Raw genomic sequence first — 144179 nt, 5'->3', positions numbered from 1 at the left:
CATATTAGAATTGAGTACATTGGATTCTTGCTTCTCCATTCTTATGATGCTTTACTAAGAATGTGTTACAACTCCATCCAGGTTAATACAAAAAATGTAGTCTCAATCTCTTTTAGTGGCTGAATAGTATTCTGTGGTATACATATACCACAGCTTGTCAATATTTTTCTGGATTGGTAGACATTTAGTGTATTTTCACATTTTAGCGATTGTAAATTGAGCTGTGATAAACAGTCTAGGGCAAATGTCCTTATGATAGAAGGATTTCTTTTGTTCTCAGTAGATGGACTAGTAATGGGATTACAGGATCAAATGGGAGGCCTAGTTTGAGTTCTCTGAGGATTCTCCATACTTGGTTCCAAAAAGATTGTATTAGTTTGCAGTCCCACTAGCCGTGTAAAAGTATTTCCTTCTCTCCACATCTGCACCAGCATCTGAAGCTTTGAAACTGTGATGTGAGACATTCTCACTGGGGTTAGGTGATATATCAGAGTAGGTTTGATTTGTATTTCTCTGATCATTAGGAATGAAGAGCATTTTTCATGTGTTTATTAGCCATTCATCTGCCTTCTTTTGAAAAGGTTCTATTGACCTCTCTTGCCCAGTGATATATGAGATTACTGGGTCTTTTTTTGTTAATTAACTAGAGTTCTCTATAGATCCTAGTTATCAAGCTTTTGTTCAACACATAATATGCAAATATCTTTTCCCCTTATGAAGGAAGGTTATCAGTTTGCTTCGGTTGTAGTCTCCCTAGCTGTACAGAAGCTTTTCAGTATACTTAAATCCTTTTTATTATTATTATTATTTTTGTTGTTGCAGTTGCAATGGAAGTCTTCATAAAATCTTTTCCCAGGCTGATATCTCCAAGTGTGCTCACCACACTTTTTCCAAAGATTTTTATTGTTTCATGCCTTAGATTTAAATCTTTTATGCATCTTGAATCAATTTTTGTAAGTGGTGAGAAGTGCAGGTCCAGTTTCAGTCTTTTACATGTGGTTATCCAGTTCTCCCAACACCATTTATTGAATAGGGATTCTTTCCCCCAGAGTATGTTCTTGCTTGGTTTACCAAAAACCTGGTGGCTGTAAAATTTTAGTTTCATCTCATGGCTTTCTATTGGGTTTCAAATGTCAATATCTCTATTTTTGTGCCAATACCATGCTACTTTGATCACTATGGACTTGTAATATAGCGAAAAATCTGATAGTGTGATACTCCCAGCTTTGTTTTTATTATTAAGAGTTCCTTGGCTATATGAGGGTCCTTTTGGTTCCATACAAAACAAAGAATTGTTTTTCCAAATCTTGAAAACATGATGATGGAATTTTAGGGGATTGCATTGACTTGGTAGATTGTTTTTGGAAGTATAGACATTTTTTTTTTTAGTAGAGACAGAGTCTCACTTTATGGCCCTCAATAGAGTGCTGTGGCCTCACACAGCTCACAGCAACCTCCAACTCCTGGGCTCAAGCGATTCTCCTGCCTCAGCCTCCCAAGTATCTGGGGCTACAGGCGCCTGCCACAACACCCGGCTGTTTTTGGTTGCAGTTTGGCTGGGGCTGGGTTTGAACCCGCCACCCTCGGTATATGCCGGTGCCTTACCAACTGAGCCACGGGCGCTGCCCTGGAAGTATAGACATTGTAAATATGTTGACTCTTCCCAGCCATGACCATGGTATGGTCTTCCATTTGTTATTATTTTCTGCCATTTATTTTCTTAAGATTTTGTAATTTTCTTTGTAGAGGTCTTTCACCTCTTTTTTTAGGTATATTCCTAGGTATTTCATTTTCTTTGTAGCTACTGTGAATGGAATTGTGCCCTTAATTAGCTTCTCATCTTGGCTGCTATTGGCATATACAAATGCTACTGATTTGCGAACATTGATTTTATATCCTGTGACATTGCTGTATTTTTTTCTCACTTGCAGAAGTCTTGTGTTTGAGTCTTTGGAGGTCTCTAAGTATAAGATCATCTCAGCAAACAGTGAGAATCTGATCCTCTGTACCATTTGGACACCCTTTATTTCTTCTCTTGCCTGATTGTATTGGCTAGAACTTCCTACACTATATTGAACAGTAGTTGCGATAGAGGACAACCTTGTCTGCTTCCAGTTCTAAGTGGAAAAGCTTTCAGTTTTACTCCATTCAGTAAAATTTTAGCTGTAGGAGTGTCATAGATAACCTTAATTAGTTTAAGAAATGTGCCACCTGTGCCTATACTCTTCAGTGTTCTGATTAGAAAAGGTTGCTAGATTTCATTGAATGCTTTTTCTGCATCTATTGAGAAGATCATATCATCTTTGTTTTTGCTTCTGTTGATATGGTGAATTACGTTTATGGACTTGCTTATGTTAAACCAGCCTTGCATCCCTGGGATGAAACCTACTTGACTGTGATGAATGATTTTTTTTTAATGGGTAGCTTAATATGTTAGTTAGGATTTTATTGAGAATTTTTACATCTTTATTCATTAGTAAAATTGGTCTGAAATTCTCCTTTTTAGTTGGGTCTTTTCCTGGTTTTGGCATCAGGATGTTCATTTCACAGAACATGTTGAGGACGATTCTTTTCTTTTCAATTTTTTGGAATAATTTTTGCAGTATGGGTATGAACTCTTCCTTGAAGGTTTGATAGAATTCTGATGTGAAGCCATCTGGACCAGGGAATTTATTTGTTGGGAGCTTTTTCTTGTTTCTTTGATCTCAGTTCTTGAAATTGATTTGTTCAAGAATGCTATTTCTTCTTGGTTATGTCTAGGAAGAGGGTGTGATTCTAGGTATTAATTCATTTCCTCCAGATTGTCAAATTTCTGGGCATAGAGGTTTTTGTACTACTCAGAGATGATCTCTTGTATCTCTGTGGCATTGGCTGTTATTTCCCCTTTATCGTTTCTGATTGAGGTTATTTGAGATTTTACTTTTCTGTTTCTAGCTAATTTGGCCAGAGGTTTATCAATTTTATTTATTTTTTTCAAAAAACAACTATTTTTTTATTAAATCATAGCTGTGTACAATAATGCAATCATGAGGTACAATGTGCTGGTTCCATATACAGTCTGAAATATTTTCACAGAACTGGTTAACATAGCCTTCATGGCATTTTATTAATTATTGTGTTCAAACCCTTATACTCTATACTTAGTAAACTTCACTTGCACCCTTCCAAGATGCAACTTTTTGTTTCATTAATTTTCTGAGTGATACTTTTGTTTTCAATTTCATGAATCTGATTTAATTTTGGCTATTTCTTGCTTCTGCTGGGTCTGTAATTAGATTGCTCTTCTTTTTCCAATTCCATTAGAAGGTCCATGAGTTTGTTGATGCACTCTCTTTTTGCTTTTCCAGTATAGGTATCTAATGCAATACATTTCCTCTTCTTTCTGTGGGGATAAACATTTTTGTTGGAGTTGAGTACCACCTTTATTGCCTTGTGTTCTGAGAAGATACATGGTATTATTTATATTCCTTTAATTTTGCTGAGATTTGATTTGTATCCTAGGATGTTGTTGATTTTGGAGGATGTACCATGGGCTGATGAGAAAAATGCATATTTTTTATCTTTGGGATGGTGTGTTCTGTATATGTCTATTAATCACTTTTGTTCTAGGATCACATTTAAGTCCTTTGTTTCCTTGTTTAGTTCCTGTTTAGAATGTCTGTCCAGATCTGTGAGAGGGGTGTTAAAGTCCCCAGCTATTATGGTATTGTGGGATGTCATATTGCTCAGACTCTTCAAGATGTTTCATAAATGTGATAGCATTTAAGTTGGGTGCCTAAATATCTAAAATTGAAATGTCTTCTTGTCTCCTTTTACCACTATAAAGTGTCCAATTTTATCTTTCTTTAGTTGCTTTCATCCACTTGTATCTGAAAAGAAGATTACAGCCCCTCCTTTCTTCTGATTTCCATTTACTTGAAACACTGTTTTCCATTTCTTAACCCTGAGCCTTGATTTGTCCTTCAGGGAAAAGTGTGTCTCCTGCAGGCATATAGATTTTTTTTTTTTTAATCCAATCAGCCAGCCTGTGTCTCTTCAGTGGTGAATTCAGTCCACTGACATTTATGGAGAGAATTGATAAGTGTGATGGAATTTTATTCATCTTGTTATGAGAAAGTGTGTTGTGTATTTTATCTTTGTGTCACTGTGAAAAATATGTTTTCCCCTTTAGCTTCTGGGTGTTTACTTTGTTGGTGGTCCATTGTGATTGTCAGTGTTGAGAATAGGTCTAAGTATTTCCTGTAGAGCTGGTCTTGTTGTGGCAAATTTCCTCAGAGCTTGTACATCATCAAAAGATTTGATTTCTCTATCAATTTTGCAGCTTAGTTTAGCAAGGTACAGAATTCTGGGCTGAAAAAAAATGTTTTAAGAATGGTAAAAGTGGATGACCATGCTCTTCTGGCTTGGAAGTTTTCCATTGAAAAGTCTTTTGTCATCCTATTGGCTCTGCCTCTGTAGGTCAGTTGACACTTACTGTTGGATGCTTGCAGATTTTTTTCTTTCATCTTGACTTTGGATAGGTTGACTACAATGTGTTTTGGAGAGGGTCTGTTTAAGCTGAGACAAACTGGGGTTCGATATCCATTTGAAAGGAGTGTGTCAGTGTCTTTAGTAAAACTTGGTAAGTTTTCATTTTGATAGTCTCCAGTAGGGATTCCATTCCTTTGGGACAATCTTCTGCCCCTTCAGGAATCACTATTATTCATATGTTTGAGTGCTTCCTGGAGTCTTGTAGTTCTCCAAGTGACTGTTCTGCTTTATCACTCTTCTTTTCTGCCTCTATAACTAATAGATTAACTCAAAAACTTTGTCCTCTAGCTCTGAGGTTCTTTCTTCTCCATGGTCTAACCTGTTTTTGATACTTTCTACCGCATCTTTACATTCCCTGATTGTCTCCTTCCTTAAACTCTGCCATATCCTTTCTGTATTGTACATATCTCTCATTCAACTTTTGGTTCTTTCTATTTTCTCATCCATTCCTTTTATTGTCTATATTTTAAATTCCCTTTCTGTAAAGTCCATTAATTATTAATAGGTGGAGTCTTCTGCAGTAGATACCTCTCCAAGAACTCCCATTAGGGAGTTCCTCTGTTTTGCATTTTTATGTTGCACCAATTGTTCTGTTGGTTCCTCCTCATGTGTTCTTTCTTCTTGTTCACTTTCTTGTCCTCCTTTTCCCTTCTCACTGCCTCCCTTCTTTCAAATCCCCTTGTCTCAGAGCTTTGGTCTTGAAATGGCCTCAGCCTGACAAAACCCAAATTTTTCTCATGGCCAAATAAACAGAAATCCTTGTTCTTGATGACGATATTTTGCAATATGTCACCAGGAAACCAGGTGATGCTATGGTTTTCTTAGGAGACAGAGAGCACCACCAGCAACCCCTATGTTCTTTATTCCAAACTTAGTTGCCTTCATTGATCGCCTGATTGTTTCTTCAGCATTCTCATCCTGCAAGGCTGGGATTTTAAAGCTCACAAGAACCTTTCAGGGGAGGTCTCACTGTGCCCCCTGACTTCAGTTCCTAAGGGGTACAGAGAGTCCCTTAGCCTGTCCCAGGAGTGGATTTATAATCCTTCCAGGTGGAATTAAGATGGCTGTACTTTAGGCACTTTCTAAGACCTTCTCATGACCTTCCCACAATGGGAGACCACTGGCCACTGAGACCTTCTCATTATGGCTGCCTCACCAGCCATCAAACCTATGGCAAATCCACTCCAATCAGTGTTCAAATGTAGTTACTATATGTTCAAGTCCCCCACCCTTCCAAGATTTCCATTCAATGCATAGTTCCCCCAACAATTGAAAAACCCTGAAAGTCTTCCTCCCTTCCACACCTTTGTGGGAGTCCAGCCGATCCAAGCTGATAGAAATCACCTGCCAAATTTATAACATTTCCACCACTTGGGATCATATGCTGTATCCAGCTCACCCCCTCCTGGCTGTGTTCCCTGAGCTATGACTCTGGATAATTTCCCCCACGCCAAGTATGGTTGGGTTTTCTCTTTTTCCCCAGTCATTTTTGTACAGCTCAGTTGAACAATTCTTTGGGTTCACTGTCTTGCTCCACACCCATCATCACTGTTTTTATGAAAAGCAGTGCAGCAAACAAGAGTGTGGACTCAGTGCAGGGTCATAGTCCATCTTAACTCAGGCTCTTCCTTGGAGAAATTGAAGAATGTGTGAAAACTCTCAAAGGCATGTATTTTTTTTTGTCTGTTTCTTTGTTTTTTGTTATTTTTTAAGGGAGAATATTTCTATTAGATGCAATAGAAATTGCATACTCAGCATACTTATTGATGGCTCTCATATTTATTATTTTTCTTATTTTTTTTTCCCCAGTGATGGAGGCCAGCAACATCTACCAAAAATGTTTATTAGGAATTGAAGGGGAAAGGTGATTAGAATAGAAATGATTGCCAGTTATACAGTTGGCTATGCCACTGACCATTTTTTCTTTTTTCTTTTATTATTTATTAAGTCATATACACATAGATCATTTACACATTAATCCATTTATGGAGTACAGTGTTCTGCTTTTATATACAATTTGGAATGCTTAGATCAAATTTGTTAATATAGGGATTCACTTCATTTACTTAATTATTATGTTAAGACATCTATATTCTATACTTAGATATGACATACCCTTGAAATATGCTCCATAGGTGTGGCCCCACCATTTACCCTTCCTCCATCAACCCTCCTCACTCCCCTCCCATCCCCCTCATCTTCCCTTCTACATCCTGGTCTGTAGTTGTGATTTATCTTTCATACGAAAGTGTGAATGATTATAAATTGGTTTCATAAAAGTACTGAGAACATTGGATACTTTTTCTTCCATTCTTGAGATGCTTTACTAGGAACAATATGTTACAGCTCCATCCATGTAAACAAAAAGGAGGTAAAGTCTCCATCTTTTTTAAGGCTACGTAGTATTCCATGGTATACATATACCACAGTTTATTAATCAATTCATGGGTGGATTGACACTTGGTCTTCTTCCATGACTTGGCAATTATTAATTGAACTGCAGTGAACAATCTGGTGCAAATATCTTTGTTACATAGTGATTTTTTGTCTTTTGGATATACACCTAGTATAGGAATTGCAGGGTCAAATGGCAGGTCTACTTTTAGATCCCTAAGTGTTCTCCAATCTTCTTTCCAAAAGGAATGTATTAGCTTGCATTTCCCCCCAAAGTGCAGAAGTGTTCCCTTTTATCTAAATCCATATGTTTCTGACAAAGGTTTGATAACCAGAATCGATGGAGAAATCAAACTTATTAATAAGAAAAGAACAAATGATCCCATTTCATTGTGGGCAAGAGACTTGAACAGAATCTTCACTGAAGAAGAAAAGTGCATGGCCTACAGACATATAAAAACTGCTCATCATCTTTAATCATCAGTGAAATGCAAATCAAAACCACTTTGAGATATCATCTAATTCCAGTAAGAGCAGCCCACATAACAAAATCTCAAAGGCATGCTTTTAGAATTATTTTCATACATGTAAAGCAACAAGCAGAATTCTAGTAGAGGAAGACTACAGCTTTCAGTATTGTCATTTTTATTACATTTATTTCATAAATAGCAAGAGCACATATAAATTAGAGAAGAATAGTAACAGGAAAGAGGATAATTTTTCAGAAAACTGCACCAGTATCCAATATGAAATCCTTTTGTCAAGTTATAAATCTCAGGAATGGCTCTATGAAAACTTAATAAAATTAGCACTTTAAGGCCCAGTTATAGACGAGAGATATTAAATTACTGAGTCATTTGTTTAACAAAAACAAAAATGTAAAAAAGCAGAGAACTGGTTGCTTTGGCAAAAAAACAAAAGAACCATATCATGAAAAGGAGAAACACAACAAGGATATGGAAATTCACATTTGCTTTTGAGGACCACAATGTCCACTGAGTTCTGAACCAGCGATCTGTGTGTCACAGGCAAGAGGCTGTTCTGATGAGAAGTCTTCCCAGGGCCCCCTTCACATGCTTATTACTCAGGCTGTAGATGAAGGGATTCAGCATGGGGGTGACCACTGTGTACATCACTGAGGCAATAGAAGTTCTCTGGGAAGAATTTGTCCCAGGAGAACTCAGGTAGACCCCAAGTCCTGTTCCATAGAGCAAGCAGACCACACAGAGGTGAGACCCACAGGTGGAAAATGCTTTATACTTGCCTGCCATGGATGACAACCTCATTAAGGAGGAGAATATCTGAGAATAAGAGAATAGGATCCTCATGACAGGAAACACCCCCAGAAACACATTTGACACATACAATATGATGGTATCAACGAGGGGATCAGAGCAGGTCATCTTGAGAAGATGAGCCATTTCACAGAAGAAATGTGGAATTTCAGTGCCTACAGAGGTCAGTCTTGTGATCAGTAGAACATGAACCGTGGCAACCAGAGACATGATGAATAAAGGCATCAGAACCAGGAGGCCACAGAGGTAGGGGTTCATGATGACCATATAGTGAAGAGGGTGGCAGATGGCTACAAACCAGTCACAGACCATCACAGTCAGCAGGAGATTATCCAGTCCACCAAACATCATTACAAAATACATCTGAGTGAGGCATCCTATGTAGTAGATGTCTTTGCTTTGCGTTTGGATGTTCACTAACATCTTTGGAATCGTGGTGGAGGTAAAACAGATGTCAGCCAAGGAAAGGATGGAAAGGAAGAAGTACATGGGGGTGTGCAGGTGAGAGTCAGAGCATATGGGCAGGATTACAAGCAGATTCCTGAGCATTGTGACCAGGTACATGGATTGGAACAGCCCAGAGGGAAGGGGCTGCAGTTCAGGATCTTCTGAGAGGCCCATGAGGAGGAATTGTGATACTTCTGTGTGTTTTTCTGCTTCCATGTAGCTAGTAGTGTGTCTGTCAGGGAGGAAGATAAATGGAACATTTTATAAAATGCCAGGTTGCACCTTGGCTAGTTATCACAATATAATGATTCTTCACAGTCAGTAGAGTCTTTTCAAAGACTGTATTTACTTTGTTGAGCAGGCGGCCACTTGTATTTGAAATGTGAAGAATTGCTCAGACTTCCTTCCAATTAGCAGCAATCCCTCTATTTTCTCATCTATTCACTAGATTTGATTCTCATATTAAACCTCTTGTCATTAACCGATTTCTTCCTTGATAGAATCTTTCAAGTTATTGCAGACATAGCCCATCTTTTTTTTTTTCATAATCCATTTTTTCAGAATCCTTTTATTCTACTGGGTCTCCAGTGGTGATTATCACATGGATTTTCAACTCACTCCTTTTTCTGTGATGTGACATTTCCTATTGATATGAAAGTAACCTCTTAGGATCTTGTTATTTTTCTAAATATATGATCATTAGTATACCTCATGTGTGAGGTTTAAGAGTAGTTTTTTGTACAAATAATCTCAATAAATAATACTTGTCATTGTTATTATTAAAGTTTTCTTTTTAGTAAAATTATTTTAGATATGTTAAGTTTTCCATCATACAGGATAATAATAATGAACAAAAAGTTTTAATTAGTCAGTCTTTCTAGAGATAAATATTTATAGAACAGCTTACTAAGGAGTGACCTGAGAAAGTTATTTAAACTATTATCTGCAGGTACCTCACCTCTATAGTAGGAGCAGTAAATATATCCAATATCTATCAAAGAATGAAATTAAATATGGTGGGATAGTTATCATTTTTCTATTCTGGTTACTGAATCTTACATTTTTAACATAACAATAAATCTGCCGTTCATGCCTATGTTTTATATCAAGACCCCATATACAAGAATCAACCATCAGGATGTATTTCCTCACTGTTCCAATGCCTTAAGGATGTAATTCTGATCATTCTGAAAATATCAGGTCAGGTCTCTTACTTGTTTTGATTGCCATATAGTACTTGTAACTAGTGAAGATCCTTATATCTCCTTCTTTCAGAATATGCACACCAAGTGAATTCTCCAAAGAAGAAAAAATGAGTAGACCATATACATAAAAGGAGGGAATTAAAGCACACAAACAAATTGAAATAAAATACAAGGTATATGTCAGAAGTTTTCCTCATGTGGATATTCTCTCAGTAGGAGATGTATTAGAATCAGCAAAGTTAGTCACCAACATATATAACTGATAGATTCAATTGAAGGTTTCCAAAATGTGTACAAATTTAATCATCTAGAAAAACCAAAAGCCAAATTTGATATTTTAAAGTAATTTTTACATCTTGATGATAGAACAATATTCTGTGTTACATGTTATGACTCATAGAGTGGGTCACTAAATTAAAAGCAGAAAAAAAATCATGAAGAAAAATTTAGATGGGAATGTTGTGAAGGCAGGAATTCTCTGATATATGTATATATGATCTGAAAGAGGAAGTGTGGGTCAGAGTTAATCAAGGGAGTAAGGACAGAATAAACTTTCTAGGCAAGAGAACAGGATGCTACACACATATGGTTCAGTGAGTATTGTAGTGGGAATTTGAGGGTGAGTGAAATGGAGAGCAAAGGATGAGTGTCATGAGGGCAGAGGTGTGAGGCCCACAGCAGAGTATCCTGTGATATCTCTTAAAGTTCATTTCATGTTGATAATTTTATGTTTGTTTGAAGTCTGAGGCTGTGACAGTTTTTTCTCATTATTTTTCTTTCCAGGCATGTTGATACACTTTGTGCCTGTCATGTTGTCAGGGCCCAACAAATACAAATCTTGCATGTGTAATAATGAGTGAGACCAAATGTGTAAAAGCAACATGAACAGAAATCTTGAACCTCATTACATGCCTGAATATAGATTCAAAGTGGAGTGGTAAGGTTAAATAAAATACATTCATTTCCATTTTATAGGACTAATAAATAATGAGCAGGTAACACTTTAGTAAGGGGAACGAAGTTTGTCTTATAATGTTTGTTAACATAGAATAGCACACATTTTCATCACAATGGTTAACATAGCCTTCTCAAATGGTCTATGAAGTGAGTGTATGATGCCCCATGATCATATCAATGTATACAGTTATGATTTAATAAAAAAATAAAATAAAAAAAAGAATAGCACACATACAGGTTCATAAGTAGATTCACAATCACAAGGAAAAAAATGTGTTTGAGAATATGGAATAACCATTTCTGCAGTTAGCAGGCAGGGCAGAGAATCTTCAGACATACACAAAAGTACACAGGCAACTTCTGAACCAAGTAAAGAATGGTGATTTAAAACCCACAGGTAACATTATATCCTACATTAACATATTAGAACAATTGTGCAACATTTATGATTAGGGAAACGCGGACTACTTTAAATTATATTACTCAGTATTCTCCCAAACATTTAAAGAGATTGGTGAATGGTGAATGGAAAGTGGCCTGAGTGCCAAGTGTCAAAAATAAGTATATTATTTCCATCATATTTTGCACACTTTAATAAAAACTGATGATGACAACATATAGGAACTATTCAGTGATTTTAGTAATAGGGAAGTAAATTTAAAAATGTGATCAAATTGAAAACAGCACATACAATACCTGGTGAATAAGAGGTCCTTAAACAGTAGTTAATGAATGAATGTTTGGATCAAGGAAATCTAGCAGGAACCTACAATGTTTAGGAGACAGGAAAAGCTCTAAAGACTGTCCAGGAAAAGATACATTCTAGAATTGGCCATTTCTAGCTCTTACTAGAAAGAGATTCTATTATCAATTCCATAAAGAAAGAACAGGAAACTGAAGGAGAGTGGGAAAAGACCAGTCTCAAAGTATCTTATCTTCTAAGGATAGAGATTGTACCCTCATAGATTAAATACCTGCAGAACTGTCCCCATCTCATTGCTGTAAAGGCAAAGCCTGTGCCCACTTTTCTTTCTTTTTTCTCCACCAGCCCCCCTGCTCACACTGACTCTCTCTGCTGGTGTCACTGAAGATTTATTTTTCTCCAGAGTCTTTCCCTGGGAAGCCCTCCTGGGTTTTCACAAAATCAGAAATCAAAGAATTACAGGTGGGGGCCAGCAGGGGCATGTTTAACATTTCTTGTGTCTCAAGAGTTGCATTCCCAGAGTGACTCATTAAATGAATTGTTCTATTGTCTCTGCACTCTGCAAACCGTTTGGCTCCCTTAGGATACAAAGGTGACAGCAGAATTCAAACTTTCCAGTCAATTTTGTGTCTACAAAGACCGTGATAGAGAAAGCTGGATGTATTTCCCCTAAGGAGTAACTCTTCTTCCTTTGGTTTTATTTAAAAGTCACAAGGTTTCCCCTAAGGAAAGTTTAAATTCTATAAGCAACAAAACTCAGGAATCATCTCTCTGTTATGCTATGCTTTGGAAAAGGTTATGTAATATAGGTACTGGTTCCTCTTTGAAGGTTTGGTAGAATTGTGATCTGAAATCATCTGGTCCCGGACTTTTATTTTTTGAGAGATTTTGTATTCTTGATGTTATTTCAGCACTGGATATAGGTCTATTCCAAATTTGTAATTTTTTCTACTTGAGTCTAGGAAGGTGGCAGATTTCCTTCAGATTTTCATATTTCTGAGAATAGAGTTTTTTGTCATGAACATTGAGGATTTTTTTAATTTCTGTGGTATCTATTCTTATGTCCCATTTATCATTTCTGATTGACATTATTAGAGACTTTACTTTTCTATTTCTGGTCAGGCTAGCCAAGGATTTATGAATTTAATTAATCATTCCTAAAAGCAGCTTTCCGTTTCATTGATCTTCTGAATGATTCTTTTGTTTTCAATTTCATTTAACACAGCTCTAATTTTCATTATTTCTTTTCTTCTGCTGGGTTTTGGCTTGGATTTTTCTTCCTTTTCCTGTTGCTTGAAATGACCCTTTATGTTGTTGAATTTCTCACTTTCTGTTTTCTTGATGAAGGCTTCTAAGTTATAAATTACTCCTCTAAGACCTGTCTTTGCAGTATCTCACAGGTTTTGATAATTTGTGTCTCCATTATTATTTTGTTTCAAAACTCTGATGATTTCCTTCTTTGTCTCATGTTTGACTCACCTATCATTCATCCTAAATTATTTATTTTCTATTTTCTTTGAGTATAAAAACTTCTGCTGTTGAGTTCAATTTTTATTCTGCAGTGGTCTGAGAAGACACAAGGAATAATTTCTATTCTTTCAAATACGTTGAAGTTAGATTATTGTCCTAAAATATGATCAGTTTTGGAGGATGATCTGTGGGCTGAGGAGAAGAATGTATATTCAGTTTTATTAGAATGAAACGTTCTCTAAATGTCTGTTAAGTCCATTGTTCTAATGTCAAGTTTAAGTCCATTATTTCTTTGATAAATTTCTTCTTGGAGGATTTATCCAGAACTGCCAAACGAGTGTTAAAATCTCCAACTATTATAATGCAGGAAAATATCAAAATTTTCATAATCTGTTTTATAAATTGAAGAGCATTTAGGTAGAACACACAAATGTTAATTATTCAAATCGCTTCATGTTGCTTGTTTCCCTTGAGAAATACATAGTGACAAATACATAGTGCTTGTCTTTCCTTATCTTTGTTTGTTTAAATCCTATTATATCTGCAAATAAAATTTCTATCCCTGTTTCATTCTGATTTCCATTTACTTGTATTAGAGATGCTTATCCCTTCACCCTGGATCTTGTTTTATACTGTAAGGTAAGATGAGTCTCTTGTAGGAAACAGATACCTGGCTTGAGTTTTTTTATCCTTTAGACAACCTGTGTCTCTCAGAGGAGAATATAAGCCATTCACATTAATTGACAGAATTTATAAGTGTTGTAGTGTTCTGGCTGTCCTGTTTTTCAAAGGTCCACTGCATATTTTTTAACACTTTCACCAATGTAGAATTAAGGTTTTTTGTTTAAATTCTCGGTGACTTTACTTTGCTGGTAAACCTTTGTGCCTGTAATTATGGGAAATAGGTCTGAGTATTTCCTGGGGAGTTGGTTTAGTTTTGGCAAATTTCTCAAAATGTTGATGTGTCAGATATTTGATTTCTCCATCACAAATAAATCTCAGTTTAGCTAGATACGGGATCCTAGGCTGAAAGTTGTTTTGTTTTAGAAGGTTGAAGAAGATGACCATCCTCTTCTAGCCCGAGATATTTCAGCTAAAATATATGTGGACATCCTAATATTTCTCCCTTTGTAGGTAATGTTTTTCTTATGTCTGGCTGCTTGCAGGATTTTCTCCTTCATATTAACTCTGGCAACCTTAATTACAATGTGTCTATGAGATATTTTGTTTGAATTGAGTTGTGCTGGTGGTTGTGAAACTATCTACTATCTGATTTTCTGTAGGTCTTATAATGCTTCAGAAATTCTCCTCCATAATATCTTGGAGTAGAACATCTGTGCCTTTAGAACATCCTCTTCTCTTTCAGGAATCCCTACAATTCAGATGTTTGAACTTTTGGAATGATCCTACAACTCTCACAGTTAATGTTCTGCTCTTATTTTCCTTTTTTCTGCCTCTTTTAATGCTTGGTATTATTTAAAACCCTTGTATTCAATTTCAGAAATTCTTTCTTCTGCTTGCTCAACTCTACTGTATTTTGAAGCTCCTTGAATAACTTTTTCACTTCCTTGAGCTCTGCTATCTCTTTCACCACAGCCACACGGTTAAGGTTAATTGTCCATCCTTCCATCAGGTGGCTGATGCAACCTTACATGGCTCAAGAAGTGCTTACCTGTTTTTCCAATCATCTTCTATGACTTAGGAAACCAAAAAAAAATTCATGTTTCTTGTTTTTTTCCTCCATGTCCTCCCATGCCTGTCTCCACTCTTCTATTCATTTATGTTCAAAGCCCTTGACCAGATGGCCTTGCCACCTTAATCCACTTTTTCTTGTACACAAATTGGATGACCAGATCTCCTGCTTGCAATTCCAGTCATATTAGATACAGTTCATGTGTCTTTCATTCCAAGGATACCAAGGATGTTTATAATGAATATGTGGTCCAATTTTGGCTTTATCAACACTCCATGCCAATCTATCTATGAGTCAAAGCCAAAAATTTTTATCCTCTGTATTACTGGTACAGGATACCTCTTGACCCCAACAGAAAATAGGTTCAGACTAAAATAGTAATGTTGATTTAGTAATAGGGGATGATTCTAACATCTGCACTATCTGGTCATGTGGCTCACACACACCTCAGTTTGATATCTAATGGACCATTAACTCCATATAACAGTACTATATCTATCTGAATTTATGACTTAGTAAAATCAGTCATTAGTGCATAAGTGCACTAATTAGTGCATAGTCCACTAATTCATCTCAGAATTAGAATGGGCAGTATGGCCATGAAACCAGTCTTGTAATGGTATGTTTTGGAAATGAGGTTACTGGGTACCCTGTGGTTAAACACCTCACATCTATATGACTCAGTAACAAACCAGGAACTAGTTCTCCATGACATATGAGCATTCTTTTTTTTTTTTCATTATTATTATTTTTTTATTGTTGGGGATTCATTGAGGGTACAATAAGCCAGGTTACACTGATTGCAATTGTTAGGTAAAGTCCCTCTTGCAATCATGTCTTGCCCCCATAAAGTGTGACACACACTAAGGCCCCACCCCCCATTCTTTATGGAGAGAATAGCCTTATTATAGAATCCCTGGGGTCTGTATTGTGATTCTTCTCCTAAGACATTCCATAGATCCACATTGAAGGTGTTTTCTCCCATGTCATTTAATATCATAGATCTGGAATTTAATATGACCCATGCAATAGGGGTGTATCACAGCAGAAGTGGAGACAGTTCTGGCATGCAGTTGATTCATCTAGGCACTGATGATAGTCTGTTTCTCAATTTTGACAATAAATGGTGAAATGTAGCAGCCATAATATGAAAAGAAAATGATGTGTTGACCAGGATCAGAACACTGAGAACAAGAACAAGCTCCACCTACTGTGTCAATCATACCCACTAGCAGAGGTTATGCAGGGCTGAGTGGCATTGAGAGCAGGCAGTGGAGGATGAAGACCATATTTCAGTGTGATCTTGAGATGATCTTCAGGAGAAGAGGCTAAATTCTGACCTATTGTCAGTGCTCTAAGAAGTATTTCATCCTATTGACCTTTCTTCCCTAAATAATGACCATGAAGTTGCCACTCCCTGAACTTACATGAAGAAGTACATCCAAATGGCCAAAGGGGTGGAGTGTAATGAATGCTGTGCTGCATAGTCCACTAATCCATCTCAGAATTAGAATGGGTGGTATGGTCATCTGACAGCCTTCAGCCTTTGCCTTCTTAGAGAATATACTTCAGCTAAAGGAGACTGCTTCACCCAGGGTCACAACACTCAGAGGTCTGTGGGAACTGTTACACCCCACACTGTATTGGCACTTCTGCAAACACCAGGCTAGCAGAGACCCGAAGCACTAAGTTCCCATGTGGCTTTCTGGAACTAACATTATGCAAGGACCCTTCTACTTCCAACCTTTTTTTGTGTGTGTGTGGAACTATGTATTCTGTATAACCAATTTGCACTATATTATGATATTTCTTTGATTCACAGTATATATAATTTTTTGAAAAACGTGGGACTGGTATTTCCTCACTGTTCCAGTGCCTTCATTTATTATACACATTCTCTTTGAAATTAATCAGGTCTCCATATATTCAATTTAAACACTTTCTGTAAAGCCATTCAATGTATTTCATAATGTGTGTACAGTATGCTTTATCTTTCCTCTTTCCATCTCTGAAAAACTATATAGTTTGTTTATATTTCTATTCTATATTTCATTAGTATTCACTATTCAACTCACTCTAGCTAAATTATTATTTCCCATCTTTCTCATTAGAGGTGATAAATGAAGCCCTAATATCAACAAATGTTCCTCTGTCTCCAGAAAATGTCAAAGATTTTCCTGTGCACCTTTTGTTAGTCATTTCAAAGGAAGAAAAAGCTATCCAATTTGCTTCCCTCAAGAAGAACTTCTTTAAAAAATTTATTTCAGATTATTATGAGGGTATGAATGATTATGTTATATTTTTTAGATGTTATGTAAAGTTCAAGTTATAGTTGAGACTTTCACCCAGGCTACAGTATATCCTTCAATTATCTCTCAACACATCAGTCCTCCTCCCTCCTCTCTCCCCCGACCCTTCTCTCCCTTATCCCTCCATTTGAGTTTAATTGTGTTTTTCTCTCCTATAGGTATGCAGTTGTTTATGTATTGATTTCATATTAGTATTGAATACAATAGAAATAGATGCTCTAGTCCAGAGTCTATTGGGCAAGAGACCAGAAACTCCATTTTTTGTAGTTGTTCTTACTCCTCAGCAAGCATTAGAACCTGCAGGACTTGTTAAAGACCAATGCATGGATGCCCATCCAATGCAGTTTCTGATGCAGTAGATCTGGGTCAGGGCCAAGGCTTGCTTTCCTAACAAGTTCCTGCTGCTGCTCAGGCAGAGACCATATTTAGAGAATCATATTTGTAGAATTCATGTGTATTTCAGGGCTTGTACTCTTTTTTTATTGTTAAATCATAGCTGTGTACATTAGTGTAATCAAGGGGTAAAATGTGCTGGTTTCATATACAATCTGAAATATTCTCATCAAACTGTTCAACGTACCCTTCGTGGCATTTTATTAGTTATTGTATGCAGACATTTGTATTCTGCATTTAGTAAGTTTCACCTGTACCCATTCTAAGATGCACGGTAGGTGTAGCCCCACCCATTACCCTCCCTCCACCCTAACCTCCCCCCTCCCTTCCCCTCCCTTAGCCCTTCCCCATATTCTTGTGCTATAGTTGGGTTATAGCCTTCATGTAAAAGCTATACATTAGCTTCATAGTAAGGCTGAGTACATTGGATACTTTTTCTTCCATTCCTGAGATACTTTGCTAAGAAGAATAAGTTCCATCTCCATCCAGGTAAACATGAAAGAGGTAAAGTCTCCATCTTTCTTTAAGGCTACATAATATTCCATGGTATACGTGTACCACAATTTGCTAGTCCATTCATGGATTGTTGGGCTCTTGGGCTTCTTCCATGACTTAGCAATTATGAATTGGGCTACAATAAACATTCTGGTACAGATGTCTCTGTTATATTGTGATTTTTGGTCTTCTGGGTATAAACCTAGTAAAGGAATTATAGGATCAAATTTCAGGTCTATTTTTAGGTCTCTAAGTATTCTCCAAACATCCTTCCAGAAGGAACGTATTAGTGTGCATTCCCACCAGCATGTAGAAGTGTGCCCTTTTCTCCACATCCACGCCGTACACACCCTGCCTGTCTGGTGTCCTGTGGCCTGGTCAGTCTCTCTGTACACACCCTGCCTGTCTGGTGTCCTGTGGCTTGGTCAGTCCCTCTGTACACAACCTGCCTGTCCGGCTTCCTGTGGCCTGGTCAGTCCCTCTGTATACACCCTGCCTGTCTGGTGTCCTGTGGCCTGGTCAGTCCCTCTGTACACACACTGCCTGTCTGGTGTTTCATGGCCTGGTCAGTCCCTCTGTAGACACCCTGCCTGTCTGGAATCTTGTGGCCTGGTCAGTCCCTCTGTAGACACTCCACCTGTCTGGTGTCCTGTGGCCTGATTAGTCCCTCTGTACACACTCTGCCTGTCTGGCATCTTGTGGCCTGGTCAGTCCCTCTGTAGACACTCCACCTGTCTGGTGTCCTGTGGCCTGATTAGTCCCTCTGTACACACTCTGCCTGTCTGGCATCTTGTGGCCTGGTCAGTCCCTCTGTAGACACTCCACCTGTCTGGTGTCCTGTGGCCTGATCAGTCCCTCTGTACACATCCTGCCTGTCTGGCATCTTGTGGCCTGGTCAGTCTCTCTGTAGACACCTCATCTGTTTGCTGTCATGTGGCACTGCTACTTTTTGTTGCTGTCGCTGTTCTTGGTTTTTAGCTTGCATTTACCTGATACCTTTCTTGCCTTTTCATTTTAAGTGTTCTTGTAAATCATATTTTTGAGTTTTGCTTTTTTTAACCCTGTTGTCTGGTCTGTTTCTAATGTGAGCATTCAGCCTGTCTTGATTCAGTGACATGTGAAGCGCTTGATCTGCTCCTGTGCTTGTTGCTTCCTGGTTGCTGTGTGTCACTTGTGCTGCCGTCCATGCTGTCTCTGCTGCGTGTCCTGGTGCTGCCGTCCCTGCTGTTGTCCCTGCTGCATGTGACTTGTGCTGCTGTCCTGCCGTCCCTGCTGAGTGTCCCTGTGCTGCTGTCCCTGATGTGTGAAGCGCTTGATCTGCTCCTGTGCTTGTTGCTTCCTGGTTGCTGCGTGTCACTTGTGCTGCCATCCATGCCGTCCCTGCAGCTGTCCCTGCTGCGTGTCCTGGTGCTGCCGTCCCTGCTGCTGTCCCTTCTGCATGTGACTTGTGCTGCTGTCCTGCCGTCCCTGCTGAGTGCCCCTGTGCTGCTGTCCCTGACGTGTGAAGCGCTTGATCTGCTCCTGTGTTTGTTGCTTCCTGGTTGCTGCATGCCATCCCTGATCCCGTCCCTGTTGAGTGTCCCGGTGCTGCTGTTCCTGCCTTTCAGCTTCACTTGTTCTGCTCTGATCAGCCTATTACTCATCATTTCTCTCTCACTCTCCTGTTCCACAAAGGGTTATCTTCCCTTCCCCATTCTCATAATTAGGAACATTTTCCTTCAGTATTTATTTGTTTCTTTACCATCTTTATCACCAAGATGCATTATTTCCATCACTAATTTGCTCTATTTCCCCTTCTTCTGCCCCTACCCCCAATCCAGTAAGATATGATCTTTGTAATACTCTATCCCCTCTCTTGGTTTGGGCCAGTTTAGTGTTTTTAGTTCTAGACTCTTATTAGTACCTTAGAGTGGCCACACCCTCCCCCCAAGTGCAAGAGCCCTTAACAGCCATCAGGGTGCAATTTGCCTTCACGTTTTCTCTCCACTCCAACCATGCTCAGTGGGAGTCAGTTCCTCTGTAGACTGGCATCCTGTGGCCTGGTCAGTCCCTTCCTCACATCTGTCACTGGATGGACTACACCGGTGGTGGACTTTTAGCTTCTGGCTTATGCTCAAGCATCCCTCCTCGGTCCTTACTGTGGAGCGAGATCCTGGCACATCTCAGTGCCGTAAACATTACCCTGTCTCTGTTCCCTGTTGCGGACAAGGTGCTAGGGGCTGCCGGACTCTTCTCCCTCCTGGGGAGGTTGTTCTGTGCCTGCTGCAGAGCCCAGGGCCTCATCTGTGGGTACAGCCCCTCCTCAGAGCCCCCTTCTTCCATCTGTCCATTGCTTTCATCTCCTCTCCTTGGTCTTCTGCTCATCTGCTTGGTCTGGCCTTGTCCTTGTGAGTTCTCCCTCATGGTCTCCTATAGACTTGAGATGTTCTTGTGCTTCATCTTCCAGGCTTCTAGCTTGGGTTTTAAGAGTGACCTTCCTATTCTTTTATCTGCTGAATGGTTTTAGAAGGGAATTTATTTTTTTTCTCAAAAGCACCTTTCTCATTCTCTCTTTTAGTTAGTTTCACTTTGATCTGTTTGGTGCTATACCTAAATTCCTGGGTCCTTGTCAACTTTCCCTCCTGGATTTCCAGTAGAGCTCCAGCCTTCACCTCTGGCTGGACTCAGAAGTTGTCAGATCAAGATGGGCTTGGGACTCAGAGGGAGGAAAGGAAGCCATACTTGGATTTTCAGGTGCTCAGAGCTGCATGGTGACTTTGGCTGCTCTCCCTTGGTGCCAAGGACTGCTATGTCCCAGGCGCAGGCCACATGTCAAGTGGGTTGAGCCCCAATGAACTAGGCCCTTTGTTGTTTCACTCAATCTTCATAGTCCTGTGAGGTTAGGGTTTTCTGCGTGAAATCTCCAGGCTGTGTGCTGTGTGCAGGGTCACATACCCAGGTGAGGGGTTCCTTGGTGTCCTCTGCTGGTGAGTCAAAGCTGGGCTTGAAGGAAAGCACATTTTTCTGGTCTGTCGTCTCACTGGCCTCTGGAAGGGCTGCTGAGGGCCGGAATGGTCTTGGCCACTCTGTTTCTGTTCCCTGTCCAGGCCTGGCATGGAATGCCTATGTAGGGGGCAGAATAGAAAGAACTCAAATGTTTGCATGCAGTCATGCCTTGTTCTCATGAAAGCTCAATTCATTGTCATTCATAGGTTAGTTTCAGTCTTGATTTTCCCCTACCTTGAAAATATTTTTTTCTTGAAATAATGTTTTTTTTTTCATTAAAAAATATGTGCTGATTAAACTAAACTTGGAAAATGCAAAAGACTGAAAAGCAGAAGTGCGGTCCCTTTGTGATTTCCCCACCTGAACATGGCTCTGAACATAGACGTCTCCCCACTTGCTACAGAGGGTAATAGCAAAGAGCTGAGCCGGGGCCGCTGTCCATGGCAGACTCAGCTGCACAGGGGCTGCCTACTGGGAAATGCTGTCCTGGGTACCTGCACCCAGCCCAGAATGCACTGGTGGCCCAGGATATACTGGCAGGATGCTGGCCTGACTTTCCCCATTTCCTCAACAAATGGCCCACGCCACATGGCTCTGTGGCTCTGAGGATACTGGCTGGTCTGCCTGTGAGTTTGTTGGGTCTGTCCCAGAGTGTGAGTGTGAGTTGAGTGGTTATGCTGGCTCCCTGCAGGCAGGACAGAATAGTCCTGCTATCTGGTGCCCCTGCCCTGGCGCTCCATCGCACATGGTCACACCAAGGAACTTCTGTGGCTCAGGGACCCCATGGAAGGTGTGGTTTTGTGCAAATATGGTGACAAGGGAGGGTGTGTGCTATATGGGTGCAGGCAGATGAGTGCGTGGGACATGGCTGGCCAGACACAGAAGGCAGCATTCTCACTAGGCCTTTGTTGTGGCAGGCACCAACTAGCTCTTACTGTACGGCTGGGGACTCCTTTGGAGGACTTGCTGCCCCCTCACTGCCAGGTGCAGTGGCCATGGGGGTCTGCATGCTCCTTTCCCCCCTTCCATGGGTGGCTATGCATGTGCTGAGGACATGTCATGTGGCTTCTGGCTGGCCTTCAGAGTGAGCTGAGTCAGGGCTGAGCGTGAGTGTAACTCTGATGTTCCAAGTGACTGCAAGTGTCAGGGGCTATGAGTGCATGGCTCAGTCTGTGGCCCTGTGTGGCTTTGTCCCACATGGCCTGCTCTGTGCGTCTGCCCCCTCTGCACCCTGCTCTGCTCCTCTGAGGATGAGTGCGTATGCATGGGCATGGTGGGTCAGCTCTGACTAAGTGACTACTTCCAGTGAGGTCTGGATGTGGATGGTGTGAGGCTCTGTCTTGGCTTTACAGAAAGAGGGCTGTGGGGATGGTGTTCTGTGCATTTGCATCCCAAGCACTAAGAATCCACCCTTAGGGCCCTGCAAGGACACCCACAACTGGCTTGTGGTCTCCTTTGGACCCTCTTGCTGGGCCCGAGGCCACCTATGACAGTGTCTCCCTGTGTGTCTGACACAGCTGCTCAGCTTGTGGACGTGTCCCCCTGAAGGCCTCAGAGTCTGTCTTCTCCAGCCCGCTGATTCTCCATTGTGCTGAGCGCCTGGGTGTGCACATGCACACATGACATGCGCAGAGTGCTCACAGCGATACACTCACACACCCTGTGTCTTCACACAGGGTTTGCACCCCGAGAGGCCCTTGGCTGGGCACAGCTGTCTGTGTCACGGACACAGTGGCCAGCCCATGCTGCACACGTCGGGCAGTTCCTGCACAGGCTGCTGCAGGGACATGGCCAGCCCTAGAGGCACACACAGCATCCCAGGCACGATGGAGGCCCTGCCCCACTCACCATGCTTTGCCAGAAGCCTTGCCATCACATGGTAACAGAGGCATGTGGCCCCTGTCCTCTCAGAGCTCAGGGGCTTTTGCGGGAGCTGGGCACAGAGTGGGTCAGTAAGCAGACACAGTGACAGGGGCAGTTTAGTGAAGACCACTGCGAGTGGAGCCAAGGACCCACTTTTGAATGAAGCTCCTGGAGCAGGAGTTCAGTGAGGATGCTGGACCAGCTGTGACAAGAGGGAGCTAAGGGAGACATCCCTCTCCCAGGCAGCCATGAGGGGTTGGGCAGAGCAGAAGGGAGAGTGTGTGGAAATGCAAGGAGGCCACATGGTTGGATGTGAGGAGGGGAGAGCTGCAGGCATTGGATCAGAGTAGGGCTTGAGGCTTGGTGGGCAGGAGGCATGGGCCACATATGCACAGTGAACTTGGCTGTGCCCTAGGAAATTGGGTAAGAACAGGTGGCCCCTAGCTGTGAACCCTGAGCCACTGGGAGAGAGGGAGGGCCAGGTGCTGCAGAATTCCTCAGCCAAACTGATGAGGTGGGATTTGGGGAGATTTATGTCTTGGAGGTGCAGAAAGCTCGGGATACCTGCAGACAGTGTCAGGGTGCTGGGACCAGAGACAGTGGCAGTGGATCATCTAGGCCCAGTCCAACACTCCCATCTGGCACCCAGTAACTGTGGAGATCACTGAGGCCTTCAGCTCCCTCACTAGCAAGATGGGGGCCACAGAGATAATCAGCATAAGTATCTGTGACTGGCTGGGCTAGGGGCCAGTGTCCTCAAGGGTGTGTCTGTGAGAGTGTGCCATGGGAGTGTCAGGTGTGTGTCCTGAGGCCTGCTGGTCCCCCACACCCTCAGCAAGTCCCCTGTCCCCCAGGATCTCCCTTCGCCCGTGCCAGCCTCAAGTGCGGGAAGACAGAGAGCTCATCATAATTCCGGAGGAAGGAGAAGCTGTTCCAGTTCTTCATCCAGCGTGTGGTGAAGGCTCAGAGCTTCTACTGGGCGGTGCTGTGTGTGGTGGCCCTGAACACGCTGCGTGTGGCCATGGTGCACTACAACCAGCCACAGCGTCTCACCACGGCGCTGTGTATGTATGTGGCTGGGCCCCTTCTGCTCATGGGCAACTTGGACGTCTCCTGTCCCTTTCTACCTGGGATCCCTCACAGGATCCCTGTGTTGCCCAGACTGTCCCACAGACATGGGCAGCCCCCAGGGGCTCTGCTGGAGGCTGGACTGTGTCTGGGACCTGAGGTGGCCTCCCCATCCCTGGGCTGCCAAGGTCCTGTGAACCTCTATTCCTCAGCATACTGTGAAATGGGACAAGAGGCCTGGGCCGCCAGGGGAGAAGGTATGTGGGGTGGCCAGGGCCAGGCTAGGCCAGAGAGACCTTTATCCTCCTTTGGAGGGCTTAGACCTACAGACTAGGGCCTCACTGCCATGGTCCTTCCTGCCACAAGGCTGTTGCCCCTGCCCTGGGCAGCTGTTCTGGTTGCTACCTTTGGGGTTATTTCCATTTTCCTATGTGATTGGTTGGCCCTGGATGCATCCCTGCCCCCTGTGACTGGAGCCTTGCAATGGGTAACAGGGATTGAAGTCATGACCTGTCTTGGCCCTGGCCATAGCCCCAGGGATGAGAGAGGAAGATGACTGGGGGTGGGGACCTTGGTCCCAGTGCCAGCCCTCCACACGTGGGACTCTGTGGCCTGTGGAGTCGTCCAGCTCCGTTGTCTTCCTCACAATGAGGATTAAAGACAAAAAACTCACCTGAGGCCGTGGCTCACACCTGTAATCCTAGTGCTCTGGGAGGCTAAGGTGGGAGGATCATCTGAGCTCAAGGATTCGAGATCAGCCTGAGCAAAAGCGAGACCCCATCTCTACTAAAAAGAGAAAAACTAGCTGGTTGTTATGTCAGGCACCTGTAATCTCATCTACTGAGGAGGCTGAGGCTGTAGAATCACTTGGGCCCCAGAGTTTGAGGTTGCTGTGAGCTGTGATGATGCCATGGCACTCTACCCAGGGCGACAGAGTGAGACCACAAAACACAAAGAACCCACTGATGTCTTCTGTCCTGTGGTTAGTGCTTCAGTCTCTCCATTCTCCAGGGGTCAGTTGTGCTCACCCTGCTTGGCGTCTGCAGCTGAGCTGGGGATGGGGCACTACTGGGACTCCCACATGGGCCTTGCTCTCTCTTGAGGGCCCTGTGTGCCTGAAGCCACTTAGGCTGCCCCAGGAGAGCCTCTTCTGACTTCAGAGAAGAATGGTCCTGGCCCCCAGCCCTGTCTGAGTGTTCTGCTGTGTTGATGGGCTGGCCCAGACTCTCTCCAGGGGCCACTGACCCAGCCTCCACCTGCAGGGTTTTCACAAACTGGAGAGACAAGGCTTATAGGCCTAGGAAGACATGGGTAGGATCCTAGGCCACAGTTCCCCAGACTTCATACTGAAATCTCTTCCTGCTCTAATAGGAAAAGGGGGCAGAAGGATCCAGGGAGCTTCTGGAAGGCACCCCGGCTCCCATTCCCAGGAGGGTGATGTCCAGGGAGGGATGTATGCTGAATACCTTCTCTGGTTCCTAATTCAGGAGTCCTGGGGCCCATAGTTTGCTATCTTGGAACTTTGCTTAGCACTGGGTTCAGGGTTTTGCTTGAGTTCTCAGCTCAAGCAAAGGTGAATGTGGTGGGGCTTCCTCCCAACCCAGCTAGCCAGGCCCATCCTTCTGTGAGAGGACCCCAGCAGTGCCCAGGCTTGGGAGCAGGTGGCTGCACAGTCTGGCCACACATCCCACATGCACAGAACAGGCTGGAAGTGCCCAGTGCTGGAACCTGCACTTACTGCTCGGTCATCTCCATGGTTTCCAGCTTCACTTGTATTACAGGGGGACAGTGGCTGGAGGTGGGTGGGCATTTGCTGTGACTGAGTGTCTCTGTCCTTCACCACACATGAGACTAAAGGAGGCTGACTCAAAGGGCAGGGTGTATTGGCCTGAGGTGGGTTTCCTGCGGTTACTGTGCCTAATTTATAAGTTAAACTTTATCATATGTATGTATAAATAGGAAAAAACAGTATTTTGAGGGTTCAGTACTATCTAAGATTTTGGTCATGCCCTGGGGGTCTTGGAATGTAGTCCCCAAGGGTAAATGGGGATGACTGTATTTGCTGTGCTTAGCAGAGTGGATGAGGCAGTACTGTTGTCTTCAGAAGCTGAAGTCTTGAGTTAATTTTTATATGTAATGTGAGATAAGGATTGAAAGGGTTTTCCCCCCCCCCTCTAATGGATGTCCAATCATTCCATTACCATTTTTTTAAAGGATTATCATTTTCCCATTTTATTATTTTTGGCACTTTGGTCAAAAATCAATTGATAAGTATTATTTTATTTCAGGAAAAAATTCTGAGATTATTGTTACAATTGTTAGTTCCATTATGCTGTATTATTTTTGTATTTCAGACATTCCAGTTGTGCAAACTCTGGCTCTCTGTTGTCTGTCTTGTCTATAACTTTATTTCTGATCCTTTGGATAGCTCATTTCATAGTATCCTCTTGGCTCATCTCACACCTATCTTCCTTTTCTGTTGATAAACTTTCAGTCCTATCTGTTCTCCCTTGGACTCCTTGTTCTTTCTGAGATAATTTTGTCTTTCTCTTTAATTTTCTTTCTGAGATGATTTCGTCTTCTTTAATTTCTCTTTAGTGCTCATCCCACATCTTCTAGTTGTCCTTCCATTTTATTTTGAGCTTTTGAATCTGATTTGTAGTAATCTTTCCTATTAGCACTGTTTGTTCAATTATATTTGATTCATATTGAAAAGTTATATTAGTTTTCCTCTACTTTACAGGGGGGTGTTTTGTAAAATTTTGTTAGCTGAAAAGTTTTTATCCTTCCTTTCTACTTTCTTCTTATAGAAGCTTTTTCACATAATGATAAACTGTGTAAATTTTCCTGGACCAGCAATTACATGTGACTTTGTGGAGGGTAGGGTAGAGGTCTGGGTCACTTACTTGCTTTCTAGTTCAAGAATATCCTCCTTTGGGGAAGGGAGTAGAGTCTTACTCTGTTGTTGTTATTTCCACACTTACATGCAGGCTAAAGCTTATGGTTTCTTGTTTCTCATATACTACAGGGATAGACTGTGGATAATTTTGTTCTTTCTCTATATTGAGAAATAGAGGGTATGGGGAGAAATTTGAGTGTAGGTAACTGCCATTATCTACAGGCACTAGTTTCTTACTATCTTTTTATTTTCTGCCGGATTTGTAGTATGGCCGCTTATAATTGCCTTCTTACCTTTTCCCCCTCCCTCCTTCACTTGAAAAACTCTTTTCCCCTAATGATTTGTCAATTTAAACGGTTTACCAGCATCTCAATCTTTGTCTTTCTTGATCTTTTCTGTTGCATCTTTGTTTTCTGTTTCATTAATTCTTGTTCTAATTTATTATTTCCTTTATTCTACTTACTTTATCCATACTGTAATATTCTTTCTCCAGTTCTTTATTTGAATATTTAGCTCATGGAATTTGAGGTGTGTTTAAAGCTTTAATTTTCACTTTGAGAATTATTTTAATTGCATATTATAAACTTTGAAATATTGGTTTCTTGTTTTAAGTCTTTTTTCCAAGTGTAATTATGATTTCTTAATTGATTTATGTGTTATTTATAAGTATGGTTTTGAATTTCCAGTTGACAGGTTTTTCTATGTTGATTTTTTCTCCCTTATTTTTGCTGTTGATTTCATTATTCCCTCTCATCTTTCATCACTTCTATTTCAGATCATCCCGTTTTTTTTTTTTTTTCTTTCTTTCTTTTTCCCTTTTGCTTGAAGAACATCTTTCCTAACTTTGTTTAGATTGAGTGGTGGTAAGTTCTCTCATTTTGCCTGAGTGGTCTTTGCCACTGTTATTAATTCTACTTCACATGGAATTCTAGTTTGCTATTTTCTCTCAGGATATTGAGACCGTTCCACTGTCTTCTGCCTCTGTTGATTCCTTTGAGAAGCCAGTTGTCAGTCTGAATTGTTTCTCCTTTTTATGGCTGTGTCTTCTCTCTGTAGCTGCTTCAATAAACCATATTTATTGTGGAAGTTGAAATACATGGGGAGGCAGAGACAAGGGCAAGTGGCTTCTGCCTTCAGCAGCTGCCCACGCTTTGCCAATCTTGTTCACTTACACTTTCTCTTGCTTTCTTGTGTATCATTTTTAGGTATAAATATGCCAGTAAGCATCTTTAATAATTAATAGCCACAGTAGCTCTTTCTTTTTTTTTTTTTTCTGAGACAAGGTCTCTCTCTGTTGCTCAGGCTGGAGTGCAATGCTGCAGCCTCCAAATCCTGAGCTCAAGGGGTCCTTCTGCCTTGGCCTCCCAAAGTATGGGGATTTCAGCCCTGAGCCACTGCACCCGGCCATTTTGTTATTATACTTTACAATATTGGTAATGGTTCCTTGCTAACAACCAATCTATTCTAGGTTCAAACTTTACTGGCTATCTCAAAAATAACATTTTACAGATGGTTTGTTTGAATAAGAGTCCAAACAAGGTTTACTCCTTTGACTTGCTTCATTTTGAAAATGTCTCTTTTATGTTATGATGATTTTCTCTTTTCTTTATGCCATTTGTTTGTTGAAAAAACATACCATTTGTCCTGTATAATTTCTCACATTGTTCATTTGGTTGACTGCATCGTGCTGTCATTTAGTAAATTCCTCTGTCCTCACTATATTCTGCTACTGGTAATTAGACCCTAGGACAGAGCTGCTGAGCTGTGGCACCACTGAAATTCTGTTGTTGGCAGCTGTCCTGAGCGTCTCAGGGTGTGTAACAGCAGCCTGGTCTGCACTCACCAGATGCCCCAGATGGTACCAAAGTCATCCATTTGTGAAGCGCAGATCTAGAGACTTGGTTAGAAAGAATTGAGGCCATTTATTTTGTAAGCATCATAGGTGGTATTGTGCACTTGCTGTTGTGTTTGAAATGTGCAGCATAGTATAAAAACAACCTAGAATATTACTAACCATCTATTATGTAGTATGTACATTTCAAAAATAGTGACTATGTGCTTCTCAATTTCTTTTGTAAGAGCTTATTTCTTGCTTTCTTTAAAAAACTTCCTACTGGGGCAACACCTGTGGCTCAAAGGAGTAGGGTGCCAGCCCATATGCCAGAGGTGGCAGGTTCAAACCCAGCCCCGGCCAAAAACTGCAAAAAAAAAAAAAAATAGGGCAGTGCCTGTGGCTCAAAGGAGTAGGGCATCGGCCCCATATGCTGGAGGTGGCAGGTTCAAACCCAGCCCTGGCCAAAAACTGCAAAAAAAAAAAAAAAAAATAATAATAATAGTAATAATAATAAATAAAAATAAAAAACTTTCTACTGAAATATATATAAGCAGTTATCTTCTTTTTCTTTTTTTTTTTTTTTTGTGACAGAGTTTCACTATGTCGCCTTTGGTAGAGTGCTATGGAGTCACAGATCACAGCAACCTCAATTCCTGAGCTCAAGCAATCCTGCTCCTTCAGCTTCCCAAGTAGCTGGAACTACAGAGGAACTACACCACAACATCTGCCTAGTTTTTCCATTTTTAGTAGAGATGGGGTCTCACTCTTGCTCAGACTTGTCTCCAACTCCCGAGCTCAAGGAATCCTCCTGCCTCGGCCTCCCAGAGTGCTGGGGTTACAGGTGTGAGCCACCGTGCCTGGCCAGTCCCCTTTAATTCTAGTGATTTTTGTCTCAATGTGAATATGGCTCCCTGAGCTTTTTTATTTTAGGTAAGCATTTGCCAAGTATATATTTTTCCATCTTTTGACTTTCAGACTTTATGTGGCCTTCTATTTTGGGCTTATTGTTTGGAAACTACATATTTTATAACTGTTATTTTATAAAATCTTGCTGAATCTTTGTCATTTAATTGCCCAATTTAGTCTGCTCATAATTATTATGACTAGTAATTTACTTGGACTTTCTTCATCCATCTTAGATTATGACATTTATTCCATTTTTCATATGCTTTTTCCTTCCTTTTTAATACTAACTGATTTTGATTGTTTATTTGCTTACATGTCCCACTTTGCCTTCTCCTGGTTTAAAAACTATAGATAAAATTTCTGTTCTTTTAGTGATTAAATTTGTAATTTTACCTGTATTCACAGTAAAAATCTATAATCGTTAACTTCCCTTTTAATAATACTAAGACCTTAGAATAGTAACTTAGTCCCATTTTTCCCAACTTCTTTGTTACTGTTGTATAGCACTCCAGCTGTTTTTTAAAAATTCTGCACAGTAGAGGGCAGCGCCTGTGGCTCAGTGAGTGGGGCGCCGGCCCCATATGCCCAGGATGGCGTGTTCAAACCCAGCCCCGGCCAAACTGCAACAACAAAAAAAATAGCCGGCGTTGTGGCGGGCGCCTGTAGTCCCAGCTGCTCGGAAGGCTGAGGCAAGAGAATCGCTTACGCCCAAGAGTTAGAGGTTGCTGTGAGCCGTGTGACGCCACGGCATTCTACCCAAGGGCGGTACAGTGAGACTCTGTCTCTACAAAAAAAAAAAAAATTCTGCACAGTAGATATTATTATTGCTTTGTACATGATAGAGACCATGTTTATTTAGATTTGCCAGTTTTAGATTTCTCACTGCTCTTTGGCTTACCTTTTAGTCTTACAGCTCAAACCTCCATTTGCTATGATTCTCTTTCTTCCTAAAGTTCAGACAGTCCTGTGTGACCTGACACGTGCACTCCCGAAAATGCCTTGCACTAGAAATCGCAGAGGTGTAGGAAGAGTAGAGTTGGGCCCAATGACTCAAGAGTTGTTTAACTCTTTAACCAGAAACTAAAAAACTGGAATGGTCCTGATAAAAAATAATAGCAAAGTTTAATTTCTTGTGTGTGTGTGTAGAGACAGAGTCTCACTGTACCGCCCTCGGGTAGAGTGCCGTGGCGTCACACGGCTCACAGCAACCTCTTAACTCTTGGGCTTACGCGATTCTCTTGCCTCAGCCTCCCGAGCAGCTGGGACTACAGGCGCCCGCCACAACGCCCGGCTATTTTTTGGTTGCAATTTGGCCGGGGCTGGGTTTGAACCCGCCACCCTCGGCATATGGGGCTGGCGCCCTACTCATTGAGCCAGAGGCGCCGCCCGCAAAGTTTAATTTCTATTAGCATTTATGGTCAGTGTCAAAATTTCTGCAGCCTTAAACGCTGAGACTCAACCCTGTTTTCCTGTGAGATGAGGATCCTGGTGGGCATTTGCTTTCAAGGAACAGCCTGGCTCAGTGCCATAGCTCAGTGGTTAGGGTGCCAGCCACATACACCAAGGCTGTTGGGTTCCAGCCTGGCCCAGGGTCTGCTAAACAATGACAACTGCAACCAAAAAGTAGCCAGGTGTTGTAGTGGGTGCCTGTAGTCCCAGCTACTTGGGAGGCTGAGGCAAGAGAGTCACTTGGGCCCAAGAGTTTGAGGTTGCTGTGAGCTGTGACATCACAGTACTCTACAGAGAGTGACAAAATAAGACTCTGTCAATAAAAAAAAACAAAGTTCAGCCTTGGCCTGAACTCACATAGCTGTGATGTGAAGGGAATTCTTGAGTCCCAATTGGGTCTTTTCTCCTGTTGTGCGTTGCTGTTACTGTGAAAGAAGTGTGGCTTTAAATAATAAGTATTCCTTACTTTAAAGGTGATATGTAGATATCCAAGCCCTTTGCACTGCTTCTAGAACTCATGATGGTAATGCTGAATGTTTGCTGTCTAGTCTTCCATTGCCATGTGTCTGGGTACCCAGTGCCCATCTGCAGCTGTCTCTGTCTTACTGGTGCAGGAGCTGGGTCCACCATCATCCTCCCAGAGCCTCCCCTTATAAGCATAAATAATATAAATGGGTACAGGATTCTGGCCACAGCTGTAGGCAGACTCAGCCTAAAATAAATCCCTGATTGAATTAAAGTGATAAATCCTTCATCCTATCTGCCTAATAGACAAAAGGGTACTTCCACTGGTGGAAGACATTATCTGGAGCATTTGTTTCATTTATATACCACGTGCAGCATGCAATAAAAAATTACAAGACATGCAAACAAGCAGGACAAAAGAAGTGTAATAAAACAAAAAGTATGATCTAAAATCCCTTCTGAGGTCACAGCTAACATTTTGGTGTTATTTCTCTCCTTGCATGGGTGTTATTTTCTACAGGTGGGGCTCATGTAGGGTATACAAGTATGTGGCCTGCCTTTTTTTTTCTTTTAACTTACCATGTCATAAATTTCCTCTTACATCTCTGAAGTCATTTTAAATTTAATTAATCAATTTATTTATAGAAATGGGGTTCTCATTCTGTTTCCCAGGCTAGACTTAAACTTGAGGTCTCAAGTGACCTTCCTCCCACATTGCTGGGACAACAGGTGTGATTTTTTTTTTTTTTTTTTTTGTAGAGACAGAGTCTCACTGTACCACCCTCGGGTAGAATGTCATGACGTCACACGGCTCACAGCAACCTGTAACTCTTGGGCTTACGTGATTCTCTTTGCCTCAGCCTCCCAAGCAGCTGGGACTACAGGCGCCCGCCACAACGCCTGGCTATTTTTTTGTTGTTGTTGCAGTTTGGCTGGGGCTGGGTTTGAACCTGCCACCCTCGGCATATGGGGCCGGCACCCTACTTACTGAGCCACAGGTGCTGCCCAGGTGTGAGCTTTTTTAATATTAATAGTATGGTGCTTCATATAAACATTTCATATTTTACTTAGTCAAACTATAGTTATATGTTTCATAACTTTTGTTACTGTAAAAGAACTTATAACAAAGTAAATACAGATTGCTGTGTGTATGCTTGATTGCCTTAGTGGATAATGTCTTAGATATTAATAGAGTATTTTAAGCTTTAATTAAGTATTGTCAGATTTCTTTCTCAGAGGTCTGTGTATTTAATAATTTATGTTTTCAGCAGAGAAATTTGATGATACCCATTTCATAAGTGGTCACTATAAAACTGCCTATGCTTGTGGGTAGGGGAGCTGGCTGCCCAGGGCCATGTCAGCAGTTCTCACATGCCACACAAGGCTCTTTTTTCTGGCCCAGCTATTCTCTGCAGGACTTCAGAGTGGTCAGTGACCAAGGAGGGCTTGGAGCTTGTTCTCTACAGCAGGCTGTAGGGATAAGCACCTTCATTTTTGTTCTTAATATCCTCTTTGCTTTTATGTTTCTTTAAAGAAGTAAAAAGGAGATACAGCAGGTGGGGGGGCTCCAAGTCACTGTACTATCTTCTTTGGTGTCCCTGAGGTCTCAGGAACTCTGTCACCCACAAGAGTTGAACTATATGTTAGGATAATTAAAGATGCAGAGTTGTGAGCAAAATGCATGAATAGCAGGCTTTATCTGACATATCAGGTTATGGCCATCTCAGTCCTGGGCAGTTTGGTTTGTGGGAACAAAACTGGGCAGGGCTGGAGTACTCATTCAGCAAGCAGAGGGTGGGCCTGGGGGAGGTCGGGTGCTGAGCGGGGGCCAAGTGAGGACCCATAAGGACCCAAGGAAGAGCGAGCTGTGAGCAGAGACTGGTCAGCAAATCCTTCCTGGGTCAGTGGGTCCTTCTGACCTCCCTATCATTGTGAGTCCTTATCTAGAATCCTGAGGGAGAAAATGCCAGGTCAGTTCAGACTGCACAATGGTGGTCAGGGAGCTCCTGTGGGCTTCTGAATCAGGGCCAGCCCTGCCTGTCCAATTTCACTGCTCCAAGGGTCCTGTAGAGGCCGATGGGAGGCCTGGCTGGCTTTGCTCCTTTTGGAGCATGCACAGCCTAGTAGGCAGCACTGGGCTTGAATCTGTTCCCACCCCAGCCCTGCCAAATCAAGATGCAAGGAGGGGCCGGCTTATCGGAGTCTCTGCACACACAGCTCAGGGACTTGGTTGTGGCTGTGGCCTGCCGTCATCCCCTCAGCCATGTCTGCGAAGCCTGCCTGGCCAGGCCTTCCTGGTGGAGAGATCATGTGATGTGGGCTGTGTGCACACCACACCCTTACCTGGTGGCTTTGTACTCTCACAGGTGGTAACGTGGACCCGGAGAGCCAAGTGGAGGGGAAGAAGGAGGTGGAAGCCAATGACGTGATGAGGAGCGGCCCCCGACCCATTGTGCCATATAGCTCCATGTTCTGCTTAAGCCCCACCAACCTGTGAGTCCCTCGTTGCCCCGGCATGTGGCTGTTTCTCTTTTCCATTCATCATGACCTGCAGAGACACAGGAACCAGCATGGCCTGTAGGTGCTCTGAGGGTGCAATTGCACCCTATCCTACGTGAGCTTCTTTGGTCACTGCCATAGTCCCTCGAGACACATGCCCATGACTTTTCATGTAGACGAGGACACAGACGGTTCTGTGCTACGTGCCCTGATATAGCAGTCTTGGTGATGCAGGGTTTGAACCCAGCAGCTGTAGAGCTGCTGCTCAGCCCTGCATGCTCAGCCCTACATGCTCACTCTCCTCTGCACACAGGGTTCCATCTCCCTGTGTGCACACAGGTTTCATGCACCCCCTTCCATTGCACCTGTCACCCGCATGTGTATGCATGCATGCAGTATCTGTTTACTTGTTCACCTGTGTGCCTTCCCATGTCTGCCCGGCATGCATTTGCCATCCACTCATCAGTCTGGTGCTCTCATCGGTCCAACTAAAGTCCACATGGTAGACAGCACTCTAGGCACTGGAGGTGCTCAGGACCAAGGCACTGTCCTTGCTGAGCCTATGTGCCTGTGGGAGTGACAGACACCAGGCACAACAAATAAGTAAAAGACGTAATAAGATGTCCAACAGTGCATAGTGCAGGAGGAAGCACAAAATGGGGTGGAGATGCTGTCCAGGTACTAAGTTAGATGGAAGGTTGGGAGTGGAAGGGAGGGTGTACAGGGGGAGCAGGGGATGTAGACAGGCAGTCCAAGGGCAGCAAAGGCAGGTTGGCCTATACCCCGTTTGTTGCTGGTCTGCCCAGCCACTCCTGTCCCAGCAGCCAGTGGTGTCTGCACATGGCTCTCCAGCACCCAATCTCCCTGCCTGCTCTCTCTGTGTTACAGCTCAGCACGTGCAGAGGCATGGTCCCTGCCACAAGGGGCAGGGAACATGCAGTAAGTTCAGCATGAAAATATCTCAATGGAGAGATGCTGGCATTGGGGAGCAGGTGGATTGTTAGTAAAGCTCTCCTAGCAGAAGAGGCACCTGTGCCAAAACCCGAAGGGCAGAAGCTCTGGGGCGGAGGAAGGATGTAGGAGGTAGTGGGCTAGGACAGAGGGTGGACATGGGAGGCAGCAGGCTGCAGGCAGTATGGGCAGCGCCAAGATGAGAAGGGCTTGACTGCTGGCATCCTTTGGGGATGGACAGCACTGAGAGGTGGACATGCTCGACCTGCACCTCAGCAAGATCCTTCAATGGGGAGAATGCACAGAGATGCCGGGTGGTTGAAGTGTTAGGAAGAAATGGTGGTGGTTTGACTGGAGTAGTAAGAATGGAGAGGTTTGGAAGTCAGTTCTTGGAAGAAATTTTGGAGGCATAATCTGCAAAATTTGATGATACTTGTACTATGTGGGAGAGGAGGGGTTGTTAAGGACAGCACCAATCTCTGCTGGATGATGGGCAGAAGGTAGTGTGCTCACCAAGACTAGCAGGGCTGCTGAGGGTCTGGATGAGAAAACCTAAGGCAACTGGAGACATCTTGTAGCCAAGTAGCCCGGATTCTAAGTGGTAGAAACCCAGACACAGGCTGCTGAATTAGAAGGAAAAGTGTCTCTTTTAAGGAGGGAGAAATGCCATGGAGTGAAGAACTAGCAGGCTGTTGGTAGACCTGGGGGGCAGATCCATGGGTGTGAGGGTAGGAGCCAGGTGAGGATAAGGAGATGTGCATGGGCTCCCTCCAGAGAAGAGAGAGAAGGGGGTCTTTGGATGGAAGGTCTTGGGATGTCAATGTTAGAGGAGAGACTGGAAGGGCTAGAGGGGCAGAGAGTGTGCCTGGGATGCAGGAGGTAGAGGTGGTGCTCCTAGAGCATGTTCCTTGTGTTGGCACGAAAGACAGTCCACTACACCTAGCCCATCTATTGCTGCCCCTTCTGTCCGCTACTCAGAGATTGGCTTTCCAACCCCCTGAGCACTTGTCCGCACCAGTCTCCTATTTCTGTCCACACTGTTTGCTGCTGTTTGCCTGCCAGAATGGGACTTCCTGAGGTGGAGGACTTGCCTGCCCTGTTGCTTACTATGTCCCCCAGAGTTCAGCACAGGCTGGCAGAGCAGATGCTCAGTAATGTTGCATGAGTGAGTGCAGGTGAGCAAGTGGGCTTGTGTTCCTGGCGGCCCTGGGAAGGTTCCTAGGCCAGGAGAGGCCTGCCGTCTGCCAGAATGCTAGTGCTGACATCCATCCTCTCTAGACAGCAGCCAGGTGGACACAAGTGGTTATGCTGTACGGAAGTGTGGCCTGTGAGCTGTAGCCTGTGAGCTGTGGGCTGTGCAGCCTTCCCACTCCTTGTCCTGGGCTGCCCTCATGAGTACCTCAGCCACCATTGTCACCGGGCTGCTGTGCCAGGAGAAGTGGAGAAGGCTCTGGTGCCTGTAGCTGAGCCAAGTGTGCCCAGCTTGCTCACAGCCTCCATGCTTTATCCCCACAGGCTGCGGTGCCTCTGCCACTACATAGTGACCATGCGCTACTTCGAGATGGTCATCCTCGTGGTCATTGCCCTGAGTAGCATTGCTCTGGCTGCAGAGGACCCTGTGCGGACAGACTCTCCCAGAAACAATGTGAGTGGCAGAGGGGCTGGCTTCTCCCCTAACATCCTCCCTCTCTGCTATGTCTCCTCCTCAGGCGTGCAGGGCCCAGTGTCTGAAGGCAGGAGTAGCAGGGGTTGGGGCTGCAGCCAGGGGACTAGCCCAAAGGGATGGATGCATGTCTGAGCCCTGCCTCCTAATGCCCAAGCCCACAGCTCCCAGATTGGCTGTCTGCCCAGTGACTCAGAGGAGCTCGGAGCCCCTGCAGCAACCCTGGCTCAGGCCCCAGCTTGGTGTTTGGAATAACCTTCCTTTTGTTTTCAGGCTCTGAAGTACATGGACTACATCTTCACAGGTGTCTTCACCTTTGAGATGGTGATAAAGGTGAGCTGTGTGGCCATCCCAGCTACCTAGTGTTTTGCTCATCTTCCCACATGAGATGGGGCTAAGGCTGGGGGTTAAGCCACATTCCTAGTAGCCTCTGGTGAGGGTGCACAGTGGGCGGGTAAGCAGTGAGTATATGCATACGTGTGTGAGGACATGAGAGCACCTGCTGCATGCATATGGGGTGTGTTTTGAGAACAAGAGGCTTCGTCATTCATTGAGGACCCCTTGTGCAGGATCGCCTCCCCAGCAGTGCCTGGGTCCCTGCTGCACTCCACTCCTGGAACAGGACACTTTGGGTTCAGCTCCTTCCCTAGGGCTGCTGTGTGACAGGAGGCCAAGAAGCCTGGAGAGAGCTGGGGGGCCGTGGGAAGTAGGCAGTGAAGACACAAATTTAAAAGGGGTCTGGCATTTGCCTGGTAACAGGCTCAGGGTCTGCCGCCTCACTGCAGCCTTCATTTCTGTCTCTACGTGTGGATCTGAGTGTTCCCTTATCAGTGTCTGACAGGCATGTGCTCAGCGTGGTTGGATGTGCACACGTGTGTGTACACCTGTGACTTCAGCATGTGTGCCCAGTGCATACTCTCAGGGTGGCACTCGGCACATCATCATGTTTTATAAATGAGGAAACTGAGGCTACAGAGGTCCTGGCACCTGTTCCAAGTCCCCACACAGGGAGTGGCAGAGCCAGGCCACAAATGAAAGTCCTATAACCTGGACCAGCTGCTCTTCCTGCTGCATTGAGCCGGCCCTCTGAAGGTGTGGCAGAGCATGGCCCTGCAGAGCACATGGTGGCAGACCCTCCCAGTCTCATTCAGGCTTCAGGGTGGCAGGGAGCCCAGGCAGGGTGCCAGGCTGTCATGAACTGTGACACTGGGGTCAGTGACCTTGAGTCCCTTAGAGGGTATGACCTGGACTGTGACCTCTGCCCTGGGAGGGCATGTGAGCATGTTCCGAGGCTGCAATGAGGTCACAGATGTGCGAACCTTTGCTGAGAGGGAGTGACCCTGTGACACCAGGACCTGGCTCTACCTCTTTTCTGGAACATTATATTCGCTAATGTGTGTTTCTCACCTGAAGATGATTGACTTGGGACTGCTCCTTCACCCTGGAGCCTACTTCCGGGACCTGTGGAACATTCTGGACTTCATTGTGGTCAGTGGGGCCCTGGTGGTGTTTGCCTTCTCGTAAGTAACCATATTGGCTCTGGTCTGGCTGCGTGCAGCCCCCAGAACCGTGGTACAATCATGTTAGGGTGGCCAAGGAGAAGACCTTGAGTGTAGGGGCATGGGGTGATGTCTGTGGGCCATATGGAACTGGTCCAGCTTCCTGGAGCTGGGCTCTATGGGGCCAGGGGACCTGAGGGGACCCGAGGCCTGTCTGTCCCTGATGTCCCACAGGTACCCGGTGGTTCTAGGACTGGGTGCAGCCCCACAGGGCCCATACAAGCAGCTTTACCTGAGGTGAGCATCTGGGCCAGTGCTGTTCCCAGCCAGAGTTGGAGGTCATCTTACCCTCTTGGGGTATTGGGCTGTTCCTTCTGCCTCCTTTGTGGGAATACTCCCCCTGCTGGAGTGGGGCCTAGAGAGAACTCTGTCAGGCCTTGCGTGGAGAGTGTCAGGGCCTGGGGGGACCTGGTGGGTGCAGAGGGCAGCTGTGAAGTGAGAGCCAGAGACAAGGAAGGCCCCTGACAGTCGATAGGCAACACTGGGGGCTTTGCCTTCTCTGAGCCTACTGGGAAGGCTGCACCTGCACAAAGGCCCCTCCTATCCTGCCAGTGTCACTGACTCTGCTCTTTTTGCCTCCTTGTTGCTGGATTCGGGAGGAGCACCATGGGGTAATGCTTCTCTCTCTCTCCCCCATGCGTCCGGCATCACAGCTCCAATGGCCTCTCTCCAGACCATTTCATCACCAGCCTCGCCTCCTGCTCACCCACATTCCCCATCTGGGCTGCATGCTGCTAGGAGCCATGTACCCAAGCCCAGTGTTTCTGTCATGCCTTGGGTTGGGGCCTAGGGTTGGACATGGTCAGCCCTTGCTGCGGTATTTCCTAAAGATCAAGGTGTCCTGGTCACGTGCTAGAGGCTGAGAATATCAGCTGGAAGGCAGTGAGGTGGCAACTTCCAGCTGTGGCCATAGGCCCCAGGATGTTGGACCTCTTAAGCTGCTTCCTCTGAGGCTCCTTTCTTGAAGTGCAGCTTCCTCCCCACTCCTTCCTGACCACATCAGTGCCCAGCCATACCCAGCTTCCCCTCTGGGTGTCTTAATGAACCCTCCTTCCATGGTAAAGGGAACGAGAACTTTGCCAGGGTGTTGGAAGGGTCCTGCAATGAGGACAGTGAAGCCAGGGATGCTGGACAGTCCCAGCAGGAGGAGAGAGGTGAGACCCAGCCAGGTGGCTTCAGAGGAAGAGAATGGGAGGCATCCCTGAGCTGGCTATTCTGCATGGATGTCAGATGGCTGCTCTTCCCAGACAGGCAGTGTGGCCTTCCTCCTGCTCTGCCCCACCCCAGGCCAGCGTCTGTCCTCCCTTCTCTGTCTGGCAGAGGAGGGTGGTTTGAGAGTAGGTTCAGGGGCTTCTGCAGTGATGGAAATAGCCAACTTAGAGGGGCTGGGCTTTGCCCACCTGAAAACTCAGCATTGCAGGGGAGTTTAATTGGACTCTGGGGTGTAGGCTGCTGCTGGGGCAGCAGAGGACTGGGTATCCAGACTCTCCAGCCCCATGAAGGCCTGAGACACTCTGCCCACCCCACCCAGTGGGCCCAGGAAGACCCCTAAGGATAGGACCACACACACCCATGCAGGCCATTGCCCACTGAGTAAAGAAGCCAGAGCCCCAGGTATGAATGAAGCCCACTCCATCCTGTCCACTCCTGCCCGCATGGACTAAGGGCTTTATGCTTCTGATAATAGGCTCTCCATGAAGCCTGGCCTGGCCTCGCCTCAGGTGGAGTTGGTAGGAGGTCAGTAGGTTGGCCCCCAGTGCCTGCTAGGCCCAGTTCCTGGGGCCCTGGCAAGCAGAGGCAGCACCTAGGTCTGCTCTGGCTTTTCCTGCGAGAGTCCCTGATGTGGGCACATGAACCCTGGACTTCGGAGCTTGTTTCTAGTGCCTGAGTTTTCTTTTCCCTGACTTTCTCCCTGCTCCCCTCTGTGTGAGTTTCCCTGTCCACTGCTCTGTCTGTGGCTCCCTCCCTCCTTCCTCACTCATGGTTTATGTATGTAACGTCTCTTTCTTACTTTCCTTCCCCACTTCCCTCTTCTTTTCTGTCAGCTTTTTGTCATCTGCAATAGTGTTAGGGTGGCCAAGGAGAACTGTAGGAAGAGGCCAGACACGGCCCCCTTACCTCCCTCTGCCAGGACTGAGAAAGCAGGGGGAAAGCCCTTCCAGAATGTTGCGGTACTAAAGGACTACAGTACTGATACAGGCCCCCTCTCCTCTGCTCCTGGAAGCTGGCTCGGGGTGGCTGTCAGAGTGTGGTTGAGGGAACTCTGGGCTCTCCCTGTGCCCCAGATGCTGCTGTCTTGGTGCTGGTCCCAGCCTGGCCCCTGTCCTCAGATGAGGCCCCAGGCAGGCAACCATGGGAAGAGCCAAGTGGCCTGTGGTACCTGCAGGGCAAGGCCTCCCTGCTTCTGGATACAGAGGGGTATGAGCCAGACCCTGGGGGGCTGCATGGGTGCCACTCACAACTCCACCTGTCTGCATCTGTGGTTTCTCCCTTCTAGAGGATCCAAAGGGAAAGACATCAACACCATCAAGTCCCTAAGAGTTCTGCGCGTCTTACGGTCCCTCAAGACCATCAAACGGTTACCCAAGCTCAAGGTTAGAGCCTGGACCTGGGGCTTGAAGGAAGGGTGTGCTGTGCGTGTATGCACACGTGTGTGCATATATGAGCATGCATTTACGTATGTCTACTCAAATCATACACCTACATGAAGGAGATGGGCTCACTTAGCTGCAAAACCTTACCCAAGTAGACCTTGTTCCCAACATTCCCCTTCGTTAGCCCAGCAGGACCAAAGGTTTTCTTCAGTAGCCACAGTGCAGGGCCGAAGGGGATGTCTAGAGAGGTGGAGGATCATGGAGGGGAGATGATGCTAGGACACAGGCTCCAGGAAGTTTAGGATTCAGGAGATGGGCATGGCTGAGGTTGTGGACAGAGGATGAGTGTAGCCCAAACATTTGGAATTGGGCTAAAATCTAATCTTGATGGAGTGTGTGCTGGGCACTGTGCTAAGTACTCATTTAATCCTCCAAATTTTTTGTGCTAGTTCCTGTTATTAATAGCTTAGAAAAGCAAGCCATGGAGCATTAAGCAATGTAGGAGCAGAAAAAAGTTTGCTTAGAATGCTGAGCCCCTTGGCGCCGCAGGCTGTAGAGGACGCAGGGTACCTCGGCGTGGCCCGCGACTGCTCCTGGGCGTTGTGGCTGTGATGGAACGCACAGCTCCTCAGCGCCGCCCTTTGCGAGGGGACCAGGCCTGGCGACCACCTCAGCGCGACGCCCTCAGGACACCGGGGTTCTGCGATTCCAACCCTGAGTGCGACTTTCCTGTCCCAGCCCTGCCTGCCCAGGGGCAGCTGGTGTTCAGAGAACCGGGAGGGGGAGGTTCTGTGTTGAAAATGGAGAGTGCTGTGTCCAAGGTCCAGCATCGCTGCCCCACGTTCCATTTGCAGGTCAAGGAGGGTGGGCCCTCAGGCAGGCAGGCGGGATGGACAGGGACTAGGCTGCCAGCCCGCTGCCACCACAGCCGGGGCTGCAACTCGTTGTCAGGTGCCTGCAGTGACTGTCCAGAAATCCCAGATCTCGCGACGCCCTCAGCAGCACCAATGCAAGGGCGGGGGCCTCAGCCTGCGCCAAGCCCGGCGATGGGCCCGGCACTAGCAGCAGCACTCAGGGGCGGAACAGGCTGCACCGCTGAACCCTGAGGTCGGTGTGTCCAGCGCTCAAGGACTCGTGTCCAGCATGCGTCCCAAGGGCCCTACCGACTCCGTGGGCCAGCTCCTGCTGGGCCCATGCTGGGAGTATGGGGTCCGCGCCCACCAGGCAGTCTGGCTGAGCGGCTGCTGCCAGGTCATTGGCCAGGCTTGACTGCAACTGAGGTGTCAGGTGCCTTGTTCCTTCCTTCTAGGAGCACAGGCAGGTTCCTAGTTGCAGGGCTGCTCCCCACAGTCCCTGGCCCTGTCCAAACAGCAGCAAGGACAGGAAATATCTGCCTGAGCTGAGAGGGTACAGAACTCCCTAGATCCCTCCTGCACGCACCATGTGCAGCAGGTGTGCCAGGCCTGGCGGGCAGTGTACGAGGACCCTGTGCACCCAGGGAGCCCCGAGGTCCAGCTCTGTAGCCACGCCCTGCACGCCCAGGCACCAGCTGCACACAACTTCCGGACGCCAGCGCGGGTCTTCCTGCGCACGCGCACTGCGGTTGCTAGCCTTCGGTTGTACCGGTCTGACCACGGAACCGCCAGGCTTGTTTCCTGGAGTTGCTGCCAGACCTGGTTAGGACACCGTCCTAGGGCTACGCTGAGCGAGAAAGCGGAGGGGAGGGGGTGGGGGAAGGGAGTCTACGGAGCCAGGAGCTCTATCTAAAAGAAATTGTTAGCTGCAGGTGGAGATGGGCAACACAGCCTTGACCCCTTTGGTCCACCAGTACTGGGACCAGAATCAGGACCCAGTCTTCTCAACGGCCGGGTATGAGGTCAAATTTAAGGACCTCAAGACTCTCCACAGAGCTGCCTACGAGGGCGACCTCTATGACATGATGGACCTGGTCCATTTGAAAAGAAATAAGTTAAATGCATATGACAAGAAGAAGAGGTAATAGGAACAGGGAGCCGGGTGGCTCGGGCTGGGGCGGGGGGCAGGGGTTGGGTGGGATGGGGTTGGGGGTGGCGGCGTGGGTGGTGAGAGGTGGGATGACCAGGTGTGAGGGATGAGGTGTGAGGGGGGAGACGCCCCCTTTCATGGGCTCCCTGGGCCAGCCCTCCTGTCGCCAGGGCTCCTTAGAAACTGAGATGGGGAAGTCTGGGAGAGGTCCCGCGCCCCACTGGGGCCACCACTATGGGCAGCAGAGCAAAAGCTGAACCTCATCTGTTTCCATTCCACTCCAGATTCCCCTTATACAGCTCTGTATTGACCTTTTTTGTTTGTTTGTTTTTTGGAGACAGAGTCTCACTTTTTTGCCCTGGATAGAATGCTGTGGCGTCATAGCTCCCCAACAACCTCAAGCACTTGTCTTGTCTCAGCCTCCAGAGTAGCTGGGACTACAGGAACTCGCCACAACACCTGGCTATTTTTAGAGATGTGGTCTCGCTCTGGCTCAGGCTGGTCTTGAACCTGTGAGCTCAGGCAATCCACCCGCCTCGGCATCCAGAGTGCTAGGATTACAGACGCGAGCCCCTGTGGCCAGCCTGTATTGACCATTTTAAAGTAATTTAACCAAGAAAATTAGGTATAACCGCATTTTATTTTTGATGTACACATTTTAGAACATAATGTTCTGTATATTATGGAAAAGTACATAATGAGAGAATTCCTACAATATGTCCACCTCTGAGCTAACACATCTTTAGATCAAGTCCAATTTCCATTTTATATCGAAGTGCAGCCGTGGGTTTGCGTTCTCTACCGAGGGGGTCTTGGAAAGCAATTTTAAAGTGGTAAGATGATTGCATGTGCTTGAGTAGGAAGACTTATTTTCCTGAAAATGTGAGCTCTTTCCATGTTTATTAATTTTAAATCAGCCAAATAAAAATGCCAAAATTTTTCAATTTTTGAGTTGCATATGGTATCCATCTTTTGTTATTGTCATGATATTAAGAAACATTTGTAATGGTGTGAATAAAGACTTGCCTATTTAGATATCAAAATGTGCTATTAAGGTCCACAAATTTTTTACTAACATTTGAAAAGACACATGAATGAATGGCACAAAATATAAAATCCAGATACACCAAATGTATAGGAGAATTTAGAACTTGATAATGGTGACATTTTATATTATTAGCGAACAATGAATTTTTCATAACTGAGGTGTCTGTTAGCTGGAAATAAAGTAGATAGATTTTTAATTCACAAAAGTAAGTTCATGGCTGGGCACCGTCAGGTCAGTGGTTAGGACACCGGCCACATACACCGGGGGGTGGGGGTGGGGTGGGGGGGTGGGTTCCAAGAACAGCATGCTAAACAAAGACCACTACAACAAATATATAGTCAGGTGTTGTGGGGGCACCTATAATCTCAGCTACTTTGGAAGCTGAGGCAGGAGAATTGCTTAAGCTCAAGAGTGAGGTTGCTGTGAGCTGTGACCCCACGGAACTCTACCCAGGCCAACATAGTGAGAATCTGTCTCAAATAAATAAATACATAAATAAATGTAAGTTCATAATAAAATACATATTAAAAGTTTTAAATATACCAAATGAGGAAAGTACTAGGAACAAACCTAAATGCCTATTGAGATAGATACATTTTTATGGTAAGAAGCCCTTCCTCAGAATGACCTCTGAAGCAAGCTTTCTGAAGATTGTTTCAGCAAAATAAACGTTAAAACCCTCCGTATATGAGGGGAAAAAATTAACAAAACATGTTTACAAAATATTTGCAACACATCAAATGAAAATATATCTTAATTTGGGCAGCACCTGTGGTTCAAAGTGTAGGGCACTGGCCCCATAAACCAGGGGTGGCTGGTTCAAGCCCGGTCCTGGCCAAAACTGCAAGAAAAAAAAAAAGAATTCTAAAATTCTGCAAAGTACATTTTTCTTTACTAATCTACAATTGATCTATGGACCTGGGAAAAACATTTAGTGTTCCTGATAAGACAAGGACCTTAAATTAAAAAGGGAATACTTTTTTTTTCTATCCACAAAGTTTATAAAGATGCAATGTGGTGGTACTTATGCTTTTATGTGCTTATGACCTTTTAGATAGACTCCAACAAGTCGTAATAAAATATTTTTATGGAGTAATTAGAAATTCATAAAATTCGACTTTCTCAGCTCTGCTTAAAGTAACACTGTATTAAGGAGAACCTACATAACATGCCTGTGGCTCAGTGAGTAAGGCGCCGGCCCCATATGCCGAGGGTGGCGGGTTCAAACCCAGCCCCGGCCAAACTGCAACAACAAAAAAAAATAGCCGGGCGTTGTGGCGGGCGCCTGTAGTCCCAGCTGCTGTGGAGGCTGAGGCAAGAGAATCGCGTAAGCCCAAGAGTTAGAGGTTGCTGTGAGCTGTGTGACGCCACGGCACTCTACCGAGGGTGGTACAGTGAGACTCTGTCTCTACAAAAAAAAGAAACTTCAGTGCATCCATAGGGTAGTACAATATGTGACAGAATCCTAATCTGGCAGAAGCAGCCACTTAGGTAAGAGTGGCATATGAAGGTGGCATATGAACAGGTAGGTGTCAGCTGTCATGTGGAGGTGAACTTTTAAGATATACAGTGAGGAAAATGTCAATTTGCTGATATGTACACGTGGACTATGGCAATGTGTTAGCTGAAAATATGTAAAAAGTTTGACAAAAGCAGTTAGTGTTAGAAATTGGTATACGACTAAGATTTTTCTTTTTTTCCCTGTGATTTCTGCAGTGAACCTGTATAAGTTTTAGTAGCAGCTTATTATTAATGAAATAATCCGTTCACAAGGATTATGGGATATGAATCTTACACAAGAAAAATAATTTCCCACTTTTTATTAATTCATTTATTTGAATTAGTATCTTCTGCTAACTTGTAGTCTCTTCAAAATGAATCTTTTTACCTGTATCTGTGCATGTATATTCTGTTGCGTATACATTTTATTATGCACATTGTTTTCATCATATGTATTTATTATATATACAAATAATTATAGATTCATCATTTTATTTGTGCCCTTAAGAAAATAAAGCTGGCAAATATAAATGATTATTAATCTTGCAAAAGTATTGCTTTACTTCTTGAGTTTTTCTTTTTTCTTTTAATTGAGCTCCCTATCCATCCTTTGAATCCATTTATTCTCCAAACATAAGCTGGAAACCTCTTTGGTAGGAGACATATACTATAGCCTTTCAGGACTGTTCCATCCCAAACCATCATGTTTCCCTGAGCAGCCTGAGGAAGATGAGAGGTTTAAAATTGTTGCATTAGGACTTGATCTCACATGCAGTTTTTCCTCCCTCCTGTTAAACACAGATAAAAAGATTCCTTTACTTTTGAAGAGAATAAAAGTTAGCATAAAAATAATTCCTAAAGTTAAACAATTATTTAAAAAGATATTTTAGTGACCTTTGAAATTTTATAACAGTCTTAATGACTAATACTAATCACTGGAAATATCTCCTTTACATGTCAATCAATCTAAGCACTGAATAATGAGCCACACTTTCCATTTGAATTCTGCATTTATTTTGTTTTAAATATTTTTGAAATCAAAATGAGAATTAACTTTCTTTTGAAAATTGTTGTTAATTCAGCCATCTTTTTGTCCTAGTACATTTAAAAACTAAAATTTATTTAAATGTCATTCATATAAAAATAAATGCTAGAGACCTGTGTGTGCCAAATCTCACTCACTGTAAAACCACCATGGAATGTGCTATGCCCCATTATCTTAAGTTCAATACTGTAATTTTTAAAATGCTGCCAATTATACTTATAATCATGAATTACAAGTGGCATTCCTAAATCAGAGATGTTATAATGGAAAAAAAAAGAAACATTATAATACAGTTGTATTTCTAATCTTTAAAACATACCACTGAGTAGATATGATTGTATCATTTTACTTTAATCAGAATGTCATCTTTCTTAGCATTCATAGTAATAGTTATAATAAACAACAATTACTGAGCTGTTATTTGTGCCAGGAACTGTTAAAAATGGTCAGCATCACAAGGGTATCCTGTAAGGTGTCCTTACTATTTCTTTTTTTTTTTTTTTTTTTTTTGCAGTTTTTGGCTGGGGCTGGGTTTCAACCCACCACAACTGGCATATGGGGCTGGTGCCCTACTCCTTTGAACTACAGGTGCCGCCTGCTCTTACTATTTTTATTTCCATTTTATCGATGAGGAAATTAAGACACAGAAAAGCTAAGCCAAAGTGTGTCCCAAACTGAAGTTACTGAATCCAAAGGCCAGTGTCTTTGGATTCCAATAGGCTGTTCTTTTGTTACACAGTGAGTGTTAATAAATATCGTTCTGTCTTCACAAGAAAATTAAGGATTTGTTCTGAAAACAGGAATAAATGAAACTTAATGCTTACAACTACGTGAATGATTACATGTTTTTAGTTAGTGTGCTATAATTTTTTAAAAAGGCTCTCTCAATTTTGTAGGAGTGCTTTGCATTTGGCTTGCGTAAGAGGCTATGCCAAGGTGTCCACTATGTTGATCGACAAGGACTGCGATCTGAACATCAGAGATGCTGAAGAGAGGACACCTCTGATAAAGGTATATAGTAGCCAGATTTCAGCTTGAGATGGATTTTATTTAAACCCATAGAATAAAAATGAATTTATCACAATTGAATATAACTAATAAGTGAAATCTGTGAAAGGTTTATATTGCATTCCTAGAACTTATGATCTATTTCTTGGTGTAAAACTGACAGGCCGTGCAATGCGAGAGACCGCAGTGTGTCACTCTCCTCTTAGAACGTGGCGCAGATCCCAACATCACGGATATCCACGGTAACTGCGCTCTCCACTATGCTGCCCACAGCGGCAATGTAGAGATTACAACAAAACTCCTTGAACATGGTGCCGCTACAGAGATAATGAACAAGGTATAGATTAACTGACTTTATTTTGAAAATATCGGAAATACATTTGTTTTAACATTGACATATGTAAGGGTTCAATTTTCCAAGTTTGGAAACTTAAGCATTCCCTAAAATAAAATATTTTGAAATAGCTCAATTGTCAAAGGTTTCTGTTTAAAAATTGGTACTTTCGAAGGAGCATGAGAGAGTACATCTTCTTTTATGCATTTATGTTAAATATTTGAGATAACACTGAATTTGTTGAAGGTTAAATTATTTTTTCAATTTTTTTACCATTCTGCTGTTTCTTTCTAATTATTGTAAAATAGCACAGAAAAGTCAATTTATCCTAGAAATAGGCTTTATCTTAAAACTTCGACAAAAGGAATGTATTTTACAAGAAATAGAAATCTTGCTGTTGACAGATTTCTTAAAAAATAATTTCTAGGAACATGATTTGCCTCACATAAGCAAGGGGTAAAGAGGCAAATGGGGAAAAGGGAAAGGAGACTGATCAGAAACACACAGGCCAGTTTAAAAACTGCATGATTGGGTAAATGAGGTGAAAGCTATGTTGATTAGTATGATGTAAGCACTTCAATTTGTTCAAATAATCAACACATTGAAAATGGCATAAATGTTTTTATGATCTATATACAAAAGACTTAATAAAAAATCATTAAAAAAATACATAACTGCAGGAAATACCAATAAGAGGGGGTTTTGCATGTTTTGTCCAGTTTTTTAACATTTAAACCAGAATCTCTATTTTGAGGGATAATAACTCTCAGTTTGAGAGAGTTAGTGAGAGGTAGACTTGCCTAGGCATCAATTTTAGGAGAACTCCGAGAAAACCAGATTGACAATGAGTATGATGAAGTAAGAAAGAAGGAAGAACAAATAATTAACTGATCATCCTAATTTGGCAGAAGCAGCCACTTTTAGGTAAGAGTGTAAACTCTGCTCTCAAGACCAGAATGTCTTGATGGGAAGGTGGGGGAGAAGGACCTTTTCCGTAGCAAAATCAAGGTGCATGTTCAGTTCACTAGTCCCTGTTCTCCCCTTCCCTAGAAACATTAAATGGAATTTTCAGTAATGACTCCACCTCTTACTCTTTCTTCTTTTTATCCAAATTCCCAAGTGGTAACATAATTGTCCATGTAGGTAGACAATGAGACAAAAGTGGTTTTCTGTTGCATTAGTTCTCCACTAGAATTGTGCAACACAATGAACTGGGGGGAATATAAAAGAATAATTTAGAAGTCTAGGCTCTGTCCTGAAGATTTTGATTCAGAAAATATAATAAGGTCCAAGCACGTATATTTAAAAATATTTCCTTGAAGGCAGGTACATGTTCGAGGGAGAGGGAGATTGAGGTAGGAAGGATCAGTCAATCTCAGGAGTTGTTTTTTTTTTTTTTTTTTTTTAGGCAGAGTCTCATTGTGTTCCCCTGGGTAGAGTACCTTGGCGTGACAGCTCACAGCAACCTCCAACTCTTGTTTAAGCAATTCTCTTGCGTCAGCCTCCCAAGAAGCTGGGACTACAGGTGTCTGTCACAATGCCGGGCTATTTTTTTGTTTTTGTTGTAGTTGTCATTGTTTGGCAGGCCTGGGCTGGCTTAGAACCTGCCAGCTCAGGTTTTTTTATATGGCCAGTGCCCTAGCTGCTGAGCTACAGGCACTGAACCAACCCAGGATTTCTTGACACTTTCTCTGACACTGTCCCTAAGAACAACACAATTTCTTCAAGACTCTGATGCACTGAGCACTTAAGTGTAATTATGAATTCACATGTATCAAAAATGTAAGAAATTTCTAGAGGCACTACTTCTCTTTCAATCTCTGCTTTCCAGTAATATTAGACTGATGTTTATGATGTCTTTTACTGCTTAAGAGGGTAAAAGGAATGTTACTGGCATTATCTGTTAGCTTACAGAGCACCTTCTTATTCTTTTCAACCATCAATCATTTACTGTTATTGAGAGGGATTTTAGAAATTTACTTGTGTATAGTCTTTCAATAAGTGCAGACTGACCATTTTAGTATTTCCTCTTTGTTATCATTCAGATGATTAAGTCAACAAATGTTTTTTACAAGTAGAGTTTTCTCAATCAGAATAGTAGTGAATCCTTTACCTTTTTTTTTAGTTGAAGCTGTAATATGAACTGTCTTAGCACATCTTTTAGGGCCACAGAGCTTCAGCATAATCAGGATCTCAGTTTGAAACACTGAAAACCATGAAGTTAGAATACATATAGGAATTTTTTTAAAAAAAATTATATTAGTCCTTAGTGATGGGGTCATATCTTAGAACTTAAAAAATGGCTTTTAAAATCTCTTTGTCTTTGCATCTATCAAATAATTGTTTTCCTGTTACAAAACCTATAAGCCTTTTTAAGTTAATCATGGTTGTAGTTGGATAGATGATGACATATGTTTTGCCTCAGCACCATCCCTTAAAAATGAAAATGATTTAGTGCCTTTACTTAGGCTGTAAACAATTCATGTAAGTCAGTATTAGAACTTCTATTAAGAAACCATTATATTTCTGCTTTATATTTTGCCGAAAAAAACATAATTTAAAGAGAAACCAGAAAAAAATGGATTAGAAAGTTAAATATGCATTAGATTTCCATTTACCATTTTCATCGAGAATAATGTTTCTCAGTGAACTTTCTAACAGCTGAGATAAAAATCGGTAATCTTTTTTTGTTATTGTTGTTTGTTTTGTTTTGTTTTGTTTTGAGACAGAGTCTCACTATGTCACCCTTGGTAGATTGCCATGGTGTCACAGCTCACAGCGACCTCAGACTCTTGGGCTTAAGTGATTCTCTTGCCTCAGCCTCCTAAGTAAAAAATTGATAATCTTATAACAGGAGACATCCCACGGGCCATTTAATGATAAGCAAGAAAAGTTCATTTGAAGTCTAGCTTTTTTTCACTCAGAAAACCTTAGTGAACCATTCGCAACAGGAGTGACAGACCAATTGGCATCTGGGGTCTTGTCACCATCGATAGAAGAGAGTCCTGAGTTGGTATACCTGGTGAAATCCTCCCCCTTTGTTGGAAAGCTTTCAAGGATCACGGAAACTCTAATTTCTCAAATGTTAGGGTTTGCCCCAAAAATGTATTGCCAAAGAGGGTTTAAGCAAATTCAAGAGATTGCTTTAATATTGGATATATAATGGAAAGTTTGGTAATATTTGTTATGCATAGATGATCATGGAAACTTTGTGTTGGGGGTACATACTTGTAAGTAGTCTTTGAAATCCAGTGTAAGAAATACTGATCTAGGGGTAATAATTTAGATCATTAACTCAATAAAAATACTGAAAATAGTTACTACTATATCTTAGAGTAGGGGGATATAGAGATATTAATAATAGATACTGCCTCTGCCCACAAGAAGCTCTTGGTTTAGATGAGAAACAATAAAGTATTATACTGTGGTAAATGCTGTGATAGAAGCAAAGATTCTTCAAAGCATTAAATGTCTGAACTGAGTTTTGGAGGTAACCTGAGTTGATGTGAAGAGGCAGATGAGAGGTGTTTCCAAGGGAAGGAGTGTCACATTGGAAAGCACAGAGTAATGAGAAGGAAGGGTCTACTTTTTATTTATTTTCTACCTTATGTGTACAATTTTAGGACCTTATATAAAGTTTTCCACTTATAAAAGTGTATAATTTTGTCCAGTATTGTATTAATTGTTTTTGCTGTATTGCAGAAAGACACCACACCACTCTTCCTTGCTCTGAAGGAAACCCATTCAGATGTGGCGGAACTTTTAATTAAGCATAAGGCAAATATACATCTAGTTGATGGATGTAGGAGGTATAGTAATTCGTTCTGTTTTTAAAACCTGAGTGGTATTCTAGAGTGGCAATAGTATCTCTCCTCAGAAATGTTAAATGAACAATAACGTTACCTCATAATTGTTGTATAGTGAAAAATATCCACACAGATCTTCAGTTACGCAGAAAAGCAGTTATTTTGACTGAGAAATATGAAGGACAGTATACAGAAGGATTTATCTTTTTTTTCAATATTGACTGATATTTGTTCGTAATTTGGTGTTTTGGTGATATATTAGCTGATAGGCTTTAGTTAGTTGTGTAAAATGTGGACTTAAACTTGTAGTTTACTTTATGACTTAATATGAAATTCTTCACTCTTTCATAGTATTTTTTAACAACTGTTGCTTATATGGTTTTCCTTTAGAATGTTCTGTGTCCCATAAATAGGAGCTGGGATTCATTTTCTCTTTTGAATGACTTAGTGAGTCTTTAAGTTGTTTTCTTTAAAGAATATTGACGTTAGATTATCCTTAAGTGACTATTAATTGCTATTACCAGATCCTGTGGGTTCATCAGCTTTTTTTCCATTTTTACTTCTAGTGTAGTTTGATGTTTTAGTTTTAATTGGCATGGGCAGAAGGATGAAAACTTTAACTGGATAAACTTTTCCTTGAATAAAATAAGCCATAGGTGGGTGATAAAGTGTAAACAGAGAGGCTTTAGATTCCCCGAAGCCTGGGTTGGATTCCTGGCTTTTCCACTTGCTAGGTGTGATGTTAGGAACATCATTTATCATCAGATGTGTTTTTTGATCTGAAAAGGAGCATAATCTGCCAAGGCTTATGGTGTGTAAAGTCTTATATGTACACACACAGAGACATATACACACAGATACGTATATATATACACACACACACACACACACAATAATTTAATGCAGTTCCTAGCACATGAATATCAGCATCAAAATCTGTAAGTACTCTGACTAAAATTATTACCATTATTATTGTTATTGGAAGCCTGCAAGTAGCTCTTACTTATTTGACCACTATCTGACTTTGAATGAAAATATATTCTATTTAGATAGGGAAGGAATGGAGAATTCTACATCTAAATCTTGCACTATGTAAGATAAGTGATCTCAGCGTAGTTTCTTGACCATTAAAGCCCTATAAATTAGCAACTTGTACTGTGTTATACCAGTGGTTAAGAGGCTTCCTTTTAGCTTCAGTGGAAATTGGCTAAAATGAACATTTCAGTACCCAAGATGTTCATGTCTGTAAGAACATTCTGCACGGACAGGCAGGATATTGAATTGGTAAAGTATATCCAATTAGTACTATAAATAACTTTTTTCAAGTTTGTAAGTGTGGGTTATCTTTCTTATTTTAGAACAGCGCTCATGCTTGCTGTACTTTGTAATTCGGAAAGCTTAGTGGATCTTCTTTTGGAGCAGAATATTAATGTCTTTGCGGAAGATTTATTTGGACGGACTATAGATAATTTTCTTCTTCCTGACTCTGAAAGGTAAGTGTACACGATAAAAGACTACTTAATCCTGGGTGGCACCCGTAGCACAGTGGTTAAGGTGCCAGCCATATGCACTGGGGGTGACAGGGTTGAACGGGGCCTGGGCCTGCTAAAACGACAATGACAATTGCAACAAAAAAATATCCAGGCATTGTGCAGGCACCTGTAGTCACAGCTACTCAGGAGCTTAGGCAAGAGAATTGCTTAATCCTAAGAGTTTGAGGTCGCTGTGAGCTATGATGACATGTCACTCTACCCAGGGGGACAAAGTAAGACTCTGTCTCAAAAAAAAAAAAAAAAAGAAAAAGAAAAAAGACCAGTTAATGTTAAATTGAGGTGTAAAATAATTATAACTATTGCAACTTGTACATCAGTTGAAATTTCATGGTTTGTTTCAGAAAGTTTTAGAATGGAAATGAGATAGCCGGAAGAAATCCAAAGGATGGAGGTGTTACAAGTAGTAATGAGTGCAGGGTTCTTAAGACTTTTAAGACCTTTGGGCGGCGACTGTGGCTCAGTGAGTAGGGCACCGGCCCCATATGCCGAGGGTGGCGGGTTCAAACCCAGCCCCGGCCAAACTGCAACAAAAAAAATAGCCGGGCGTTGTGGCGGGCGCCTGTAGTCCCAGCTGCTGTGGAGGCTGAGGCAAGAGAATCCCGTAAGCCCAAGAGTTAGAGGTTGCTGTGAGCCGTGTGACGCCACGGCACTCTACCCGAGGGCGGTACAGTGAGACTCTGTCTCTACAAAAAACAAAAAAAAAAAAAAAAGACTTTTAAGACCTTTAACCTTACGGATTTCAGTTTTATTTTGTTTTATTACAAGTACAGCCCCTATGCGTGGGATAAAGACAGTGTCACAACTCTTCTTTTTCTGAGTAGTTATATGGGTCGTGAAAGGTCCACTTTAGTAGAAGCTGTTGTACCATTCCCTGTTGTACTGTTGTGCTCTAGACCTTCCTCCTTGAAATTTTCAAGAACTGAACAGGTTTTAAAGTGCAAGAAAGGCAATCCTCTTTTATAAGGCAGAAAGGGGAGAAGAAGGACTTTGTACTCATTCTGTTTCCCCTGATTGTGTTGCTGCATTGTTGCCTGGAAACTGGTCCTGCAGTCTGGTAATTATGCTACTAGGAAGTCTTTGCTGATTCAGATGCCTCAGTCTCCATGGTCAAACACACTTAAACTTCAAAGTCATACTTTTTGTGGTTCACTTACATTTGCTTATATGCTTGTCCATTGTTCCCAAAAGCACTAGCATCGTTCTCTGCTCTGGCAGCTAGGCCTCTGACCTTTAGCCACACAAACACACAGTGAGCAAAGAGATCCCTTCCCCTACTTATATAGAGCTTATATGGAGCTCACATTTTAGTTTAGACTTAGCCTAATCCTTTGTACATTCTCCTTTAAAGTCCTTTTGTCTAGCAAATAGTAGCTGAGATTGTTCTAAACTGTCAGAGAGTTCCAAATAATGATGCAGGAAAGGAATGGAGTTCCGTTTCTTCTTTGTTACCAGATCTATGCCCTGAAGCCTACTTATAGCCTGTGCAGCACCTTTTCTTAGGCTGTAAAAGATCCCATGTCCTTCTCTAGTAGTGGACACCAACTTGTCCTTGGCCCTCAAATGATTTGTCCTCCATAATTATGAAAATCTTTGAAGCTACTTGGTTCTCTACCTCAAAATTTAAGAATGTTTTCAAATTCTATGTCAAATTCTAAGAATGTAGCTGCTGGATGTAAACCTCTGAATCTGAACAGGTTAGTTGTATTTACATGACAAATCAATACCAAAGCAAATAGACAACCTACCCAATAAGAAGATATATTTGCATATATTGAATTAGATAAAAGATTAATAACTAGGATCTACAGATAAACACAAAAGAACCAAGAATCCTTTACAACATAGAGCAAGAGAGATGAATAGAATCTTCTCTAAAGAAGACAGATGAATGGCTAACAAACATATGATAAAATGCTCATCATCCCCAATTATCCGAGAAATGCAAATCAAAACCACCCTGAGATATCACCTAAACCCATTGAGAATGGCCCACCTTATAAAGTCTCAAAACTACAGATGCTGGCATGGATGTGAAGAGAAGGGAACACTTTTGTACTGCTGGTGGGACTGCAAACTAGTACAACCTTTTTGGAAGGAAGTATGGAGATCCCTCAAAGAACTCAAACTAGACCTCCCATTTGATCCTGCAATCCCATTACTGGGCATCTGCCTAGAAGGAAAAAAACAAAACAAAAACATAAACATCTATTTACTTTAAGGACACTTGTGCTAGACTGTTTATCACAGCTCAATTTGCAATTGCTAAAATGTGGAAACAGCCTAAATGCCCACCCACCTAGGAATGAATTAGCAAACTGTGGTATATGTATACCATAGACTACTATGCAACCACTAAAAAAGATGCAGACTTTACATCTTTTGTATTAACCTGGATGGAAGTGGAAGACATTATTCTTAGCAAAGCATCACAAGAATGGAAAAGCAAGAATTCTATGTACTCAATTCTAATATGGGAAAAATTAGTGACCTAGCACACAGTGTGGGGGTTGAGGATGGGGAGAACAGAGAAAGGAAGGGGGTGGGAATCACAGGGGGTGGTACACGTTTTGGAGGTGGAACACTATTATTGGAAGGTCTTTATCTGACAAAAGCAATCAATGTAACCAGGTTCTTTAAATCCTCAATGAAGCCCCCAAAATAAAAAAAAAAAAGTTACATACAAAAGTAGAACATTGTGCTTGCTTTGGCAGCACGTATAATAAAATTGAAACAATACAGAGAAGATTAGCATGACTCATGTGCAAAGGTCACATACAGTTTCTTGAGACATTCCATATTTTGTGTAGTTCTTGAATGGTGACTGAATTGTTTGACAAACTCTAATAGTATGAGTCAAAGCAAAATGGGCAGCACCCAATAGTGAAACTGTGATGTTCTCTAAAAAAAATTTTGTGTAAGATGATCTATGAAATGAGCATGGAGCTGAATAACACTTGGGATGTTGTGTGCAAATTGTTGTTGATGTATTTCAGAAATAAGAAAGTATCAACATGGATCTCGCTCCTTCATGGAATTTAAAGAAGCAGGATTTTTTTGTTGTCTACATCAATTGGAGATGAGCATGGAGATTAAATACCATTCTAACAAAGATCTACTGGTTCAGAGTCTGACTAGGTACTAGGTAGAGAGAGAATAGTAGGAATCCAAACCAGGTCTTGACATCTATTAGTTTTCTACCATTATAATGGGGGACATTTACTTTATGTTATCTAATTTAGTGGGCTAATGTCTTACAAATAAATTTTGTTGAAAACTATGAAACAGCTGAGATGACCTTGTTACTGGATGAAGAGAGTTTGGCCACCTGTCACTGTCAGCCAATATGCAGAGATGGGGATAGATGCACCAAACTTTATTTGTCAGAAGTCCATCAATTGTGGAGAAGATGAGAGTGTCCTCTCCAAGACTGTCCTGTTCTTCTATTTCCAAAATCACATTTTTTTATTGTTGGGGATTTATTGAGGTTCTTCATTCAAAGAACCAGGTTACACTAATTGCATTTGTCAAGCAAAGTTCCTCTTATAAATGTGTTCCTCCCCCAAGAGGTGTGCGAAACACTGTGACCTCCCCTTCTTCCTTCTCTCCACTCCCCCATTCTCTGACCCCCCAACATGTACTAGGTTGTCAATTGTCCTCATATCAAAATTGAGCACATTGGATTCTTGCTTCTCCATTCTTGTGATGCTTCACTAAGAAGGATGTATTCCATCTCCATCCAAATTAGTACAAAAGATGTATAGTGTTCATTTGATTTAGTAGCTGAATAGTATTCCACGGCACACATATACCACAACTTGTTAATCCACTCCTGGGTTGGGGGGCATTTAGGCTGTTTCTCCATTTTTTTTTTAATTGTAAATTGAGCTGCAATAAACAGTCTACTGCAAGTGTCCTTATGGTAAAAGGATTTTTTTTTTCTTCTGGGTAGGTACTCAGTAATGGGAGGATCAAATGGGAAGTCTAGTTTGAGTTCTTTGAGGGTTCTCCATACTTTCTCCTAAAAGGTTGTATTAGTTTGCAGTCCCAGCAGAAGTGTACAATAACTAAGAAAATGTCATGAAGGCTACGTTGAACGGTTTGATGAGAATATTTCAGATTGTATATGAAACCAGCACATTGTACCTCTTGATTGAACTAATGTACACAGCTATGATGTAACAATAAAAAAATAATAAAAACAAGCAAACAAAAAAAGAAGTGTTCCCTGCTCTCCACATCCACACCAGCATCTGTAGCTTTGAGACTTTGTGATGTTGGCCATTCTCACTGGGGTTCAATGATATCTCAGGGTGGTTTTGATCTGCATTTCTCGAATAATTAGGTATGATGAGCATTTTTTCATATGTTTATTATTTTTCCATTCATCTGTCTTCTTTAGAGAAGGTTCTCTTCCTCTCTCTGGCCAATTGACAGAAGGGATTTTTGACTCTTTTTCTGTTGCTTAGTTTGAGTTCTCTGTAGATCCTAGTTACAAATCTGTTGTCTAATTCATAGTATGCAAGTATCTTTTCCCATTCTGATGACTGTCCATTAGCTTTGGTGGTTGTCCCATTAGCTGTACAGAAGCTATTGAGTTTAATTAAGTCCCATTTGTTTATTCTGCTGTTGCAGTTGCCACTGAAATCTTCTTCATACAGTCTTTTCCCAGGTTGATACCTTGAAGTGTTTTTCCAGTATTTTCTTTAAGGATTTTTATTGTTCTGTGCCTTAGATTCAGATCTCTTATCTATCGTGAATAAATTTTAGTGAGTGGTGAAAAGTGCAGATCCAGTTTCAAGTGTTTTATGTATGGTTATCCAGTTCTCCCAGCACCATTAACTGAATAGGGATTCTTTCCTCCAGTGTAGGTTCTTGTTTGGTTTATCAAAGATTAGGTGGCTGTAAGATGTTAGTTTCATTTCCTGGTTTTCTATTTGGTTCCAAAATGTCTATATGTCTATTTTTGTGCCAGTACCATGCTGTTTTGATCAATATGGCCTTGTAGTACAGCCTAATATATGGTAGACTGATTCACTCAGGTTTGTTTTTATTACTAAGGATGGCCTTAGCTAGACAGGATTTTTCCTGGTTCCATAGAAAACAAAGAATTATTTTTTCCAAGTCTTGAAAGTATGATGTTGGTATTTTAATGGGGATTGCTTGAATCTGTAGAATGCTTTTGGAAGTACAGACATTTTAACAATGTTGATTTTCCCAAGCAATGAACATGGTATGTTCTATCATTTGTTAATATCCTCTGCTATTCCTTCTCTTAGGGTTTTATAATTTTCTTTATAGAGATTCTTCACCTCTTTTGTGAGGTATATTCCTAGGTATTTCATTTTCTTTGAAACTACTGTGAGGGGAAGTGTGTCCTTGATTGTCTCCTTGCCTTGGCTGCTGTTATTGGTGTATACAAAGGCTACTGATCTGTGGACATTAATTTTATATCCTGGGACCTTACTGTATTTTTTGATCACTTCCAGGAGTCTTGTGATTGAGTCTTTGGGGTTCTCTAAGTATAATATCATATCATCAGCAAAGAGGGAGAGTTTGACCTGCTCTGCCCCCATTTGGATGTCCTTTATTTCCTTCTCTTGCCTGATTGTATCGGCTAGAACTTCCAGCACTATGTTGAATTAGTAGTGACGATAGAGGACAACCTTGTCTGGTTTCATTTCTAAGTGGAAAAGATTTCAGTTTTGCTCCATTGAGTATAATACTAGCTGTGAGTTTGTGGTAGATAGCTTTGATCAGTTTAAGAAATGTGCCAACTATACCTGTATTCTTCAGTGTTCTAATCAGAAAAGGATGCTGGGCTTTATCAAATGCTTTTTCTGCATGTATTGAGAGGATCAGGTCTTTGTTTTTGCTTCTTTTGATATGGTATATTCCAAAATCAGTTTTATATGTAAATGTTAAAAGAAAGAATCATACTAACCCTTATATTAAACAGCAGTAATAATACTTATTTTAAATAACAATAATCACCATAACCAATGATCTGTAACAAACAATAATTGACATAACCCATGATCCATATAACAACATTCCAATCCAGAAGTTAATCTCTTTAATACATTGCCTTAAGCTATTCAAGATATACAATGTTAGGTTAAACCCATATTTACAAGACAACAAGGATGGGAGACATGAGGCAAAGGTCACATAGGACATACTCAGAGGTCACATAGGACCTAACCATCCAGACCGTCTGTGTCATCTCAGCCCTAGCCTGACTAACTCCATCTTATTCTCGCTTTGTGTGCTATCAACCTGATTTATAAGCCACACAGTAGAAAACAACCAATATCCAAAAAAGTAGGACTTAATGAACATGTACTGGAAAATGCAACATTAGAATATTACAACCTGTGGGGCAGCACCCATAGCTCAGTGGGTAGGATGCCAGCCACATACACCAAGGCTGGCCAGTTGGATCCCACCCAGGCTAGCCAAAACGACAGTGACAACTGCAACAACAACAACAATAATAGTCGGACATTGTGGTGGGAACCTGTAGTCCCAACTACTTGGGAGGCTGAGGTAAGAGAATCACTTAAGCCCAAGAGTCTGAGGTTGCTGTGAGCTGTGACACCATGGCACTCTACCCAGGGTGACTTAGTGAGTCTCTGTCTCAAAAAAAATAAATAAATAATAAAACAATTACAACCTGTGAAAAATGCAGATGGTATTTTATGTGGGATTCTATGACAGTTTCAATAATAAATTTTAGGAGCAATGTATTCCATTGTATTCCTGTTTCTCTGAGCATTTAAAAATTTTGTCTCAGTAAAGCATCATAATAACCTAGTTAAAGATGGTCATAAAATCCTTATTTTTAGAAAAAAAAAATTGATCCTTAAAGAAGCAGTTTTGGCACGAACAATTAGCTATTTGTTGTAGAGGTAGAACTTATTCTGAGTTCAGGAAGTTTTCCATTTTTTCAAGCTAATTCTAATTAATGTAATGAGCTGTACTTCCCTCAATTCATGAGTACTTCACCTTGCTTTTTTACTTTATTCTTTAGAAGCTGTATAATAAATTCATAGAGCTTACAAATTTGATCTGTATGGGATAACATTCTGATGTCAGCTCTTATGTTTTCTGAAATAGTCTAATAATTTAATATATGTGGTAAATATATTTCACATCAGTATTAAAACTATAATTCTATTTATTCTTTATACATAGCATTCAACAGAAAATTTTGGAATACAAGGCAAAAATTAAACCTATAACTCCTGCACAAGGTAAGACTTCTGATAGTGAATTACTCTGGGTTGACCTATTATAGTAAGAGTAGTAAGTTCTGAACACAAAGGAGCAGTTACCAAAAAAATTGTAAATTTTATGTATTTTTTCTTCATTTGTTCCTTCCAGGCCTACAGTTCAGAATTGTTTATTAAGTCAGTTGCAGATAACTTAGAATCCAATATAATATTGTCTGAAAACAATTCATTTAATTAGTTATGGCCTCTAAAATCGTATATGAGATTTTTGTATAAATGAGAAAATAGATGTGCAAGTTGGAATGTTCAAAATGTCCTCTATCATCACACTGTAATGAGTTGAACTTGTTTATAAAATAAATCCTCCATTTACTTTTTGTAATAAGGGATTTACATTCATTTAAAGAATATTAATTACTGTTTACCCTCAAAAAATGTGTGGTTTGTAGTCAAACATTTACATACCACATTTTTGGGGGGAGACAGGATCTTCCTCTGTTGGCCAGGGATGCATCAACAATAGCTCAATGCAACTTCAGACTCCTGGGCTCCAGTAGTCCTCGTGCCTCAGCCTCCTGAGTAGCTGGGAATACAGACATATACTACCATGCCCAGCTAATTTTTAAAATTTTTATAGCGTTGGAGTCTTGTTTTCTTGTTCAGGTTGGTCTCAAACTCCTGGTTTCAAGCAATCCCCCCATCCTTTCAAAGTGCTAGGATTATCCACCTATGTATAATGTTTGGCTCCCTACAAACTATTAATAGCCTATTGTTGACTGAAAACCTTAGTGAATGAAACAATCAATTACCACATATTTTTGTGTGTGTTATCTACCTGATTCTCACAATAAAGAAAGAATCTTGTATTCTTACAATAAAGATAGAGGAAGGAATTCATTAAGAAGAAAGAAAGAATTGAAAAGTATATTTACTGTTCATTAAGTGGCAGTGGATCATTGTAGAGGACTTCCACCTCCTGGTCTTCACATGGGCTGAGGAGGAGGGAGGGGAGAGATTGGTTTTGCTGTCTGCAGGTGGCAGAGGTGAAAGAAAATCTGCACGTAAGTGGATGCTGCAGGCAACACCCCTGTTGTTGAAAGGCTAACTGTATTACATAGTGCTATCTGTCTCTAAAGACATACTGTCTTTAAACCTGGGAACTCAACAATAAACAATACCTCTGTGGTACCATAAATAGGCATAAAACTACGAAACATATCCAGTGTGGGCTAACACCAATAAGTGAATATTTCTTTTACTATTTTTTTTTTTTTTTTTTAATTTGGCCGGGGCTGGGTTTGAACCCGCCACCTCCGGCATATGGGACCGGCGCCCTACCTGCTGAGCCACAGGCGCCGCCCAAGTGAATATTTCTTAATGGTATCTTCTGAGTAGGCGAGTCAGAAGGGCAATCCCTGTTGAGAAGCACAAGTTATATATTCTTATACCAACAAGACCTTATTATTATTGACTTCATTAACCAAAAATTGTAATTGAATAAGATATATTTACTTGGTTAGAATAAGGTGTGTTCTTCTGTGTGCTAGGTAACTATCATGGTAACCATAATTGTGGTAGAAGAAGATACTGTTACCATTTGCTAGAGGTTTTGCCTCATAAATATTCCAAATGCCCAACTCTGAGTAAACAAAGTATAATAAAAGTACAAAAATGTTTCATAGTAACAAAAGTGCTATTAGGCTACCTCAATGTGACATAAATGCATTATACAATCTGAAATATAATGTTGTGTATCTTTCTAAAAGAACTTCTGTATCAGGTTTCTCAAGTTGTGGAAAAAAAAGATGGAGTACACTGGGCTCAGTAGCTCATGCCTGTAATCCTAGCACTCTGGGAGCCTGAGGCAGGCAGAATGAGTGAGTTCAGAAGTTCAAGACCAGCCTGAGCAAAAGCAAGACCCCATATCTACTAAAAATAGGAAAACTAGCTGGGTGTTGTGGTGGGTGCTTATAGTCCCAGCTATTCAGGAGGCTGAGGTAATAGGGGGAATGGAGAAAGGGAAGGGGGGAGGTGGGGAGAAGGAGGAGGCTTGGTGGGATTACACCTGCGGTCCATCTTACAAGGGTATATGTGAAACTTAGTAAATGTAGAATGTAAATGTCTTAATACAATAACTAAGAAAATGCCAGGAAGGCTATGTTAACCAGTGTGATGAAAATGTGTGAAATGGTCTATAAAACCAGTATATGGTGCCCCATGATTGCATTAATGTACACAGCTATAATTTAATAACAAAAAAAAAATTAAAAAAAAGGATGAATTGAACCCAAGCATTTGAGGTTGCTGTGAGCTACAACATCATGGCACTCTACCCATGGTAACAGAGTGAGACACTGTCTCAAAGAAAACAAATGGAATACACAGTTTTGGCCTGTAAGGTGCTCCAAATAGATCATTTCCTATTTAATTCCTGAGGTTGATGAACAGAATTGTTAAGGAAATAATCTTTATTCCTTTGCCCATTTAACAAATAACTATTAAGTGTTTTTTATGTACTAAGCATTTTGCTAGTGTTATAGAAGACAAATATTTTAAAAAATACTATCAGAAGCTAGTTGAAGTTTTTTTTGTTGTTGTTGTTTGTTTGTTTCGAGACAGAGTCTCCCTAAGTCACCTTGGGTAGAGTTCCGTAGCATCACAGCTCACAGCAACCTCCAATTCTTGTGCTTAAGCGATTCTCTTGCCTCAGCCTCCCAAGTAGCTGGGACTACAGGCACCCACGACAATGCCCGGCTATTTCTTTGTTGCAGGTGTCATTGTGTAGCTGAGTTTGAACCCACCAGCGTCTGTGCATATGGCTGGCACCATAACCACTATGCTGTAGTGCCAAGTCAAGAACTAGTTATTTTCATTGTCATTTTAATTATTTGCTACTATCTTCAGTGTTTACTGTGTGTGAGCACATGCTTATATCATTCCTTATGTATTTATTATGTTATGTTTATGCCAGCCACCTTAAGTCCATGCAAAGAAATTAAAGCTTTAAGGGAATGAATAGGATATAAGGTAAGCAGGTAGAGTGAACAGCAGTCTTCCAGTGAAAGAGGCAAAATAATGATGCTTGTAGAAGGAATATCTAACCAGATTACATATTTGTCAGAAGGAAGAGGAAGTGTAAAATCTGATGTTCATAAATGGCCTTGCAGGATTTCTCAGAGGTTCAGTTATGCTGGGAATGAGGTGAATACCTGGCTCACACATGCTCATGAAAACCTTTTTAGTAGTATAGAAATGAGTAGGTCTTATTCTGTAGGTCATGGGCATTTTTTTAAAAATCATTGCTGTGTACATTAATGCCATTATGGGGTACAATGTGCTGGTTTTATATACCATTTGAAATATTTTCTTTTTTTGTTTTATTGTTGGGGATTCATTGAGGGTACAATAAGCCAGGTTACACTGATTGCAATTGTTAGGTAAAGTCCCTCTTGGAATCATGTCTTGCCCCCATAAAGTGTGACACACACCAAGGCCCCACCCCCTCCCTCCTTCCCTCTTTCTGTTTCCCCCCATAACCATAATTGTCATTAATTGTCCTCATATGAAAATTGAGTACATAGGATTCATGCTTCTCCATTCTTGTGATACTTTACTAAGAATGATGTTTTCCACGTCCATCCAGGTTAATACAAAGGATGTAAAGTCTCCATTTTTTTTAATGGCTGAATAGTATTCCATGGTATACATATACCACAGCTTATTAATCCATTCCTGGGTTGGTGGGCATTTAGGCTGTTTCCACATTTTGGCGATTGTAAATTGAGCTGCAATAAACAGTCTAGTACAAGTGTCCTTATGATAAAAGGATTTTTTTCCTTCTGGGTAGATGCCCAGTAATGGGATTGCAGGATCAAATGGGAGGTCTAGCTTGAGTGCTTTGAGGTTTCTCCATACTTCCTTCCAGAAAGGTTGTACTAGTTTGCAGTCCCACCAGCAGTGTAAAAGTGTTCCCTTCTCTCCACATCCACACCAGCATCTGCAGTTTTGAGATTTTGTGATGTGGGCCATTCTCACTGGGGTTAGATGATATCTCAGGGTTGTTTTGATTTGCATTTCTCTAATATATAGAGATGATGAACATTTTTTCATGTGTTTGTTAGCCATTCGTCTGTTGTCTTTAGAGAAACTTCTATTCATGTCTCTTGCCCATTGATATATGGGATTGTTGGCTTTTTTCATGTGGATTAATTTGAGTTCTCTATAGATCCTAGTTATCAAGCTTTTGTCTGATTGAAAATATGCAAATATCCTTCCCATTGTGTAGGTTGTCTCTTTGCTTTGGTTATTGTCCATTTGAAATATTTTCATCAAACTAGTTAACATAGCCTTCAGCTCATTTTCTTAATTGTGTTAATACATTTATACTCTACACTTAGTAAATTTATCATGTACCCTTGTAAAATGCACCGTAGTTGTGCTCCCACCAATTACCCTCCCTCCATCCATGTTGAAGATGACCTAACCAATGGTGGCTACAACCACAGAAAACAGAGTTGTTTTTTTTTGGGGGGGGGTCAGTGCACATCCTCAGCATCCCCCTTGTTGTCCCTCTTTCTGCTGTGCTGTTGCTTGTGTTTTGTTCATGTCTTCTTTCGTGGTTGCCTAATTAGCAGTAACTCCAAACATTGTGTTCCCGTAAGGTGATGTCTCATGGTTGGAAGGCCTGCTTTTCTTCATGTTTCAGTTAAATGGAGATAAAACTCACATGCTTCCAGGGGACATCCTGTTAGATTTTGTTGGCTGGGGTACATCATATGCTCATCCCTAAACCAGTCACTGGGAAAGCAGATTAGCTTAGAATAATTATTTCTGGTTTTGGAGCCTGGGAAGGGTTTTGGGTTGATAAATATCCAAATAGGATTGTGTTCCTCTAGCAAGTGGGAACATGGAATGGCTATTAGGTATGGAGCCAGTAAAGTTTGCTGTAGGGATTCATTGGTGAATTTTGAGCAAGGAAGTCACAGGTCAGATTTGAGTATTAGAGAGCTCTGTTTATGGGTAAAGCAGGGACTGGAAAGTTTTTATTCAAAGGGCCACACAGTAAATATTTTAGCTCAGCTGGTTATCTCTGTCACATCTACTCAACCCTGTCATGGTTCTGTGAAAGCAGTCATCAATAATATGTAAGCAAATAGATATGAATTTATTCCAATAAATGTTACTTATAAAGGCATACCAGGATGAATTTTTATATGTTGTCTGTAGTTTTCTGAGGCCTCTTGTAGGGGATAGGAGGAAGGTAACCACGTGAAGTGATTAGGAGACAAAGGAAGCTTTTTTGGTAGTCAAAACCACAGTTACCTTGGCACCAATTCTTGCTATCAATCTATTATGAGGTTTTACCCATCTATGGTAAAATATAGAAAAATAGGGAGCTTAGTTGTTTTTTTTTTTATTTTAAGTGTTGGTCTTTTTCTTGGCATTATGACTTTTTTATTTGGTTGTCTTAAAGTATTTTTTTATTTATGAAATAACAATGATAGTTGGTAGTTTGTTTTCCCTATGAGAATGATCATTGAGACCACACGCTAAACTAGGAATTATCAATGTATTTTAATGTATTAATATTTAACCCTGCAGCATTAGTAGAAATATGCAGAAGAAGAAAAGACATATAGTCGACATGATTTAGTGATTATTGAATGTGAAACTCTTAGGGGGCAGAGAGATATCTCAGATAATCCATAGATTTCCATGCTGTACCCAAATCTATTCAAGAGAATTTTTGAGTAAAACATCCATGGTATCACCAGAGATCCAGACATCTAGATACAAGATGGTCATCAAACTCTGGAAAGTCTCATAGCATATGCTACATCTCTGAGACACATGATAATCAACTTGGCCAAAGTCAAAATGAAGGAGAAAATTCTACAGGCATCTAGGTGTAATCTATAACTGACCTGCAAAGGAAAAGCCATCAGACTAACAACTTACTTATCAGCAGAAATCTTATGAACCAGAGGGATGGAGTCTTCTCTTTAATCTTTTTAAACAGAACAACTACCAGCCTAGAATCTGGTATCTTGAAAAACTAGGTTTCATATTTGATGTAGAAATTAAGCTTTTCCAGACAAGCATGGGGGGAATTTGTTACGACCAGACCTGCCTTGCAGAAAGTAGTCAAAACTGCATTATACATGAATCAGCACAATTGATAGCCACCAATGTAAAATCACCCAAAAAAGTAAAGCTCACAACTCTTATAGAATAGCACAAAAGGGCAAAAAAGGTACAAGGTATTACCCAACACTATGAACAGAAAAGCATCCTACATATCAATTGTATCTCTTAATGGTTTAAATGCACCACTCACAAGGAGTAGTCTGACTGAATGGATAAGGAAACACAATCCAAGTATCTATTTTCTCCAGGAAACATATTGGAGCCACTGAGGATGCATACAGATACAATGTGAAAGTGTGGTAAAAAGTATTCCACACAAATTGAAACCAAAAGAGAGCAGGCATAGCCATTCTCAAATCATATAAAACGGATTTTAAATTAGCAAAGGTAAAGAAAGACAAAGAGGGTTATTTTAAAATGGTAAAGGGAGAACTTCAACAAGAAATTACAACAATCCTGAATACAGTAGAACCTCAGTCCTCCTATGTACTCAATTTTGATATGAGGACAATTAATGACAAGGTTATGGGATGGGGGAGGAAAAGCAGAAAGAGGGAAGGAGGAAGGGGGTGGGGCCTTGGTGTGTGCCACACTTTCTGGGGGAAGACACGATGTCAAAAGGGACTTTACCTAACAAATGCAATCAGTGTAACCTGGCTTATTGTACCTTCAATGCATCCCCGACAATAAAAAAAAAAAAAAAGAAAGAAAATGTTTTGACTTCAATTTAGCTAAAATTGTACACTGCATTTAGAAAGCTGTTTTATAACACAGTAAAACTGTGTTATAGTAAGTGAAGTCTGTCTTTGTCTTAATTAGCTTTTAACTAGTGTATTTCAATATTAATATGAAGTCAATACAGATTTAGTGGTATGGTATGGTATGTTATGAACAAAAGAGATAGGGCTATTTTTAAAAGGAATTCTCAAGTAACCAGAAACTACATTTATCTGGAATATACCATCCCCATGGCTTCCAGAGAGCAGGAAGATTACTGTGGCAGGATTGTGTTTACTGGGGACTTTAACACCTAACTGTCAGAGATAGACAGATCATAAAAGCAGAGTATAAATAAATGCAGACTGTAAATCAAATGGGCCTAACGACATTTTCAGAACATTCTACCTCAAAACTATTGAATAAGAGATTCTTCTCTGCAGCGCATGAGATATTCTCTGATATTGATCATGCCTTAGGCTACAAAAAGGCCTCAAGAAGTTAAAAAAAAAATGAAATCATACTATGCATCTTCTCAGACCACAGTGGAATGCAACTAGAAGTGAATCACTAGAGAAATACTCAAACCTTTGCAAAGTCACAGAAATTAAACAACCTGCTGCTGAATGATTATTGAGTCAAAAATAAAATTAGGATGGAAATCAAGAAATCATTTGAAAAACAGGGAAACATAGGTCATTCCCTGTAGCCACTGCCATCTGCCCCTGTACCTGCTGCTTGGACACCGTCTTGGGTGGCATCTCTGATGGGTGGGAGTGAGGCACTGATGACTACGTGGAACAGCAGCACCCTGGCTTGACCATGGGGCTGTCCCGTGGCACCTGGATGCTGTGAGAACATTTCCATTTTGATCTGAGGATGCACAGTGGGATTCTAAAAACACAAGGTTTTACTCCCAGGGACATTTGGGACCAAAAAATGTATGAGATTTCTTCTTCTGAAGGGAATAATGCCTTCTATGTTGGGATTTTGGGGAAACCCCAAAAGTAGCGAAAAGCTTCTTCTTCTGTCACTCCGTTTTATGCAGTCAAATGTCATGACTGCAGAGTCATTGTGAAGATCCTCACTTCCTTGGGGACCGGATCTGACTGTGCTAGCATGACTGAAATACAATTGGTGCAGAGTGTCATGTACCTCTAGAGAGGATTATCTATGCAAATCCCTGTAAACAAGTGTCTACAATTAAGTGTGCTGCCAATAATGGAGTCCAGATGATGATTTTGGACAGCACAGTCAAGCTGATGAAAGTTGCCAAAACACAACCAAAGCCAAAGTTGGCTTTGCTGGTTGCCACTGATGGTTCCAAGGCAGCCTGTTGACTCTGCTAAATTTGGTGCCATGCTCAAAACCAGAAGATTTCTTGTGGAATAAGAAAAAGCACTAAATATTAATGTTATCAGCATTATCTTCCATGTAGGAAATTGCTGTAATGATCCTGAGCCCTTCATGCAGGTGGTCTCTGGTGTCTGCTGTGTCTTTAACATAGGAGCCAAGGTTGGTTTCAGCACATACTGCTTCATATTGATGGTGGTTTGCCTGAATGTGAGGATGTGAAGCTGAAATTGGAAGAGATCATCAGTGTAATCAGCCCAGTGTTGGACAAGTGTTTTGCATCAGACACTGGAGTGAAAATCGTAGCTGAGCCAGGCAGATAGTATTTTGCATCACATTGCATGCTTGCAGTTAATATTGTTGCCAAAAAAGTCATGTTGAAGGAACAGATAGGCTCTGATGACGATGATGATGAGTGCAGCGAATAAGTCTGTCTGTGTTATGTGAAGACGGGGTGTAGGGGTCATTTGGTAACATCCTAATGATTATGTGCATGGAAAGCCTCTTCTGCACAAGAGTCCTAAATCAGATGAGAAGTAGTATTCATCCATCTACTTCTGGGGATGAGTATGTGATGGCCTTGATAAGATTGTTGAGTGCTGTGACCTGCCTGAAATGCATGTGTGTTTCTGGATGCTCCTTGAAATCCTGGCTACTTACACTGTAGCTGCTGCTTCTACTCGACTGTCTACTATATGATGTCAGGACTGATATGGCAACTGAACAAATCCAGAACCCTGACATCCTACCTGAAGTAGAAGAGAGGGATGTCAGCATTCTGTCTGTGTCTTGTACTTGGGAAAGTGAAATGAAAGGTCACCCAGCAGTGTGTCCTTCAGCCATTAATAATGTGTAGACATCATTCTGTAGCTGTTAACTGTGAGTTTAGCTGGCATTAGGGATTTTGGGGTACACTTAACTGAATCACTACTAGTTTTGAAATGTTTTTGTAAAAGTAGGGTTGGCACAGATGAAGCAATTCAGAGGATTAGGATATGGGGTTACCTTTATCTGTGTTCCTATAGAAAAAGTTTAAATATTTGTTTTATATGGACTTTTGTTCACATTTCAGACATGCTATGAAAGAGTGCCCTTCAGCTGCTGAGCCAGCATTTAGAGCTTGTACAATAGCAGAATGCACCAAAAGCTTGGTGTTGTGATCTACTTTAAAAATAAATTGTGAAATAAGGAAAAAACAAGGGGACACAAGCTTTTATAATCTATGGGACTCAGCCATAGCATTCTTTGGTGGGAAATCAATAACCTTAAAAGCTTAAATCAAAAAGACAGAATGATCACAATTTAATAGCCTGACCTTAAAACTGGGCATAAGGACGGAATAAGAAGTTTTTAGGTCAATAAAGAGGAGGTTACCAGGTATTGCCTTTACTGTTCAACATAGTGCTGTTTCTAGCCAATCAGGCAAGAGAAGGAAATAAAGAACATCCCAATGGGACAAAGGAGGTCCAAGTCTCTCTCTTTGCTGACGATATGATCTTTTACTTAGAGCACCTCAAAGGTCAACCACAAGACTCCTGAAAGTGATCCAAAAATACAGTAATGTCTCAGGATATAAAACCAATGTCCACAAGTCAGTAGCCTTTACGTATGCCAGTAACAGCCAAGGTGCCAGGCCAATTAAGGACAGAACCCCCTTCACCATAGCTGCAAAGAAAATGAAATACCTAGGAATATACCTAACAAAAGAGGTGAAGGACCTCTATAAAGGAAATTTCGAAACCCTAAGGAAGGAAATAGCAGAGGATATTAACAAATGAAAGAACATACCATGCTCATGGCTGGGAAAAATCAACATTGTTGAAATGTCTATACTTCCCAAAGGAATCTACAGATTCAATGCCATCCCTATTAAAATACCAACATCATACTTTCAAGACTTAGAAAAATAATTCTTTGTTTTGTATGGAACTAGAAAAATCCCCATATATCTAAGGCACCTCTTAGTAGTAAAAGCAAAGCTTGGGGCATCAGCATACCAGACTTTAGGCTGTACTACAAGGCCATAGTGTTCAAAACAGCATGGTACTGGCACAAAAATAGAGACACAGACATTTGGAACCGAGTTGAATACCAGGAAATGAAACTAACATCTTAAAGCCACCTAGTCTTTGATAAACCAAACAAGAACATACACTGAGGGAAAGAATCCCTATTCAATAAATGGTGTTGGGAGAACTGGATAAGGACATGTAAAAGACTGAAACTGGAACCAACCACACCCTTCTCGACTCACAAAAATTGATTTAAGATGGATAATAGACCTAGTCTTAAGGCAAAAAAAACGATAAAAATCCACAAAGAAATTATAGGAAAAACACTTGAAGTTACTGGCCTGGGGAAAGACTGTATGAAGAAGACTTCTGTAGCGATTGCAACAACAAAGATAAACAAATGGGAGTTAATTCATCTGAAAAGCTAAGGAGACGACAACCAAAGCAAATAGACAACCTACACAATGGGAAAGGATATTTGCATTTTTTGAATCAGACCAAAGCTTTATAACTAGAATCTATAGAGGACAAAGGGAAGCCACAAGTCAGTCTGCTCCCTCCCCTGCTCAGTGTAGACCTGGTGTAGACCAGTGTGGGTGCACCTCAGAGTTAAGGGTGCTTCCCCACAGTGCCTGTTGTCTGTTGCATGGGTTCTGCACAGACTCCAGGCGGTACCCCATCTGTGCAGATAAGAGGTCTGTGAGGGTGTTGGGTGCCATCGTGCAGTTCAGGCCATGCTGTGCTGACATGATTCTTTCATAATCTAATCTACTCTTCCCCTCACATTCTCTAATCTTCTTAATGTGTCACCTATCACCTTTTCCCCCCACACTGAGTGTACCCTGTTCCTTCTCTGTGATTTCACAATGTGGCTTCAGAGACAAGTGATCCGTATGAAGGCAGCAACCTGCAACTCCACTTTCCCCGTGAGTGGCACATTTGTAGTCTGTCTCTAGTCTGCCCTGCAAATGTTTTCTCCTATAAACACATATCTATGATAGTTTATAAATTAGGCACAGTAATAGATCAACTAAAATAACTAATAAAAAATGAATAATTTTAACAACGTGCTATACTGTAAGTGACGTGAATGTCATCTCTCAAAACAGTTTATCATACTCTCCTCACCCTACTTCTCCTTGCGATGACAGGGGCAGATACAGTGAACACGACTGGATGAGGGAGGTGGGTGAGGCAGGCACTGTGATGCAGTTTGGGCTGCTGTTTATGTTCCAACTGCATATTAGAAGGAGGAGATCATCTCCTTCCAGTGATCCTGGATCACCCAGCTGAGGGCTGAATGTGAGGACAGAGCATATCAATGGCTAAGGGAGAATTTGGGGTACAGCACAGACAGTGTGGTTATACCAGAAGAAGGATGATTGACATCCTGGGCAAAATGGAGCAGAATGGTTTGAGATTTTTTATCACACTACTCAGAAGAGTACATAATTTAAAACTTATAAATTGTTTATTTCTGGAGTTTTCAATTTAAGACTTAGACACCATTTTGACTATATGTATTGAAACCACAGGACACAAAGCCAAAAATGTGATACTTGATCTTGCACCCCATTTCCTGGCATACAACTTCTAAAATCTTTAGGATCTCCAAAAGAGATATCTTTGGCCTGATGTCCAGCAGTTCCTAGGCAGCTTCAGAGTAAGGCCTGGTCACCTGAAAGACTATGGTAGGATTAGAAGGTTGGGACTTCTAGACCCACTTCCCAACCTCCAGGGAGGAGAGAGAGACTGGAAGTTTGTTTGACACCAATGGCCAGTCCTTTAGTCAGGCATGCCAAGTAATGAATCTTTCATAAAACCCCAAAGGACAGGGTTCAGAGAGCTTCTAGATAGCTGAATATATGGAAGTTCCTAGGGGGTGGTGCCCTTTGGAGGGCCTGGAAGCTCTGCATCTCTTCCCCATACCTTGCCCTATGTCCCTCCCCATCTGTATCCTTCATAATCTCCTCCATAATTAACCAGCTGGCAGAAGTGTTTCCTTGAGTTCTGTGAAACATTCTACTGAATTTATCGAACCCTAGGATGGGGTTGTGGGAACCCCAGCTTGAAGGCTGTTGGTCAGAAGTTCTGGTGTGGGGAGGGGCAGACGAGCCCTGTGGGGTCTGATACTGTCACCAAGGAGATGGTGCTGGGATCAAAAGGGAGGACACCCAGCTGGTGTCTACTGAAGAATCGATTGTGGGATTTTTGGAGTGAAAAAATATTCCCACACATAGGTCACATAAATCCTCTGTGTTGATTAGTGTCGTGGTGGTGTGAGGACAAAGAAAAAACAGGTTGAGTGTGTTTTTTCTCACACAAGTAATAGATAAGGGGGAATGCTTTATACTGTATTCTAAGTGCTCCTCATCCATTTCAGAAATCAATCTTTTTAAGTTTGAGACTATACTCACGTGATACTGATTCTGCAAATGATAACATTTTCTGTCAGTATGGTAGGGTTTTTTAGGATTATGATTATTGCAAATAGTAGCTCCATACAGGTATCAAATAATTTTGATAGATCTTGTTCTTGTTTACATTTTATAAACAAAGGAAGGGAAGTAAGAGTTTCTTTCTGCAGTAATAGCCCACCAATAGTATGACTATTAATTCTACTCTGGTATTCAAGTATGATCCCAAAGGAATACTTTGTAACAATGTATCAGTCTTCGTTTTTAGCAAATTGTAAATCATACACAAAATGTGCATTTTTTTCATGATCTATCAGCTAGACAGCTATGATTTAATATTAATAAAAAAAGAAACTAGAATAAGAGCTAATGAAACTTAAAGTGACCAAAAGAAAGGAAATAAAAATTAGAGCCAAAATCAATCAGAATAAAAAGTAAAAAAATCAAAATCAATGAAATCAAAATGTGCACTTTTTATTGTTTGGAATTCATTAAGGGTAAACAAAGAATTAGGTTACACTGATTGCATTTATTAGATAAAATCCCTTTTACACTTGTGTTCTGCCCCCAAGAGGTGTGCCACACACTGTGTCCCCCACTCCCCTTCTACCTCTGCCTCTCCCCGCTACCTCGTTCTGCTACCATACCCCTTGAATTAGATCATGTATTGCCTTCATATTAGAATATAAATATACACATTGGATTTTTGCTTCCCTGTTCTTGAGATAATTTACTAAGAACAATGTTTTCCATCTTCATGTGGGTTAATATGAAAGATACAAAGTCTCCATCTTTTTTAGTGGCTGAATAGTATTCCATGGTATATATGTACCACAGTTTGTTGATCCATTCCTGGGTTGGTGGCCATTTAGGTTGTTTCCACATTTTGTGATTTTAAATTGAGCTGCGATAAACTGTCTAGCGCAAATGTCCTTATGATAAAAGGATTTCTTTTTCTTCTGGGTAGATGCTCAGTAATGGGATTGCACGATTAAATGGCAGATTTAATTTGACTTCTTTGAGGATTATCCATACTTCCTTTCAAAAGATTGTATTAATTAGCATCCCCAGCAGCAGCGTAAAAGTGTTCCCTTCTCTCCACATCCACACTGGCATCTGCCACATTGAGACTTTGTGATGTGGGCCATTTTGGGGCTAGGTGATATCTTATGGTGGGTTTGATTTGCATTTCTCTGATGATCAGGGATGATGAGTATTATTTCATGTTTGTTAGCTATTCATCTGTCTTTAGAAAGGTTCTATTCATGTCTCTTGCCCTGTGATATATAGGATTCTTGGATCTTTTCTAGTTGATTAATTTGAGTTGTCTATACATCCTAGTAATCATGGTTTTGTCCAATTCATAATATGCAAATGTCTTTTCCCATTCTGAAGGCTGTCTGTTTGCTTTGGTTATTGTTCCCTTAGCTGTATAGCAGCTTTTCAGTTGAGTTAAGTCCCATTTGTTTATTATTGGTGTTGTGGTGATTGCCACAGAAGTCTTTTTCATAAAATCTTTCCCCAGGTTGATATCTTCAAGTGTTTTCCCCACACTTTGTTTGAGGATTTTTATTGTTTCGTGCCTTATATTTAGATCTTTTATCTATCCTGAATCAATTTCTGTAAGTGATGAGAGATGGGGGCCCAGTTTCAGTCTTTTACATATCGTTATCCAGTTCTCCCAGCACCATTTATTGAATAGGGATTCTTTTCCCTAGTGTATGTTCTTGTTTGTTTTATCAAAGATCAGGTAGCTGTAAGATATTAGTTTCCTTTCATGGTTTTCTATTCAGTTCTAAATGTCAGTGACTATTTTTGTGCCAATACCGTGCTGTTTTGATCTTTACAGCTGAAAGTCTGGTAGGGATATGCCCTGGCTTTGTTTTTATTACTAAGAATTGCTTTGGCTATAACATTTTTTTTTTTTGTTCCATACAAAATGCAGAATTATTTTTTTTTCCTACATTTTGAAAGTATGATGATGGTATTTTAATGGGGATTGCATAAAATCTGTAGAATGCTTTGGGAGTATAGAAATTTTAATAATGTTGTTTCTCTCCAGCCAAGAGCATGTTATATCCTTCCATTTGTTAATATCCTCTGCTATTTCTTTTCTTAGGATTTTGTAAGTTTCTTTATAGAGGTCCTTCACCTCTTTTATTAGGTATATTCCTAGGTATTTCATTTTTTTCTGAGGCTACTGTGAAGACATTTGTGTCCTTGATTAGATTCTCATCTTGGCTGTTATTGGCATATACAAAGGCTACTGACTTGTGGAGATTAACTTTATATCCTGAGACCTTAGTGTATTTTTTGATCACTTCCAGGATTCTTGTGGTTGAGTTGTTGGTGTTCTCTAAGTATAAGATCATCATTGGCATAGAGGGAGAGTTTGACCTCTTCTGCTCCCATTAAGATGCCCTTTATAGCCTTCTATTGCCTGATTGAATTGGTTAGAACTTCCAGCACTGTGTTGTATAGTGGTGGTGGTAGAGGACAATCTTGTGTTTGTTCCAGTTCTAAGTGGAAAAGTTTTCAGTTTTACTCAATTTAGTATAATACTAGCAGTGGGTTTGTCATAGATGGCCTCAATAAGTTTAAGAAATATGCCACCTCTGCCTATATTTTTAAGTGCTCTTATTAGAAAAAAAGATGTTGAATTTTATTGAATGCTTTTTCTGCCTCTATTCAGAGGATCCTATGGTCATTGTTTCTGCTTCTGTTGATATGGTGAAGTACATTTTTTCTTTACTGGGCTTGCATCTCTGGGATGAATCCTGCGTGATTGTGATTTTATTTTTTAATGTGTAGCTGTAATTTATTGGGTAGGATTTTATTGAGAATTTTTGCATCTATATTCATTAGTGAAATTGGTCTGAAATTCTCAATTTAGTTGGATGTTTTACTGGTTTTGGCATCAGGGTAACGTTTGCTTTGTAGAACATGTTGGGGAAGATTCCTTCCTTTTTCCTCTCTCTTTTTTTTTTTTTTTTTTGGAATAATTTCTGCAATATGAGTATAAGCTTTTCCTTGAAGGTTTGATAGAATTCTGGTGTGAAGTCATCTGGACCATGGCATTTTTTGTTGGGAAATTTTTTATTTTTTCTTCAATCTCAGTGGTTGAGATTGGTCTTTTCAGAAGATCTATTTGTTCTTGTTTAAGTCTAGGGAGAGGACATTATTCTTGTTATTGATCCATTTTCTCCACATTATACAATTTCTAGGCATAGAGTTTCTTGTAGTACTCAGAGATAATCTCTTGTGTCTCTGTGGCATCTGTTGTTATTTCCTGTTTATTGTTTCTGATTGATGTGATTAGAGATTTTGCTTTCTGTTTCTAGTTAATCTGGCCACAGGTTATCTATTTTATTTATTTTTTCAAAAAATTAAATCATTTGGGGGGGCACCTGTGGCTCAAAGGAGTAGGGTGTCAGCCCAATATGCCAGAGGTGGAGGGTTCAAACCCAGCCTTGGACAAAAACTGCAATAAATAAATAAATAAATAAATAAAATAAAAAAATATTTTTTTGTTTCATTAATTTTTTGAATGATTCTCTTGTTTTTAATTTCATTAATCTCTGATTTAATTCTGGTTAATTCTTTCCTTCTGCTGGTTTGGGGATTAGATTGTTGTATTTTCCAATTCCATAAGATGGTTCTTGAGTTTGTCAATGCACTCCCTTTCTGTTTTTCAAATGTGGGTATCTAATGTAATACATTTCCCTCATAGGAGGGCTTTCACTGTATCCCACAGGTTTTTAGAACTTATTCCTTCATTGATGTTATGTTTGAGGAATTTAATGATTTCCTCTTTTATCTTTTCTTGAACATAACTCTCATTTAGCTAAAAGTTACTTAATTTCCATGTCTTTGTGTAGAGATGTGCATTTTAGTTGGAGTTGAGTTCCACCTTTATTGCCTTGTGGTCTGAGAAGGTATAAGGTATACTTTCTATTGTTTTAATTTTGCTGAGGTTTGATTTGTATTCTAGGATGTGGTCAATTTTGGAGTATGTATGATGGGATGAGAAAAATGTATATTCTTTTGCTTTGGGATGTTGTGTTCTGTATATGTATATTAATCCCTTTTGTTCCAGGGTCATATTTAAGTCCCTTGTATCTTGGTTAGTTTCCATTTATAGGACCTGTCCAGTTCTGTGAGAGGGATGTTAATGTCCCCAGCTATTATGGTGTCTTTGGGATGTCATATTGCTCAGACCCTTCATGGTCTGTTTCATAAATATGGGCATATTAAAGTTGGGTGCATAAATATTTAAAATTGATATGTTTTCATGTTGTATTGTACCTTTGACCAGTATAAAGTGTCCATCTTTGTCTTTCTTTTTTTATTTTTATTTTATTTATTTATTTATTTTTATTGTTGGGGATTCATTGAAGGTACAAATAACCAAGTTACACTAATTGCATTTGTCAGGCAAAGTCCCTCTTATAAATGTGTTTTTTCTCCAAGAGGTGTGCCAAACACCATGACCCATCACCCCCTCCCTCCTTTCCTCTCTTCCATCTTGTCTTTCTTAATTTTAGTTGCTTTAAAACTGCTTGTATCTGAAATTAAGATTGCAACCTCTCCTTTGTTCTGGTTTCCTTTTTCTTCCTTTTCCGTTTCCTTTTGGGTTTCCAACCAAGATTTTAAAAGTCTATAGACTGCTTCTCAGACATGCAAGGAAAATTATAAGCTTTTTGAAGACTGTCTCTTCTTCTGTTATTTATTGATTATGAACTACCAATATTTTTATGTATTCTTTACCTTGTTTTTACTGTAGCAAGAGCAACTTTGGTTAAGGAAAGGCGTTCTGTTTGTCAAAAGGAAGAAATGGCTGAAAACCATTTTTCCACCTTCACTTTAGTCCAGCCATTCATACCAGGTCCTCGAATGGCATTTGTCAACCATTGTGATACAGAGGTAAGTTGTCTTCATAAAACCTTTTTTAAAGGATATTTATTTATTATTAAATCATACCTGTGTACATTAATGCATTTATGGGATACAATGTGATTTTTTTCACATACCATCCCACTGATTCTCATAATAATAAGAAAGATCTAACAAAAAAAGTCCTCATAATCATAAGAGAAATCATATAGTGTCAAGCCAGAGATGTGCTTAGCATTGAGCATTAGGAAAACTAGTGGAGCAAAGCTTAAGCTTATCATTATGGAAGGAAAGTACTATAAAGCAACCAAAAAACCCCAGCTCAACAAACATGGAGAGGAAGAGAGTGATGAAGGGAAAGAATTGATTGAGGAAAGGCAAGATAAATATAAACATTGAGTAAGACAGTCCAAATGAGGGAGATTATTATGAAAACACAACAGATAGCTAGGTGTTGTGGTGGGCGCCTATAATCCCAGGTACTCAGGAGGTTGAGGCAAGCGTATCGCTTAAGCCTGGGAGTTGGAGGTTTCTGTGACCTGTGATGCCAAGGCACTCTACCATGGGTGAAAAAGTGAAGCTCTATCTCTAAAAAAGAAAAGTAATAAATAAATAAATAAACACACGACGGAAATAGTGGAGTTAAATGGCGGCATGATCTCTGTAAAAGATATAATAGAAATTATTTTAAACATAACTTAGAAAAAGAAAGCCAGGTAATGAAAACGTGTTCAGATTTATCTGAATGACTTATAACTGATGTTAATAAGGAACATAAAGAAAACTTAATGATGGCTATAGTAACATTAATCTTGTATACATTTACAAATAACTAGAAGATATTTCATAAGTTCCTAGCATGAAGGAAAGATAAATATCTAAGGTCATGGTTCCTCAGCTACAGGCTGGGAGGCTGTGATTGGGAACCCTGGGTTAGGGTCCCTTGTGGATGATGGCCATGGCTGGACAAGCATTAAGGACGGCAGTGATGAGAGTGGCACAAGCAGGAAGAGTACTAGAAGGAAAGTGGACACAGATGCAGAGGGTGTTTGGAACCCAGATACTGAGCAGAGCTTGGCCATCTACCTGTTCTATGGTTGTCAGAAAATCATCTTGTCCTTTGAAGGCAAGATGTACGGTTAGAATGAAATGATTACCTGCTACATCAAGCTAAGATTGGAGAAGGTCTGAACTTGCAACCAGGTCTCTAATCTCATCCAGGTTTCAACTTGAAAGTAATCAAGAGAAATCTAGTCCAAGCTAAAGGACCAGGTTTCCAAGAACAAGGCTTTCCGAACCATGGCTACCACGTCATTGGCCCAGCTCACCAAACTGGGTCCTGGTGGTCCTCAAGCCTCTGAGCTTTTCCAGTTTTGGCCTGGGGCCCTAGAGCCCTGTGCAAGTTTCAGATGTGAAGCCATTCTTCTTGTCATTGACTCCCCCATCTATTGACCAGGGTAAGGGTTCACTTAACCCCTCTCACCCCTGTCTGTACTTGCTCCATTATCCCCAGCCTGGCAGGCTTGGGCCCTGGGCTCTTCCTGGTTGCAGCTAGTAGAGTTCTCTGCCTGTGTGGAACTGCCAAATGCAACTGACTCATACCAGAGGCACCTGTTTGTACACATCAGCCAGCACTGCCCCAGCCCTGGAGTACCCCCACTCAAGAGTGTGGATGTCCAGCAGATCAATTACAAATTCTCTGAGAAAAGGGTGGTGTCCAGGAACTGATGATCAATGCCTCCTCCCCCTGTCTTTTTCCTGTTTAAGTTTTTGGCAGAACTGAACTGGGGCCCAAGTGGTGAGAAGACCAGGGCTAGCAATGGTGGAAGCAGCAACAGTGGTGCCTTATACAGAGTGAGCAGCCAGTATGAGAGCCTGGAGCACATGACCCTCATGTGCTCCTCCAAGGCCTGCTCCTTTGGCAAGCAGGTGGTGGAGAAGGTGGTGACAGGACGGGCCCAGCTGGAGGACGGAGATTTGTGTACTGCCTGTTTTGCTCACCCCTCTAGGAGTACCTGGTGTATTTCCTGCACAAGTTGTAGTAGCTGGCTGAATGATACATGATGAACAGCATCCTTGAAAACTCCACCATCCTCCCGGTGGTGACAAACAGAGACACCCAGGAATTGCCGGGTGTCTTATTGGAATTACTGCCCTGCCTATGTCTTTGAGGTCTCCACCAATGAACACAGGGCCCAGCGCCAATTTAATTCATGGTCTGGGACTGAGGGGGGACCCCCAAACTGGCTGACCCCTGGAATATACTCCTGGCAGGAAGGACCCTTGAGGTCTTCTCATGCTTTGTATTTAAGGAGAGGGCTGTGATTTAAAGGGGATGACTTCAGAGGCCTAAGCAATAGGGGACACCAAAACTTGGTTGGTGAGCTAAATAGGTGGGTTCCAAGAAAATAATAGACTCTGAGAGTGGAACAGGGGGGTGTCTGAAAGGACAGATCACTCAAGAGCATCAGGGATTGAGGACAGGAGTGAGACTACCTCCAGGAATACTTCTCAGCCAATGACAGGGCCCCCTTGCCCCTCTCTTCTGGATGTTTGGGAGAGCCTTCATTACACATTGGGTTGTCTTCCAGCTACCAGCCCCCCAAATTTCTGCCCCCAAAATATCACCCTTTTTACTACAGAGATTAACCCTATTTGTGTAGGAGCAGAGCCAGGTGGGCCCTGGAAATATTTTTAATATAATGATCTATTTATAAGGGTTATGGCTTTATCTCAGCTGCATGAGAAATGGGGGAAGGCTTTGTAACTCATCCTCCTCCTTCTCAGTGAGCAGCGGGTTCTACTGTTGTGTTTCCTCACTTGCCAACACCAAAGTCTGTTGGTTTGTGTTATGACAGAGGATAAAGCTATTTCCCCCCCAAAAAAATGTATATATAAAAATGTATATGTTTACATATTTAAGATGATGAATATCCTTATACCCTCAGTTGATGATATGAATGTGTGAAATTATCATGTGTACTCCCCAAATATGGACCCCTATTATGTATCAATTACAAATATTAGAAAATGGCTGGACACCCGTACCTCAGTGTTTAGGGCACATGCCACATACATCCGATCTGGTAGTTTCAAACCTGGCTTGGGCCTGCTCAACAATGACAACTGCAACAATAAAATAGCCAGGAATTATGGCAGGACCCTGTAGTCCCAGCTACTTATGAGGCTGAGGCAAGAGAATCGCTGATGCCCAAGAGTTGGAGGTTGCTTGGAGCTGTGACGCCATGGCACCCTACCTAGGGGGACATAGTGAGACTCTGTCTTAAAAATAATAATAATAAAGAAGTTTTATTTTATTTTTTAGAAAAAAACATGTTTATTCTGTGTGGTTATCTTTTCTTTTTTCGGGTATTCCATTTATGAACAACCCCCCAAAGTTATCTTTTCCTTTGATTGCTTATGACAGCCTCAACATCAATCTTCTTTTTAAGGTCTATTCTCTATTTTTTGGTAGTATTTCTAATATTTCTTTTCAATTTAATGAAATGTCATCTCATATTTAATCTAGTCAAACCTATGCTCACAGATTATACAAAGTGAAACCTCTTTTAGGCTCTATTAGAATTATTAAATGAATTATTAGTATTTGGCTCTTCTGGCTTTTGTTGAAGTTTTCTAACAGTGTTTAGTATATTCTCAACTTAACTAATTTATCTTACTATTTGATGTAATTTCTTGGTAGCTGAACTTTTTGAAAATAAGGCAAAATAAACATTTATAGTTTTGTTAACTAAAATTAAAATTTATGTATCCATTAAATGTGAAAAGATATTTTAAATTCAAACCTCTTAAACAAATTAGTCAGTTGTGTGTTTTGGTGTTTTTCTCATTCATCTTGTGCTCATGAAATCTCTGTAATGGACACAGATGTTCACACATCCAGTAAATGTAGTCAGATTTGATTAAAGAATCATCAAATAAACTACACAAAGTTATAGAAGCATACGGCAGTAAAGACTGCCAAATAGTATACAAAATTATCTCTGGAAGGTCATTTCTTAATTTGACAAATATGTCCAGAATGCGAACATTTTATTATTCTAAAGAAGCATTATTAACTTTAGTATTCATGCTTGTCAAACCTTGTACACAATGTCTTTTATCAGTAAAACACAAGAGTCCTGTGGGCCTGATGTTTTAGTCCATTTCTTCCTGCTGGGCAATCATGGATATACTGGGAGATTTCTAAATCTTCAACATGTATAATCATAGGGTTTTTTAAATTCTAGATCCTTTCTTCAGTTTTTGTTGTTGTTGTTGTTGTTGTTGAGGTTTCCTTGAGGGTACACAAATCCAGCGTACATTGATTGCTTTGTTAGATAAGAACCCTTGTCCCCCTATTCTTAGGTTGTAATTGGGTTATAGCTTCATGTGAAAGCCCTAAATTAGTTTCATAGTAGGGCTGAGTACATTGGGTACTTTTTTTCGATTCTTGAGATACTTACGGGGAAGGGGGAAAGGGAGGGGAGGGGGATAAAGCAAGGGGGATAGGTGGGATTACACCTGTGGTGTATCTTACAAGGGTATATGTGAAACTTAGTAAATGTAGAATGTAAATGTCTTAGCACAATAACTAAAAAAACGCCAGGAAGGCTGTGTCAACCAGTATGATAAAAATGTGTCAAACGGTTTATGAAGCTAGTGTATGATGCCCCATGATCATATCAATGTACACAGCTATAATTTAATAATAATGAAAAAGAACCCTTGTCCCACCCATAAAAGACATACCACACCCCTTTTCTTTAACTTTTAATGACTATTCTATCAGGTATCAATAGACAGAGTTATTAGTACGTTGTTGACAGAAGAATAAGAAAACCATGTGAAATTTAAACTAGGGTTTTACATTTCTTTCTTACATCATAGTAGTACTTAAAATGCCCTCGTAATTCTCTAATCATAACAGCATTTTTTTTCTACAAGTTAAAATTTGTAGGGATAATTATTGAAAGAGTTTTCTTGTAGCATCTTGAATTGTTTTTTTTTTTTGAGATAAACATTTTCTTCAATTTTAAAAATGGACACAATGACAAGAAATAAATATTTGCATATATTAATGAAAGTGTATTTTTCTTCAAAAATGTTAAAATATAAAATTTGAATCCTATGGTTTTATTTTCTCCTCTTGTTCTCATTTTCCAAATGTCAGAGTTCTGTTGGATTTGCATTACATAGGTGTGCCAGTTTAGAATATCTTACACATACTTATGTTCTTAACACCATATTCCTTTCATGAGTAAGTAATCTCTTCCTAAAGTATGTATCCAGATTTATCTCCTATGTCCTTGCATGCTTCATAGTTGACATATTGGACTTTAAGGACTGAAGACACTGTCCTTAACCCTTCCCTTACTTCCTTGACTCTTGGTGCCCTATTTTGTCATCTGATTTTTCTTTTCTAGTAAATAACATCTAGTAAGTAGCACTGAAACATTAAGTTAGTGTAAATCTTGTACTTTATCTCTCCTGCAGATCACCAATCCAGTCACTCACCATTACCAGTGTTCATAGCTTGTTACCATAATTCTCTTTCTGATCTATGATTTTGAAAAGCTCTTTTCTGATTTTGTCAGGTGTTCATCTATTTTCACATTGCTACCAAGGTGACCTTTTGAAAATATGTTTGTGGTGGCCTGACTTACCTGCTTATTGAGTGGATCCCATTACAGGAAAGGGAAAGTTTGCACCTCTTCTGCCACCTGTCTTTGGTAGCTTGGCCTGATTCTCCCATTTCATCTCTGAAACCTGTTCCTTATCACAAGGTTGCAGTTTTACCGCATTACCTTCATAGCCCTCATATGCCCTGTGGTTCCATTCCTCATCCTTTTGCCCCTTCTCCCCGTCCAAAAGCCCTTCACACTCTCACTGTGTACATCGTTGTCTTTGAAAATACGCCTCTATCTTTGCTGCATTTCCTAAGCTTCCTGGGTAGAACTGACTCTTCCTCCATTGTATCATTTGTGTAATTAATTTACTGTAATTACAGACTCATGAATTACCTTTCTTATTTGTTTCCATATATCTTTGCCACACCCACTTAAATATAGGACAGACTCTGTCTTCTGTTTCTATGTTCAAATTATTCTCCCAGGTAGTGCGTATGCTTGATAAACATAGTGAATGTGTGTTGTTTTGCTAACAGATTGATGTGTGAGTGAATCAATACATTTCCTGAAGTTGACTTTTCTTTTTCTCAATAGGAAGGAGCAAGAGAGTCAGAAGTTGGAGACAATACCAACACGATTGGTATTGTTGAAAGTGCTACACAAAAGCAAATAGGTAATGACAATTTTATTTTTGTGAAAATAAATTATAAGAGGTGGTAATCTTATAATTAGGGGAAACATCTAAAATTTTTAATTACATGCTATTACAAAATAAAAACCAATAATGGGTATTGGTTTAATTTCCATTCCTTTTATTTATTTTATTGTTTTTATTAAATCATAACTATGTACAGTAATGTATTTATGGGGTATGATGTGCTGATTTTATATACAATCAGGAATGCTTAAATCAAGCTGGGTCACATAGCCTTCACCTCACTTACTTAATTGTTGTGTTAAGACATTGATACTCTACACTTCATAGATTTGACCCTTGCAATGTACCCTTGCAATATGCACCATAGGTAAGGTCACAAGTAGATAATGTCCATTCCTTTTAAATATACTGTCCATTCCTTTTAAGTACGTTTCTTTTGCCACCTTTTTTATACTATAAACTTTTTCCTGAAACTGCTTTAACCTTCTGAAATTCTTTTTGCTATGAGTTTTATTTTACTGAAATAGTCACAAATGGAGATACATTTGTATATGTTTTGAAAATGCAGTAATATTTTTATCATTAATTTATCTTTAAATGACATTTTATAGATAAAATCTCTGTACTGTTATCAGGACACGACAAACCAAAAGAACCAAGTTTGTATTTGGAGGTACTGTCTTTTCTTATCATTACTTTAAAATATAAGCATTGACAACTTTAAAACATAAAAGGGATGCTTTTAATTACCTTTTCTCAGCTGTGTATGTTCCCACAAGGAATTATTTTCTTACATTATCAGGCCATAATTAATAAAGTAATTATGTGGAAAGAATGAGCTGCTGAATAGTAAAATTCTGCTAATTTGCAAGATTCCTTTAAAAAGACAGTGTAATATAATACAAAATGATAAGGCTTAGAAGTTATAAGAATACCATTTGGATTTGACGTTAAGTTTATTTAAAAATTAAAGAATTATTCCAGATTCATCTATAGCCAAATGCATGAGTCTGTGGTAAATATGGATGTGTAATAAAAGGCCTAATGAAATTCAGGGGCAAGCAGTTTGGAGACTTGATTTTTATAAATTGGAACATGTAATGACAAAATCTGGCACTCAAAACTGTTACTATGTTTGAATTGGCCAGTCTAGATCATCAAGGAACATTTTAAGAGAAAAAAAAAAAAATCATGGGGAGTAAGTGAACATGTTGGGCTGTAATAGTAACAATTTGATTTAGTGGAGTTTTAATAAACAAAAATCATTTTCTAAAATAGAACACATAGAATACTTTTGTGGCAGCCATGCTTCTGATACACTGTAGGTATGAAATACTGACAATTTATTCGGAAGCAGAGCTCAGGTAGGAAGACATGTTAAAGGCTGACCTCTTGGAAGCAGTGGTTGGGCAGCAGCACCAGCATCAAATGGATGTCAAAAGACATGTTATTCTGGATCTTTCATTTTCTGTGGAAACTGAGGAAAATTATTTAATTAATTTTGAATGTCTGTGACCTAATTCATAGACATGGCACTAATATCAACCTCTTAGGTATGTGTAATGAACAAATATAGTATGAAATCTGGAAACATTTTTATAGTCTGAAAAGTATGCATGCAAATGTAAGAAATGTTCACAGTTTTATTTAATGATTTAATAAATATGGGAAGTAGTTCTTTTTTTAAAAAAAATCCTTCAGACAGTAGTGTCAAGGTAAAATGGAAAGTTAAGCAAGTTAGAACTGGCATGAGCCTTTCTAATTTGGGGTATAATAAGTTTTGGGAGACTATTGTGGCAGATATCCTGTAAGAATAGTGATTTTGTGCTTATGACCTTCCCAATGAGATTTGTACATGTTTGACCTTGAAAAAAAAATATGTATGTATTTATATATATATATGTTTTTTGAGATAGAATCTCATTCTGTGCCCTGGGTGGAGTGCTGTGGTGTCATAGCTCACAGCAACCTCAAACTCTTGGGCTTAAGTGATCCCCTTGCCTCAGCCTCCGAAGTAGTATCTGGTACTATGAGTACCAATTATGTGCTAAGTAGTTAAACATTGAATGTACAATAGGATGACTTACGGTATTGTAGTATCAATAGAAAGCCGAACAGCCAAAAAATCCGACTTACTATGTGGGCTTCATATAAATATTGTAGTATCAACAGAAAGCCAAACAGCCAAAAATTCTGACTTACTATGGGGGCTTCATATAGAGAAAACAGAGAATATCAGGTTAGACAATATAGAGGAAGATTGCAGTTAATGCGGAAAGGACTGGGGTGGAAATCTATAGTCAGGAAAGATCTTTCTGAGTGTGATTTTCAAGCTATCAGCTAAAGGATGAGAAGGAGCCAGCCATGTGAAATTGTGGGAGAAAGATAGGAAAGAAAGCAATGGATCACATATGTATCATTTTTTACTCTAAACATCCTGGGAACACCAGGAAGCAGAAAGTAGGGTAGTCGTCATCATCATCATCATCAGTCAATTTTATTTTTATTATTATAATGCATAGAAATGAAAATGTGCAAATACATGTCTGGGATACCTTAGATGCTTCAAAAATAAATGTTTGTATTCTTTTATATCGAGGTTTTCTATAGTTCCTAATTTGCTTTTTGTTAGTAAAAAGTTACATACTATATCTAGTGTTTGTTTGATTTTATTTAAACATGACAAAACAGTTATTTTTAACTGCGGTATCCTTTTATTCAATCATAAGTAAAACTCTACAAAACATATTTTAGATTTTTCTAACCTTTTGTTTACCGAAATAAAGCAGCTTCAGAAATGTTCTGTTTAGGTACACTTATGTTAATATGAAATAAAAATGAATGTTCAGTTTATGCCCAATATGACATATACAAAGTTTATTAGAATTCTGTGTGTCAAATTTTCATGCTAAAATTCCATTAAGAAATATTTTATGTGTTTAATCGGTAAGTATTAGAGCAAGTGTATTTTGTTTTAAAAAAAAGTTCTCTTATTCCTTGTGGTGAGTACAAAGTAATCGGTTATTTTCAAGCTTGTTCCATGTTGAAACATGCACGAGTTCATATTTTTTTGTGAATATGATTCATTTTGGCCTTTCATGCTGTGTTTAAACACCGATATGCACATAAAAGATGAGCTTGAGCTAGACAGCATATATGAAGTTCTGTATTGAAGTGTTTTGGCTTTCAGTACATGTTTCTCTTAGTTTTATATGTAATTGCTTTTACCAAAAAAAATTCAGTTGTTTTTGAAGAAAATGATTAGCAAATATTGATGTAACTTATTATTTTTAACTTAACTCATATTGATATTAACTTTAACAGAGTATTTCAGAGACTCTTTCAGAGAAGGATCTTAGTCATTCATCTCAGGATGCCAATCAAGAAGAAAAAAACAGAGTAAATGCACAAGTAGAAGGTAAGAATTGTATTTTTCTGTAAAAGACAATTTTTACAGATGGGATTTTATTCTTGCTCAGGCTAGTCCTAAACTCCAGAGCACAAGCATCCACCTGCCTTCGCCTCCCAGAGTGTTGGGATTACAGGGTCGAGCTACTGCTCCCTCGGGACTCTGTGTTTCTAATATGTTCTCAGGTGACTCCAATGCTGCGGGTTCTTGGACCACACTAAGTAACAAGACTATAGACATCCCTGTAGAGAAATATATAGGAAGAGCTGTTGGAGAACATCTCCAACAGAAGGATCAAAGGAGGGCATTATTTTGCTTTTACATGTATTTCTGAACATGTTCCTAGCCAGATGGGATAAAGAAAAAAGTGAACAATTCCAAATTATAGATATGAACTATTACTACTAATTGAAGAGGAAATAAGTGGCATAAATGATCCCTGAAAAGAATGGTGACAAGAGATCCGAAAAAAAGGTTCATGAGCAGGGAAAGAGGGAAGGAATAAGTTGTACCCGTAATGTTGCAGTTAATGATGAAGAAAACCAAGAGAATGCTCTTGTATTGATTCAAGAAATTTGCATTTACACAGAAGATTAAGATTACTTCTGCCACAGAGATCACTGGAAGCAAGAGAGTGTGCTAGAATTATAACGTGGAATTTGGAAGGATAGGATCCGGTATTTGAAACTATTTCTGTTTGAATTCTCCAGTCTGGATATTCAAGGAACATTTTGGGAGAAAAAAAAAATTGTGGGGAATGGTGAATCTCTGGGGCTATAGCAGCAATGCATTTCTCCTCCTGTAAGTGTTAGGCATCAGAGATATGTGCTATATGTATATTAATTCATAAAAATACATTAACTTGAATATAAAAACACTGGTCAATTTTAAAAATATTCTTTATTAAAATAGGTGTTTTCTAAAATCAGAAAGAGATTAATGTAATATCCCCACAGAAAATAAAGTCAAAAACCATAAATTTATAGAGCCCATTCCATGACTTTTCTTAATATTTTCAATGAATATGAAACTGATTTTTAAATGTAAAAATTAGTTAATATGTTATAATGATGAGGTGAATCAATTTGTTTCCTTTTTTATAAATATGTCATATTTAGAGTGAATATGCATAATTACTTAGATGTATCTTACAAGGCTTTTGAATGAGTGGAGGAAGACATATTAAGATGGGAAAGCTAGAGGATACAGTGTACACCTAATCTGTAGGCCGCAGGGTGCTCCATCCCGTCCTGCTCTCATTTTTTCTTGGCCTCTCCAACTTTTCACCTTGCTCATCTCACCCTTTCCTTCTCAGCTCACACATGAGCTCTGGAAATGCCAACCTTGATGCATCTTATTCATTTTCCTTTAACTGCATTCCATAATTATCAAGTAAAATAGGTAAAAACTGTTTGCCAATGATGCTATGGAATATTGTGAGCCTTGAGATCTGGGGAATAGAAATGGAAATAAATAACTTACAGTTGAGGTGGGGAAGTTGCAAAGGAGAAATCCTTAGAGTATTGAGGCCTTACTGAAGGAGGATATGCCTTACTGAGGGAAAGAGCCATAATGAATGGAGTCCTCATGTAGCAATCTGTGTAAAAAAAAAAAAAGGAAAGAAGATTGTCAGCATATGAGCAGAAAGCATTTCACATATATATCACCAGGCATACACTGATGAAGGTATAAAAAGTAACAACAGCTTGATGATTAACATGTGCAACGCGTTGAAGGTTCTAATAGGAGGTAGACAGGAGTACATAGGTTACTTGATATGTTTTTCTGGATTGATAAAATTTTCTTTGTTTATGATGGCTTTGTCATTTATGTTGTATGGAAGAATTTGTGAGTGAATCTGTGATCTTCATATGCCTTCTACCTGGTGACATCTAGCAGCCCCTTCTGAGTGGTTTTTCAAGTATTAGATGATTAGGAGTAATTTTTAAAGAGGTATATAGTTTGCTAAAGACTTAACTTCATCTAAACTCTCAATTTATAAGATAAAAATAAATTTAGGTTTGTATACATTTTTATAAAGCTGAGAGATTTTATCACATCATTCTAAGCAATGTCATTTAACTTAATATATGAAATTTACAGGACACAAAATTTTATCAAAATCAGTGAAAGAGGAAGAAGAACCTAAAGGAAGTGAAAATAACCAGCCACAGGTATCAACAAATTTAAATTTAAGTTCCTGGTTTAATGTTGTTTTCTTTACATGAATGATGTGACGTAGTCCAAGGGACATTTCCTACTGGAATGGCATTTTAGAATTCATATGTGGTTAGCTAATATTTAATTTTAAACAGTTTTTTTTAACTAGTTATAAAACTTAAACCTTCCTAAAGTAGAGTGACTTACAGCTAATCTTTGTCCTTGGAATCCAGGCAGACGATTTTGGTGTTTTTCTGGCTCTTCAGTTTTGTAACCTTACATGATAAGGACGGTAATGCCAAGTACAGAATCATATTACTAAGCAAGAGAAATTACGAGCAATTTCATCATGATGACCACTGAGTTGGACTCATGTTCAAAGAGTCATCATTCCCAATGTACCAAACCGTAATGTAGTTTTTATACTGCACATCAGTCGTGCCAGGTAGAGTGTTTCTTCCACCTTGTGGCCTCTAACTCAGTTCAGTGTGTGTGCTGAGAGAGGGAATTAGGTCATTAGACTGTGCCTATGTAGGAAATCCGACCTTGAAGAAAGGGACTTTGATGTGAGGGTACAGCAGCAAGTTGTAACTGACATAGCTTCAGGAAATTATTAAACGGTACCAAGGTTCCTTCACTCACTGTCTTATGAGGACATTAGAAAATATTAAATGTGGGGCGGCGCCTGTGGCTCAAGGAGTAGGGCGCCGGTCCCATATGCCAGAGGTGGTGGGTTCAAACCCAGCCCCGGCCAAAAAAAAAAAAAAAAAAAAAAAAGAAAATATTAAATGTGGGCTTAAGCCAACAGTCTGTTTCAGAAAATAGCACTGTCATATTGTGCTATATCATTTAAATTCACATTTGAGAATTGGCTTTTCTTTCTGATTGCTACTGATTTTGTCTTGTGATAATGTAAAATTTCCCAGGTTTCAGTTATCAATTTTTAAACACAGAACGGAAATAAGCACGTTAATAGTGCATGTGTTGTACTCATGCTACCTGAAGAAAGACTCAGGTATACCCACTCTAGGTATAAATCAGATAGTGATTTATTACACCCGCGCAGGCCTGTTTTTGTCCAAAGGGCAAACGGCCCCAAGGCGAGGATCAAGCTGATTTTTATACCGATTTTGTGCTATGTGGCAAGCCAAGCAAAAACAGAAGCCAAACATGGCAGGTGGTTAGCTCAGGGGCGGAGTTACAGAGTTGGCTCAGGGGGCCAAAAGCATGTCGGTTTTCACAAGGGTGGGGTTACAGTGAGTCAGGGGTTTGGCACTGGTTACAGTGAGTCAGGGGGTTGCATTCTGGCAGCTGGCATGGGGATAAACTTGGATTGGGGAATTTTACTCGAGTAAGCTTTCCATCATTGTTTAGCCATTGCTAGGGGGTTGTGGTAAGTTGCACCATTGTTTTACCCGTGTCTAGGAATCTTTGGGCACTAAGGGAACTTCCTGTTCTATTCTGAAACCTGTTTTGGGAATTAACCCAAGAGGGGGTTTAGATGTGCAGGGAACTCAGGATGAGACAGGGGCCTTTAGGGGTTCTTTGAATGGGTACTACACATGTTTGCATATGGAAACATGTCTCCTGACTAGGAATGAATGAGGACTGATAGAATGTATCTGTACATTCAGAACTTCCTTGCGTTCAAAAGTATAAGCAACTGTGCATCAAACAAGGCAAAGTGGAATGGGGAAGTAAATAAAAACACCTGAGAAATGAGTTGAAACAGAGTTCTGGTTAAAACTGTGAATAATACAAAATTCCTGCTTGTCCTTTAGTTGAGTTAGTGTAAGGAAGGAGCAAAGTTCTGAAAATTCACCATCTAATGTAACAAACAGTATACCAGACTGTGAGGGGAAAGATGTACCTGGAGTGTCCACTCTTTAGTGTTTGAGGCATTTTCTCAATAAAAAGGCCTCAGTCACAAAAATATGTCCCATCGCATGCCTACTTTGTGTTCCTGAAGTATAATCTCTACTCACCTCCTAAAGTTCATTTAAATGAAAGAAAAAGGTATACTGTAAAAATGCTAACAATGCACACGGACACTCGGCATGCATTTGACACAGGTGAGTAGAAATGTGAAGATAATACAAACACAAAAACAAGCAAAGAAGTCAGAAGTTATTGTCGAAATGAAGGGACACAGAGTTTTTTTTATGAAGTTCTTATTTTTATATCATAATTTTTTTATTGAATCATAACTGTACATTACTCCTTTTATGGGGTACAAGGTGCTGATTTTAGACATAATTTGGAATGCTTACATCAAACCGGTTAACATAGGGTTCACCTTACTTAATTATTTGTTGTGTTAAGATATTTATACTCTACTCTTAAAAGATTTGACATGTACCCTTGTGATATGCACTATAGGTGATGTCCCACTGTTTACCTTCTCTTCACACAGCTTCCCCCTTCCCCTATTCTCCCCCGTCTTCCCTCTTTCATTCTGGGCTATAGTTGTGATTCATCATTCATATAAAAGTATGGGGGATTATATATTTGTTTCATAACAGTACTGAGTATAGTTTTTCTTAGATTCTTGAGATATGTTACTAAGAAAAATATGTTCAAACTCCATCATGTGAACATAAAAGGGGCAAAGTCTCCATCTTTTTATGGCTGCACAATATTCCATGGTATACATATACCACAATTTGTTACTTCATTCAGGGGCTATGGGCACTTGCGCTTCTTTCATGACTGGGCAATCACGAACTGGGCTGTAATAAACATTCTGGTGCAAATATGTTTGTTTTAAAATGATGATTGGTCATCTGGATTTATTCCTAGCAGAGGCATAGCAGGATCAAATGGTAGGTCTACTTTTAATTTCCTAAGTGTTCTCCAAACCTCTTCCTAAAAGGGACATATTAGACTGCATTCCCACCAGCAGTGCAGAAATGTTCCCTTCTGTCCACATCCACACCAAAATCTGTAGTTTTGTGATTTTGTGATGTGGGCTACTCTTCCTGGAGTTAGATGATGTCTCAAAGTGGTTTTGATTTGTATTTCTCTGATGATTAAAGATGATGAGCAGTTTTTCATGTGTCTGTAGGCCATGCGCCTATTTTCTTCAGAGAAGCTTCTGTTCAATTCTCTTGCCTAAAATGAAATGTGATCAATAGTTCTTACCTTACTAATTAATTTAGGTTTTCTGTTTAATCTAATTATCAAATCGTTGTTGGAAACATAACCTGAAAAAATCTTCTCCCATTCTGAGGACCGTGTGCTTGCTTTACTTACTTTGTTCTTTGCTGTGCAGATGTTTTTTCGTTTTATCAGATCCCTGTAATATATTTTTGGTGTTACTTCAATTGCCTGGGGACTGGGGTCCTCCTCATAGCATATTCTTCCAGGCCAATTTTTTCAAGTGTTTTCCCTGTCCCCGCTAATAGTATTTTTATATTTTTTTGTCTTAAGTTTAAACCGTTTATCCAATGAGAATCAATTTTTGTTAATGGTGAAAGATGAGGGTCCTGTTTCAGTCTTCTACAAGTCGCCAGCCAATTCACCCAGTACCATTTGTTGAATAGGGAATGTTTTCCCTATTTATGTTTTTGATATGCTTATCAAAGATCAAATGATAGTAAGTGCCCGGCTTAATCTCTTGGTTCTCTATTCTGTTCTATACATTTACCTTGGTATTTTTGTGCCACTATCATGCTGTTTTGATCACTATAGATTTATAGTATAGACTGAAGTCTGGTAGGATGATTGCTACTGCTTTGTCTTTATTTCTGAGTAATGTCTTGGCTATTGAGCGTTGCCTGCATTATAGATGACCATCCCTTCACCCTGAGTCTATATTTATCTCTTAAGGTAAATTGAGATTCTTATATGCAGCAGATATATGACTTAAATTTGTATATCCAGTCAGCAAAACTGTGCCTCTGTAGAGGACAATTTTAGCCATTCACATTAATTGAGAATATTGATAAGCCTGGTAGTATTTTGGGTATCAATTTTTTTAAAGTCCAGTAGGCATTTTTAATCCTTTTGCAACAGTGGAAGTTGGATTTTGATCAAAAGTTTCTGAGTGAGTTGACTTTGCTGGTAGAGGATGGTGCTGGTCACTATAGAGGATAGGATTGAGAATATCCTGGAGAGGTGGTTCCTTTATGGAAAATTTCTTCGACATGTGAATGTCATTAAAGTATTTAACTTCTCCATCATAAATGAACCTCAGTTTAGCTGGATACAGGATCCTGGGTTGAAAGCTATTTTGTGTTAGGAGGTTAAAGGTTGATGACCATCCTCTTCTAGCTTGAAAAGTTTCAGTAGAGAGATCTGAAGTCATTCGAATATTTTCCCCCTTGTAGGTTATGGCTGTCTTACATCTGGCTGCTTGCAGAATTTTCTCCTTCATGTTAATTTTGGCAAAGTTAATTATTATGTGTCTGGGTGATGCTATATTTGGGTTGAGTCATGCTGGGGTTCTGAAACTGTCTTCTTTCTTCATTTCAGAATCTCTTGCCATGTTTGTTAAGTTCTCCTCGATTATCTCTTGCAGAAGGGCATCTTGGGGCTTTCAAAGCAACCTCATCCCCTTCAGGAATTCCTATAAGGCAAATGTTGGTTTGCTTTGAAGTGTCCCAGACCTCTCTGAGAGAATGATCCATTTTTGCTCTCCCTTTCTCTTCCACGTTGAGCATTTGGAAGCATTCAAAAGCTTTGTCTTCATTGTCAGAAATCCTTTCTTCTGCCTGCTCCATTCTGTTACTGAGGGATTCTACTGTATTTCTCAGATCTTTGAAGGCTTCAAATTCTTGCCTCAATGTGTCAAATCTTTGTTGATTTGTCTTTGAATTCATTGAATTCTTGAGACAACTCAATTCTCACAGAATTTGCATTTTGTTCTGGCTTTATTGCTCTATGGGCCAGGCACTATTTGAGTTCACAGAAACTATGGCTCAGTCCCACCCTGTGTTGTTGCTGCTGCACCTATACTCATGTAGCTGGCATCTCTGACTACACTGCACTGTATGTTGGGGTGGGTTCACTTAGTGCTCATAAATGACTCTCAGTTTCAGCCCTTCCATGGGCTGATGCTGTTGCCTGCCTGCTTTTGTCCCAGCTAAGCTCCTGGGGAACACTTGCATCTTGGGCTCACAAATGTAGCATTTCTGACTCAGCTCTGCCCTAGGAGTGTGCCGTCTCTGCATGCACGTGGATTCTATTCTCTGTTCCTGCCATGCCACTCCAAGGCAGGTATCACCTCAGGCATATCCTTTGCTCAGGGGGCCTGTGTGTCCATCCCACATCTGTTTCACCCATGGCCGCCACCAGAGCAAAGGCCCAGCTGCCTCTGCTTGCTAAGCGAGGTGGAAAATGTTTCTCCAAAACATCACCAGGGGCATGAGCCCTATTGATCCCACCACTGCAGCTGCTGGGCTGCCATGTGGAATGCCATCTCTCTCTCTCCTGTATGGCTCCCATGATCCACAGTCCCCAGTTTCCACCCATGCCTCCATTTCAGCACAGACTTGTAACAGCCCACACCCTGTCCACACTTCTCGAGAAAATGCCCAAGAATATGGACTCCATGGGGGACAGGCTTCCAGACCACAGCATGAGAGTGGAGGGGAGTGCTGGAAGTTCAGAATTGCAGGTAGAGTCTATGTTCAGTTTTATGCCTGGAGGGAGAGTGCCATGGCACACTAGTGAGTCCTCTCTTGGGAAGGAGTTCTGGTTTATAGAGTGTCTCTCCCATGGGATAAAATAGGAAGAGCTATGAACTCTGCTTGCTTGCTTGTGGAAGGGATGCTTTGATATGTGCTCTTTAGTCTTCCCTCTTGGCTCAGCTCTAAACCATCAGCTTACTTGCTAAACTTCTGTCCTTTAACTCTCCTTCTGGACGGGTGCCTCTGTGGAAATCTGGTTCCAATCAGCCATCTTGCCTCCTCCCCCACAGTGGATATTTTCAATCATTTCACCATTGAGGATATTAGGTTTTATTCATTTTCTGGGTGAATTTACTTTAGTGGTAGACCATTAAGCTGATCATGATGGAGGATGAGTCTGAGAATTTCCTGGATAGCTGGCTTAGTTATGGCAAATTTCTTCCACATGTGTATGCAGGTGAGGTATTTGATTCCTCCATCACAAATGAAACTCAGTTTAGCTGGATACAGGATCCTGGGCTGAAAGTTCTTTTCTTTTCAGAGATTGAAGGTGAATGACCATCCTCTTGTGGCTTGAAAATTTTCAACAGAGATATCTACAGTCATTCTAATATTCTTCCTCTTGTAGGTTATACTTTTGTTATGTGTGGCTGCTTGCAGAATTCTCTCCTTCATGTTTACTTGGGTATAGTTAATTACAACATGTCCAGAAGATGCTTTATTTGGATTGAGTTGTGCTGGTGTTCTGACACTATCTACTATCTGAATTTCTGTATCTTTTGTCATGCTTGGCAAATTATCCTCCGTTATATCTTGGAGTAGAGGATATAATTTGGAATTATCCCCTTCTCCTTCAGGAATTCCCATTAGGTGAATGTTTGGTCTTCTGAACTGGTCCCACAACCCTCTCACCAAGTGATCCATTTTTTCTCTCTACTTCTCTGCCTCTTTGAGTGTTTTAGAGCCTTCAAAAGCTTTCTATTCAACTTTGGAGATCCTTCCTTCTGCCTGCTTCACTGTATTACTGAGGGATTCTACTGTATTTCTCAGTTCATTGAGGTCTTCATTTTTTGTCCTCCTTATGTCTAAATCATTGCGTACTTTGTCTTTGAATTCATTGATTTCTTGAGACAACTTTTGAACTACTCCTTGTATTTCTAATTCCAACTTTCATTCCATTCTATTAATCTTATTTGCCATCCATATTGTGAATTCCTTTTCTGACATTTCAACCATTTGTTTATGAATGGCATATTCTATTGTGTCTTTTTTGTCATTCCATGGGGTTGTTAATCTACTCTGAGTATTCATATTACCAGAGTATTTCCACTGGTTCTGCCCAATGATTTTTTTTTTTTTTTTTTTTGCAGTTTTTGCCCATGGCCAGTTTTGAACCTGCCACCTCCAGTACATGGAGCCAGCATATACTGCATATACTTGTCCTTGAGCCACAGGCGCCACACCAGCCAATGGTTATTTTTCACATTTTGCCTGGAGAAGCTGCTAAAGTGAAAATGGTTTGAGGGATCCCTGAGTTGTAGTTCACCATCCCTTTATGAAAAAGTTGGAACTAGTGACTGTGGCTTTTTTCCCTACAGCTTTACAAAGGTCTCTTTCCATCGTGCATCCTGAGAGTCTGGGGACATGATAGGTGTGATGGGGCTAGGTGGCTCTGTTTTGTATTCAGCCAGCCTTTATCCATTCCTAGGGAATCAGTGGCTTTTGTCTGAAATCTTAGCTGGGGAGAGATAAAAGCAACTAAGACACCACACCCCCAAGCAGCAACAACTTGAAGAGGAGAATCAGTCTCTCCCATTTCAACCCTACCAGGGTTCAACCTTGGAGCATCCCCAGGTAGCCAGCCCAGGTCAGGAGTTCTAAACTAATTGTCCTGGGCAGCAGAATCGCTGTTCATGTGGGAGAGTTGAAAATGTCTCCAACAAGCAGACAGCAGGGGTCCACTGGCAGTTCAAATATGACTTGTTCTGGTACTCCATGGAGTCAGAAAGGCCTACCCAGCAAATGAGTTAGTGCAGGGAGTTGGAACTCCTTCCCCACTTTTCACATCTGCCACGAGCAGTCAATGTTAATCCTGAGGGTCTGTTGCCGAGTTCCCTCCAATGAGCAAATGTGCCTGGGTTCTGCACCTTCCAAATTCAAAGGGGAGTCAATGATTCCTTAACCAGGCCGTTGCATTCTGCCACCAGCACACAAAGGGAGCTGAATCCTGACACCCTTTGGTGCTCATTGGAAACTGGGTCATGTTTTCCCTGAGTCTGCTCCAAGCTGGGGGTTGACTCTGTGTGTTTTACTCCCTCAGAGAATGCAGCTCTCACACAGCCACACTCCTCCTCTGGTACCGCTGTGGAGCGAGGTTGGGCTCCCTCTAGTGGTCCATAGAAGTGGTGAGATGGCTTCCCAAAATTTTACCATGGAGGTAGCAGGGTACCATCACTGCTGCTTTTCCACCACATAGGTCCCCAAGCCTCTGGCAGCCGCTACTATGTACTTGGTGGCACTGGGCCAGTCCTCCACCCCTTGTATCTCTCCACTTCTTCTCATGTCACATTTTTAGCGCGCCTGTCCCATGGCCCATACAATGCCCAGCCCTAGCAAAGAACCACCAGAAACTCTGAGCTCTGCAGGGGTTAGACTTCCAGACTTCTAGGCCCGGGGAAAAGATGGACTGAGAGTTCAGAATAGCAGGGAAAATACTTGTCCAACTTTTATGCCAGACAAGAAAATGGCCATGCTCACAGCTTTATTGGGTTTGTTCTGACTATTATCATTCTTTCTTTGTGGGAGCTTATGCTGAAAGCTGTCTCCGTAGAGAAGTGGCAGGAAATGGGAACCCCAAAACCATTAATGTGAAAATAGATATCAGAACTGTGCTTCAGTCTAGTGATGCAAAATTTGTAACTTGATAACAGCAAAGAAATGAAGTGTGCCTCATTCAAGCAAAAGGGCACACTGCTTCTGCTGCTATGGACACTTATGATGAAGGAAAAACAGTACATGCTGAACATGTTTGTGAGGCATTAGATGAGTTCAGCAAATCTAAGAAGTATAAATCATGAAACCTGAATCAGAAAATGTGTATTTCTCCCCACCACCTAGAGACAGATCATCAAAAGCATATGTGTTTATGAAGCAAACAATAGAGCAAATTATGTAAACAAATCAGAATTAGGAAGGCCTGTAGAACTCTCACCTTCCGAAAAGAAAAAGTTCAAGTTCCAAACGAGGTAGATGGTTCCCTTCCCACTGCTGCTTTTTCCTTTGTCAATTGTCTGGTCCATTCTGATTTTCCAATTTTGTATGTTTCGTTAATCACATTTATTCACCATTTAACTCTTACATCCTACAATGAACAGAAAACAGAACTGAGGGTCACCATCTTCATCATGATTTTTATGTTCATTAGTATAATGTGTAGAAAAGAAAATGTACAAGAAAGTGTGCAGAACACTTTAGGAGATTCTAAGAAATGTCTTCTCTGTTTTCATCCTTCACTTTTTATTTTATTTTTTTTGTAAATGATTTATTTTATTTTATTTTTATTGTTTTTTAATTTTTGTTATTAATACTAAATCATAGCTGTGTACATTAGTGTGATCATGGGGCACCATACATTGGTTTTATGAACAGTTTGACACATTTTCATTAGACTGGTTAACATAGCCTTCCTGGCATTTTCTTTGTTATTGTGTTAAGACAATTACATTCTACATTTACTAAATTTCACAAGTACCCTTGTGAGATGCACCACAGGTGTAGTCCCACCTATCACCCTCCCTCCGCCCATCTTCCCCCCTCCTTCCCCTGCCTCTCCCCATTCCCCATATTCTTAGGCTATAACTGGGATATAGCTTTCATATGAAAGCCAAAAATTAGTTTCATAGTAGGGCTGAGTACATTGGATATTTTTTCTTCCATTCTTGAGATACTTTACTAAGAAGAACATGTTCCAGCTCCATCCACGTAAACATGAAAGAGGTAAAGTCTCCATCTTTCTTTAAGGCTGCATAATATTCCATGGTGTACATATACCACAGTTTATTACTCCATTCATGCATCGATGGGCACTTGGGCTTTTTCCATGACTTAGTAATTGGAATTGGGCTGCAATAAACATTCTGGTACAAATATCCTTGTTATAATGTGATTTTTTGTCTTCAGGGTATAAACCTTATAAACCTAGTAGAAGAATTATAGGATTGAATAGCAGGTCTATTTTTAGATCTCTAAAGGTTCTCCAAACATCTTTCCTGAAGAAATGTATTAATTTGCATTCCAACCAGCAGTGCAGAAGTGTTGCCTTTTCTCCAAATCTACGCCAACATCTCTGGTCTTTGGATTTTGTGATAGGGGCTAATCTTACTGGAGTTAGATGGTATCCCAAGGTAGTTTTGATTTGCATTTCTCTGATGATTAAAGGTGATGAGCATTTTTTTATATGTCTGTAGGCCATGCCCCTGTGTTCTTCAGAGAAGTTTCTCTTCAAGTCCGTTGCCCAGCCTGCGAAGGGATCACTTGTTCTTCTCTTGCTTATACGTTTGAGTTCTCTGTGGATTCTGGTTATTAAACCTTTGTCGGAGACATAACCTGCAAATATCTTCTCCCATTCTGAGGGCTGTTTGCTTGCTTTACTTACTGTGTTCTTGGCTGTGCAGAGCTTTTTAGATTGATCAGGTCCTAGTAGTGTATTTTTGAAGCTGCTTCAATTGCCTCCTCCTCAGAAAGTACTCACCCAAACCGATTTCTTAAAGAGTTTTCCCTGCACTCTCTTCTAGTATTTTTATCGTCTCATGTCTTAAGTTTAAACCTTTTATCCAGTGACAGTCTATCTGAGTTAATAGTGAAAAGTGTGGGTCCAGTTTCAGTCTTCTACATGTTGCCAGCCAGTTCACCCAGCACCATTTGTTAAATAGGGAATCTTTTATCCACTGAATGTTTTTAACTGGCATGTCAAAGATCAGATAACAGTAAGTGGCTGGATTCATCTCTTGGTTCTCTATTCTGTTCCAGACATCTACTTATCTGTTTTTGTGCCAGTACCATGCTGTTTTGATCACTATTGATATATAGTATAGTCTGAGGTCTGGTAACGTAATTCCTCCTGCTTCGTTTTTATTTCTGAGTAATGTTTTGGCTATTCGAGGGTTTTTTTGATTCCATATAAAACTAAGTATTATTTTTTCAAGATATTTAAAGTATGACAGTGGGGCTTTAATAGGGATTGCATTAAAATTGTATATTGCTTTGGGTAGCATAGACATTTTAACAATGTTGATTCTTCCCAACCATGACCATGGTATGTTTTTCCATTTGTTAATGTTTTCAGCTGTTTCTTTTCTTAGAGTTTCATAGTTCTCTTTATAGAGATCTTTCTCATCTTTTGTTAGATATACTCCCAAATATTTCATGTTCTATGGCACTACTGTGAATGGAATACAGTCCTTAACTGTTTTTTCAGCTTGACTATTGTTGGTATGTATAAAGGTTAATGATTTATGAGTGTTGATTTTGTAACCTGAGATACTGCTGTATTCCTTGATCACTTCTAAGAGTTTTGTTGTAGAATCCCTGGTGTTTTTCATATATAGAATCATATCGTCTGTGAAAAGCTTAAGTTTGATCTCTTCTGACCCTATATCGATACCCTTGATCACCTTTTCTTCCGTAATTGTGATGGCTAAAACTTCCATCACAATGTTAAAGAGCAGTGGAGACAACGGGCAGCCTTGTCTAGTTCCTGATCTGAGTGGAAATGATTTCAGTTTAACTCCATTCAATATGATATTGGCTGTGGGTTTGCTGTATATGGCCCCTATCAATTTAAGAAATGTCCCTTCTATACCAGTTTTTTAAAGTGTTCTGATCATGAAACGATGCTGGATATTGTCAAAAGCCTTTTTCAGCATCAATTAAGAGAATCATGTGGCCTTTGTTTTTTATTTTGTTTACACAGTGAATTATATTTATAGATTTATGTATGTTAAACCAGCCTTGAGACCCTGGGATAAAACCGACTTGGTCATGATGTATAATTTGTTTGATATGTTGCCGGATTCTCTTTGTTAGGATCTTGTTGAATATTTTTGCATCTATATTCATTAGTGATATTGGTGAATAATTTTCTTTTCTTGTTAGGTCTTTTCCTGGTTTGGGGATCAGGGTGATGTTTGCTTCGTAGAACTTGTTGGGTAGTCTTCCTTCTTTTTCTACGTTTTGGAACAGGTTGAGTAACATAGGTACTAGTTCCTCTTCAAAGTTTTGGTAGAATTCTGATGTGGAGCCATCTGGTCCCAGGCTTTTCTTTTTAGGGAGATCTCGTATGGTTGATGCTATTTCAGAACTTGATATTGGCATGTTCAACAGTTCCACTTGATTCTGGCTAAGTCTTGGAAGATGAAGTGCTTCCAAGTATTGGTCAATTTCCTTCAGATTTTCATATTTCTGAGAATAAAGTTTCTTGTAATATTCTTTAAAATCTTTTGAATTTCCGAGGAGTCTGTTGTTATTTCGTCTTTGTTGTTTCTGATTGATGAAATTAGAGATTTTACTCTTTTTTTGCTGGTGAGGTTAGCCAAATGTTTATTTTATTGACATTTTCAAAAAACAACTTTTTGATTTATTGATCTGTTATATAATTCTTTTGTTTTAAATTTCATTTAATTCTGCTCTAATTTTGGTTATTTATTTTCTTCTACTTGGGGTTGGAATGTTCTTCCTTTTCCAGTTGCTTGAGATGTCCCATTATGCCGTTAACTTCCTCTCTTTCCATTTTCTTGAGGAAGGCTTGCAGTGCTATAAATTTCCGTCTTAGGACTGCCTTTGCGGTATCCCAGAGGTTCTTACAGTTTGTGTCTTCATTGTTGTTTTGTTCCAAAAATTTGGCAATTTCCTTCTTAATCTCATCTCTGACCCGGGTATCATTCAGCATAAGGTTATTTAACTTCCACTTTTTTATATGAGTGTGCAGATTCCTGTTGTTACTGAGTTCAAATTTATGCCACGGTGGTCCGATATGATGCAAGGAATAAGTTATATTCCTTTAAATTTACTTAGGTTAGACTTGTGACCTAAGCTGTGATCGATTTTGGAGTATGTTCCATTGGCTAATGAAAAGTATGTGTATTCTGTTTTGTTGGGATGAAATGTTCTCTAGATGTCTGCTAAATCCAAATGTTGGATGGCTGGGTTTAAATCTAAAATTTGTTTGCTCAGCTTCTTTTTTTTTTTTTATTGTTGGGGATTCATTGAGGGTACAATAAGCCAGGTTACATTGATTGCAATTGTTAGGTAAAGTCCCTCTTGCAATCATGTCTTGCCCCCATAAAGTGTGACACACACCAGGGCCCCACCCCCCTCCCTCCTTCTCCTTATCTATTTCCCCCCCATAACCATAATTATCATTAATTCTCCTCATATCAAAATTGAGTACATAGGATTCATGCTTCTCCATTCTTGTGATGCTTTACTAAGAATAATGTCTTCCACGTCCATCCAGGTTAATACGAAGGATGTAAAGTCTCCATTTTTTTAATGGCTGAATAGGATTCCATGGTATACATATACCACAGCTTGTTAATCCATTCCTGGGTTGGTGGGCATTTAGGCTGTTTCCACATTTTGGCGATTGTAAATTGAGCTGAAATAAACAGTCTAGTACAAGTGTCCTTATGATAAAAGGATTTCTTTCCTTCTGGGTAGATGCCCAGTAATGGGATTGCAGGATCAAATGGGAAGTCTAGCTTGAGTGCTTTGAGGTTTCTCCATACTTCCTTCCAGAAAGGTTGTACTAGTTTGCAGTCCCACCAGCAGTGTAAAAGTGTTGCCTTCTCTCCACATCCACGCCAGCATCTGCAGTTTTGAGATTTTGTGATGTGGGCCATTCTCACTGGGGTTAGATGATATCTCAGGGTTGTTTTGATTTGCATTTCTCTAATATATAGAGATGATGAACATTTTTTCATGTGTTTGTTAGCCATTCGTCTGTCATCTTTAGAGAAAGTTCTATTCGTGTCTCTTGCCCATTGATATAAGGGATTGTTGGCTTTTTTCATGTGGATTAAGTTGAGTTCTCTATAGATCCTAGTTATCAAGCTTTTGTCTGATTGAAAATATGCAAATATCCTTTCCCATTGTGTAGGTTGTCTCTTTGCTTTGGTTATTGTCTCCTTAGCTGTACAGAAGCTTTTCAGTTTAATGAAGTCCCATTTGTTTATTTTTGTTGTTGTTGCAATTGCCATGGCAGTATTCTTCATGAAGTCTTTCCCCAGGCCAATATCTTCCAGTGTTTTTCCTATGCTTTCTTTGAGGATTTTTATTGTTTCATGCCTAAAGTTTATGTACCTTATCCATCTTGAATCAATTTTTGTGAGTGGGGAAAGGTGTGGGTCCAGTTTCAGTCTTTTACATGTAGACATCCAGTTCTCCCAACACCGTTTATTGAATAGGGAGTCTTTCCCCCAAGGTATGTTCTTGTTTGGTTTATCAAAAATTAGGTGGTTGCAAAATGCTAGTTTCGTTTCTTGGTTTTCAATTCTATTCCAAGTGTCTATGTCTCTGTTTTTGTGCCAGTACCATGCTGTCTTGAGCACTATGGCTTTGTAGTACAGACTAAAATCTGGTATGCTGATGCCCCCAGCTTTATTTTTGTTACAGAGAACTGCCTTAGCTATACGGGGTTTTTTCCGGTTCCATACAAAATGCAGAATCATTTTTTCCAAATCTTGAAAGTACGATGTTGGTATTTTGATAGGAATGGCATTGAATAGGTAGATTGCTTTGGGAAGTATAGACATTTTAAAAATGGTGATTCTTCCCATCCATGAGCATGGTATGTTCTTCCGTTTGTTAATATCCTCTGCTATTTCCTTACTGAGGAGTTCATAGTTTTCTTTATAGAGGTCCTTCACCTCCTTCGTTAGGTATATTCCTAGGTATTTCATTTTCTTTGAGACTATGGTGAAGGGAGTTGTGTCCTTAATTAGCTTCTCATCTTGACTGTTATTGGTGTACACAAAGGCTACTGACTTGTGGACATTGATTTTATATCCTGAAACATAACTGTATTTTTTGATGAATTCTAGGAGTCTTGTGGTTGAGTCTTTGGGGTTCTCTAAGTATAAGATCATGTCGTCAGCAAAGAGGGAGAGTTTGACCTCCTCTGCTCCCATTTGGATTCCCTTTATTTCCTTGTCTTGCCTAATTGTATTGGCTAGAACTTCCAGCACTACGTTGAATAGTAAAGGTGACAGAGGACAACCTTGTCTGGTTCCAGTTCTAAGAATAAAAGCTTTGAGTTTTACTCCATTCAGTAAAATATTGGCTGTGGGTTTGTCATAGATAGCTTCAATCAGTTTTAGAAATGTGCCACCTATGCCTATACTCTTCAGTGTTCTAATTAGAAAAGGATGCTGGATTTTATCAAATGCTTTTTCTGCATCTATTGAGAGGATCATGTGATCTTTATTTTTGCCTCTGTTAATATGGTGGATAACGTTTATAGACTTGCGTATGTTAAACCAGCCTTGCATACCTGGGATGAAGCCTACTTGATCATGATGAATGACTTTTTTGATGATAAGCTGTAATCTATTGGCTAGGATTTTGTTGAGAATTTTTGCGTCTATGTTCATGAGTGAGATTGGTCTGAAATTCTCCTTTTTGTTTGGGTCTTTTCCTGGTTTTGGTATCAGGGTGATGTTTGCTTCATAGAATGTGTTGGGGAAGATTCCATCTTCCTCAGTTTTTGGAATAATTACTGCAGTACAGGAATAAGCTCTTCCTTGAAGGTTTGATAGAATTCTGGAGTGAAGCCATCTGGACCAGGGCATTTTTTAGTTGGAAGCTTTTTTATTGTTTCTTTGATCTCAGTGCTTGAAATTGGTCTGTTCAGGAGGTCTATTTCTTCCTGGCCAAGTCTAGGGAGAGGGTGTGATTCCAAATATTGATCCATTTCCTTGACATTGTCAAATTTCTGGGCATAGAGTTTCTGGTAGTATTCAGAGATGATCTCTTGTATCTCTGTGGGATCAGTTGTTATTTCCCCTTTATCGTTTCTGATTGAGGTTATTAGAGATTTTACTTTTCTATTTCTAGTTAGTCTGGCTAATGGTTTATCTATTTTATTTATTTTTTCAAAAAACCAACTCCTTGTTTCATTAATTTTCTGAATGATTCTTTTGTTTTCAATTTCATTGATCTCTGATTTGATTTTGGATATTTCTTTTCTTCTACTGAGTTTAGGCTTAGATTGTTCTTCTTTTTCCAATTCCATAAGATCTCTTGTGAGATTGTTGATGTGCTCTCTTTCTGTTTTTTGAATGTAGGCATCTGAAGCGATGAATTTTCCTCTCAAAACTGCTTTTGCAGTATCCCACAGGTTTTGGTAGCTTGTGTCTTCATTGTTGTTATGCTCAAGGAAGTTAATGATTTCCTGTTTTATTTCTTCCTACACCCATCTGTTATTCAACAGAAGATTGTTTAATTTCCATGCCTTTGGGTGGGGTCGAGCATTTTTGTTAGAGTTGAGTTCCACCTTTAGTGCCTTATGGTCTGAGAAGATACAAGGTAAAATTTCAATTCTTTTGATTCTGTTGATAATTGTTTTGTGTCCCAGGATATGGTCAATTTTGGAGAATGTTCCATGGGGTGATGAGAAGAATGTATATTCTTTATCTTTGGGATGGAGTGTTCTATATGCGTCTATTAAGCACAGTTTTTCTAGGGTCTCATTTAAGTCTCTTATATCCTTGTTTAATTTCTGTTTAGAGGATCTGTCCAGCTCTGTAAGAGGAGTGTTAAAGTCCCCTGTTATTATGGTATTATCAGATATCATATTGCTCAGACTGAGTAAGGTCTGTTTCAAGAATCTGGGAGCATTTAAATTGGGTGCATAGATATTTAGAATTGAAATGTCTTCTTGTTGTAGGTTTCCCTTTACCAATATAAAGTGACCATCTTTGTCTTTTTTGACTTTAGTTGCTTTAAATCCACATGTATCTGAAAATAGGATTGCAACTCCTCTTTTCTTCTGAATTCCATTTGCCTGAAAAATTGTCTTCCAACCCTTGACTCGGAGCTTTAATTTGTGTTTTGAAGCCAGGTGTGTTTCTTGCAGACAGCAAATGGATGGCTTGTGTTTTTTAATCCAGTCAGCCAATCTATGTCTCTTCAGTGGGGAATTCAAGCCATTAACATTTATTGAGATAATTGATAAGTGTGGTAGTATTCTATTCATCTTATTTGGTGAGAGTCCATTGCTTAGTTTTATCTTTTGCATCAGTGTGGAGGTTAGGTTGTGTCCTTTGATTTCTGAGTTCTTACTTTGCTGCTGATACATTGTGGTGGTCTGTGTGCAGAACAGGTTGAAGTATTTCCTGTAGAGCTGGTCTTGTTGTGGCAAATTTCCTCAATGTTTGTATATCCGTAAATGATTTGATTTCTCCGTCAATTTTGAAGCTTAGCTTAGCAGGGTACAGAATTCTGGGCTGGAAATTGTTCTGTTTAAGTAGATTAAAGGTAGATGACCATTGTCTTCTTGCTTGGAAAGTGTCATTAGAGAAGTCTGCAGTCACTCTGATGGATTTGCCCCTGTAGGTCAACTGGCGCTTACTCCTGGCAGCTTGCAGAATCTTTTCTTTTGTTTTCTTTGGACAGGTTCATCACAATGTGTCTTGGAGAAGCTCGGTTAGAGTTGAGGCGACCTGGGGTCCGAGATCCCTCCGAAAGCAGTGTGTCAGAATCTTTGGTGATATTTGGGAAATTTTCTTTTATAATATTCTCTAGTATGGCTTCCATTCCTCTGGGACATTCTTCTTCCCCTCTGGAATTCCTATAACTCGTATGTTGGAACGCTTCATAAAGTCCCATAATTCTGACAGTGAACGTTCTGCTTTCTCTCTCTTCTTTTCTGCCTCTTTTACTATCTGAGTTATCTCAAAAACTTTGTCTTCTACCTCTGAAATTCTTTCTTCTGCATGGTCTAACCTGTTGCTGATACTTTCCATTGCATCTTTAAGTTCCCTGATTGACTGTTTCATTTCCTTCAGCTCTGCTATATCCTTTTTATATTCTTCATATCATTCATCTCTTATTTGATTCTGTTTTTGGATTTCCTTTTGGTTATTTTCCACTTTGTTAGCAGTTTCCTTCATTGTTTCCATCATTTCTTTCATTGTTTTCAACATGTGTATTCTAAATTCCCTTTCTGTCATTCCTAACATTTCTGTATAGGTGGAATCCTCTGCGGTAGCTACCTCATGGTCCCTTGGTGGGGTTGTTCTGGACTGGTTCTTCATGTTGCCTGGAGTTTTCTGCTGATTCTTCCTCATGGGTGATTTCTTTTATCTGTTTCCTTGCCCTAATTTTCCTTTCACTTCCTCTTGCTCTTTAAGTTCTAGTGCCTGTGGACTGTGGTCTCAGCTGCTTGGGAGGCTGAGGTGGAAGGAATGCTTGAACCCAGGAGTTCAAGGTTGCAATGAGCTGTGAACACTCATTGTGTGCACTCCAGGCTGGATAACAGAATGAGACTCTGTCTCTCAACCGTTGAGGATTGGAGGTCCCAGTTCCCCAAACCCAGCTGACCTGGTTCAATTACTTGGCTGAGACAAGTCTCAGGGCAGCAAAGAGAGATTTTATTTAGGAAGAACAAAGAGAAAGTTTAGAGCACTTCCAAAGAGAGTTAGAAGTCTGCTCAGCTTCTTAATGGCGGATCTATCCAGCACTGCCAAAGGAGTGTTGAAATCTCCGACTATTATGGAGCTGGAGGAAATCAAGTTGCTCATGTCTTTTAGAGTTTCTCTTATAAATTGAGGAGCATTCTGGTTGTGTGCATAAATATTCATAATTGGAATCTCATCATATTGAGGATTACCCTTAACAAATATGTAGTGACCATTTTTGTCTTTCTTTACTTTTGTTGTTTTAAAGCCTATTGTGTCAGCAAATAGAATTGCAACACCTGCTTTTTTCTCATTACCATTTGCCTGAAATATACATGACCATCCTTTCACCCTGACTCTATATTTATCTTTTAAGGTAAGATGTTACACTTATATGCAGCAAATATCTGACCTGACTTTTTGTATACAGTCAGCTATACTGTGCATCTTTAGAGGACACTTTAAGTCGTTCACATTAATGGAGAATATTGATATGTCTGGTAAAATTTTGGGTATCAAGTTTTTTGAAGTCCAGTGGACAATTTTAGTCCTTTCTCCACTGTGGAAGTTGGAGTTTGATCAAAGTTTCTGAGTGAGTTCTTTTATTGGTAGAGGATTGGGGTGTCACTATGGAGGATAGTTCTGAGAATATCCTGGAGTACTGGTTTGGTCATGGCAAATTTCTTCAACATATGAATGCCATAAAGGATTTAATTTCTCCAAAATAAATGAAACTCAGTTTATATGGATACAGGATCCAGGGTTGAAAATTATTTTGCTTTAGGAAATTAAAGGTCAAGGACAACCCTCTTCTGGCTTTAAAAGTTTCAGCAGAGAAATCCTCCGTCATTCTAATATTCTTCCCTTTGTAGGTAATAGATTTCTTGCATCTAGCTGCTTTCATTATTTTCGCCTTCATATTGATACTAGTGAAGTTAATTATGACATGCCTGGGGGATATCTTGTTTGGATTGAGTTGTGCTGGGGTTCTGAAACTGTCTGCTGTCTGGATTTCAGAATATCTTGACATATCTTGAAAATTCTCTTTCATAATTTCATGAAGAAGGGCCTCTGTGCCTTGCAAGACCTCTTCATCACTTTCAGTGATTCCAATGAGGCGGATTTTAGCCTTCCTCAAATTATCCCAGAGCTCTCTGAGAGAATGATACATTTTTGCTCTCATTTCTCATCTTCTTTGAGAGTTTGGGAGTGTTCAAACACCTTGTCTTCAATGTCAGAAATCCTTTCTTCTGCCTGCTCCACTCTGTTACTGAGGGATTCTACTGTATTTTTCAGATCTTTGAGGGCTGCAAATGCTTGCTTCAGTGCATCGAAATCTTTGGTGGTTTTGTCTTTAAATTCATTAAATTCTTGAGACAATGTTTTAATTTCTCCTCAAATTTCTAATTCTGACTTTTGAATTGCTCTTCGGATTTCTAATTCCAGATTTTCCTCCATTCAATTAATCTTGTTTGCAATCCAAATTCTGAATTTGATTTCTGACATCTCAGCCAGCTGTTTATCAATGGGATCTTCAGCTACATCTGCCATATCTGTCCTTTGGGAGTTGTTGATCTATTCTGGTTATTCATGTTACCAGAATTTTTCCGCCAATTGTGCCCCATGATTACTTTACACCATTTGATTTTTCCTCTGGAGCCTTGTCGAGGACCCGTGCAGTGCTACAGCCTGAGATGTTGGGGATCTATTTGATGTGGTGGGGCTAAGTGGTTCTGTCTTGTTTTCAGCTGGTCTCTGTTCACCCCTAGTGAAACAGTTACTCTGGGTTGAAGTATCAGCTGTGGAGTATTACCAGCAATTAAGTCACCCCGCCCCCCACAGGCAAGAATTGGAAAAGAAAATCAAACTTTCTTACAACCACACACCCAGGGCACCATTTGAATAGTCCTCAGGCAATTGGCTCAGTTCAAAAGGTCCAAATCAATTGTGTCAGTTAGCACCTGCCTCAGGTGGGAGAGTTTAAAAGGTCTCTGGCAACTGGAACGCAGGGGTCTGGTGACAACTCAAATATGACTTGCTCTGGTGCTCCGTGAATTCTGGAGGACCCACCCAGCAAACAGATTAGTCTGGGAAGTTTGATACCTTCTTCCCCATCTTGAAGTTCTGTCACACCCAGTCACTGCTAGCCCCGCAGGGCTGTGACCCAGTCAGTTGTCTCCAGTGAGCAGATACTCCAGAGGTTTGCACCTACCTACATCACAAGGAAGTCTGTGTCTGCTCAGCCAGGCTACTGCTCGCTGCCTCTATCCATTAGGGGGTGGTGAGACCTGTCAAACTCAGGTGGTTGATGGAGGCTGGGGGGTGTTCACTTTGTTCCAGCTGCGCCCTAGATTAATGTTACTGGCCTAACAGAACAACCTTGTTGGAGTTTGTTTCTGTCCCAGCTAAATTCCTCTGCAGAGGAGGGGCTTATTTGAATTCCCAGAACCTGTGCCTCAGGCCCTGTCTTTACTCCTGCAGGTTTTTATTTGCAGCATGTTCAGCTGTCAGCTCTAGCCTCCTGTCCTCCTTTGTCTATAGGCTGATGATCCCCTGAGGGCTGGGTGCGTCTTATGCTCAGTAGAGTGGTCCTCTTGGTCAGCCCACTCTGGGAGTTTCCTTGTTCTGCGCGTGCTTTTTCTAGTCCTCGTGTTCCACCCAGGCCAGTACCGCCTCAGGCAAACCCTTTACTCATGGGGCCTGTGTTTCAGTCCCAAATCTGTTCCGTGGTGGTTGCCATCTGAGAAGATGCCTGGCCTCCTTTGGTTGCCCAGGGAGACAGGGGGAGTTGCTTTGGGAAATCTGAGGGTTTGCCTTTTTGTTGCTAAAGATGACTGCTGCTCTGTGCCTCGGGGCACTGCCGCTGTGGCGTGATTCCCTCTCAGCTGACCATCGTCTCCTCACTCCCATGCCACAGAATCAGCTCTGACCAGCTGCAGTCCAGGTCCTGTCCATACCCCTCGAGAAATCACACAAGACTCTGGACTCCTGGGGGACAGGCCTCCAGACCTCAGAGTGAGAGTGGAGGGAAGTGCTGGGAGCTCAGAATTGCAGGTCGTAACACGAAACTCATTGAGACCAAATGATCACATAAACATATACAAAGGCTACCAGACACACGAGCCCGTAGATGCACAGACAGAGATAGACATACAGACAACACCCACGACAACAGCAACAAAAAACAACTACAATAAAAATAGTGATAAATGTAAAATAATTGAAAAAAAAGGAAAAAAGTCGTGTTCATAAAAAAGTTAAAGAAATAAGAAAGGAGAAATTAAAATTAGAAAAAAAGTAAATAAAAATATGTCTATAAAAATCATAAAAAATAATAATAGTTTCCTCACCAAGAAAATGGTGAGGAAAAAAACAGAACAAAAAAAAGAGAAAAAGAAAAAAAGGCACCAATCACAAAAAATATTATTCTTGTACATATGTAGAAATATACATCTGTATGTATGATGTAGGGATCAATTTTCAGAGGAATATATTTATAATGCAGTATATTTTCTGGACACCAGGAGGCGCTGTGAGTAGTTTCCAGGCTTATACCTGATTCACAGTTTATACTGTTACCACCTAAGCACCCTACCTGGCTGATCGCCATTTTGGAGTTTTGGTCAAAGTTTGTCACCTAAGAATTGCGCAACCTCAGCTGCTCTGTTCCAGATGGCACTCCTGTCCGACCTCCCAACTCGTTGCAGCAGTCCATGCTTCACAAATCTTTCCACTCTGCTCCGATGTTCTTCTACAAACTGGCGACTGCAGTCGGCTGTGGGGAAGGGTGTTGGCTGCTGGTGGCTCCCGTGGCTGCTGACAGGTCCCGTGGCTGGAGCGCTCGGGGACCTTATTCTCAGTTTTGTGGTTCAGAGTCTCCCTTTTGAATTGGAACTTTTCAGTCCAGCCACCTGCCAGTTTGCCATGCAGCCTGAACTGCCAGCCCCCTCCAACATTCCCCACCAGGGATGCTCTGGTCTATTTAATCACTCCTGTTGTTCTGGGGGAAGGCGTCTGACATTTTGGATAGTTCAAAATGTCTGTTTCCCAGGCGGTATCCCTTCCCTTCAATTTTCCATTGGGTTGCCGAGCTCTCTGTGGTTTTGAGTGGCTCTCCTTTCGGGTGCCATCCTCAGGAGTACATTTTCGTAAGTTGTGTTTTGCCAGTAATTGGAAGCTGCTGTCCCCCGTAAGGGAGGGGCCTGCCAGCCAGCATGGCCAAGCAGGGAAAAATCTCTACAACAGTCTGTGGTTTTAAATTACCCCTCATATACAGCAGTCTGCCAATTCGCTGAGTGTCTCCAGCTGTCCGACCACACCAATAATCCACTTGTGGGAAAGGTCCAGACCACTCTTCCTCTCACCTGATGACTTGGGAGAGGTCGGCTACATGTCCGTCCCATCTGCCATCATGCTCCGCCTCCATCCTTCACTCTTTATTAAGGCTTTCCATACTTTCTTGAAGTCGTTTCCTAATTGGGAAGGAGTTGCACAGTGTATGTCCTGTTTACTTGCTTTTACTTAAACATAAACATAAGGCAAGTTGTTCTTATCAGAGGATATCTTTTTCTTCAACAATTTTTCCTATCAGTAAATATTTTATCACAAAACATTTTGATGTCTTCAAGGCCTTGTTTAGCTAAATGAAGCAGCATTGACATTTTTGAGCTCATACTCGACATGATGTACTCCCAAGTTGCCCATTATGCCAGTATCTAGTGTTACCACTGACATATTTCTAGAGTGAGAAATATTTTAAGGATGTAATGCCAGAAGTATGATATCCCATGTATTATATTTTTCACAATGTTGATCTGTGTTTGGTGGAGAATGCAAAGTAATGTTATGGAAGGTGAAGTAAGTTCCTTGTTGCTATATAACATGAGTTAATGTTTTGTCTTTGAATATGTTTCCTTTGGCTGCCTATGCTCAATTTACAGAATCAATAGCCATACACAAGTGGAAGGTAAGGTTCATCTCAAGGGCATATGTATAGCTGCAATGCTTTGGTTTTCAAGACATTCTTCTTTCTTTAAAGGTTAAAAAACTTTGATCTTAGAGTAGATAATTCAAATATTTTTGACAAAAATGATTAGGAAATGTTGATACCACTGATTTTAATTATAAAGTACTTTAAACTCAATGTTGATGTTAATTTTAACAGAATTTATCAGAGAATCTTACCAAGGAGGATCTTAGTGGTTCTTCTTGGACTGGCAATTCAAATGGATACAAGACAGTACCCAAACAAGTAAAGGGTAAGCACTACAACTTACGGGAAATGTCATGTGAAATAATGTTTATTGAAGAACGTGAGCACCAAAAACCATCTTGGCTTTTAGATATGTATGGTAGAAAAAAGAAAAGATGAAGCAAAACAGTGATAAATTGTATGTCTTCTCCGGTGTCAGCAACAGATGATGAAATCGAGAGTATCACTTAAGGAACTGAATCTTTAGTCCCATCTCAGTATAGTGCGAGAGCTGAGCAAAGACAAGAAATCAGGAAGAGGACAGCTTTACAAAAGGGGATGAAGAACTGGGAAAGCAGACAGTACAGAGAGTACATGGAGAGAAAAGGAGCAGATGGATGTAATGTCAGGGTGGTACAATAAAATACTTCTTAAGTAAAAGGTAGATTAAAGTGTTAGGTGGGAAGAATGTAGTAAAGATGAAGATCTTCCAGTGCCAAAATGAGTGAGACAAGTAGCACCAAAATCCTTGTTCTCCCTGTGTTTCTCACTGTTTGGAAGCCATTAAGGGCTGAGGCCCCTGTTCATGCAGAGCTGTTTGATGGAGTGTGGAGCTGTTACGTGTAAGCAATTTCATGTCATATAAAGTGATGTTTCTTCATAGCATATGGTTCAATTTTATGGAAGTGGATAGAAGACAATGGGGTTATTCGTGGAGAGGTCAGGAAAGCTGTAGCCCAGTAACATTCCATTAGAAATATGGTGATTTTAAATGCCATTTCAGTGTGGAATATGTGACTGGGAGAAACTGGTGGCTGTATTCCAAGGGCTATTTTTAGGTAAAGAAATGTGGACTAATACTCTTTAAAGACCAGATATTCTCAAACATTAAGAAATCAATGGGGACCATGTTAAAGATGCACATCGTGATTGAGCAGGTTTGTGATTCTACAGTCGTAATGCATTCTCATTTGTTTCCAGTACTGTTGGTCCTCAGAACGCCCTGAATAACTAGGGCATAGAGTTCTCTGTAGAGAAATGTGTAGGAGGCGCCATTGAAGAGCACTTCCAACCTAGAAACAAGGGAAAGCATTATTTTGTTCTTATTTCTGAGCATTTTTCTAGCTGGAGGATAACACTGAATGATAGAGAAATTGAAACACTAGATATATGATGTTTTGCTAAATAAAGAGGAAAGAGGTGGTGGAAATAATCTATCAAAAGAATGCAGATGGCAGATTGCAAGATTTTTTTTTTTTTTTTTGGCAAAGGAAGAGGGCTTGTGAGTGGGCATAGAGGGAAGAAGTTTAGCGAGGTAATTTCTCAGTTAGTGATGAGCAAACATGACAGAACTCAGTTCAGGTGGCTTCAGGAAATTTGCACACACAGAGAAGATTGGATTACTGCAGCTCCAGAGATTACTGGAAGGAGGAGGAAGTGCTGGATTGGGGCAGAACACAGGGAGGCATTTCTTTTCTCCAGAAGGATCAGGCATCTGAGATATATGTTGCATTGATACTAGTTAATCAGATCAGGTTACTTTGAACAAAGATGGCTGGCTTTTTTTGCAAATGTTATTTTTTTTTTTTTCTATAAAGTAGTTGTTTCCTAATTCCCTTAATGTGAGATCTTCAAGAACACTAATTTTAGAAACAGTACACTTAGCATTTGATTCGATCTGTATAAAAGTAAAGTATGCAAGCAAAACATGTATCCCCAAATATTCTGAAAATTTAAAAAAAGCCTAAAAGCTTATTTTTGCCTCTTATGAAATTTAATGTCATGTTCAATGAATATTCTAGTGATTTTTGAATATAAAAATTCATTAACATCTAGTAATTCTTTTTTAAAAACATTTTAACTTTTTTTTTTTTTTTTTTTTTTTGTGGTTTGTAGGGCCAGGGCTTGGTTTGAATCTGCCACCTCTGGCATATGGGGCCAGTGCCCTACTCCTTTGAGTCACAGGAGTCGCCCAAGATCTAATAATTATATGGCCATTCAGTGTTTCCTTTTTGATAAATAGTTCACCATAGATAGCTCAGTATATGTAATTTCTCACATACCTCTTATATGAATTGAGAAAGAAAATTAACAGCACAAAAGTAAGAGGACCTAAGAAATATTGGTATACTTGCGTCTCTTGTGGGTATGGAGAAGATCAAATTTTTAAAACTGCTATTCTACAAGGGTCTAGCCATGCAGATCGATTGAACCCTTTCTCTAATGAGAAATGGACTATGCCCTCATCTGAACTGTCATCATAGCTGTGTTTCTTCCTAAATGATGTCCACAAACTGAAGAACTTGGCAGTTAATTGCAGCCTATTGTACAAATGATGTTTTGGGTTGTAGTAAAGGCATGCTGTAAGCTTCTGCCATCGGCCTTGCCTTTTATGCTCTCTGGGTCATGATTTGCTCCTTCAAATAAAGACCACTCTTCACTCTTCTGTATGTGCACTTTTCTATATGAGTGATTTTCATTTGAAACATAATCTCACTTTTGAAGTTTTAACTGTATATTATATTAAACTTGTATTCCTGTTGTCTTCAGTTTTTGTCTGTTATGCTCCTGTCTGCCCATAAATCAATCAATCCACCAATAAAAGAGAGAAAAAGCAGCCCGAAACCTAAAGTATTTATTTTCTAAGCCCAGCTTGGGGGTTCAGCTCAATAGGAACTCTCCTCCACTGTATGTTTGGCTTTGTCATATTTACATTTACACTGTCATTTACACTGATTTCTATGTTCTCTTTGTTTTCCAGTGCATGTTAAGACACAACCTCAGTATCAGGTAACAATATTCATTCAGGAAATTTGCACACACAGAGAAGATTGGATTACTGCAGCTCCAGAGATTACTGGAAGGAGGAGGAAGTGCTGGATTGGGGCAGAACACAGGGAGGCATTTCTCTTCTCCAGAAGGATCAGGCATCTGAGATATATGTTGCATTGATACTAGTTAATCAGATCAGGTTACTTTGAACAAAGATGGCTGGCTTTTTTTGCAAATGTTATTATTGTTTTTGTTTTTTTTTTCTATAAAGTAGTTGTTTCCTAATTCCCTTCATGTGAGGGAATTATTTTCTGTACATTGTGTGAAATTGTGGTTTACTTATGATACAATTTGTTTCAAAGCTCACTGGGCGCGATGCTGACATAAAACCTCCTACTCCAAAAAAAGGAGTACAAAGGATTAAAGTTAAACCAGCTGCAACAGGTAATTTTCTTTTGTTGTTGTTGTTGTCATTCTGCCTCCCATTGTTCTCTGATTTGGCATCCCTGTCCTTGTTAGGGAAATGACAGAGGTGAATTTGGTGACTCCACAACTTTCCAAGTGCTTCTTGGAATTCAAATCTTTACGTAGAGGAGCACTTCATGTTAACATCTCAGTCATGTTTAACTTTAATTATTCCATCTTACTGATTTTACACTGATGATAACAAAGGAAGTCAGATGATCCAATTAGTAGAGTATATTTGTGTGAGAGGGTATCCTTATTAGTAAAATAATTAATCACTCCTTTATGAATTTTTTTTTTAGTTTTTAATTTTTCATTTATTGAGAGACTTTTTTTTGGTAGTACATATTTATTTTGGTGAAATATATAAAGCAAGTCTGGCAGAATTGTAAGAGAAAGTTGCGAGTCTACAAACAAAGTGGGAAACTTTTTTAAATGAATTTTCTTTTTTTTATTTTTTTTGTTAAATCATATCTGTGTACATTAGTATGATCATGGGGCACCATACACTTGGTTCATAGACCATTTGACACATTTTCGTCACACTAGTTAACATAGCTTTCCTGGCATTTTCTTAGTTACTTTCCATTATGAATATTTGGTAGACACAGTCTTAAAACCGTGATCCTGAAAGGTTAATAGTACAAAATAGTCCTTCCGTACTATTTACGGAATATTACACAGAAATAATGAACACCTGGAATTGTCTGTACATTATTTCCAAGGACTTTCAAAGTTTTGACAATGTATGAGTCTGGTGATAAATATTGCTGAGAATTAGTTTCTGGGTCATAAAATTGCACACAAATGGTATACATTGTATATAACATTCAGAAACTTCTTCATTTGCTCAATATTACATTTTTTTGGATCTGCTGAGAATGACACTAGTATCCTTGTTTAGTTTAAGCTCTCTGTGCCATTCCAACATATGTGTACCACACTGAACTGAACACTGAATGCAGATTAAAAATGAAATGTGATTGGGGATCCATAGGATCTTTTGTATACAGTAGGTTGTAAATATTAAAACTTACTATACTAAGCATTAAAATGGAAAAAATTATAATGCAAAACCTAGATTCTTTTATTTATTCCATAAAAATCTACATTACACTTGGGGCTGACACTTTGTGAATCATTTCTGGAACCATTCATATATTTCAGAAGTGCGTTTATTTTGCAATATGGCCTGTAAGTCATCTTCTGTTTATTCATGTGTCCCTGGAATTTATCTTCCCTACAGTATTCACTGTGGTCCCTCTCCAGAGCCGTTAGGATGATTAAGCGGTCCTTGAATTGGTAATATTGTAGTACCTTAGGTCTCACATGGGGCTTTCACAGTCTGACTTTTTCTCAACTCTCCATTTTAGCCCATACCCTGTGTGCCTGACTTTTCACTAGCATTACTGAAATACCTCTGGGAGTGCCCTCTGAGCCAATTCCTCTTTTTTGGACAAATGCACATCCTCTTTCAGGCTTCTCTTTCCTCCTGCTGCTTCCTGTCCTGCTCTCCCTTTCTCCTGGCCTCTCCATCTTTTCACCTTGCTCATCTCACCCTGTACTTGTCAGTTCAGACATGACCTCTAGAAAAGCCAATCTTGATGCATCTTATTCATTTTCCTTTAATCACAGTATAATTATCAAGTACAATAGATAAAAACTATGTGCCCAACAATGCTGTGGAATATTGTATCCTACAGCCTTTGGATCTGGGGAATAGAAATAAATAACTTACAGTTCAGGTGGGGAAGGTGCAAAAGAGAAATCCATAAGTGCTGAGGATGAGAGTAGATTCAGTGAGAGAGTAGATTCCTGTTTGACCAGGGAAAGAGCTGTAATTAACAGAGTCTTCACATAGCAATCTGTGTCCAAAAATAAAGAAGGAAAGAATGAAAGAAGAGAGAAGATTGAAAAAGAAGAATAAAAGAAGAGAAAAGAAAATTAAAAATTGAATGAAGATTGTCAGCCTATTAGAGGGAAAGCATTTCACACGTAAGTCACAGGGCATACACTGATTATGGTATGAAAAGTAACAGCAACTTACAGAATAACATATGCAATGCTTCCCAGGGTTTATTAAGAAGGAGACAGGCGTACACAGGGATACTTGATATGTTTTTCTGGATTGAAAAATTTTTCTTTGTTTATGATGGCTATGTCATGTATGTTGGGTGGATGAATTTCTGCGTGAATCTGTGATCTTCGTGAGCCTTCTACACACTGATGCCTAGTAGTTTTCTGAGTGGTTTTTTAAGTGTTAGATAATTAGGAATATTTTTTAAAGAAGTATATAGTCTGCTAAAGACTTAACTTCATCTAAACAATCTATAAAATAAAAAGAAATTTAGCTTTCTATCCATTTTTATAAAGCAGATAGCTTTTACCACATCATTCTAAGAAACTCATTATTAGATTAACTAGGAGTACTTTTTAAGGAAGTATATAGTCTGCCAAAGACTTCATGTAGAAATTTAATTTATAAAATAAAAAGAAATTTAGCTTTCTATCCATTTTTATAAAGGTAATAGCTTTTACCATCATTCCAAGCAACTCATTATTAGATTATTTAGGAGTATTTTTAAAACAAGTATATAGTCTGCTAAAGACTTAACTTCATCTAAACTCTCAATTTATAAAATCAACATAAATGTAACTTTCTATCCACTTTTATAAAGCTGATACCTTTTATCACATCATTCTAATCAGCTCATTTAAATAAATTTATGAAATTTACAGTATACAACTTTGTTACGTCAGAAGAAGAGGAAGAAGAGCCTGAAGGAGTTGAAAATGACCAGCCACAGGTATAAACAAATTGACACTTATGTTCCTGGTTTAATACTGCTTTTTTACATGAATAATGTGGCATAGTCCCAGGGACATTTCCTATGGAATAGCATTTTATAATTCATATGTTGTAAGCTAATATTAAGTTGAGGAAGTTTTTTAACTAGTTATAAAGCTTAAACCTTCCTAAAGTGAAGAGTGACTTATAGCTAATCTTTGTCCTTGGATTCGAGGCGGAGAATTTCTGGTGTTTTCCTGCTTCTTTAGTTTTATAACCTTACATGATAAGGTCATGCCAAGTACAGAATCATATTTCTATGCAAGAGAAATTACAAGCAATTTCATCATGATGGCCACTGAGTTGGACTCATGTTCAAAGAGTCACCATTCCTAATGTCCCAAACTGTAGTGTAGTTTTATACTGCCAGTCATTTGTGCCAGGTAGAGTGGTTCTTCCACCTTGTGGCCTCTAACTCGGTTCGGCCTGTGTGCTGAGAGTGGGAATGAGGTCATTAGACTGTGCCTATGAAGGAAATCCGACCTTGCAGAAAGGGACATTGATGTGATTGTGTACAGCAGCAAGTTGTAACTCACATAGCTGTATGAAATTATTAAATGGTATCAAGGTTCCTTTACTCACTGTCCTAAGAGGACATTAGAATATCTTAGACATAGGCTTAAGCGGATAGTCCGTGTCAGAAAAATAGCACTGTCATATTCTGCTATATCATTTGAATTCACATTTGAGAATTGGCTTTTCTTTCTGATTGCTATTGATTTTATCTTGTGATAATGTAAAATTTTCCAGTTTTCAGTTATCAGTTTTTAAAAACAGAATGGAAATAACCATGTTAATAGAGCATGTTTGCATATGGAAACATGACTCCTGATTAGGAATGAATGAGGACTGATGAAATGTATCTGTACTTTCAGAACTTCCTTGTGTTCAAAAGTATGAGCAACTGGGCATCAAACAAGGCAAAGAGGAATGGGGAAGTAAATAAAAACACCTGAGAAATGAGTTGAAACAGAGTTCTGGTTAAATCTGTGAATGATACAAAATTCCTGCTTGTCCTGTAGTAGAGTTAGTGTAAGGATGGAGCAAAGTTCAGAAAAAGCACCATCTAATGTAACATAGTATACCAGACTGTGAGGGGAAAGATGCACCTGGATTTTCCACTCTTTAGTGTTTGAGGCATTTTCTCAACAAAATGCCTCAGTAACAAAAATATTTTCCATCTCATGCCTACTTTGTGTTCCTGAAGTATAATCTTCACTCACCTTCTAAAGTTTATTTAAATTAAAGAAAAAGTGTACTGTAAAAATGCTAACAATGCACGCAGACACTCGGCATGCATTTGACACAGGTGAGGAGAAATGTGAAGATAATACAGACACGAAAACAAGCAAGGAAGTCAGAAGTTATTGTCAAAATGAAGGGACACTAATATTTTTTTTTCTGAAGTTCTTATTTTTATATCGTAAATTTTTTATTGAATCGTAACTACATTACTGCTTTTATGGGGTACAATGTGCTGATTTTAGACACAATTTGGAATGCTTACATCAAACTGGTTAACATAGGGTTCACCTTACTGAATTATTTGTTGTGTTAAGACATTTATACTCTACTCTTAATAGATTTGACATGTACCCTTGTGATATGCACCATAGGTGATGTCCCACCATTTACCTTCCATTCACATGGCCTCCCCCTGCTCCTACTCTCCCCCTCTCTTCCCTCTTTCATTCTGGGCTATAGTTATGATTTATCATTTGTATAAAAGTGTGGGGGATTATATATTCATTTCACAATAGTACTGAGTACATTGGACAGTTTTTCTTCCATTCTTGAGATATGTTACTAAGAAAAATATGTTCCAGCTCATTATGTGAACAAAAAGGGGCAAAGTCTCCATCTTTTTGATGGCTGCATAATATTCCATGATATACATATACCACAATTTGTTACTCTGTTTAGGGCGTCTATGGGTACTTGGGCTTCTTTCATGACTGGGCAATCATGAATTGGGCTGTAATAAACATTCTGGTGCAAATATGTTTTGTAAAATGATGACTGGTCATCTGGACTTATTCCTAGCAGAGGCATAGCAGGATCAAATAGTAGGTCTACTTTTAGTTTCCTGAGTGTTCGCCAAACCTCTTTCTAAAAGGGACATATTGGCCTGCATTCCCACCAGCAGTGCAGAAATGTTCCCTTCTCTCCACATCCACACCAAAATCTGTAGTTTTGTGACTTTCTGATGTGGGCTACTCTTCCTGGAGTTGGATGATGTCTCAAAGTGGTTTTGATTTGTATTTCTCTGATGATTAAAGATGATGAGCAGTTTTTCATGAGTCTGTAGGCCATGCACCTATTTTCTTCAGAGAAGCTTCTGTTCAATTCTCTTGCCCAAAATGAAATGAGATCACTTGTTCTTTCCTTGCGAATTAATTGGGTTTTCTGTTTATTCTAGTTATCAAACCTTGGTTGGAAACATAACCTGGAAAAATCTTCTCCCATCCTGAGGACCGTGTGCTGGCTTTACTTTGTTCTTTTTACAGGGTTTGATCAGATCCCTGTAGTACATTTTTGGTTTTGCTTCAATTGTTTAGGGGCTGGGGTCCTCCTCATAACACATTCTTCCAGGCCAATTTCTTCAGGGGACAAGTATTTCCCTTGTCCCCTCTAAAATATTTTTTATAGTTTTATGTCTTATGTTTAAACTGTTTATCCAATGAGAATCAATTTTTGTTAATGGTGAAAGATGAGGGTCCAGTTTCAGTGTTCTACAAGTTGCCATCCAGTTCACCTAGCACCATTTGTTGAATAGGGAATCTTTCCCCCAATTTATGTTTTTGATATGCTTATCAAAGATTGAATGATGGTAAGTGTCCGGGTTAATCTCTTGGTTCTCTACTCCGTTCCATACATTTACCTTGGCATTTTTACCATGCTGTTTTGATCAATATAGATTTCTAGTATAGGCTGAAGTCTGGTAGGTTGATTGCTATTGTTCTGTGTTTATTTCGCAGTAATGTCTTGGCTATTCAATGTTTTTTTCTGATTCCATATAAAGAAAGTACTAGTTTTTCCAGTTGTTTAAAGTATGATAGAGGTGCTTTAGGGATTGCATTAAATTTGTATATTGCTTTGGGTAATATGGACATTTTAACAATGAAGATTGTTCCCAGCCATAAGCATGGGGTATGATTTTCCATTTGTTAACATCTTCAGCTTTTTACTTTTCTCAGAGTTTCATAGTTCTCTTTATAGAGATCTTTCATGTCCTTTTTGAGGTAAATTCCCAAATACTTCATCTTCTTTGGTACTACTGTAAAAAGAATATAGTCCTTGACTATTTGTTCAGCTTGACTATTGTTGGTATATGTAAAAGCTACAGATTTGTAAGTATTGATTTTGTATTCCTAGATGTTGCTGTATTTTTTTTTTATCACTTATAAGAGTTTTACAGTTGAGTCCCTGGGTTTTTCCAGGTAGAAGATTATATCATCTGCGAAGAGTGAGAGTTTGTCTCCTCTGACCAAATTGGAATACCCTTAATCTCCTTCTTTTGCTTGATTGCAATGGATAATACTTCCGTTACTTTGTTCAATAGCAGTAGAGGCTATGAGCATCATTGTCTAGTTCCAGATCTGAGTGGATTTTTTTTCAATTTTCTTCCATTCCATATGATATTGGCTGTGGGTTTACTGTAGTGAGCCTCTATCAGTTTAGATATGACCCGTTTCAGCCTATTTCCTTAAGTGTTCTGATCATGAAAGGATCCTGGATGTTATCAAAAGCTTTTTTGCATCAGTGGAGAGAATCATATGGTCTTTGTTTTTTATTTTGTTTATGTGATATATTACGTTTATAGAGTTAGTCATGTTGAACCAGCCTTGTGACCCTGGGATAAAACCAACTTAGTCATAGTGTATAATTTTTTTGATGTGTTGTTGAATTGTTTTTGCTAGGATCTTATTGAATATTTTTGCATCAATAGTCATTAATGATACTGGTCTATAACTTTAATTCTTTGTTGGGTCTTTTCCTGGTTTGGGATCAAGGTGATGTTTGCTTCCTCAAATGTATTGGGAAGTATTCCTTCTTTTTCTGTTTTGAAGATGGTTATGTAATATAGATACTGGTTCCTCTTTAAAGGTTTGGTAGAATTATGATGTGAAGCCTCCTCTTTCTGGACTTTACTTTTCTGGAGATTTCATATAGTTGATGGTATTTCATTGCTTGATATAGGTCTGTTCAACACTTTCAATTCTTTCAGCTATGTCTAGGAAGGTGGTGTGCTTCCAGACATTGCTATTTCCCCCCAGATTTTCCCATTTCTGAGAATAGAGTATTCTGCAGTAATCATTAAGGATTTTTTGCATTTTCTGATGTGCCTTTTGTTATTTCTTTTTTATCATTACTGATTGATGATATTAGGGATTTTACTTTTCTGTTTCTGGTTTGGTTAGTCAAAGTTTTCTCAATTTTGTTAATCTTTTCAAAAACCCAGCTTTTTGTTCGTTGATCTTCTGAGTGATTCTTTTGTTTTCAATATCATTGAATTCTGCTCTAATTTGGTTATTTATTTTCTTCTGCTTGATTTGGGGAAGGGATGTTCTTCCTTTTCCAGTTGCTTGAGATGACCCACTAAGTTGTTGACTTCCTCTCTTTCCAGTCACTTGGGGAAGGCTTGCAATGCTATAAATTTCCTTTGTAGGACTGCTTTAGAAGAATCCAACAGTTTTGATAATTTATGTCTTCATTGTCATTTTGTTCCAAAAATTTGGTAATTTTCTTCTTAATCTCATCTTTGACACAGCTATCATTCAGCATAAGGTTATTTAGTTTCCTTGACTTTGTTCCAGTATGAAGATTCCTGCTGTTGTTGAGTTCAACTTTTATTCCAGATGGTCCGAGAAAATACAAGGAATAATTTATATTCTTAAATTTGCTAAAGTTAGATTTGTGACCTAAGATGTGATCAATTTTGGAGGATGTTGCATGGGATGATGAGAAGAATGTGTGTTTGGTTTTATTATAATGAAATTATCTGTAGCTGTCTGTTTAGTCCATTTGTTATAGGACCAAGTTTAAATCTATTATTTCTTTGTTTACATTCTTCTTGGAAAGATCCTCCTTCTTGGAGGATCTATCCAACATAGCCAAATGTTAGTTAAAATCTCCACTGTTATAGTTCAGGATGATATCCAATTCTTCAGTGTCTGTTAGTGTTTTCCTTTATAAATAGAGAGGCATTCTGGTAGGGTGCATGAATATTAATAATTGAAATATCTTCATATGGAGTGTTTCTTTTCCCAAATATGAAGTGTCCATCCTTAACTTTCCTTACCTTTGTTGGTTTAAAGCCTATTTGTATCTGCAAATAAAATTGCAACCCCTGATTTTTTTCTGATTTCCATTTGCCTGAATTATAGATGTTCATCCCTTCACCCTCAGTCTACTTTTGTCATTTAAGGTAAGATGGGATTTTGGAATGCAAGATATATCTGATCTGAGCTTTTGTGTACAGTCAGCTAGCCTGTGCCTCTTTAGAGGAAAATTTAAGAAATTCAAATTAATTGAGAGTATTGATAAACATCATAATGTTTGGGATGCCATGTTTATCAAGTGTCCAGTGGATATTTTCTTTTTTTCTTCTTCTTTTTTTTTTTATTAAATCATAGCTGTGCATATTAATGCAATTTTGGGGTACAATGTGCTGGTTTTATATACAATTTGAAATGTTTTCATCAAACTGGTTAAAAAAGCCTTCACCACATTATCTTAGTTATTGTGTTAAGATATTTATATTCTACCCTTAGTAGATTTAACATGTACTCTTATAAAATGCACTGTAGGTATGGTCCCTCCAATTACCCTTCCTCCGCCCATCCTCCCCCTACCCCTTCCTTCCCTCTTCTTTTTCCCCTTCACCTTGGGCTATAGTTGGGTTATAGCTTTCATATGGATGTGTGGGTGCTTATAAATTAATTTCATGGTAGGGCTGAGTACATTGGATACTTTTTCTTTTATTCTTTAGATACTTTGCTAAGAAGAAAATGTTTCCGCTCCATCAATGAAAATATGAAAGAGGCAAAGTCCCCATCTTTTTTAAGGCTGTATAATATTCCATGTTGTATATACACCACAATTTCTTAATCCATTCATGAATCAATGGGCACTTGGGCTTCTTCCATGACTTATCAATTATGAATTGGGTTCCAATAAACATTTTGGTGCAATTATCTTCATTATTATGTGATTGTTGGTCCTCTGGATATATACCTAATAGATAAATTAAAGGATACAATGCAGGTCTATTTTTAGATTTCCACGTGATCTCCAAATATCTTTCCAAAAGGAACATATTAGTTTGCATTCCCACCAGCATTGCAGAAGTGTTCCCTTTTCCCAACATCCATGCCAACATCTCTGGTTTTGGGATTTTGTGATGTGGGCTAATCTCTCTCTCTCTCTTTTTTTTTTTTTTTTTTTAATTAAATCATAGCCGTGTACCTTAATGCAATAATGGGGTACAATGTGCTTGTTTTATACGCAATTTGAAATATTTTCATCGAACTGGTTAACATAGCCTTCATGGCATTTTCTCAGTTATTGTGTTCATACATTTATATTCTGCATTTAGTAAGCTTCACCTGTACCCTTCTAAGATGCACCATAGATGTGGTCCCACCATTTACCCTCCTTCCAACTATCCTCCCCTCTTCCCTCCTGTCCTTTGTCCCTTTCCCCATATTCTTGTGCTGTAATTAGTTTCATAGTAGGGCTGAGTACATTGGATACTTTTTCTTATATCCAGAAGACCAAAAATCACTAATGTACACAGCTATGATTTAATAGTAATAAAAATCACATTATAGCAAAGATATTTGTACCAGAATGTTTATTGCAGCCCAATTCATAATTGCTCAGACGTGGAAGAAGCCCAAGTGACCATCAAGCCACGAATGGATCGATAAATTGTGGTATCTGTAAACCATGGAATTTTATGCAGCCTTAAAGAAAGATGGAGACTTTAACTCTTTCATGTTTACATGGATAGAGCTGGAAAATATTCTTCTTAGCAAAGTATCTCATGAATGGATGTGGGCTAATCTTCCTGGAGTTAGATGATATCTTAAAGTGGTTTTGATTTGCATTTATCTGATGATTAAGGATTATGAGCATTTTTTCATGTGTCTGTAGGCTGTGCACCTGACTTCTTCAGAAAAGTTTCTCTTCAAGTCTCTTGCCCACCCTGAGATGGGATCACTTGTTTTTTTTGTGCTAATAAGTTTAATTTCTCTGTGGATTCTGGTTGTTAAACTTTTGTGGGAGACATAACCTACAAATATCTTCTCTCATTCTGAAGGATGTCTGTTTGCTTTATGTACTGTGTCCTTGGCTGTGCAGAAGCTTTTTAGTTTGATCAGATCCCACTAATGTATTTTGGTGTTGCTTCAATTGCCCTTGGGGTCCTCCTCATAAAATTATTTCCCAGATTGATTTCCTCAAATATTTTCCCTGTACTTTCTTCTAGTATTTTATAGGTTCATATCTTAAGTTTAAATATTTTTAATTAAATCATAGCTGTGTACATTAGTGCAATCATGGGGTACAATGTGCTATTTTTATATACAGTTTGAAATAATTCCATCAAACTGGTTCACATAGCCTTCATGACATTTTCTTATTTATTATGTTAAGACATTTATATTCTACACTTAGCAAATTTAACATGTACCCTTGTAAGATGCACCATAGTTGTAGTCCCACCAATTACCCTCCCTCCTCCCATCCTCCCCCTTCCCTACCCTTAATCTCCCCTTTTCCCTTGTTCTTGGGATATAATTGGGTTATAGCTTTCATATGAAAGGTATAAATTGATTTCACAGTAGTGCTGAGTACATTGGATACTTTTTCTTGTATTCTTGAGATATTTTGATAAGAAGAATATGTTCTAGATCCATCCATGTAAACATGAAAGTGGTAAAGTCTCCTTCTTTTTTACAGCTGCATGATATTCTATGGTGTATATACAATTTATTAATCCATTCATGGTTCGATGGACACTTGGGCTTCTTCCATGAATTAGCAATTATGAATTGGGCTGCAATAAACATTCTGGTACAATTATGTTTGTTATAACGTGATTTTTGTCTTCAGGATATATACCTAGTAGAAGAATTGTAGGATCAAAATAAATCAAAAAGTTAGTTTTTTGATAAGGTCAATAAAATAGATAAATCTTTGGCTAACCTAACCATGAAAAACGACTAAAATCTCTAATTTGATCAATCAGAAATGGTAAAGATGAAATAACAACAGACTCCTCAGAAATTCAAAAAATGCCTTAATGAATATGACAAGAAACTCTTTTTTCAGAAATATGAAATTTTAAAGGAAATAGGCCAATGCTTGGAAGCATGCCACCTTCCTAGATGTAGCCAGAATGAAGTGGAACTGTTGAACAGATCTATATCAAGTTCTGAAATAGCATAAACTATACAAAATCTCCGTAAAAAGAAAAGCCCTGGACCAGATGGCTTCACAACAAAATTCTACCAAACCTTTAAAGAGGAATCAGTACCTATATTACTTAACCTTTTCCAAAATAGAAAAACAAGGAGTACTACCCAACACATTCTATGAAGCAAACATCACCATGATACTCAAACTAGGAAAAGACAAAACAAGAAAAGAAAATTATAGACCAATGTAACTAATGAATCTTGATGCAAAAATATTCAACAAGATCCTAAAAAGTTAATCCAGCAACACATCAAACAAATTATACACCACGACCAAGTGGGTTTTATCCAAGGCTCTCATGGGTTCATTATACATAAATCTATAAATATAATTCATCAGATAAACAAATTAAAAAACAAAGACCTGATGTTTCTCTCAGTTGAAGCAGAAAAAATATTTTGATAATAGTCCAGCATCCTTTCATGATTAGAACACGTAAGAAAATTGGTGTAGAAGGGACATTTCTTAAACTGATAGAGGCCATCTATAGCAAATCCACAGCCAATATTATATTGGATGGAGGTAAATTGAAATTATTTCTACTCAGATCAGGAACCAGGCAAGGTTCCCCATTGTCTCCACTACTTTTTAATATTGTAATGGAAGTCTTACCCATCACGATCAGGCATGAATAGGCGATCAAGGGTATCCATGTAGGGTCAGAGTATATCAAACTTTCACTCTTTGCAAATGATATGATTGTATATCTGGAAAACCCCAGGGACTCTACTACAAAATTCTTAGAATTGATCAAGGAGGGGCGGTGCCCGTGGCTCAAAAGAGTAGGGCTCCGGCTCCATATGCTGGAGGTGGCAGGTTCAATCCCAGTCCCAGCCAAAAACTGGAAAAAAAAAAAGTGATCAATGAATACAGCAACATCTCAGGTTATAAAATCAATACTCACAAATCTGTAGCCTTTATATATACCAACAATAGTCAAGTTGAAGAAACAGTCAAAGACTCTATTTTGTTCACAGTAGTACCAAAGAAGATAAAATATTTGGGAGTTCACCTAGCAAAGGCTGTGAAAGATCTTTTATAAAGAGAACTATGAAACTCTGAGAAAAGAAATAGCTGAAGATGTTAACAAATGGAAAAACATACCAATCTCATGGCTGGGAAAAATCAACATTGTTAAAATGTCCATACCACCCAAAGCAATATACAATTTTATTTTTTATTTTTTTTCCTTATTAAGCACCACTGTCATACATTTCACCATTAACTAAGATAGACTTGCTCCCATTCTGAGGGCTGTCTGTTTGCTTGTGTTCTTGGCTGTGCAGAAGCTTTTTAGTATGATCAGGTCTCAGTAATGTATTTTTGTTGTGGCTTCAATTGCCCTAGGGTGTCTTCCATATAAAATATTGTCCCAGGTTGATTTCTTCAAGTGTTTTCCCTGCAATTTCTTCTAGTATTTTTATAGTTTCATGTCTTAAGTTAAATTCTTTAATCTTAAGATAAAGATATGTGCACGTTACATCTCTGACAAAGGTTTAAATCTTTGATCTTAAGATAAAGATATGTGCAGGTTATGTCTCTGACAAAGGTTTAATAACCAGAATCCACAGAGAACTCAAATGTATTAGCAGGAAAAGAACAAGTGATCCCATGTCAGGGTGGGCAAGGGACTTGAAGGGAAACTTCTCTGAAGAAGACAGGCGCATGGCCTATAGACATGTGAAAAAAATGCTCATAATCCTTAATCATCAGAGAAATGCACATCAAAACCACTTTGAGATATCATTTAACTCCAGTAAGATTAGCCTCCATCACAAAATCCCACAACCAAAGCTGTTGGTATGGATGTTTAGAAAAGTGAACACTTTTGCACTGCTGGTGGGAATGCAAACTAATGCACTACTTTTGGAAAGATACTTGGAGAACACTTAGGGATTTAAAAATAGACCTGACATTTGATCCTACAATTCCTCTACTAGGTATATATCAAGAAGTTTAAATCTTTAATACAGTAATCTGGTATATTTGTTAATGGTGAAAGCTGTGGTTCCAGGTTCAGTCTTCTACAAGTTGCCAGCCAGTTCACCCAGCACCATTTGTTAAATAGGGAATCTTTTTCCCACTGAATGTTTTTAATTGGCTTGTCAAAGATCAAATAATGGTAAGTAGCTGGGTTCATCTCTTGGTTCTGTATTCTTTTCCATACATCTACATGCATATTTTTGTGCCAGTACCATGCTGTTTGGATCATTATCAATTTATAGTATAATACGAGGTTTGGTAGTATGATTCTTCTGATTTGTTTTTATTTCCGAGTAATATCCGGTTATCTGAGTTTTTTTCTGATTCCATGTAAAATGAAGTATTATTTTTTTTTTAGGTCTTTAAAGTATGACAGTGGTGCTTTAATAAGGATTCCATTAAAATTGTATATTGTTTTGGGTAGTATGGACATTTTAACAATGTTGATTCTTCCCAACCATGAGCAGGGTATGTTTTTCCATTTGTTAACATCTTCAGCTATTTCTTTTCTCAGAGTTTCATAGTTCTCTTTATAAAGATCTTTCACGGCTTTTGCTAGGTAAACTTCCAAATATTTTATCTTCTTTGGCACTTCTGTGAACGGAATAGAATCCTTGACTGTTTTTTCAGCTTGACTATTGTTGGTATATATAATGGCTACAGATTTGTGAGTATTGATTTTGTACCTAAGATGTTGCTGTATTTCTTGATTACTTCTAAAAGTTTTGTAGTTGAATCCCTGGGGTTTTCCAGAAATACAATCATATCATCTTCAAAGAGTGATAGTTTGATCTCCTCTGACCCTACATGGATACCCTGGTCGCCTCTTCTTACCTGATTGTGATGTCTAAGACTTCCATTACAACGTTAAAATGCAGTGGAGACAATGGGCAACCTTGCCTGGTTCCTGATCTGAGTGGAAATGATTTCAATTTTCCTCCATTCAATACAATATTGGATGTGGGTTTGCTATATATGGCCTGTATCAATTTAAGAAATGTCCCTTCTATACCAGTTTTTTAAGTATTCTGATCATGAAACGATGCTGGATATTGTCAAAAGATTTTTAGAGCATCAATTAAGAGAATCATGTGGTCTTTGTTTTTTATTTTGTTCATGCCATGAATTATATTTATAGTTTTATGTATGTTAATCCAGCCTTGAGACCCTGGGATAAAATCCACTTGATCATGGTGTACAATTTGTTTGATGTGATACTGCATTCTGTTTGCTAGGATTTTTTTTTTTTTTTTTTTTTTGCAGTTGTTCACTGGGGTTGGGTTTGAACCTGCCACCTCTGATGTATGGGGCTAGCACCCTACTCCTTGAGCCGCAGGCACCAACCTGTTTGCTAGTATCTTAATGAATATTTTTGTGTCAATATTCATTAGAGATATTGGTCCATAATTTTCTTTTCTCGTTGTGTCTGTTCCTGGTTTGTGGATCAAAGTGATGTTTTATTCATGGAATGTGTTGTGTTTTGTGTTCTTGTTTTTCTATATTTTGGAAAAGGTTAGTGATATAGGTGCTAGTTCGTCTTTAAAGATTTGGTAGAGTTCTGATGTGAAACCATCTGATGGTGGTCTTTTTGGGGAGATTTTGTATTGATCTTTTCAGGAAACCAACTTTTTGATATATTGATCTGCTGTATAAACCTTTTGCTTTCCATTTCATTTAATTCTGCTCTAATTTTGGTTATTTCTTTTCATCTGCTGTGTTTGGGATTGGAATGTTCTTTTACAGTTGCTAGAGATTAGTTTGTTAACTTCTTATCATTTGTTCTCTTGAGGAAGGCTTGCAATGCTTTAAATTTCCCTCTTAGGACGGCCTTTGCGGTATTCCAGAAGGTTCTGGTCATTTGTGCCTTCATTATCATTTTGTCCGAAAATTTGGTAATTTTCTTCTTAATCCCATCTATGACTCAGCTGTGATTCAGCATAAGGTTATTTAGTTTCCATGTTTTTGTATGAGTATGCAGATTCCTGTTGTTACTCAGTTCTACTTTTATTCCATGATGGTCCGAGAAGGTGCAAGGAATAATTTCTATTCTTTTAAATTTGCTGAGGTTAGACATGTGACCTAAGATGTTATAAATTTTGGAGGATGTTGCATAGCTAATGAGAAGAATGTGTATTTAGTTTTCTTAGGGTGGAATCCTCTTTAGATGTCTGTTAAATCCAATTGTTGAATGGCTAAGTTTAAGTCCAAAATTACTTTCCTTACTTTCTGACTGGAGGATCTATCCAACATTGCCAAAAGAGTACTAAAATCTCCTACTATTATGGTGCTGTGGGAAATCAAGGTACCCATGTCTGTTGGACCCTCTCTTATAAATTGATGTGTATTCTGGTTGGGTGTATAAATGTTAATAACCTAAATCTCATCATGTTGACTGTTTTCCTTAATAAATATGAAGTGACCATCATTATCTTTTCTTACTTTTCTTGGTTTAAAGCATATTATATCTGCAAATAAAATTTTAACACCTACTTCTTTCTGATTTCCATTTGCCTGCATCATATACAACCATCCCTTCACACCGAGTCATTATTTTTGAAGGTAAGAGGAGATTCTTATATGCAGCAGATACATGACTTAAATTTTTATATCCAGTCAGCCAACCTGTGCCTCTTTAGAGGACAATTTTAGCCATACACATTAATTGAGAATATTGATAAACCTGACAGTATTTTGGATATCAAGTTTTTCAAAAGTCCAGTATGCATTTTTAATCCTTTCAGCACTGTGGAAGTTGGAATTTGATCAAAAGTTTCTGAGTGAGTTGACTTTGGTAGTAGAGGATTTTGCTGGTCATTGTGGAGGATAGGACTGAGAACATACTGGAGAGCTGGTTTACTTATGGCAAATGTCTTCAACATGTGAATGTCATTAAAGTATTTAACTTCTCCATCATAAAAGAACCTAAGTTTAGTTGGATACAGAATCCTGTGTTGAAAGTTGTTTTGTTTTAGGAGGTTAAATGTCGATGACCACCCTCTTCTACCTCGAAAAGTTACGGTAGAGAGATCTTCACTCATTCTAGTATTCTTCCCATTGTGGGTTATGGTTTTCTTATGTCTGGCTGCTTGCAGAATTTTCTCCTTCATATTAACCTTTACTAAGTTAATTATAATATGTCTGGGAGATGCTATAATTAGGTTGAGTTGTGCTGGGGTTCTGAAACTGTCTGCTTTCTTAATTTCAGAATCTCCTGCCATGTTTGGTAAGTTCTTCTCGATTATCTCTTGCAGTAGAGCATCTGGAACTTTAGATGCAATCTCATTGCCCACAGGAATTCCTATAAGGCGAAAGTTAGGTTTTTTGAAGTGTCCCAGAGCTCTCTGAGAGAATGATCCATTTTTGCTCTCCATTTCTCTTCCTCTTTGAGCATTTGGAAACATTCAAAAGCTTTGCCTTCATTGTCAGAAATCCTTTCTTCTGCCTGCTCCATTCTGTTCCTGATGGATTCTACTGTATTTCTCAGATCTTTGGGGGCTGCGAGTTCTTGCCTCAATGTGTCAAAACTGGTTGATTTTGACTTTGAATTCATTGAATTCTTCAGACGACTTTTGAAATGCTCCTTAAATTTCTAAATCCGACTTTGCTCCATTCTGTTAATCTTATTGGCAATCCAAATTCTGAATTCAATTTCTGACATCTCAGCCATTTGTTTGTGAATGGGATCTTCTGGTGTGTCCACCTTTTCGTTCCTTGGGGATGTTGATCTACTCTTACTATGCATGTTGCCAGAGTTTTTCTGCTGATTCCACCCCATGTTTATTTTTCACCATTTGGCTAGATGAGCAGATAATGTGAAATTGGATTGGGGGCATCTGGAGTAGTGATTAACCAGCCCTTTGCCCAAGAGCTGGGACTGATGACTGTGGGTTTTCCCCTACTGCTTTGCAAAGGACCCATTGTGGCAGCTAGCTAAGTGATACATGATGAACAGCATTTTTGAAAAGTTCACCATCTTCCAGGTGTAGACAAACAGAAACGCCCAGGAATTGATGCTATGCACCACTTATGTTTTTTATGTCTCCACCAGTGATCATGGGGCTCACCACCCCATTTACTGCCTGGTTTGGGACTGAAGGGGAACCTTAAACTGGCTGGTCCCTGGAATAGCCTCCTGATAGGAAGGACCCTATGAAGGCAAAATGTATGGTCAGAATGAAATGATTACCTCCTATATCAAGCTGAGAATGGAAAAGGTCTGAACATGCACCCAGGTCTCTAGTCTCATCCAGGTTTTACCTTGAAATAAATCAAGGGAAATGTAGTCCAAGCTAAAGGACCTGGTTTCTAAGAACCAGGTTTTCCAAACCATGACTACCATGTCCTTGGCCAAGCTCACCAAACTGGGTCCTGCTGGACCTCAGGTCTCTGAGATTTTCCAGTTTTGGTCAGGGGCTCTAGACCCCTCTGGAATGTTTCAGATGTGAAGCCATTTTCCTTGTCATTGACTCCCACATCTATTGACCAGGGTATGGGTCTACTTAACCCATATTACCCATGCCTCTACCTGCCCCATTACCCCCAACCTGGCAGGCTTGGGCCCTGGGCATTGTCTGCTTGCAGCTAGTAGAGTTCTCGGCCTGTGTGTAACTGCCTAATGCAGCTGACTCATACCAGAAACAACTGTTTCTACAGATCACCCAGCATTGCCTTAGCCATGGGAACCCCCACTCAAGAGTGTGAATGTCCAGCAGATCAATTACAACATCCCTGAAAAAGTGTGGTCTCCACTGCCCCCATCTTTTGCCTGATCAAGTTCTGGGCAGACCTGAACTGAGGCCCAAGGGGTGATAAGCCAGGGCTAGCAGTGGCAGCAGCAGTAACAGAGTGAGCAGCCAGTATGAGAGCCTGGGACACATGACCCTCACATGCTCCTACAAGACCTGTTCCTTTGGCAAGCAGTTGGTGGAGAAGGTGGAGACAAAGCATGCACAGCTGGAAGACAGAGATTAGTGTACTTCCTGGTGTGCTTGCCTCTCTGGGATTACCTGGTGAATTACCTGCACAGGTTGTGGCAGCTGGCTGAGTGATATATGATGAACAGCATCCTTGAAAACTTCACTGTCCTCCAGGTGGTGACAAACTGAGACACCCAGAAATTGCTGCTGTGCACTGTCTATGTCTTTGAGGTCTCCAACAGTGAACATGGGGCCCACCACCAAATTTACTGCCTGGTCCAGGACTGAAGGGGAACCCCAAAACTGGCTGACCCCTGGAATATCCTCTTGGCAGGAAGGACCCTCCAGCTCTCCTCATGCTTTGTATTTAAGGAGAGGGCTGTGCTTTAAAGGGGCTGATTTCAGAGGCCTAAGCAATTAGGGACACCAAAACTTGGTTGGTGAGCTGAATAGGTGGGGACCGAGGGAAGAATAGACTCTGATAGTGGAACCTCACAGGTGGTGTCTGAAAGGACAGATCACTCAAGAGCATCTGGGATTGGGGACAGGAGTGAGACCACCTTCAGGAACATTTCTCAGCCTCTGACAGGTCCCCTTGACCCTGTCTTTTGTATGTTTGGGAGAGCCTTTGTTACACATTGGCTTGTATCCCTTCCTGTTTTCCACCTACCAGTAAACCAAATTTCTGCCTCTCCCTCTCACCCTTTTTACTACAGAGATTAACCTTATTTGTGTAGGAGCAGAGCCAGGTGGGCCCTGGAAATATTTTTAATATGCTTATCTATTTATAAGGGTTATGGCTTTATCTCAGCTGCACGAGAAATGGGGGAAGGCTTTGTAACTCATCCTCCTCCTTCTCAGTGAGCAGCGTGTTCTACTGTTGTGTTTCCTCACTTGCCAACACCAAAGTCTGTTGGTTTGTGTTATGACAGAGGATAAAGCTATTTTACCACCCTCAAAAAATGTATATATAAAAATGTATGTGTATATATATTTAAGGTGTTGAATACCTTATACCCTGAGTTGATGATATGAATGTGTGAAATTATCATGTGTACACACCAAATATGGACCCCTATTATGTATCAATTACAAAGATTAAAAAATAGCTAAGCACCCACAGCTCAGTGCTTAGGGCACTGGCTATATACATGGGGTCTGGCAGGTTTAAACCAGGCCCGGGCCTGCTCAACAATGACAACTGCAACAATATAATAGGCAGGTATTGTGGTGGGTGCCTGTAGTCCCAACTACTTATGAGGCTGAGGCAAGAGAATTGCTGATGCCCAAAAGTTAGAAGTTGCTTGGAGCTGTGACGACACGGCACTCTACCTAGGGGGACATAGCGAGATTCTGTCTTAAAATAATAATAACAATAATAATAATTATAATAATAACAACGAAGGATTTTTACATATTTTTTAGAAAAATCATGTTAATTCTATGTGATTATCTTTTCTTTTTTAGGTTATTCCATTTATGACTAACCCCCAAAAGTTATCTTCTCCTTTGATTGCTTAAGACAGCCTGAACATCAAGCTTCTTTTTAAGATTTATTCTCTTTTTTCGATAGTATCTCTAAAAAAGGAAATTTAGTCCTCATTATTTCTTTTCAATTTAATGAAACATTGTCTTATATTTAATCTAGTCAAACCTATATTTAGATATTATGCAAAGTGAAACCTCTTTTAGGCTCTATTAGAATTATTAAATTAATTATTATTATTTGACTCTTCTGGCTTTTTTTTAAGTTTTCTAACATTGTTTAGTATATTCTCAACTTACTTAACTAATTTATCTTACTGTTTGATGTAATTTCTTGGTAGCTGAACTTTTTGAAAATAAAAAGGCAAAATAAATAAGCATTTATAGTTTTATTAACTAAAATTAAAATGTCTTTATCCATTAAATGTGACAAGAGGTTTTAAACTCAATCCTCTTAAACAAATTAGTCACTTGTTTATTTTGGTGATTTTCTCATTCATCTTGTGCTCATGGAATCTCTGTAATGGACACAGATGTTCACACATCCAGTGTATGTGATCAGATTTGATTAAAGAATCGTCAAATAAACTACCCAGTGTTACAGAAGCATAAGGCAGTAAAGATTGCAAAAGAGTATATAGAATTATCTCTGGAAGGTCATTTCTTACTTTGACAAATATGTCCAGCAATGCAGAGATTTTATTATTCTCAAGAAGCATTATTAACTTTAGTATTCATACTTGTCAAACCATGCACATAACGTCCTTTATCAGTAAAACCCAATAATCCTGTTGGCTCAATATTTTAGTCCATTTCTTCTTTCCTCATGTGAGTATCAGGTGGACAATCATGTATATACTTGGAGATTTCTAAATCTTTAACTGGATAATCTTAGAGTTTTTTTAATTCTAGATCCTTTCTTCAAATTTTTTTTAATTTTTTTTTTTTTTTTTATTGCTGGGGATTCTTTGAGGGTACAACAAACTAGGTTACACTTACTGCATTTGTTAGTCAAAGTTCCTCTTGCAATCATGTCTTGCCCCCAAAAGTTGTGACACACACCAAGGATCCCCCCTGTTTCCTCCTTCCCTCTCTCTGCTCTCCACTTCCCCCACCCCTACCATGTCCTTTTCATTAATTGTCCTCATATCAAAATTGAGTACATAGGATTCATGCTTCTCCGTTCTTCTGATGCTTTACTAAGAATAATGTGTTCCATGTCCATCCAGGTTAATACAAAGTAGTTAAAGTCTCCATTTTTAATAGCTGAATAGTATTCCATGTTGCACATATTCCACAGTTTGTTAATCCATTCCACAGTTGGTGGGCATTTAGGCTGTTTCCACATTTTGACGATTTTAAATTGAGCTGCAGTAAACAGTCTAGTGCAAGTGTCCTTATGATAAAAGGATTTTTTCCTTCTAGGCAGATGCCCAGTAATGGGATTGCAGGATGAAATGGGAGGTCTAGCTTGAGTACTTTGAGGTTTCTCCATACTTCCTTCCAAAAAGGTTGTGCTAGTTTGCAGTCCCACCAGCAGGGTAAAAGTGTTCCCTTCTCTCCACACCCACACCAGCATCTGCAGTTTTGAGATTTTGTGATGTGGGCTATTCTTGCTGGGGTTAGATGGTATCTAAGGGTGGTTTTGGTTGGCATTTCTCTAATAGATAGGGATGATGAACATTTTTTCATATGTTTGTTAGCCATTCGTCTGTCTTAAAGAAGGTTCTACACATGTCTCTTGCCCATTGACATATGGGATTGTTGGCTTTTTTCATAGGTATTAATTTCAGTTCTTTATAGATCCTAGTTATCAAGCTTTTGTCTGATTAAAAATAAGGAAATATCCTTTCCCATTGTGTAGGTTGTCTATTTGCTTTGGTTATTGTCTCCTTAGCTGTACAATACCGTTTCAGTTTAATGAAGTCCCATTTTGTTTATTTTTGTTGTTGCAATTGCCATGGCAGTCTTATTCATGAAGTCTTTCCCCAAGCCAATATCTTTGTTTTTCCTGTGCTTTCTTTGAGGACTTTTATTGTTTCATGCCTTAAATTTAAGTCGTTTATCCATCTTGAATCAATTTTTGTGAGTGGAGAAAGGTGTGGGTCCAGTGTCATTCTTTTACATGTGGATATGCAGTTCTTCCAACACCATTTATTGAATAAGGATACTTTCCCCCAAGGCATGTTCTTGTTTGGTTTATCGAAGATTAGTTGGTTGTAAGATGTTAGTTTCATCTTCTGGTTTTCTGTTTGATTCCAAATATCTATGTCTCTATTTTTGTGCCACTACTATGCTGCCTTGACCACTGTGGCTTTGTAGGACAGCCTAAAATCACATATGGTAATGCCCCCAGCTTTATTTTTATTGATAAGAACTGCCTTAGCTATATGGGTTTTTTTCTGGTTCCATGCGAAATGCAGAATTATTTTTTCCAAATCTTGAAAGTAGGATGTTGGTATTTTAATAGGAATAGCATTGAATAGGTAGACTGCTTTGGGATTTATAGACATTTAACAATGTTGATTCTTCCCAGTCATGAGCATGGTATGTTCTTCCATTTGTTAATATCCTCTGCTATTTCCTTTCTGAGGATTTCATAATTTTCTTTATAGAGGTCCTTCACCTCCTTTGTTAGGTATAATCCTAGGTATTCTATTTTCTTTGAAACTATGGTGAAGGAGTTTTTGCCCTTTATTAGCCTCTCATCTTGACTGTTATTGATATATTCAAAAGCTACTTACTTGTGGACATTGACTTTATATCCTGAGATATTACTGTATTTTTTGATGACTTCCAGGAGTCTTTTGGTTGAGTCTTTAGGATTCTCTAAGATCATGTCGTCAGCAAAGAGGGAGAGTTTGACCTTCTTTGCTCCCAGTTGGATTCCGTTTATTTTCTTGTCTTGCCTAATTGTATTGGCTAGAAGTTCCAGAATTACATTGACTAGTAAAGGTGACAGAGGACAACCTTGTCTGTTTCCAGTTCTAAGAGGAAAAACTTTCAGTTTTACTCCATTCAGTAAAATATTAGCTGTGAATTTGTCATAGATAGCTTTGATCAGTTTCAGAAATGTGCTACCTATGCCTATACGCTTCAGTGTTCTACTTAGGAAAGGATGCTGAATTTTATCAAATGCGTTTTCTACATCTATTGAGAGGATCATATGGTCTTTATTTTTGCTTCTGTTAATATGATGGATAATGTTTATAGACTTGCGTATATTAAACCAGCCTTGCATCCCTGGGATGAAACCTACTTGATCATGGTATATGACTATTTGATCATAAGCTGTAATCTGTTGGCTAGGATTTTGTTGAGAATTTTTTCATCTATATTCATTATATTCATTAGTGAAATTGGTCTGAAATTCTTTTTAATTGGGTCTTTTTCTGGTTTTGGTATCAGGGTGATATTTGCTTCATAGACTGTCTTGGGAAGATTCCTTCCTCCTCAATTTATTGGAATATTTCTGCAGTACGGGAAAAAGCTCTTCCTTGAAGGTTTGATAGAATTCTGGTGTGAAGTCAGCTGGACCAGGGCATTTTTTTGTTGGAAGCTTTTTTATTGTTTCTTTGATCTGAGTGTTTGAAATTGGTCTGTTCAGGAGCTCTATTTCTTCCTGGCTATGTCTAGGGATAGGGAGTGATTCCAAATGTTGATCCATTTTCTTCACATTGTCAAATTTCTGGGCATAGAGTTTCTGGGAGTATTCAGAGATGATCTCTTGTATCTCTGTGGCATCAGTTGTAATTTCCCCTGTATCATTTCTGATTGAGGTTCCTAGAGATTTTACTTTTCTATTTCTACTTAGTCTGGCCAAAGTTGTTTTTTTTTTTTTTTTTTTTCTTTTTCTTTTTCACCATGTTCAGTTTATTCCTCTGAAGGTAATCCTCTTTATTTATTTTTTTTATTAAATCATAGCTGTGTACATTGATATGATCATGGGACATCATTCACTAGCTTCACAGACCGTTTACCAAGTTTCACATATACCCTTGTAAGATGCACCGCTGGTGTAATCCCACCAATCCCCTTCCCTCTACCCACCTCATTTATACTATTCTCTAGTATGGCTTCCATTCCCCTGTGGCATCCGTCTTCCCTTTCTGGGATACCTATCACTCGTATGTTTGAATGCTTCATAAAGTCCCATAATTCTGTCAGTGAATGTTCTGCTTTCTCTCTCTATTCTTTTCTGCCTCTTTAAATATCTAAATTATCTCAAGAGCTTTGTCCTCTACCTCCGAAATTATTTCTTCTGCATGGTCTAATCTGTTGTTGATACTTTCTATTGCATCTTTAAGTTCCCTAATTGACTGCTTCAGTTCCTTCAGCTCTGCTATACACTTTCTATATTCTTCATATCGTTCATCTCTTATTTGATTGTTTTTGAATTTCCTTTTAGTTATTTCCAACTTTATCAGCAGTTTCCTTCGTTGTTTCCATCATTTCCTTCATTGTTTTCATCACCTGTATTCTAAATTCCCTTTTTGTCATTTCTAACATTTCTTTGTAGGTGGAATCCTCTGCTGTTGCTACCTCATGGTCCCTTGGAGGGGTTGCTCTGGACTGGTTTTTTATGTTGCCAGGAGTTTTCTGCTGATTCTTCCTCATGAATGATTTCTTTTATCTGTTTCCTTGATCTCATTTTCCTTTCACTTCCCCTTGCTCTTTAAGTTGCCATGCCTCTGGACTAGGGTTTCAATGAGTCCTTTTGGTATAGGAACAGAAGGATGAGAAGGTTGAAGAGCAAGAAGGGATAAAAGAAAAAAAAAAAAAAGAAGAAGGGATGAGTAAAAAGTAATATTTAAAAAATAAGAGAGACACAGAAAGAGTGAGACAGAGCAACATAGGTGCACAGTAGGGTACTTTGACCTAACCTAAAAATAATAATAATAAAAAAAAACATCTGGGGGCACCGGGTTGGGTGGTTCCCTTACTAGCCTGTTAGGACACAGTACCTTACCTACACCAAGTAGAGAGGAAAGACAAAAATGCTATAAATCAAACCAAAACAATAAAAAAATAAAACTTACAGGATAAAATTGGGGGGAAACCAAATAGGCATAGAAACAGTAGCAAAAATGAAGTTCTAATTGTAGAAAAAGGCAACAATGGCAAATAGTATTTAAACTAGACAAATGGTGAAAGAAAAGAAAAAAATAAATAAAAGAAAATTCTATGGGTAAAAGATTGAAATTAAAAAAACAAAACAGCAGCAACAACAACAACAACAACAAAAATAAAATAAAATAACAAACAAAACCAAGGACAAAGCAGTATATATATCTTGCTGAATATTGTCTGGGCAACAGGTGATCTTGGGTATAAGATGTTAATCACAATGCTGATACGACTGGAGGCCTCTGCCTATTTCTCAAATCCCTCAGGGTGGAGACCCAAATATCCCCTCAGCTCTCTTAAAGGGCACTTTAAACTGCTAAACTTGGCTATGCAGAAGCTTTCCCAGGAAAGCACTTGTTGCTTGGATCACTGCTGAAGTGGCTATCCAGTGTGCCAAAACCAGTCTCACTCTGCCCCTGAGGTCTAAGACTGTAAGGCAGCTCTGCCCCGCCTTTAGGCTGCTCAGTCACTAGATTACTAGATCCCACCTGATCCTTGCTCTGTGACCCTGAGGGCAGAGCTTGCCTGGGCAGTTCTCTCACAATGACTCCACACAGCCCACAGCTGGACACTGTTAGCTCCGTTCAGCTCAGTGGCCCTAGACAATGCCCAAATTTCTCCACACTCCTGTCCAAGCTCTCGCAAGAGAGTTCAACTGAGTGCCAAGTCCAAAAACACCAAAACAGCTCACAGGTGAGATTGCCCCTTTGCAATCTCACTGCTGCTGTTCTTACAGCTGTCAGCATGATTAGACTGAACAAACACACATAACCACTTTCCAGTTTTACACTGCTTTTGTCCTCCTCTTGTGGTCAAGAAGTCTCTCGCTGACTCCCTCTGTCCTCAAAGGGATAAATATAAGCAGATCCCACCAGCCAGAGATGCCTGTGGTCTTGTCTCCCCAGACTCACTGTGTCCAGTTTCAAGGAAGCTGTTACTCAGCCACCATTTTCCAGATTACCCTCTTTTTTTGAGGGTACATAGAACTAGGTACATTGATTGCTTTGGTAGATGATGAGGACCCTAGTTCCATCCCCAAAAGGCATACCACATGCCTTGTCCCCCTACCTTTCCTTAACTTTTAATGACCATTCTATCAGGGGTGGGTCAATAGACAATCACAGTTATTCATATGTTCTTGACAAACGAATAAGAAAACCATGTGAAATTCAGACTAGGGTTTTACATTTCTTTCTTACATCATAGTAGTACTTAAAATGCCCTCATAATTCTCTAATCAAATCAGCATTTCTCTTCTACAGGTCAGAATTTAGGGCTAATTATTGAAAGAGAGCTTTCTTGTAGCATCCTGAATTGGTGTTTTAGAGTTAAATATTTTCATCCATTTAAAAAATGCACATAATAATGAGAAATAAAAGTTTGCACATGTTAATAAAAGTATATTATTTCTTTAAAAATGTTAAAATATAAAATTCAAATCCTTTTGTTGTCATTTTCCAAATGTCAGAGTTCTGTTGGATTACATAAGGTGTGCCAGTTTAGTATAGCTTACACATACTTATGTTCTTAACACCATATGCCTTTCATGAGTAAGGTAATCTCTTCCTAAAGTATTTACCCAGATTTACCTCCTATGTCCTTGGATGCTTCATAGTTGACATATTAGACTTTAAGGACTGAAGACACTGTCCTTAACCCTTCCCTTACTTCCTTGACTCTGTTCCCTATTTTGTCATCTGATTTTTCTATTATGTAAATAACACATAGTAAGTAGCACTGAAACATTAAGTTAGTGTAAATCTTGTACTTTAACTCTCCTGCAGATCACCAATCCAGTCACTCACCATTACCAGTGTTCATAGCTTATTACCATAATTCACTTTCTGATTTATGATTTTGAAAAGCTCTTTTCTGATTTTGTCCTGTGTTCATCTATCTTCACATTGCTACCAAGGTGACCTTTTGAAAATATGTTTTTGGTGGCCTGACTTACGTGCTTATTGAGTGGATCCCATTACAGGAAAGGGAAAGTTTGCACCTCTTCTGCCACCTGTCTTTGGTAGCTTGGCCTGATTCTCTCATTTCATCTCTAAAACCTGTTCCTTATCACAAGGTTGCAGTTTTACCGCATTACCTTCATAGCCCTCATATGCCCTGTGGTTCCATTCCTCATCCTTTTGCCCCTTCTCCCCTGTCCAAAAGCCCTTCACACTCTCACTGCGCACATCGTTGTCTTTGAAAATACGCCTCTATCTTTGCTGCATTTCCTAAGCTTTCTGGGTAGAACTGACTCTTCCTCCATTGTATCCTTAGTGTAATTAATTTACTGTAATTACAGACTCATCAATTACTTTTCTGATTTGTTTTCATATATCTTTGCCACACCTCCTTAAATATAGGACAGACTCTATATTCTGTTTCTATGTTCAAATTATTCTCCCAGATAGTGTGTATGTTTGATAAACATAGTGAATGTGTGTTGTTTTGCTAACAGATTGGTGTGTGAGTGAATCAATACATTTCCTGAATTTGGCTTTTCTTTTTTTCAATAGGAAGGAGCAAGAGAGTCAGAAGTTGAAGACAATACCAACACGATTGGTATTGTTGAAAGTGCTACACAAAAGGAAACAAGTAAAGACAATTTTATTTTTGTTATAAAAAATAATAAGAGGTGGTAATTTAGGGGAATTATCTCAAAAATTTAATGATTACGTGCTGTTATGAAGTCAAAACCAATAATGGGTATTGGTTTGATGTCCATTCCTTTGATTTATTGTATTGTTTTTATTAAATCATAACTGTGTACATTAATGTATTTATGAGGTATGATGTGCTGATTTTGTATACAATTTGGACTGCTTAAATCCAGATTGTTTTTTTTTGTGTGTGTTTTTTTTTTGTGGTTTTTGGCCCGGGCTGGGTTTGAACCCGCCACCTATGGCATATGGGACCATCGCCCTACTCCTTGAGCCACAGGCGCCATCCTTTTTTTAAAAATCTTTTTTTTTTTTTTTTGTAGAGACAGAGTCTTACTTTATGGCCCTCGGTAGAGTGCCATGGCATCACACAGCTCACAGCAACCTCCAACTCC

The 144179-nt window shown here is 39.7% G+C and overlaps 2 protein-coding genes, 2 long non-coding RNA genes and 1 other non-coding gene across 6 annotated transcripts; 4 read left to right on the top strand and 1 right to left on the bottom strand.

Annotated features, from left to right (window-relative positions):
- Window positions 1-7946: 7946 nt before the first annotated feature.
- On the bottom strand, window positions 7947-8882 carry LOC128573979 (olfactory receptor 7D4-like). Its single transcript, XM_053574550.1, has one exon. It carries the CDS (start codon window positions 8880-8882, stop codon window positions 7947-7949), a length of 936 nt encoding a protein of 311 aa, XP_053430525.1.
- A 27864-nt stretch (window positions 8883-36746) lies between these two features.
- Window positions 36747-40579, top strand: LOC128574229 (uncharacterized). 2 transcript variants are annotated; one of them, XR_008376649.1, is made up of 3 exons: window positions 36747-36806; window positions 37887-37961; window positions 40530-40579. It is a non-coding gene; the product is annotated as an uncharacterized LOC128574229 (long non-coding RNA). The 2 variants fall into 2 exon arrangements; XR_008376648.1 differs by having other exon boundaries at window positions 37887-37993.
- Window positions 40580-55619: 15040 nt separating this feature from the next.
- On the top strand, window positions 55620-55726 carry LOC128574315 (U6 spliceosomal RNA). Its single transcript, XR_008376692.1, has one exon. It is a non-coding gene; the product is annotated as a U6 spliceosomal RNA (small nuclear RNA).
- A 21887-nt stretch (window positions 55727-77613) lies between these two features.
- On the top strand, window positions 77614-116031 carry LOC128574065 (uncharacterized). Its single transcript, XM_053574705.1, has 7 exons — window positions 77614-77725; window positions 83920-83998; window positions 84595-84656; window positions 87308-87401; window positions 89496-89566; window positions 113021-113114; window positions 115809-116031. Exons 1-7 carry the CDS (start codon window positions 77636-77638, stop codon window positions 115997-115999), a joined length of 681 nt encoding a protein of 226 aa, XP_053430680.1. The 5' UTR covers window positions 77614-77635; the 3' UTR covers window positions 116000-116031.
- A 183-nt stretch (window positions 116032-116214) lies between these two features.
- LOC128574068 (uncharacterized) lies at window positions 116215-143708 on the top strand. Its single transcript, XR_008376601.1, has 3 exons — window positions 116215-116263; window positions 119024-119091; window positions 143641-143708. It is a non-coding gene; the product is annotated as an uncharacterized LOC128574068 (long non-coding RNA).
- Window positions 143709-144179: the final 471 nt, after the last annotated feature.

Source organism: Nycticebus coucang, chromosome 21, assembly GCF_027406575.1.
Source record: "Nycticebus coucang isolate mNycCou1 chromosome 21, mNycCou1.pri, whole genome shotgun sequence".
In the NCBI taxonomy this organism is placed as follows: domain Eukaryota; kingdom Metazoa; phylum Chordata; class Mammalia; order Primates; family Lorisidae; genus Nycticebus; species Nycticebus coucang.
This window is presented reverse-complemented; position numbering and strand designations above follow the sequence as displayed.

Bases quoted from the DNA above. Each gene is read 5' to 3' on its own strand.
- LOC128573979 (XM_053574550.1), bottom strand. From the start codon at position 8,882: ATGGAAGCAGAAAAACACACAGAAGTATCACAATTCCTCCTCATGGGC.
- LOC128574065 (XM_053574705.1), top strand. From the start codon at position 77,636: ATGGCTGAAAACCATTTTTCCACCTTCACTTTAGTCCAGCCATTCATA. The intron at 87,402-89,495 runs GTAAGAATTGTA...TGAAATTTACAG, and splicing joins AGTAAATGCACAAGTAGAAG to GACACAAAATTTTATCAAAA. The intron at 89,567-113,020 runs GTATCAACAAAT...TAATTTTAACAG, and splicing joins GTGAAAATAACCAGCCACAG to AATTTATCAGAGAATCTTAC.